General features: G+C 54.0%; 14 protein-coding genes, 3 long non-coding RNA genes and 1 other non-coding gene across 58 annotated transcripts; 10 read left to right on the top strand and 8 right to left on the bottom strand.

The window, feature by feature from the left end:
- The first annotated feature begins 1,727 nt into the window (after positions 1 to 1,727).
- On the top strand, positions 1,728 to 10,651 carry PKLR (pyruvate kinase L/R). 2 transcript variants are annotated; one of them, XM_005610041.4, is made up of 11 exons: positions 1,728 to 1,859; positions 3,035 to 3,217; positions 5,448 to 5,539; positions 5,637 to 5,768; positions 5,918 to 6,104; positions 6,475 to 6,745; positions 6,869 to 7,019; positions 7,303 to 7,455; positions 7,550 to 7,716; positions 8,459 to 8,640; positions 9,296 to 10,651. In XM_005610041.4, exons 1-11 carry the CDS (start codon positions 1,760 to 1,762, stop codon positions 9,400 to 9,402), a joined length of 1,725 nt encoding a protein of 574 aa, XP_005610098.1. In that variant the 5' UTR covers positions 1,728 to 1,759; the 3' UTR covers positions 9,403 to 10,651. The 2 variants fall into 2 exon arrangements, with proteins under 2 accessions (XP_005610098.1, XP_014595335.1); XM_014739849.3 differs by lacking the exon at positions 1,728 to 1,859 and adding an exon at positions 2,146 to 2,422.
- Positions 10,144 to 20,388, bottom strand: HCN3 (hyperpolarization activated cyclic nucleotide gated potassium channel 3). Its single transcript, XM_001498812.5, has 8 exons — positions 19,920 to 20,388; positions 16,632 to 17,061; positions 15,550 to 15,711; positions 14,912 to 15,130; positions 14,347 to 14,493; positions 13,683 to 13,923; positions 12,686 to 12,850; positions 10,144 to 12,194 (listed from the first exon to the last, which is right to left on the bottom strand). Exons 1-8 carry the CDS (start codon positions 20,201 to 20,203, stop codon positions 11,494 to 11,496), a joined length of 2,349 nt encoding a protein of 782 aa, XP_001498862.1. The 5' UTR covers positions 20,204 to 20,388; the 3' UTR covers positions 10,144 to 11,493.
- Positions 20,389 to 22,597: 2,209 nt separating this feature from the next.
- Positions 22,598 to 31,745, top strand: CLK2 (CDC like kinase 2). 5 transcript variants are annotated; one of them, XM_005610042.4, is made up of 13 exons: positions 22,598 to 22,898; positions 24,797 to 24,966; positions 25,617 to 25,845; positions 26,535 to 26,622; positions 26,973 to 27,039; positions 27,216 to 27,332; positions 28,137 to 28,303; positions 29,084 to 29,178; positions 29,822 to 29,951; positions 30,059 to 30,141; positions 30,309 to 30,388; positions 30,567 to 30,657; positions 31,213 to 31,745. In XM_005610042.4, exons 2-13 carry the CDS (start codon positions 24,797 to 24,799, stop codon positions 31,396 to 31,398), a joined length of 1,503 nt encoding a protein of 500 aa, XP_005610099.1. In that variant the 5' UTR covers positions 22,598 to 22,898; the 3' UTR covers positions 31,399 to 31,745. The 5 variants fall into 5 exon arrangements, with proteins under 5 accessions (XP_005610099.1, XP_001494779.2, XP_005610100.1 ...); XM_001494729.6 differs by having other exon boundaries at positions 22,601 to 22,898; positions 26,538 to 26,622; XM_005610043.4 differs by having other exon boundaries at positions 22,609 to 22,898; positions 25,620 to 25,845.
- Positions 31,746 to 32,278: 533 nt separating this feature from the next.
- SCAMP3 (secretory carrier membrane protein 3) lies at positions 32,279 to 36,979 on the top strand. Its single transcript, XM_001498730.7, has 9 exons — positions 32,279 to 32,507; positions 32,842 to 32,919; positions 33,577 to 33,702; positions 33,788 to 33,908; positions 34,346 to 34,474; positions 34,916 to 35,075; positions 35,175 to 35,276; positions 36,100 to 36,217; positions 36,521 to 36,979. The coding sequence occupies exons 1-9, from the start codon at positions 32,442 to 32,444 to the stop codon at positions 36,665 to 36,667; spliced, it is 1,047 nt and encodes a 348-aa protein (XP_001498780.1). The 5' UTR covers positions 32,279 to 32,441; the 3' UTR covers positions 36,668 to 36,979.
- Positions 36,980 to 36,987: 8 nt separating this feature from the next.
- On the top strand, positions 36,988 to 43,391 carry ENTREP3 (endosomal transmembrane epsin interactor 3). Of its 12 annotated transcripts, none has more exons than XM_070267037.1 (12): positions 36,988 to 38,324; positions 38,522 to 38,578; positions 38,775 to 38,885; positions 38,992 to 39,111; positions 39,272 to 39,379; positions 39,941 to 40,116; positions 40,246 to 40,345; positions 40,666 to 40,735; positions 40,887 to 41,540; positions 42,146 to 42,214; positions 42,317 to 42,570; positions 42,662 to 43,391. In XM_070267037.1, exons 1-12 carry the CDS (start codon positions 38,100 to 38,102, stop codon positions 42,833 to 42,835), a joined length of 2,118 nt encoding a protein of 705 aa, XP_070123138.1. In that variant the 5' UTR covers positions 36,988 to 38,099; the 3' UTR covers positions 42,836 to 43,391. The 12 variants fall into 12 exon arrangements, with proteins under 12 accessions (XP_070123138.1, XP_070123140.1, XP_005610102.1 ...); XM_070267039.1 differs by having other exon boundaries at positions 42,350 to 42,570; XM_005610045.4 differs by having other exon boundaries at positions 40,992 to 41,540.
- Positions 43,392 to 45,765: 2,374 nt separating this feature from the next.
- Positions 45,766 to 65,463, top strand: GBA1 (glucosylceramidase beta 1). 11 transcript variants are annotated; one of them, XM_070267058.1, is made up of 13 exons: positions 45,808 to 45,977; positions 47,697 to 47,800; positions 56,831 to 56,910; positions 57,295 to 57,382; positions 57,895 to 58,086; positions 58,210 to 58,356; positions 58,680 to 58,813; positions 59,032 to 59,204; positions 59,442 to 59,679; positions 60,224 to 60,448; positions 60,861 to 61,024; positions 61,417 to 61,533; positions 61,624 to 65,463. In XM_070267058.1, the coding sequence occupies exons 3-13, from the start codon at positions 56,884 to 56,886 to the stop codon at positions 61,727 to 61,729; spliced, it is 1,611 nt and encodes a 536-aa protein (XP_070123159.1). In that variant the 5' UTR covers positions 45,808 to 45,977; positions 47,697 to 47,800; positions 56,831 to 56,883; the 3' UTR covers positions 61,730 to 65,463. The 11 variants fall into 11 exon arrangements, with proteins under 11 accessions (XP_005610105.1, XP_001498700.3, XP_070123152.1 ...); XM_070267053.1 differs by lacking the exon at positions 47,697 to 47,800 and adding an exon at positions 55,553 to 55,907 and having other exon boundaries at positions 56,546 to 56,910; XM_070267056.1 differs by lacking the exon at positions 47,697 to 47,800 and adding an exon at positions 55,553 to 55,907 and having other exon boundaries at positions 45,814 to 45,977; positions 56,657 to 56,910.
- Positions 55,371 to 56,630, bottom strand: LOC138924081 (uncharacterized). Its single transcript, XR_011438694.1, has 3 exons — positions 56,491 to 56,630; positions 56,364 to 56,409; positions 55,371 to 56,093 (listed from the first exon to the last, which is right to left on the bottom strand). It is a non-coding gene; the product is annotated as an uncharacterized lncRNA (long non-coding RNA).
- MTX1 (metaxin 1) lies at positions 62,281 to 67,407 on the bottom strand. The gene is given in 10 exon segments (XM_023641053.2): positions 62,281 to 62,615; positions 62,711 to 62,865; positions 63,303 to 63,379; positions 63,507 to 63,689; positions 63,875 to 63,967; positions 65,515 to 65,594; positions 65,727 to 65,796; positions 66,811 to 66,989; positions 66,992 to 67,118; positions 67,120 to 67,407. Coding segments are annotated over 10 exon segments (1,452 nt in total). The 5' UTR covers positions 67,393 to 67,407; the 3' UTR covers positions 62,281 to 62,400.
- Positions 67,408 to 67,557: 150 nt separating this feature from the next.
- On the top strand, positions 67,558 to 78,646 carry THBS3 (thrombospondin 3). Of its 4 annotated transcripts, none has more exons than XM_023641044.2 (23): positions 67,558 to 68,336; positions 69,357 to 69,563; positions 70,112 to 70,368; positions 70,474 to 70,576; positions 71,623 to 71,649; positions 71,862 to 71,944; positions 72,035 to 72,086; positions 72,213 to 72,361; positions 72,733 to 72,873; positions 73,113 to 73,190; positions 73,570 to 73,722; positions 73,938 to 74,048; positions 74,143 to 74,250; positions 74,559 to 74,718; positions 75,062 to 75,180; positions 75,318 to 75,370; positions 75,658 to 75,851; positions 76,041 to 76,219; positions 76,329 to 76,377; positions 76,556 to 76,752; positions 77,003 to 77,175; positions 78,108 to 78,247; positions 78,336 to 78,646. In XM_023641044.2, exons 1-23 carry the CDS (start codon positions 68,258 to 68,260, stop codon positions 78,392 to 78,394), a joined length of 2,871 nt encoding a protein of 956 aa, XP_023496812.1. In that variant the 5' UTR covers positions 67,558 to 68,257; the 3' UTR covers positions 78,395 to 78,646. The 4 variants fall into 4 exon arrangements, with proteins under 4 accessions (XP_023496812.1, XP_023496813.1, XP_070123148.1 ...); XM_070267047.1 differs by having other exon boundaries at positions 67,918 to 68,336; positions 72,035 to 72,079; XM_023641045.2 differs by lacking the exon at positions 78,108 to 78,247.
- A 343-nt stretch (positions 78,647 to 78,989) lies between these two features.
- On the bottom strand, positions 78,990 to 79,064 carry MIR92B (microRNA mir-92b). The gene has a single exon (NR_032848.1). It is a non-coding gene; the product is annotated as a microRNA mir-92b (primary transcript).
- A 1,484-nt stretch (positions 79,065 to 80,548) lies between these two features.
- MUC1 (mucin 1, cell surface associated) lies at positions 80,549 to 85,610 on the top strand. Of its 2 annotated transcripts, none has more exons than XM_023641050.2 (7): positions 80,549 to 81,198; positions 81,693 to 83,329; positions 83,422 to 83,477; positions 83,621 to 83,754; positions 83,903 to 84,024; positions 84,108 to 84,257; positions 85,228 to 85,610. In XM_023641050.2, exons 1-7 carry the CDS (start codon positions 81,138 to 81,140, stop codon positions 85,294 to 85,296), a joined length of 2,229 nt encoding a protein of 742 aa, XP_023496818.2. In that variant the 5' UTR covers positions 80,549 to 81,137; the 3' UTR covers positions 85,297 to 85,610. The 2 variants fall into 2 exon arrangements, with proteins under 2 accessions (XP_023496818.2, XP_023496817.2); XM_023641049.2 differs by having other exon boundaries at positions 80,611 to 80,964.
- A 24-nt stretch (positions 85,611 to 85,634) lies between these two features.
- On the top strand, positions 85,635 to 92,444 carry LOC138924080 (uncharacterized). The gene is made up of 3 exons (XR_011438693.1): positions 85,635 to 85,830; positions 91,542 to 91,650; positions 92,217 to 92,444. It is a non-coding gene; the product is annotated as an uncharacterized lncRNA (long non-coding RNA).
- On the bottom strand, positions 86,530 to 96,273 carry TRIM46 (tripartite motif containing 46). Of its 5 annotated transcripts, none has more exons than XM_005610052.4 (10): positions 95,463 to 96,273; positions 94,437 to 94,698; positions 93,859 to 94,202; positions 93,079 to 93,222; positions 92,873 to 92,968; positions 91,925 to 92,178; positions 91,535 to 91,656; positions 90,212 to 90,514; positions 89,055 to 89,352; positions 86,530 to 87,702 (listed from the first exon to the last, which is right to left on the bottom strand). In XM_005610052.4, exons 1-10 carry the CDS (start codon positions 95,703 to 95,705, stop codon positions 87,309 to 87,311), a joined length of 2,460 nt encoding a protein of 819 aa, XP_005610109.2. In that variant the 5' UTR covers positions 95,706 to 96,273; the 3' UTR covers positions 86,530 to 87,308. The 5 variants fall into 5 exon arrangements, with proteins under 5 accessions (XP_005610109.2, XP_001498418.1, XP_023496815.1 ...); XM_001498368.6 differs by having other exon boundaries at positions 96,050 to 96,226; XM_023641047.2 differs by lacking the exon at positions 95,463 to 96,273 and adding an exon at positions 95,175 to 95,371.
- A 511-nt stretch (positions 96,274 to 96,784) lies between these two features.
- KRTCAP2 (keratinocyte associated protein 2) lies at positions 96,785 to 99,354 on the top strand. Its single transcript, XM_001916089.6, is given in 6 exon segments — positions 96,785 to 96,835; positions 96,838 to 96,883; positions 97,208 to 97,362; positions 97,500 to 97,563; positions 98,898 to 98,964; positions 99,202 to 99,354. Coding segments are annotated over 6 exon segments (489 nt in total). The 5' UTR covers positions 96,785 to 96,799; the 3' UTR covers positions 99,323 to 99,354.
- A 3,961-nt stretch (positions 99,355 to 103,315) lies between these two features.
- On the bottom strand, positions 103,316 to 106,724 carry LOC138924082 (uncharacterized). The gene is made up of 3 exons (XR_011438695.1): positions 106,230 to 106,724; positions 105,604 to 105,929; positions 103,316 to 105,020 (listed from the first exon to the last, which is right to left on the bottom strand). It is a non-coding gene; the product is annotated as an uncharacterized lncRNA (long non-coding RNA).
- A 4,327-nt stretch (positions 106,725 to 111,051) lies between these two features.
- On the top strand, positions 111,052 to 113,431 carry DPM3 (dolichyl-phosphate mannosyltransferase subunit 3, regulatory). Of its 5 annotated transcripts, none has more exons than XM_070267062.1 (4): positions 111,052 to 111,181; positions 111,369 to 111,705; positions 112,039 to 112,162; positions 112,904 to 113,431. In XM_070267062.1, the coding sequence occupies exon 2, from the start codon at positions 111,374 to 111,376 to the stop codon at positions 111,650 to 111,652; it is 279 nt and encodes a 92-aa protein (XP_070123163.1). In that variant the 5' UTR covers positions 111,052 to 111,181; positions 111,369 to 111,373; the 3' UTR covers positions 111,653 to 111,705; positions 112,039 to 112,162; positions 112,904 to 113,431. The 5 variants fall into 5 exon arrangements, with proteins under 5 accessions (XP_070123163.1, XP_001494656.2, XP_014595412.1 ...); XM_070267061.1 differs by lacking the exon at positions 111,052 to 111,181 and adding an exon at positions 111,190 to 111,265; XM_001494606.6 differs by lacking the exon at positions 112,904 to 113,431 and having other exon boundaries at positions 112,039 to 112,303.
- On the bottom strand, positions 112,150 to 114,602 carry SLC50A1 (solute carrier family 50 member 1). Of its 3 annotated transcripts, none has more exons than XM_001498337.5 (6): positions 114,396 to 114,602; positions 114,011 to 114,088; positions 113,750 to 113,873; positions 113,004 to 113,165; positions 112,622 to 112,741; positions 112,150 to 112,540 (listed from the first exon to the last, which is right to left on the bottom strand). In XM_001498337.5, exons 1-6 carry the CDS (start codon positions 114,473 to 114,475, stop codon positions 112,439 to 112,441), a joined length of 666 nt encoding a protein of 221 aa, XP_001498387.1. In that variant the 5' UTR covers positions 114,476 to 114,602; the 3' UTR covers positions 112,150 to 112,438. The 3 variants fall into 3 exon arrangements, with proteins under 3 accessions (XP_001498387.1, XP_070123161.1, XP_005610114.1); XM_070267060.1 differs by having other exon boundaries at positions 114,415 to 114,575; XM_005610057.4 differs by lacking the exon at positions 114,011 to 114,088 and having other exon boundaries at positions 114,396 to 114,584.
- A 930-nt stretch (positions 114,603 to 115,532) lies between these two features.
- EFNA1 (ephrin A1) lies at positions 115,533 to 121,949 on the bottom strand. The gene is made up of 5 exons (XM_001915820.6): positions 121,703 to 121,949; positions 118,144 to 118,439; positions 116,846 to 116,911; positions 116,627 to 116,677; positions 115,533 to 116,453 (listed from the first exon to the last, which is right to left on the bottom strand). Exons 1-5 carry the CDS (start codon positions 121,792 to 121,794, stop codon positions 116,341 to 116,343), a joined length of 618 nt encoding a protein of 205 aa, XP_001915855.3. The 5' UTR covers positions 121,795 to 121,949; the 3' UTR covers positions 115,533 to 116,340.
- Between the last annotated feature and the right edge of the window lie 9,672 nt (positions 121,950 to 131,621).

Here is a 131,621-nt window from a genome sequence, read left to right on the forward strand (position 1 = left end):
AGAGAATGGTTCCTAGAATCTGGAGAGGGCCCCCAGGCAGGAGCTGGGGCCTACAGCAACCTGACGGGGGAGGGGGCAGGCAAATGCCCAGCCTTCCTCTCCTCCGTCTCATCTCCTATTGGTGCCCGTCTCCACTGGCCAAGCCCTACAGAGGCTGTGGGGCAAGGCCTTCAGCCTCCTGGCCCCAAAGCAGATTGGAGAAGGGTAGAGAAAGGATCTGGAGTGGCAACAGAAGATGCCCACACACCCTGCTGGCCTCAGTTCCCTCAGCTGTAAAACAGGCTATTAGGCCAAACTTCCTTCTAGGTTGTCGTGGTGATAAAGCAGAGGCTGCACATGAGGCATTGAATGCTGCTCCAGCATATGGTAAATGCTCGATGAACAGGTCCTACTGTCTGCCTATTGATTTTAATGATTAGTTAGCATCTCAAACTTAGCCTGTCTAACGCTGAACCCTTGAATGTCCCCCATCCCCCCTGCAAACCTATTTCTTCCCTAGTCTCACTGAGCAGCAGCACCATCTGCCCAACTGCTCAAGCCAGACTCCTCAGTGCCATCCCCATTCAGGGGATGGAAGCTTCCCTCTCCGTCTCCCCACTTCTCTCTGTCCTTCCACTCTGTCTGCTCTTCTCCAAATACATCTCAAATCCGCCTCCCTCTCTCCACTGCCACTGTGCTAGTCCATCAACCTCCCACCCAGATTACTCCTGAAACCTCTCATCAGTCTCCCTGCACTTACTCTCACCCTCCACCGCCAGCCACAGGGCTCAAAAGCATCAGTTGGCTGTCACTTCCCTGGGCAAACCCACTGTCCTGCATGGCCCTACTTCAGTCTCCAATTTCTCCACAGACCAGGCCCCTCTACTCCGGGCACATGGTCTCATGGCAGCTTTCCTTCTCCTTACCACTGGGCTTTTCTCTTCCTCAGAGCCTCGGCATGCATTATTTCCAAGCCCATGGAAAACTCCTTGCTTCCAATTGTCCCCACTGGTTCCTTTTCATCCTTGAAATCTCCACTTAAATATGATCACTTCAAAGAGGGCTTCCCCAACCACGTCGTCTAAAATATATTCCCTTCCATTCTTCCCAATGGCTTCTCTGTTCCAGCTCCTTGATCGATTCCTTAATAGCACTTACAAAGTTTGTAGTTATAGATTTATTTGTTTGATACTTGTTTATAGTCTCTCTCCCCACCACACTGTAAATTCCATAGAAGGGAAAACGTCCCATCTGTTTTGCTCACCACTGTATCCTCAGGACCTGGCACACAGCAGGTGCCCAATAAATATTGAAGAGCGGTCAATGAGCATGGGAGCCAATGTTATGATGATGGTCAGGCTATCACAGTCCTTCCAGAGAATCCCCACACACTGGCAAAGTGCTCCCCATCCCCTTTCTTCAGGCTCCAGGCTCTCCCCTAAATGCCCTGCTTCCTCGCTTCACCCAGGACTAACTTCAGTAAAGTACAAAGAAAAAGGGGCTGCATCACCGGCAAAAAAAATCTCTATTTAGGTTGATGACCAGACAATGTGAATGGATTGAAAATTTATCAGGAAAAATGGATGAGAGAGGAAAAATGCCAACAGACAGGGGCAGAGAGCCAGCAGGTCTGGGGGAGGGCCTCTGTGTGGGGACAGAAGCAGCCTACTGGGTGTGCCCCTTTCCTTTTGTCTGGCTCCCTTAGATAAGACCAGCAGTTTTGTTATCCTCTCCCCCTCTCTCCACAGTCGCCACAGCCCCAGTCCCACACTTTGAAAGCATGTCAACCAAGGGGAGCAAACGACTCCAGCAGTCTTGGTCACGGATCTCTAAGTCCCAAAGGGACTTAGCAAAGTCCATTCTGACTGGGGCTCCAGGAGGTAAGAAGGGGCAACAGAAGCCATTGAACATAGAGGGGATATAGGGTGGGAATCAGGAGTTGGGGGGCGGGGGGTACAAATGATCAATATGTGCTCCTGGCTAGGAGGCATTTGAGGAAGATCTCTGTTCATCTGAGTTCTCCCATGTTAAGTTGTAGACCCTGGTCTGGGCCTCTTCTCCTAGCCCTTATAGACAGGGCAGAGGGGAGCCTGCAGCATGGGGCCATGGGGCGGAGCAGAGGGGAGCCTGCAGCATGAGGCCACGGGGTGGAGCAGAGGGGAGCCTGCAGCATGAGGCCACGGGGTGGAGCAGAGGGGAGCCTGCAGCATGAGGCCACGGGGTGGAGCAGAGGGGAGCCTGCAGCATGGGAGCCATGGGGCACTCCCGTGGTTCCTGGACTCTGACCCCTGAGGCACAGGGCTTCCAGTGTCAGGGGAAACACTGGTGACACTTTAACCAGTACGCAGAACTGATCCCCAGCCCAGGTGGACCTCACGCCTCTGACAGCCTGACAGTGTGGACCAGACTCCCAGAGACAGGCAGGCGTGCAGTGGCATGGAGGGTGAGGCTGGAAGTGGGGTTCCTCTGGGCTGGCCTGGGTCAAGCTACAGGGACCCCAGGACCTGGAGTAGCATTGAGGGGGATGGGGAAATTCAGAGGAGATAGGGTGGAGGTCCAGCCAATTGCCAGAGGTTTGAAGGAAGAAAACAGAGACTTTAGGAGAGGAGACTGGGTGATTCTGGGCCTGAATAATGAGGGACCACTGTGGACTAGAAATAGGGGCTGAGGCTGAGGGAAGTCAGCAGCTGAAGGGCAAGAAGTTCGGGAATTGTGAGAAATCAGATGGCTGAATGGTTGAGAACTTGAAACTAGAGTTTGTCAGACATGGATGTGAATCCCATCTCTGCTACTTAGAAGCCGTATGATCTTGGGCAATTTATTTAATCTTGCTCAGCCTCTGTTTCCTTATCTATAAAATGGGAATAATTATAGAACATTTAACAGGACCTGCTTCATAGGATCCTTGTGACTACGTAAGATAAAGTATGCACAATGCCCAGCTCCTAGGAAGGACTCAACAAACCTGAAGAGCCGAGGGAAGGACTAGAGGGTGTGCTGAGATGAAAGGATGGGGAGGAGAGGTAGGGGTCCAGGCAGCCACCTTCTATTGCAGGACAAGCGGGGTACCTGCGGCGGGCCAGCGTGGCCCAGCTGACCCAGGAGCTGGGCACCGCCTTCTTCCAGAGGCAGCAGCTGCCAGCTGCTATGGCAGACACCTTCCTGGAGCACCTCTGCCTGCTGGACATTGACTCCGAGCCCTTGGCCGCACGCAGTACCAGCATCATTGCCACCATCGGTAAGCAGCCTCTACCCCCCCCCCCCTCCCCAGAGCACCACAGGGCCTCTTGGTGCTTCTCAAGGTGCTTCCCCATCTTTTGTCTCTTTTGAGACTCCTCCGTATATGACAGAGTCATTCATTCAACAGATATTTGTTGAGCACTTGGTAGACAAGGTTTTGGGCCCTGGGAGTAGATTCATAAATAAACAAAGATCTTTACGCTTGGGGAGCTGACAATATAGCTGGCTGGGACAATAAATGATAAACACAGTAAATTATTAAAAATAAATAAGTTATTTAGTGTGTTAGAAAGTGATGAGAACTATGGAAAAAAGAAAAATAGATCATGGTAAGGGGCATTAGGGATGTGAGAGTGGGAGGCAGGTTGTAGTCCTAAATAGAGAGTCAAGGTAGCCAGTATTCAGAAAATTAGACATGAGCAAAGGCTTGAAGGGGATGAGAGAATAAGCCATGCAGAACTCCAGGGAAGAGAGTTCTGGGCAGAAGGAATGGTTAGTGCAAAAGCCCTATGTCAAGGAGGCTGGAATGGCCAGAAGCCATCAAAGGCAAGAATTGCAGAAATGAAGAGATTGGGGAGGGTGGAAGATCATGGAGGCCTTAGTAGGCCATTTTTAGAATTTGAGTTGAGTTTTCCTGCCTGAAAAATGGGAAACCACTGCAGAGTTTTGAGCAGGGGGAATGACACACTCTTATGTGTGTTTTAACAGAACCACCCTGACTGCCGTATTGAACATAGGTTGGGGGTGAGGGTAGAGGCAAGAGCAGATGCTGCTCCTACGGTATTGCTGGCTCAGACCAGGCGGTGGCAGTGGAGGCGGTGAGAAGTGATCGGATTCTGAATGTATCTTGAAGGTAGAGCTGACAGGATTTCCTGATGGATTGGATATGGATGGGGGTGAGGGCAAGAAAGGAGTGAAGGATGACTCCAAGGTTTTTGGCATGAGGAACTAGAAGGATGCATTATCATCTGAGCAGGAAAGATGTGGTGGAAAGATTTGGGGCAGGGAGCAGATCAGGAGTTCAGTTTGGGGCACGCTGAGTTTGAGACGCATACTAGACATCTGAGTATGATATAGAGTAGGCAATCAGACACACAGATCTGGGTTTGGGAGAGAGGTCTGAACTGGAGATATAAATTTGGGAGCTGTCAGCACATAGATGGTATTTAAAGCCAGGAGACTGGTTGAGACCACAAAGGGAGTGAAGGTAAGATGACAGAGAAGAGAATGGGGCATCTAATGTTAAGAGGAGGAAGGAGCAAGAGAGACTGAGAAGGAACAGCCAGCGAGACAGGAGTAAACTGGGAGAGGGGGGCGTCTCGGAGGCTGAGTAATGAGGTGCATCAAGGATGTGTGTCCAATGCTGCCGTGGGGCCTGCTAAGATGAGGACTGAGAACTGACCATGAGATTTAGCAACAACACTGAGGTTCTTGGTGACCTTGACAAGAACAGATGCAGTAGAGAGACGGAGGCCAATGTCTGACTGGAGTGGACACAACGGAGAATGGGAAGGGGGCAGAACTGGAGGCAGCAAGCACAGACAATTCTTGCAATGAGTTTTGCTGCAAAGGAGAGCAAAGAAATAGGACTGCAGCTGGAGGGGGAACTGGGATTAAGAGAATTTTTTTATGATGAAAGAAATAACAGCAGGTTGACATATTGATGAGAACGATCGAATAAAAAGGAAAACATTGATAACACGGAGGACTGGAGAATGGCTGACTCTGTCTCTGAGCGGGTAAGAAGGAGACCTAGCGCGCAAGTGGAAGAAGTGGCTTTAGGGAGGGACTGGAGAGGCTGGCCAGCTGGCTCTCAGTTACACAGCTGCCCTATCGGCAGAGCAGGGATGGGAGAGAACTCAGCTCTCCTCAGTCAGCATGACACCTGCCAGCTCTAAAGCCCGTACCCCAAATGCTGTCACTTGGCACCCATCCCCTGCCACACCTCCTCCGGGTTACCCCTATACTGCAGCACTTACTGCCAACCAGGTTACCTCAGGCCTGGCTGAAGACACTCCCCTCCAAGACCCCCACAGTGTTGCCTCCCCAGGGAGGCAGGTGTTGGCTGGAGAGGAGAACGGAGTTTCTGAGCTGTGAGCAGAGACTGTGTCAGGAATAAAGGTCAGGTAACAGGACTTCTGTGGCATGGGGCATCTCTGAGGGTGGTGATGGGTTTGGTTTTCTCAGGGTAGGGGAGAAAGTTGTCTGAGCGGGATCTGTGTTTTCAGGGCCAGCATCTCGCTCCGTGGAGCTCATCAAGGAGATGATTAAGGCTGGGATGAACATTGCGCGATTCAACTTCTCTCACGGTTCCCATGAGGTTGGGGCAGGGCCAAGGGGAGGCAGGCGGGGCTAGAGGATGCCCCAGGGTCCTGGCCAACTTCACCTGAAATCCCTGTTCGGGTTCCTGCCCCCAGTACCACGCTGAGTCCATCGCCAATGTCCGAAAGGCAGCAGAGAGCTTTGCAACTTCTCCGCTCAGCTACCGACCCGTGGCCATCGCTCTGGACACCAGGGGACCAGAGATACGCACTGGGATCCTGCAGGGGGTGAGAGGCAGGCCGGGCCGGGCCACACTTGGGGGATCAGGAAGGGGGTGATAGAGCACGGAGACAATTGCCCGTGCGGGGAGTGTGGGGAAAGGCTGACCCAGGATAGCATGGGGCAGAACTCAAGACTCCTCTGGCTCTGCCCCTAGGGCCTGGAATCAAAAGTGGAGCTGGTGAAGGGCTCCCAGGTGCTGGTGACCGTGGACCCAGCATTCCAGATTCAGGGGAACGCGAACACCGTGTGGGTGGACTACCCCAATATCGTCCGGGTCATGCCACTGGGGAGCCACATCTACATTGACGACGGGCTCATCTCCCTACGGGTCAAGAAAATTGGTGCGGATACGCCTCCCACCCTAGCCATGCACAAAACTTGAATGCACTTTCTTCCCTTGGGCTCACACGCTTGTCCTGTAGATCCACCACACCTTCCCCTGGCCAGCATCCTTCCCCACCCATCTCGGTCCCCAGAGCCCCAGCATCCCAACTCCTAGGCTCACCCTGAGTTGGGGCTGGACTGGCAGGTTAGTTGTTTCTTCCACAGATGTCCACCCAGTGCTATTTGGTGCAGACCACGGGCCAAGGGTGAAGAGACGAATAGGACATGGTTCCTGATCTCTTGAGGGTCCAAGCCCCATGCTCCTTCTATCACGATTATGCCCCAGGCCTCACCCGTGACCTAGGCTGGCTCTTTCTATGCCCGCAGGCCCAAAGGGGCTGGAGACTGAAGTGGAGAGTGGTGGCCTTCTGGGCAGCCGGAAGGGCGTGAACTTGCCAGGCATCCAGGTAGACCTGCCTGGGCTGTCCGAGCAAGATGTCCAAGACCTGCGCTTTGGGGTGGAGCATGGCGTGGACATCGTCTTTGCCTCCTTTATGCGGAAAGCTAGCGACGTGGTTGCCGTCCGGGCTGCTCTGGGGCCAAAAGGACAGGGCATCAAGATCATTAGCAAAATCGAGAACCACGAAGGAGTGAAGAAGTGAGTCCCAGTCTTTGTCCCTATCAAGCCCTAAGCCATCCCCACTGCTCCTCCTCTTCTTCCGCCTACCTCTTCCTGTCATCTTCTGGCTCTTCCCCAGCCCTGACTCCCCCAACCGCCCAGGTTTGATGAAATCCTGGAGGTGAGCGACGGCATCATGGTGGCACGGGGTGACCTGGGCATCGAGATCCCAGCTGAGAAGGTTTTCCTGGCTCAGAAGATGATAATCGGACGTTGCAACTTGGCGGGCAAGCCTGTTGTCTGTGCTACACAGGTCTGGAGTGAGCCCTCAGGGCTGGGGCCCTCTGTGGGACGCCTGAGGGTGAATACCCCACCATAGGCCTATAGCAGGCTTGCTGTCCAGCGTTTGGTCCTCAAACAACAAAGTTGGGAAGAAATACCGTGACCCCCATTTTCAGATGAGGAAACTGAACAGCCAGGATCACACAGTTTGTGACGGTGACTCTGGCTTTCAGGGCACTCTGAGAGTGTGGATGTCAGAGAAGTAGCTTGTCAGAGTGTGACTCCTACAGCTCTGACATCCAGATGTTCCCCAGATGCTGGAGAGCATGATCACGAAGTCCCGGCCAACTCGGGCAGAGACCAGTGATGTGGCCAATGCTGTGCTGGATGGGGCTGACTGCATCATGCTGTCGGGGGAAACTGCCAAGGGCAACTTTCCTGTGGAGGCCGTAAAGATGCAGCATGCGGTAGGAGCTCAGAATGCAAGGCATTTGGGTCGGAAAACCAAACCCCTTCCAGATGCCAAGGTCCCTGCCCAGCCTGACCTCCTGGTGCCTGCAGATTGCCCGGGAGGCAGAGGCTGCAGTGTACCACCGGCAGCTGTTTGAGGAGCTGCGCCGGGCAGCACCCCTGAGCCGTGATCCCACTGAGGTAGTCGCCATCGGCGCTGTGGAGGCTGCTTTCAAGTGCTGTGCTGCTGCCATCATTGTCCTGACCACAACTGGCCGGTGAGGGGGATACTGGGAACACTAAGACAAGGCTTTGGGTCAGGGGCAGGCTGGGATGGGCCACAGGCTTGGGTTTTGTCTCGTCATAAGCGATGAAGAGTATCATTCTAGCACGAGAGAAGAGGTAGCTATGAGAGCTGGAGGCCAGGAGAGGCGTGTCTTAGAGCACACTAGGAATTGTGCCGGTGAGCTCTAGGGGGTTGGAAGGAGAAGGCGGCATCACTGCGTGCTTTGGCTTCCAGGCCATTTGGGCTCTTAAGGCTCAGAGGCAAGTCCTCTGCGTTTAGCCCACAAAGCCTTACAATGCTGAGGTGCTGCCGAAGGTCCCAGAAGGTCTGAGTTCAAGTCTTTGCTCTGAAACTTAGATATGACCCCTTAGCTAAGTCAGCCCAGCTCTGTAAGCCTCCTGAGTTTCCTCAGGGGGCTGTGAGGATTAACAGGAGACATTTGTAAGTTGAGTACTATGTAAAGGTACATTCTCAGAAGGGTTTTGTGTTTCTCAAGGAGGTTTCTTATTATCTCATTTGATGTATCCTTTATGATCTCATATCTTCCTGGGTGGTAAGAAGGCAGGCATTCTTACACCCATTTTACAGGTGAGGAAACCAAGGCCCAGAAAAAGATGATGATTTACCCAGGGTCACACAGCTTGTGGGTGACACTTGAACCAGAACCCAAACTCTTGTTTCTTGGTTCAACAGTCTTTTCTCTGTTCTGGGCTGACTTTCTGTGTCTCCTTCAGCTCAGCCCAGCTTCTGTCTCGGTACCGACCTCGGGCAGCAGTCATTGCTGTCACCCGCTCCGCTCAGGTTGCCCGCCAGGCCCACCTATGCCGAGGAGTCTTCCCCTTGCTCTACCATGAACCTCCAGAGGCCATCTGGGCAGACGATGTGGATCGCCGAGTCCAATTTGGCATTGAAAGTGGTGAGCCACCTAGACTTCCTCCCAACCCGCCCCTGGATTTGTATCATAACTCCCTCAATCCCACTTCCCACACCCCTCAAAAGGGCCTTGCGTCTCTCCTCTCGTCCTAGATTTTCTCTGTGAGATTCACTAAGACTCAGAGATATTTTGGCCTCTAGGGGCGGGGAGGGGGGGGTGGGGTGGGGTGGGGGGTGGGGGATGCTGAGGGAGGAGGGCAGAGAGAGGTCAGGGTCATCCCTAAGAAGTCAGCCCACCTGCTGTCTACACCAGGTGGTTAGAGCCTGGTGTGACATAAGGAGCAAGAGGTGAGAGGAGAAAGGGGGACCCAGTCCCCTGAAGCTGGAACTAAAATTTAATTTACAACTGGCTATGACTGTACCCCACCCCTTCCTATCTGATAGCAACACAGGCGGACAGACTTGCTACTTAGGAACACACCCCATGCCACCCCACAGACAAATCTGCTGCTCTAATATACTGCCGTGGTCACATTCCCTGTGGTGCCACCTGTGGGACACCTTGTATGGTTTGCCTCAGGCCCCTTATTCCCTACAGAATGGCCTTAAGGAGATGGAGGGTGGTGGCTGGTTCTTGTTACAGGGCTGGCCTGGGTCTCTCAATGGCTGATTGTCATCCTCTCCCCCTACCATCCCAGGAAAACTCCGTGGTTTCCTCCATGTCGGGGACCTGGTGATTGTGGTGACAGGCTGGCGGCCTGGCTCTGGCTATACCAACATCATGCGGGTGCTGAGCATATCCTGAGATGCCCCTCCCCCTCTGACCCAGCCAGCCCTGGATCCCATCCCTTCTACCCACGCCCTCCACCTCACACCCCTCCTACAGCCCCATATCTAAGTCTTGTCTACCCCCAATTCTCCCTACCCAAGGCCACATCTGCCATCTAACCCCATTCCAGGGTGCCCCTTCCCCCTCTTCATTTCACACAGGCCCTGAAAGTCTGTGTCCAATTAAGCACTGGCCATCCAGCTGCACCAACTGTAGATTCCCTGCACCCAATGCTCTCAGCTGAGCCCTAAGATGCTCTGAGCCTTTAATCTCAGCTAAACTGGTTAATTCTATTCCCCCAGGCTTCCCACGCCTGGCGGGAGGGGGGAGAGGGGAATGGAGTGATCCTGTCCACAGTCCCCACAAAATCACTACTTTAAAAATATCCCATTTCCAGGCAGTCTGACGTTCTCATACGTGGCCCTCATGCTAAACTGCGCATCTCCCAAGGAGTGCCACCTCTTCCTTCGTTGTGACTAACAGTGACATCAAAGCACCCCCCTTTTGGGAAAGCCAGGGTAGATGTACGCTGGGAGCGCCGAGAGTGGGGGACTCATCTTGTCACTATCTTTACAGCCTCTGCTGGGCCTGCAGGCCACTCCCCGGTTGCCGTCATGCCCACCTCATGCCTCGCTGGGTTGGACACCCTGCTCCCTCCCCCTGCACCCAGAAATTCCTTCGTGCCCACTTTGTTCCACACACACACCAGGAGCCAAATGAGTGTCTCTCTTTTCTTTTTAAACCCAGCTGTTTGGAAGCAATTATAAAACTTCTCCCACACACCCAGAACCCCAGAACTCCTCACCCAGGAGAAAAGGAGATTTAGGATCCCAGCCCCATGTTCTCTGATGCTGTGGAGTAGGTGTGGGGACAGAGGTGTGGTAAGGGATTTCTCTTGTCCCTGAGAAGGCAGAGGTGCTGGCTGGCCTGCCTTTCCCCAGGCTTGGATAGCTCGGGCCCTCCTGAACCACCAGCAAACTCAGTAGGGAAAAAAAACCCTAAAAGTAAAAACAGTCCTGTTCCCCCTCTTGGGGGGCCCGTCCTACCCCTACCCAGATAGGGAGAGGATTCCAATACTGCTGCCAATGGAAATGGGCAAGGACCACAAGAGCTGGCATGGTGGGGCCCTGTGCCTTCCTATCTCCTTACCAGGAGGGGAGGGGAGGGATGAATAAAGGAATGAGTGAATAAGATGAATGGATAATAAATTAAATTAGCAAATGAATACATAAATACAATTATTAAATGATTGAACAATTAAGAATAAATAAATAAGGAGGAAGGGAGGAAGGAAAGAAAAAAAGCCATCTAAGGATTCAGCCACCAGCTCCCCACCGGGGGGGATCTAGGCTGGCACACTAAATAAGGAGGTGCCAACTATCCCTTAGCTTCAAGGGGGACACCACTGGGGCAGGGGCACAGGGAGTAGGTGGCTCCCAGTTTACAAAAAGACAGTTCTCCCACAGAGACAAAGAGCGCAGGGAACTTGGCAGGAGATGTGTGTTCCACTCTGGTGGTATAGACAGGGAGGGTCCATACATGGCAGTGAAGGTGATGCCCATACTGAGGACTTATGACATTTGTTGACAGTAATGGGGGCACAAGTAATTGGCAGTGCCCAGCTATGCTAGGGGGACAGAAAGATAACCGTGCCAGGCAGAACCTGCAGGGTCATGGGCAGGGAAACAGAGACATCTAGTTACTTGGCAGTGATGGTGGTGGCAAGTACTTGTGCTTAGTAAAGTGGGATCACGGGTCCAGGCCTGCACCTGGCAGGACCATGGCTGAGGGAATACCCTTGTCAAAGGGCTTGGAGTCACTTCTACTTGGCAGTGGAGACATACAGCACTCAGCACAGTGCCTTGAACACAGTAGGCGCTCAGTACATTTGATGGATGGGTGAATGGATTAGGAGGATGTCAAACAGGCTGCAGGGTGCCTGAGCTGAGGACAGAGACCATCTTCATAGTAGTAAGGGGAAATATCCCATAGGGCATTGTTTCAGGTCCCCTCAGCCTTCCCCAAGAGGCACCTGCCCTCGGGCACACACTACTGCACCCAAGGGTTTCACATGTTGGCAGAGAGCTGGGGGCCCCGGGGGGTGACTGGCTCAGGCACCGGTGGCCTGGGGGGCTGGGCTGTCCCTGGAGGCTTGGCCAAGAGCCCTGAGGGGGGCAGGCGTTCACTTCCTGAGCCCTTCCGCCCCGGAGAGCCATCACCTGCTGCCCGCTGAGGCAGAGAGGGTTGGGAGGCTGAGAGTGGGCGGCCCCGAGGTCCTAGTCGCCTTCCACCTCCTCCTGGGGGGGGCCCCAGCAGGGACACCTGGGAGCGCCCAGCCCGGGATAGGCTGGCGTGGAGGGTTCGAGCAGGTGGGGCTGGCAGGCGGGAGGTGGATGCCCATGGCCCCCGGGCCAGCAGAGGGCCAGCTCGGACAGGCACCAGAGGGGAGGCTGGGGAGCCTGCTGAGCGTCGAGCAGAGCGAGCAAGGAAGGTGGCTGGAGAGTCGGGGGAGAGGGGCAGAGGGCTCCGCTGGTGAGTCAGGGCAATGGCCACATTGGACGTCACGGCAGCTGCCTGCAGGGGCGCGTGCACCAGTGGCTCCCACAGCACTGGCTTTCCGCTGAGCCGAGCTCCTGTGCCTGGGGCCAGGCCACGAACACCCCGAGCCATGTCCCTGTCGTGTTGCACCAAGTGCTGCTCCATGATGCCCCCACTGCTGCCAGGACTCGGCTCAGAGCGCTTCCGCTGTAGTATGGAATTCTTCTTGCCTAGAAATTTTCCCAGGAGGGAGGAGTTAAGCATAGGGAAGAAATCCAACATGAAGGTTGGACATCAAAGAGTGTGAGGGGAACAAGATGGAGTGAAGGGATGGCGGTGGGATGAGGGTAGAGGATGGGAGTCAAGAGTATGGAGATGGGGTTGGGGGATGGAGATTGGGAGATGGGGGTTGGAGGAGGAGGGTCTGGGGATGAGAGTATGTATCAGAGATGGTGAGGGTCATGGACTGGTACTCAGGGAGGAAGGACTCAGGGCATGGGGACTCGGGGCGATACCTCCAGGGGAAGGAGATACTGAGTGATGAGGACAGCAAGCCGCAGTGTTGAAAGGCCTTTTGGGGGTATTTGCTGGGACTGGGGTGGACTAGGGTGTGATGCTGAGGTACTAGAGCCTCGGCCCTGGGACGCTGGGGGCTTCCTGCCCTGGAGATAGGGTGAGGGCACAGCCTGGACCCAGAGCAGACAGGGTGGACAGGCCTCACCAATGCGGCGCAGCCGATCCATGGCCACAGTCTCGAAGGCGCGGCGCATCATGGGGAACTCCTCGAGCACCGCGTTGAAATGGTCCACACTGAGCGAGTAGAGGCGGCAGTAGGTGTCGGCCCGCACGCTGGCCGTGCGCCGGCCCCGAGTCAGCAGACAGATCTCTGCCCAAGTTGGGAGGAGACCTTCAGAACCACTGTTCCCAGAGCTCCCTCTCACTGGGCCTGTGGCAGCTGACCCAGCTTCCTCAGGCTCCCCCCAGACGGGGAAATTAGTGACTACCAACCCACCCCAGGCTCCTTAAATGCTCCAAGCATTGTCCCTCTCCAGACCCGCACAATTACCATCCTTCTCACTCTCTCCATACTGAAGCTGACAAACAGGAGGTTTTGCTGGCCGCACACTCCTACTGCACTTTAATTCCCACCCACCTCCACTGCTCTGTCCCAAGGGGTAGGCTTGGGGCATGTACTCTCAACTCTCACCCTTTTGAATGAATGCCAAGGGCAACCCAAGAGAAAAGTAATGCCAAAGGGCAAAGGGCAACACAATAGGGATGCTGGAGGGGGCCAGAGGTTTGGGGACTGAGAGATTATATGAGCCTCAAGTCACTTGGGGCAGCAGCTGGCAGAACTGCCCCCACTGCCACAAGCTGGGTCCCACCAGGGAGCCACCAAGCTCAAGCCCCTGGAACAGCACTGCTTTATTCCTATCTTTCCCTCATCTCGTAGGATCCTCAGATTTCACTGCTTAAGGGTTCTAAAATGCCCACTAGCCCAGAAATTTTCAACCTGGCTGTACATTAGAATCCCTTAAGGAGCTTTTTATAAATACGGAGCTCCAGGCCCCAGGCCCAGAGATTCTGATTAAGCAGGCCTGGGGAGGGGCTGGAACTCTGTGATTCTGCAGCACAGCCAGGCAGGGACCCTGATCCAGGGGAGCAGTCGCCCTCTGTCCTCTGCTCCAGTCCCCCCACCCGCCCTGAGGCCTGCTGACCCCCAAAGTAGGATCCGTCAGTGAGGCGGGTGTCCCGGGCGCCACGTGCCAGCACACTGAGCAGCCCATGCTGGATGAAGTACATCTTCCTGCCCACGGAGCCCTCACGCACCACCAGGTCCCCTGGCTGGAAGACCTCAAAGCGCAGCTTGGTGAGCACTGCCGTGACGAAGCTGGGGTCGGCGTGGGCAAACAGCGGCATGTGGGCCACCAAGCCCCGGCAGGTGAAGTTAATGATCTCCTGGGCAGGGGAGGGGCCTGTTAGGCAGGCTGTGCCCCCTGCCCCGAGGTGCCCCCATTGAGCTCATCTGTCTCCAGAGGCCCCACCCTTGGGGTCATGATCTGCCAAAGGATGGGGATGCTCCAGTGGGCCTGGGACCATCCCTAAGCTCCTGACCTCAGAGCTCTCCCATGAGCCCTTGCAGGACCATCCCCCTCAAATAGAGAACCCTGCAGCCCCTCCCCATGTATACTTCACCCCCATAAGAGCTTCAAGAAAGACCTTAGCCCCTAAAAGCCCCCCAAAGGCCTGGCCTCCCATGGGGCCCACTGCAGGCCCCATTCTGTATAGGTGCACCTGCTGACCAATAGCCCCTACCCTACACAGCATCCCAGAAGCCCAGGTCCTTGAAGAGCCCCCCTCCAGGGCCCCGCCCAGTCCCACCTCCCGCAGCGGCTCGCTCAGCTCGCCCAGGATGCTCTCCTCATCAAACATCTTGCCCTGGTAGCGGTGCTCATAGTACTCGTGGATGCGCTGCCGGGTGTCAGCTGGCAGCTTGTGGAAGGACATGTACTGCTCCACCTGCTTGTACTGGAGGGCCAGCCGAAGGCCAGCAGGCAAGGGGACACAGAGACAGATGTGGGGCAGGAACAGCATGTGGGGTGTATGTGGAGGAAGATCACAGACAAGGGCCAAACCCAGAGAGGTGAAACATGGAGACAGACGGGGATACACACAGCCACCGAGGGACACATGGAAAACGGTGGATACAGGGAGGACACAGAGCACAGTCACAGGAAAACCCAGAAATGGGCAGAGGAGGGGTCCAAGGACAGGGGCACAGGTCCAAACAAGGAGAAGTACACACAAGGTCACGGGACACATGGACATGGGGCAAAAAAGGACACAGAGATCCAACAGGGGCATGTGTCAGAACGGGCCTCAAGTTGAGCTACCCAGCCTCCAGCTCCCTCCATGCCCACCCCTTCCTTCTCCTGCCCCTGCTGACCTTTTCCTGGTACTGACGCCGGGAAGAGTCCAGTGACTGGATGAGGGCGGTGGCGTGGCCGATGAACATGGCGTAGCACGTGGCGCCCACGATCATGCTGAGCATGGTGAGCCAGACGTCGGGCATGCCAACAGGTGCCTGCTGCCCGTAGCCAATGCAGAGCATGTGGCTCATGGCCTTGAACAGGGCATGGGAATACTGGCGGCCCCACGAGTGGTTCTAGGGGGCAGAGTGTATTGCAGAGCTGGGCATAGGCCCCTCAGAGCCTCAATGTCCTTCTGCCCCCTTCTCTCTCTCTTTCAGTCCTTCTACCTGCCCCCTTCTTCTTCAGACTTGCCTCGCAGGAAGACACTTAAGTTTGCTTCTGGGGAGCCTGAGGCAGAAGGGGCCTCTTTTGCAGCTCGGAGGGCCTCAGTTTCTGCCTAGCTTTCCTTTCCAGCCTGCTGCCTCCAACACACAAACACTTCTCCTGAGTCTCTTTCCCCTCTCCTCTTACCTCCCCACCTCCTCACTCCTGTCTTCTCTCTTGATCATCTCTCCATCATCTCCCACCTCCTGCCCGCTGTGGTCATCCCTGCTACTCGGTCAGAAGAGCCCTTGGAAGGCCCAGGAGAGGCAGAGCCGTGGGGAGTGCTCACCACCATGTGGTTGATGGAGACCCAGCAGTCGGGAGGGAAGTCCTGCAGCATGGGGACCAGGAACTGCAGACAGCCATCCCAGTGACATAGCAGCAGCATCATCCCGATGAGGTTGAAGATGCGAACCACGGCACTGGCCAGGTCATAGGTCATGTGAAAGATCTGAGGAGTCCGAGGAGGGGCTACTGTGGACAGGAACCCCTCCCTGCCGGTCCTCCTCCATTCCCAACCTTGCAGATGCTCTCTCTGAACTTCTCTCTAGCCCCAGCCCCCATGAGTTTTTTAAATGTGGCTCTTATTCATTTGTATAGAGCTTTACAGCGCACATACATAGCTAACACAAGTAGGTTGTGTTTCTACTCTCATAGATAGGAAAATTGACACGATCATGTACTCAGAATCACACAGTAAGTGTCACAGTAGAAACTCAAAAAGGTCTACTGTACAAATTGCCCAGATGCAGCCTGGAAAAGAGGAGAGAGGGCATTTCAGAGTGTAACGTCCCCAGGGCATGTGTTTAAGGAGTAATGCCGGCAGTCCTCTTCCTCTCCAATAATAACAACAAGAGGTAATTTACTGAGAACATACTGTGAGCCAGGCGCTGTTCTAAGTGCTTTATAGGTATTAACTCCTTTAATCCTTATCACCCAAGTATATTCACCATTTCCACTTTATAGAAGAGGAAACCAAGTCTCATATAGTCAATAGTAAAACTGGGATCTGACCACAGGCAATGAAATTGCAGAGCCCACACTCTGAACCACTAAACTCTGCTGCCCTGCAGTTGAAATTCCAGTCTCTCCCACCGCCCGCAATTCTTAACTCCCTTCCCACATCTTCTCCCAGAGTCCAGCTAAGTATTTGTCCAGCAGCTGCGCCCCAGCCTCCTGCACCACCATTCTCACCTTGGGACCCTATTCCCTGAACACTTATTCCGTCTCTGCTTCTCCCCAAACAGCTCTGGAGAGAGCCCACCCTCAGAAGCCTCACCCATCTGCGCCCCCCTAAAGTCACCAGAAGCCCCACCCATATCCCTGTCTTGGAGGAGTGTGCGAGCCCCCCTGCCCACCTCCCCGCCCCACCTCCTCCCACTGGTGTATGTAGCGGATGAGGCGAGAGAGGCGGAGCAGCCGCAGCAGGCTGAGGATCTTGGTGAAGCGCACGATGCGCAGAGCCCGCGCTGTTTTGTAGACCTCGGCATCCAATCGTGGCTCCAGCTCTACCACCAGGAAGATGTAGTCCACAGGGATAGAGGAAATGAGGTCAACCAGGAACCAGGTGCGCAGGTAGCGTGTGCGGATGGCCCGTGGTGCCAGCAGGATCTCAGCGCCCTCCTCTACCACGATGCCTGTGCGGAAGTTGAGCACCAGATCCAGCAGGAAGAAAGTGTCAGAGAGGACGTTGAAGACGATCCACGGAGGGGAGTTTTCCTCCTTGAAGAAAGTGATGCCCACGGGCAGCACAATGAGGTTCCCCACCATTAGCAGGAGCATGATCAGGTCCCAGTAAAACCTAAGGTGGGGATAGGATGGGGAATAAGACCACGATGATATTTCACCAGCCTCTAAACAGCAGTCTGACACAGCCAAGAGTGGGCAAGGATACAGAATAATGGAATGACCATTTGCAGCTGGTGGAGGTATAAATTGGGAAGACTATTTGGGAAAATAGTTTGGCATTATCTAGTAAAGTTAAACATTTGTATTCCCTGCAACTCAGCAGCTCCTTCCTAGGTATATACACACTCATGGGAAACATGTGCTCCAGGAGATATATACAGGAATAGCAGCATTAAATCTGGAAAGCCCAATGTCCATCAGCAGAAAAACGTAGATAAATAAGATAAACACAGTAGTTAGATACACTGTGATGTATTCATGCCCTGGAATACTATACAACTGAGAAATCCCCCAACTTCAGCTACATGCCGCAGTATGGATGAATCTCACAAATTTAATGTTGAGAAAAGAAATAAGAAACAAAAGGATACATGCTGGATGATTCCACTTGTACAGAGTTCAGAAACAGGAAATCAGTTCCAGAAAAGTTAGAGTACTGGGTTTGGGAAAGGAATATGAGAGCTGTGGGGAGGTTTCTGGGGTGTCAGCAATGTAGTCTCTCTTACCCTAGATAGTTGTTACATGAGAGTTTGCTTTATAATTACTTTTTCATATATATATGGCCTGCTATATACTATACTACTATATATGACTCTACCATGTAAATATATATCCTAATTATCCCTACTTTATATATACATATGTATCTTCTTAATATGTATAAAATATATACATAATTCTCTTACATGGTATGATCTATGTCACTATTATTAAATATTTTAAATGTTAAAAAAAGATAAAGTACTCTGTGCTAATCTCACAGAGTTGCTGAAAAAATAGCCACTGAGACAATGGATGTGACAGTGCTGTACAAGTTCTAATTGGTGTTATGACTCACCCACCCTTTATCCCCAGATTTCTGAAGAGGTTGCTGCTTCTCCCATCTCCAGCTCTCTGCCCATTCTTAGTCTAGGACTTCAGGCCCTCCCCAGCCTTCCCCACCCCATCTCTCCTCGTCAGCACAGTTGGACCCATGGTTCCTGCTTCTCTGCTGGGATCTGCTCATCTGTGTCCCAGGGTGGGGGTGGTCTGTCCTGCCTCCCATTTGAACTAAGCTTTTCAAGGATACCCCCATCCCCTGCACAGCACCTCAAAGAGGGCTGCACATACAGAGATGCTCCATAGGAGATTCTGAGGCAAGGCTTGAAGTTCTACACTCTTTTCCTCCCCTAGCCTCCCTGTGCCCACTGGGACTCTGGCTGAGACCAGGCAAGGGCATGGGCAGGGGGAAGTCGCACTGCTGTGCTGGAAGCTGTGGAAAGAAGAGGTCAGCAGGGAGCTAGGTGAAGCCTTCATTCAGAGAAAATAACTGGACAATCTGAGGGTCCTAATTAGCTATGATGGTTTTAATTCCAGGACACATCTAATTGCAGCATCAACCCACGACCCAGCTGGGTTAGGACTCCAGGACCCAATCCCTTCTGACTCTGACTACAAAGTCAATCCTTTCAGCCACTGAAAGAAGCTTGATGGTCCCCAAGTCCAGGCCTCCAGGAAGGCCCTGGGACTGTGTGCTTTCAATCAACAACAAATCCTCGACCCACTCTTGCTCTCACTCCTGGGCCACTGGAGAAATCCTGTAGTGTGAGTTGGGAGAGGAGAGGGAAAGAGGGTTTGCCTAGCCATAGAGCATCTTCACAGCCTGACTCACAGGCAGTCACAAGCCTGGCTGGTGATGCAATAGAGAGGACGGAGAAAAAGCACGATAATAAGGGGGATACAAGGCTTCTAGGGGATACATCTGAGGGTGAAACGGGGGAGGGGAGGGAGATCCACAGGACACTAGAAAAGGTGCATTGGTGGGGTGGGAATGAGGCAATAAAGAAGAGGGGAGTGGAAGGAACAATGAGAGAAAGAGGAACGTTTAGGGAGTTTGTATGTCTGTGGATTCAAAATGATGTCTAGGTTCCCAGTTGTGTTTCCAGGCTCCTGATTCACACCTCATCCTTTCTGCTCATTTCTCTCCCCAGGTTAGGTGTTTTACACACATCCTTGCCTCATCCAAAAGCTGTCCTTCATTTCCTCCAAGGACAGGGCTGCTCTCCTCCCCTAGCGACCTTGATATAGAGGTACAGCCTGATGGGGACTATGAAATGGCCCCACCCCCACCCTCGGTCCCTTCTCTCTGGTAGTCACCTGGGCGGTGGCCATGCCCCTGCGTTGCTGCCTCAATCCGAGTCTCGGCCCGGCCCCGCCGCATCCCGCCTTCAGCACCGTGGACAGCGACAGAACTGTCCAGACCCGCCCCCCGCCCCCACTCTCCTCCCAGCGTCCCTAATTTTCCTGGTAGCCTGCCCTGCTGAACCAGGCAGGTCCTGGGGGGGGGGGGGGGGATGGGGTGGGGGGAAATAGCGGGGCTCGGTTTTCCCCTCAGGCTGACTCCGAGCCTTGGAATATGACATAATTTCCCAGATCCCCAGCAAGCAGGACTGGAGAAGGCAGGGGTTCCTAATTCCAGTAGTCCCTGTGTTCCATGGGGGGATGCCGGGTTCCTGAAACGGGAAATCCAGATCTCTGCTTGTCCTTTCTGGTAGCCCCAGCCTGTGAAGTCACCGAGGGCCTCTGGCTGGGGATCCCTCGCCCAAGAATTCCCAGGCTAGGTTGGGGGAAATGCCTTTCTCGCCCCACCCAGGGACCCCTGGGCCGGAAATGAAGTGACCGCGGAGGGTGGGGCGGCGGACCCAGCCCCCGTGTGGCTGCCCGTGAAGGTGGGATCTGTGTCCCCCGCCCTCTCTGCCGGGCCCCCAGTACCGGAAGTCGCTGTAGGGGTGGATGATCCAGGCCCCTGCTGACTTGACCCTCTCCTGCTCGATTTCCACTGCTTTGTGGCTGCCGAACACGCGAAGGGAGAACTTGTTGACCGTGGGCTGGAGCAGCGTCCCGAGCTGCCTCCTCTTGGGCTCGGGCCCGGACCCAGACCCAGGGGTCGGACCCGAGGCCGCGGTCGCAGACGCCGGTGCAGCAGGAGGCGCCGCTTCCAGCCCAGGGGTCGCCCCGTCGCCGGCCGGGGAGGTCGGCCTTTGCTCCGCCTCCATGACGCCCGCCAGCTTACACGCTTGGCCTCCCAGACCCTACCACGGCCATCTGGGACCCCCGACCCCTCCCGGAGCCGGAGCCGGCGCAGCCCCTCGGGCTCAGAGCGGAGACGTAGTCGGCTGGGAACTGCCTGCGCGCGGGGCGGAGGGGGTGTGTGCGACAGACACTCCGGCGGGCAGCGGGCGGCTTGCGCTGCGCCCCCTGGCGAGGGCCGCGGGAAGGCTGGGTAGGACCGGCGGGGGCGTGGCCGTCCGAAAGCCATCCCGGGAGCGGGCAGGGCCAACAAAGCCTGTATCCTGGAAGGACTCTGAGGTGGGCGTGGCTTAGCAAATACGGGACGTTCTCCAAGTATAGAAGAAGGAGGGGAAACAGCCAGAGCCATGGAGAGGGCGTGGCCTAGAGTTGATGGGCTTTTATCCACTGAGCGCCAGGGAGGTGGAGCCGCCGGCGAACGGCGGGAAAACCGGACGCTGGTTGTAGCTCGTAAGAATCGGGAAGGCAAGGGATTGGGGACCAAGGGAAAAGGTGGGGAATAGCTTTTTTGAGATTCTTCCCCACTCTCGCTCATGGACTTTCTGCTTTCCACTTTCTCCCTCTCGGCACTCTCCTAGGCGTATTCCTTCCTTCTGATCTCCATACTGCTTCTGTTAGTACTTCACTTACGAATTCATTGTGCTAACCTTCACCATGTCCGACTGCCTGTCACTGAATGGACGCTGAGGATACAAAGATGAATACAAAACTCCTAGCCATAAAGCCACTGCTTGTCTGTGCCTGCAAACAGACAGAACAGGTAAACTATAGTGCTATGTGATGTTAAGTGCTGTAAGTTCCTAAATATCTCAAAGTTACCCCTCATCTCCGTTTCTTATTGCCACTGCCTTATTTCAAGCCCTCAGCATTTTTTCACCTAGATTATTTCAGAAACCTCTAAAAGGGTCTCTAAACTCTCCCAGGTCAATTCTATTTCCATAGTCTGCCAGAGTTACCTTCCTAAAATCTGAATGTAACTATATCACTTGCTTACTGTCATTTAAACTTCCCCATCTTCTATAGGATTACATTTAAGCCCCTTAGAATGACGTACAAGGTCTTGCAAAATTTGGACCTAGTTTCAACAGTCTCTCTTCTGATAGTCTCTCTCTTGAAAGCCAGGACTCCAATCATGCTGAAATGCTTTGTTCTGTCTTGTCTCCAGTCCTTTGCATATATTTTCTCTGCGTGGTATTATTCTCCTCCAATTCACTTTCCAGCAGTTGGTTCAGATGTCATCTCCTCTAGGAAACCTAAAAACGCCTTTCCAACTCTCCTCTCCCCAGCTACGATCTAGTCTAGAGCTTTCTTACAGCGCCCAGGGCACTACTGTTTATGACAGCTTTTACCATAGACTGCCACTATTTGGTTACAGTTCTTTCTCTCTCATTAGACTGTGAAGTTCTGAAGAATAGGAGCTGTGCGCCTGGCTCAATGCTGGATACATAGTGGACATTCAGTAAATGCTTGTTGAATGAATCACTGACCTGCGAAAGTGTTCATGGAGGAAGAAGTGAACTCTCCACTCTTTCCACTCAACCCCTTCATTACCCTTCCTCGTCTACTTTAGGGAACTTCTCCTAAATAATTTCTAGCCAACTGATCTAATCTCCATCTGACTATCCTCCATCCCAGCTCCCTTCTGATATTCCCTGACTTTAATAAAGTTAGCCTCAGGTTATTTTTTCATTTCCCTTTTTATTTCTCGATTCTTTCTATGGCGTCTCTAACTCTGCCCAGTTTGTCTGAAGGTCTCCTTCTCTTTCCTCTCCTTTTTTCCAATTCAGCATCTTACGCATCTCATATATCACGTGTAAGTACATAACATACAGTTCTCAAGTGATTTCCCCTTTTTGGCACTTGAATCTCCATCCCTCCATTTCCCAAATCTTCCCCCCATGGCTATGCCCCCGACTCCACATGTGCATAGCTTTTGTTCAGGACAAAGGGTGGAAGGCCCTCTTTGGTGCGGTTAGGCAGCCAAACCGTTTTAAGGACTAGACATTTACAGGCTATGCAGGAGAGTCAGACCTCAGCGCCAAGCCTCAAAAGGTTTGCGGAGCGGCGACACTCCATAAATGACACCACTTTCTTTTACATCTTCAAACCTAACTCAGTAAGCCACAGAAGTCCACGAAAAAGGTAAAAAGTTCACCGATAGGGAACGACTCAAGGCGGGGCGTACAGGGCCTGGCAAGCCCCGGCGACGGCCTCTCCGCCCTCATGAACTTCCGCCCCCAGCACCTCCTCCGCTCACACCCGAGGACGCCCGCGAGCTACGCAACGCGGCGGTGGCGTGCGCGGCCCTGGAGGCGGAGCCCAGGGGGTAGCTGGGAAGCGACGCAGGACGTGCGTGCGCACGTACGTGCTCGCTCACGGTGGCGGCGGCGGATCGGAGAGGCCAGAGCCGGAGACCGAGCTGGGATCGGGCCCCGGGCGGGGGCGGTGCGAGCGGCGCCAAGCGGATCCTGGGGGCGGGGACGGAGCCGGGGCGGGCGGGACTGGAGCGGAGCCCGGGAACGAGGCGGGAGGTCCCAGGGTCTCGGGTTGAGGGGGTGGAGTCGCACTTCGTCGCCGCGGGGGTGCCGGGACTCCGGCCGCAGTGCCGCCGCCATCACGGACTTCCTGTGGGACAAGCGCACGGGCCTCGCCGCCAGAACGGTGAGCGCGCAGCCTGGCGGGCCGCGGGGCCGCGCGGAAAGATGGCGACCGCGGGGCGGGCGGGGATAGGATTGGATTGGGGGCAAAGGACTGGGGCGAGATTAGGAAAGGAGGAGGGTTGAGACCTGTGAAGCAGCAGAGGTGAGGAGTGGGGAGATAAGGTGGAAGATCGGCCTGCCTTAGATGTGTCCGGAAGACCTATAGGTAACTTGGGAGGGATCGGAGTAGGAGAAGGGGTGATGGAGTAGGGATAGGAGTGTCTCCAGAGATGAGAGAGAGCAGAATGTCAAAGTTGGACTAAGGCTGGAGAGAGGGAAGACACCACCGTGTCACCTGGAGGTTATGGCAAGAGTTTGACTCTAGGAGTTAGTTCTGGGTTTTCTGAGTGAGAAAGAGAAAAGAAGATTTGGAAGTTGAGAAAGGATGTAGGCTGGAGATGGTTTGGATTGGGGAGAGGCCTGTGAGGAACTTCCGTGGCAGTATGTATATGGTGACATTTATGTGGTTATGCTTGACAAGGTTAGATTACCTGGGAGAATCTTGTACTTAGGTTTCCTTGGTTCCTTAGTGTGCTGTTAGGTCAGGAATGAATCAAATGTCACCCTCCTCCTCAGTTTGAGGAGGTTGGGAAGAAGTAGCTCAGAATGGGAGCCAGATGTGGGAGTCATTAAGCCTTTTCCACAACTCCTCTCACCAGCCTTCACCAAGACGTCTGTCCCTGGCCCCGTTTCATTTTATTCTGCCCTCCTATTCTCATCTTCCTGGATTGTGACAGTGATTTCTCTCTTGATTCTTTCTTTGAAGGGAAGAAAGGATTTGTGCACCATGCCATTCAATAACTGGAAAGTGGCCAGCTTTTAGCCACATAGTTCTGACATTAATTAAAAACCAGTTATTCTGTACTTCCTAAGCACAAGAGAGGAGAGGCCAGATGGGCAGCTGACTGCAGCTTGGGGCCTGCTGTATTAAAATCTCTCCAGGGGGATTTGGCCAGAGATGTGAGGGATGATTAAGTTAGTTGGAAGGGCCAGACCCAGATCCCTGGAACTTGCTTTGCTTATATTTGGTATTCACTGCTATATGTAGAGACCTGGTAAACTGGATTCCTGCCCTCGGGACCTAGATGGTCTAGTTGAGGAGATAATATACACTCAATGACTGATAACATGTATCATAATAGTGTATACTAAAGCTTTATTTTGTTGCGTTGTGAAGAACTCAGCATGGCACAGTCTATTTTAGATCCCAGCAGTCTCCATCACTTGCACAGTCTCACCTGTAATGAGCTGTGACCCAGACCTGAAGGTCTTCCTGGAGCCATGTTTGAGGAAAATCAGAGTAGAGCAGTGAGCTGAGTCGGGGGGGGTTAATTAGCGATTGGGGGCAAGAGGGAGGCTTCCCAGAGTTTGTTGCCAGAGTGAGTAGGTTCACTCACCCTGGATAGGTACTCCATTGAGCAGGAATTGTAAGCAGAGAGGAAGACGAAGGACGTTGTGGGTGGTAAAAAGAGGTAGAAATAAAAGCAGAGGGGCTGGCCCCGTGGCCGAGTGGTTAAGTTAGCGCGCTCCGCTGCAGGCGGCCCACTGTTTCGTTGGTTCGAATCCTGGGCGCGGACATGGCACTGGTCATCAAACCACATTGAGGCAGCGTCCCACATGCCACAACTAGAAGGACCCACAACGAAGAATATACAACTATGTACCAGGGGGCTTTGGGAAGAAAAAGGAAAAAATAAAATCTTTAAAAAAAAAAAATGAGACTTTCTGAGTTTTTTAAAAAAAAATTTAAAAATAAATGAAAGCAGAAAGCAGCTTAGCATCTCTGGAGCAGCCAGTCCTTGGAGGGGACTTGTGAAAACTCAGCTTTTCCCACTATTTCTGTTTTTCCTTCCCTTGCAGATGCCTCATCCCCGAAGGTACCACTCCTCAGAGCGAGGCAGCCGGGGGAGTTACCATGAACACTATCGGAGCCGAAAGCATAAGAGACGAAGAAGCCGCTCCTGGTCAAGTAGCAGTGACCGGACACGACGGCGCCGGCGGGAAGACAGCTACCATGTCCGTTCCCGGAGGTGAGGCCTCAGGAAGGGAAATTCATACTCAGGGTCACTCACTCATTCATTTGTTTAGCAAAGATTTAGTGGTTACATGCTAAGCAGCTGGGTGAAGAGGATGTTCCAGATGGATATCAAAATAAGCCACTTGTACTTCAGGGAATGCTTTCCAGGGAATATGACATCTAAGCTTGTCTGAAGCACAAAGAAGTGTCCCAGGCAAAGGGAAAACAAGTGCAAAAGACTTGGGGCCAGAGGGAGCTAATGAGCTAATAAGACAAAGTTAGGTCTGCATGGTTTCCATAACTTAGGGGCACGTTCAGTGGGAGGGATGGGCTAGGGATAGTTGGGAGCAAAGCTGGATGTCAGTTGGGAAAGGCTCGAGAAAGAAATGGCTCTTTGTTCGACTGAATCACTGGAGAGGAGGAGGAGGCCCTAGAGGGAGTTGTTTTGCACATCTCTTTGCAGAGGTTGTGGTGACACACGGGTGTGGGGTTCCTCCTCTGTGCTTAGTTATTTCTCTGGTCCTCTCAGAGCAACTTGATGAGTGTCTGAGAGCAGTTTTTCTAGCATTACTCCTTGTCCTCACTGAGGGAAGACTTGTCACATGGTGTGGCAAGGAATGTGGCCTGAACAGATGTACCTAATGGGTGTTTGTTGTTCAACAGCAGCTATGATGACCGTTCATCAGACCGGAGGGCATATGACCGGCGATACTGTGGCAGCTACAGGCGCAACGACTACAGCCGGGATCGGGGAGAAGCCTACTATGATGCAGACTACCGGCATTCCTACGAGTATCAGCGGGAGAACAGCAGTTACCGCAGCCAGCGCAGCAGCCGGAGGAAGCACAGACGGCGGAGGCGACGCAGCCGGACATTCAGCCGCTCATCTTCGGTGAGTGCCAGCCCAGGCTCTTCCTCTCCCCACCCTCCTTCAGGCCTCTAGAACCCTGGTAAGTGAGAGGCGTCCTTGTTCTCAGCTGAGCATTGGGGCATGAACACTGAGGTGGGCACTGAGTCTGTCTACTCTCCTGGAAGCTCTCCAACTCTTGGAGAGCCCTGGAATCTGCTTTGGAGATGGACGGGCACAGAGCATTCGTGAACCCCAGTGCCCTCCCTGGCATGCTGGGCTTATTGTGTTGGGAGCAGCTCCTCCACCCCAGAGGCCTCCACTCTAATGGGGACCTTGCTTGTGAACTGCCTTTCTCTCCCAAGCCCTGGGCTCCATGGCCCCCTCAACAGGTGGGCTTGGGTGGGGGCAAGGGGAGATCTGTGCCCGCCTGCAAGGGCATTGTGTAGAGCATGGGGTTGTGGGTGACATTCGCAACGACACCACTTCTCTGCTCTGCCCGTGCCTCTCCCAGTTCCTGTTTTGGGTTTGGGACTTGGGATTATGCGCCGCTCTCTCTTCTCACCCCAATCCGCCTTACTGCATCTGACGTGTTCCCTTCCACTGTCCCCCATCATCGTCTGTCCCCCCTGGCTGGGCGCCTGTGACCGGTGACCCCTCCACCACCCACCCCGCCTCCCTCCGGCCCCCGCTCCGACACCTGGCTTGCTCCGACCCCCCCCGCCCCCCGACAGCAGCACAGCAGCCGGAGAGCCAAGAGTGTAGAGGACGACGCTGAGGGCCACCTCATCTACCACGTCGGGGACTGGCTACAAGAGCGATGTACAAGCCAAATCGTAACAATCCTATAGCCTGTAATGGTCCCATAGCCATCCTAACGTCCCGAGCCAACCCAAGTCACAGCCTCTTTTGCCTTTTCTCAGTGGTGTTGTTTATCTGGGTGGTTTGAGTTGCTGTTGAGAATTGACCTCTGCTGTCCACTCCCAGCTCTCATGGCCCCTGGGTTAAAGGTGGTGGGAATCACACAGGGGTTTTCTTCCCCTGTGACCATCTGTATCTGTTCCCCCTTCCTTCATCTCACCCCAGGTTGCTGTGCCCTTTCTTCTTCCAACTCAGCTCATTCCCCTTCTTCTCTCCCTCCCTCTCCCCGACCCTGCTCTTTTTCGTTTCAGATGAAATTGTAAGCACCTTGGGAGAGGGGACCTTTGGCCGAGTTGTACAATGTGTCGACCATCGCAGGTAATTGTCAGCCCCTTCTCTACTCCACACCTCTTAGGCATGAAGAGGTAGTGAGGGTTATCTGGAGGGTTTTTTTGCTAATTAGCAAAAGGTAGGATTTCTTAATCCCCAGACAGCCCTTTTCAATTTGAGATGTTCTTGAGAACCCAGCAAAAGCCTTTTCTGCCAACCTACAGGGGTGGCGCTCGAGTTGCCCTAAAGATCATTAAGAATGTGGAAAAGTACAAGGAAGCAGCTCGACTTGAAATCAACGTGCTGGAGAAGATCAATGAGAAGGACCCTGACAACAAGAAGTAAGCAAGCAAAGGAGTGTGGGGGAGTCTGAGAGGCTCCACACCTGCACAGGAGAATCTTCCAGACCTGGGTTAGGCAGGCAGGAGATTCCTAGACCTCCTCATTCATTCATTTTTGGTTCATCATCTTAGAGCAGTAGAACATTAGGGCAGGAAGGGAGGCTGTGTGGCATTCTCTAATCCATTCCCCTTGTTTTCAGGGCAGTTAGATTGCTCTGCAGTTTGACCCCAGCCCAGGATGGCCTTTGTGGGGATATACCCTGGAAATGGCCCTGAGACTGAGAATCAACATTTTCATCAAAAAATTAATTGAGTTTTTTATATGTAATTTAATGTAAACAGCCATTTATATGTAACATTTCTTTTCACACACATTTATAAACCAAATACGGAATAAGAGCATTAAACAAAGACAAAATAAGACAACAGGTATAGTGGACCCAGTGGTTGCTGATGGTGAGTGAATTTCTGGAGTGAGAGCTGGGGTAGGGATTTAAGAGTGACACTTTGATGATTGAGGGTCCACACTAGAGCCTGGCACTCAGTAGCTCTTCACAAATTGGAATTTTTTTAACTATTTAAAATGTTGCAGGAAAATGGTTTGAAGCTTGGCACATAGTACCTCTCTTCTTGGGTCTGCCAGAAAGGCCATTCCTTACCTGAACTGAATTTTGTTGTTAATACTAGCTGGCATGTTTTTACACAAGTATGTGGAATCAACAGCTATGCAGTCCTCCTTGTTGGAGGGGGTGGTGGGCAATTGGGAGCTCATCAGACATCCCCCTCCCCCATCTCTCTTCCCAGCCTCTGTGTCCAGATGTTTGACTGGTTTGACTACCATGGCCACATGTGTATCTCCTTTGAGCTTCTGGGCCTTAGCACCTTCGATTTCCTCAAAGACAACAACTACCTGCCCTACCCCATCCACCAAGTGCGCCACATGGCCTTCCAGCTGTGCCAGGCCGTCAAGTGTGAGTGGGGCGGGCCGAGGCGGACTCTGGGGCAGCCCCTCCCTCCATTGGACCTCTTCTGTCTCAACTGTGCACTGGTGAAGCCCCTAAACAGTCACCTCGATTATCTGCAGTCCTTTTATTCACTGTCATGTTGACATCTCCTCTTCTGACTTCACTCCTTGACTGATGTCTTCACCATCACTGATTGCTTTTACTCCGCATCCAACCTAGCAGGAGCTGCAAGAGAAAGCTTTTGAAATCAAAGCACTTAATTACCTCTCTTTTTCTTCATTCCCCTTTCTTGGGAAAGTCTAAGTCAGGTAGCAAGCACAAAGAGACAGAAGGACTCTTCAAGCTACAGGTTGACATTTGTCTGAGCTGAGATGCTCTCCATTACCAGCACAGCAGGTGGGAGCAGAGAATTTAGTTCAGCCAAGGGGCCAACTAGGGAATCCAGACTAGTACATAATTCCTCTTGAGTCTTCATCACAGTACACTTTCGCAGAGTTGATTTCACAGAATGTCTGATACACACATATGTGAAAGTCAGTACAAAAATACAACCCATAGCAAGCTATCCTTTTACTTCAGTGGAGAACGACATACATGTATCTTACATTAGTGAACGCAGGGCTTTTTAGACCAGGCATTTCATTTGGATGTAGAACGCAAAGCAGCCTAGTGATTCTGGACCTGCCTCCTCACCAGCTTTGTGCTAGGTGACGAAGCGTGGGGTCAGCTGGTGCCAGTTAGCCCTGGCTGCCTGGACCAACCCTGACCTGGCCTTCTCCCCTGCAGTCCTCCATGATAACAAGCTGACACATACGGACCTCAAGCCTGAAAATATTCTGTTTGTGAATTCAGACTACGAGCTCACCTACAACCTAGAGAAGGTATGATGGACAGGCCTACCCCTTGGCCACTGAGGGCAGGCAGCTGTGCCGCTGTGCCTTTCTCGTAGCCCTTTCTGTCCTCCCTTTTACTACTTTCTCCACATTTTCTCCCACTCTGGCTCCAACTCAGTAAAACCAGAGTACCAGAATAGATTGAAAGGGAGAGATTTAAGAAGACTTAAATTGGAAGAGAACTGGGAAAAAAGAGCTCAGTTAACTTTTCAATAGAGTGAAAATGCTTTTAAGGTTCTTGGTTTGGTCTTCTTTCTCTTTTCTATACGGAAAGCTCAGCTGCCTTGACTAACTGGAGATATTAGAGATCTCAGCTAAGGAAGCCCTCCTTCCCCTCCTATACCTGTTAGATATTTTCAGAAAAACTGTACACCAGTCGCTTGGGTATAGTTTTCAGATACATAGAGACTTGCATGCTATGCCGTAATTATTGCTTAATCCTCTTCCTTCCCAGCTGCTAAAGCACTCTGCTGGGTATGGGGGAGGCTGTAAAGCAGGAGATTCTCCGGCATATTTGGGAGCAGGCAGGAGGTCAGAATTGCTTTTTTAAGGTTCAGAAGCACTTTAGAAAATAGTGGTAGAATCTCAGTGTGTGGTGCAGAAGTTCATTCTCTTCCTACTTTGCTCCTAGAAGCGAGATGAGCGCAGTGTAAAGAGCACAGCTGTGCGGGTGGTAGACTTTGGCAGTGCCACCTTTGACCATGAACACCATAGTACCATTGTTTCCACTCGCCATTACCGAGCACCAGAGGTCATCCTCGGTAAGGTGGGGGAGGACAAGGTTGTCCAAGTATGTGAGGGGGTATGGTGGTGAGGGTGGGACCTCTCCTAAGCCTCTAAATTCCTTTTCCCTCCCATTCCTACCCAGAGTTGGGCTGGTCACAGCCTTGTGATGTGTGGAGCATAGGCTGCATCATCTTCGAGTACTATGTTGGCTTCACCCTCTTCCAAGTAAGTGGTGGGTTGTCTTATGTGACCATCTGGCATTCTTGTACCTGATTTCATTGTTGTCTGCTCAGGACGTGCCTGCCTGCTTCTCCACATTGCTTATCTTCCTGGCAGCTAGTCCTCAGCATCCCCTTCCTAGTCCCATGCTCAGTTCTGTCTTTGTTTCTCAGACCCATGACAACAGAGAGCATCTAGCCATGATGGAAAGGATCTTGGGTCCTATCCCTTCCCGGATGATTCGAAAGACAAGGTGAACCTTGAGTGGGAGGGACTTTACTCTTTTCTTTCCACAAATTGGCCTTTATCACATTATTTTCTTTCTTCTTTGACACCTCCCCTTCCCCCAGCTACTCTCAGATGAGGGAATAAGGGAATTACCCCACAACAAGGGGAACCTCCTGATTCCTCAACTCCTCCTTCCCCTCTAGGAAGCAGAAATATTTTTATCGGGGTCGCCTGGATTGGGATGAGAACACATCAGCTGGGCGTTACGTTCGAGAAAACTGCAAACCACTGCGGGTGAGCCCAGCTGGGGATAAATAGTGCCCACCACCCAGAGGTCACTCCTTCTGAAGGTGTTTTGCCCCTGGAATGCGTTTCACAAGCAGAGGGTTAGGAAACAAGGGGAGTCAAAACTGAAAGAAAACTTCTTTTGTTAATAGAAGAGAGAGAAAAGTGATTTTATGGAGGGAAGGAGGTTAGACAGCCATGTCTTTCCTCAGCCAACCAGAGATCAAAGCAATGTCCTGGATTCTTTAGGTCAGACAGAAAAGAATAAACTACCTTTGAAGAGCTTACATTTTAATGAGGAGCTAAAGAAGATTCATGAAGTTGACAAGGATATACAAGTAGAAAGAACTTTCAAAGAGTATGAAGGAGTAATTGTGCTAGTGGGAAGGTAGGTTGAGCTATAATATCAGAAACGTTGGTCATGGTGTGGTCGTGGTAAGGTAGCATTCATAATAGTTGCAAGCAGAGCCTTGAATCCTCCACGATTGAAAGCTAGGGCCTTGAAGAAGAAGGTAGGGTTTGTAAGGCATCCTGCCTCACCTTTTTCCTGCCCTCCATCACCAGCGATATCTGACCTCAGAGGCAGAGGAACACCACCAGCTCTTCGATCTGATTGAAAGCATGCTAGAGTATGAGCCTGCTAAGCGACTGACCTTGGGTGAAGCCCTTCAGCATCCTTTCTTCGCCCGCCTTCGGGCTGAGCCACCCAGCGCCAAGTTGTGGGACTCCAGTCGGGATATCAGTCGGTGACGATCAGGCCCTGGGCCCCCCTGCATCTCTAACAGCAGTGGGTGTCCAGTCCAGGACACTGGTGCTTTTTTATACAAGAGAACAGAGCCGGAGCCTGCTCCTTCCTCCTGGCTCCCTATATACCTGTGAATATGTGAAATAGTGTAAATATGAAAGAACTTGTACCTATCGCTTCAACTCCTGCCTTGTACATAATGCTATTCCATCCTGCACTCTTCCCACCCTCACCTGCCCCTTCACAGTTGAGTTGGATGGGCGCAGAATGAGGTAACCAGGTGGCACCTATCCCATGTTTTATAAGGAATTTTGTACAGTCTTTGTGAAATAAAATGACGTGCTTCATCTGACCCCCATCCCTAGGGTTTGAGGTTTGGGGATGGTGGGGTGGAGGGATGAGAAGATTTGCAACCTTCTGAGTTTGGTTATCAAGGGAGTCCCATCTTACCCTCCAAAATTAGAGTCTGGCCACCAGTTTATCTGTCCAGTTTGTCTCAGGAGAGGGTAGTGATGGATAGGATATCTTGCAGGTTAGAGTGGAGAAGGGTTATAAGGTGGTACTTCTCTGATCTGGAATAATGAGGTTGGGAAAGAGGTCCAACTACTATAGCATTAGGCCCCAGGATAGAGCCAGAAAGCTAGGTAAAAAAACTTCATCAACTGGGCTCTTAGGAGGCTGCCGCTACCGGCCGGAGTACTCCCGTCGTACATCTCGGGAAACAGGACGGAGCGGGATTCTGACGCGAGGTTTGCTGGGAGGTGTAGTTCGCTGGTGGAGGGAAGTCACGGGGTGAAGGGGCGGTACTTGGCTACGGGGACGAAGTTGGAGGTGTTACAGGGAGCACTTCCGTCTTTGCCTTTAGCTAAGACGCAGGCGCAACCCGCTGCTGCTGCGGGGATCCTTGCGACTCTTCCGGTGGGTATAACCAATCCTTGCAGAGAGAAGCGGGGCGGACCGAGAGGAGCGGAGGGAGCTCTGAGAGCTGCCGCCACTGCCGCGGCAGGGGCGTGGAGGGCAGGGGGCGGCCCGGGCCGTAGTTGGTAACATGGCTCAAAGCAAAGACGGTGGAAACCCCTTCGCCGATCCTGGCGAGCTTGACAACCCCTTTCAGGTGACTTGCGCCAGTCTTTGGCAGCTGGATTGACTCTTCTCGGTTCTGGAGGGTCGGGCTAACTTGTTTTCCCTTTCGTGACATTCGATCCGGGGAAGGATCGCCACGTGGGGGTGATGGTCACTCCAGACTAGTGAGCACCCTGGGGGGCGGGTCCTGCCCCTGTAAGGAGCTGGTACTGATAGTGTGGGGTGAAGGATTGGGGGCAAATGTTGGGACAACAGCGTGGCCCACAAAATGCAGTCCTTGGAGCCACAAACAATTTAGAAAGAGGCCCCTGTGAGTTCTCCCAGAGGCACCAGGTGCCAGCTGAGCCCCAGGTCTCTCCCCGCAGGACCCAGCTGTGATCCAGCACCGACCCAGCCCGCAGTATGCTACGCTTGACGTCTACAACCCTTTTGAGACCCGGGAGGTGAGATTCTGGAGAGCACAGGAGGGCAAGAAAGGGTAGGGTGTGTCAGGAAGCCCACTCTGTTGGAGTACAGGGGACTGTTCTGCATGCAAAGGGAGCAGCACCAGGATTTTATCTCCCTGAGAGTGGCTAGTCTGCCATGGGATGCCTTATCCTTCTGAAGACAGCAGGGCCAACGATCCATCCGGTTTGAGTCCTAAATGTCAGTCCCAGGAAGACCTGGAGTCTGGCAGGGCCTGAACCAAGACCCTGTCTGGGAAGGCTGCTTTAAAGAAATTAAAAGATGGGGTTGGTTGGAGTTGAGGAGAAAACAAACTATGCCTAGGTGTGCAATTAGAAGATGAGGAATAAGGACGGCTAGCCCTTTTTATCCTACTGGAATAGAAAATGGTAAGAGTTTTTAAAAGTTAAGGAGGTAGATAGGGTAGAAGTGTTTTGAGTCCTGGCTAAGGAATTTGACGTAAGGTGTGATAAGGGCTGCTGCAGATGGTAAAAGTTCTCTGCTATAAACTAAACACAAGAATTAGCTTCTAACCACTGGAGGAGAGGCTGCTGCCTTTGGTAGTAAGTTGTGCGTCTAAAGGTGTTCCGGCAGACTGCAGATCCCTGTGTTAAGAGGGGCTAGATGATCCCTAAGGTCTTTTCCAAACCCAACAGCCACCGCCAGCCTATGAGCCTTCTTCTGCCCCTGCCCCGCTGCCTCCACCCGTGGCTCCCTCCTTGCAATCCTCGAGAAAGCTCAGCCCCGCAGAACCCAAGAACTACGGCTCCTACAGCACCCAGGTAAAGGGGGTGTCTGGTGGGGGTTGGGGAGAGGGGCCAGCCTGGGGGCCCAGGACTCACTTCTCCTTCTGCTCATTCTCGGCAGGCTTCAGCTGCAGCAGCCACAGCTGAGCTGCTAAAGAAGCAGGAGGAGCTCAACCGGAAGGCAGAGGAGTTGGACCGGAGGGAGAGAGAGCTGCAGCATGCTGCCCTGGGGGGCGCAGCTCGTAAGTGTATCCTTGGTAGGGTAGGGGAAGGCATCTGACAGTTTCAAAGGAGCATAAAAGGGCCTAACAGCGTGGGTGCTGGAACCAGATTGCTGGGTTTCAATTTGGGTGCTATTGCTTACTAACCGTGAGCTCTTAGGCAAGTTACTTAATCTTGAGTGCCTCAATTTCCTTACTTGTAAAATGAGAATAATGTTTGTACCTGTTTGACAGGATTGTTGTGAGGGTTAAACAAGATCATCTATACAAAGCGTTTGGCACAGTGCTTAAAAGTTATAAATAATAATAAACAGTATTATTTTTACCACTCTCCTTTGTCTCCTCAGACCTGAATTGGAGATAGAAGAGAAGACGTGGGGGCGGAAGGAATGGGGAGTGATTCCTTTGTTGGTCTCTCCCTTACTCCTGGGTCCTCCTGCTCTCTTTGTGCCTTACAGCTCGACAAAACAATTGGCCCCCTCTACCTTCGTTTTGTCCAGTTCAGCCCTGCTTTTTCCAGGACATCTCCATGGAGATCCCCCACGAATTTCAGAAGACAGTATCCACCATGTACTACCTCTGGATATGTGAGTAGTGAGAAGCCTTTTGGGAGGAAAAGCACAGGTAGTAATTTGTACATCTTTCCTGCCCTGGAGCCCACTCACCCAGAACCAGACACTTCACCTCTTCTCAGCATTCGAGTTTAAGGCTCATTCTTCCAGGTATCTTCCTGGGTTACTCCTTTTATAGTATTTAGGACTTATCCTCCAGTCTTTTGCCCTCTCCCCCTTTCCTTGTCCTCATGCATAAATGTATTCTGAATCCTTTAAATGTCTGCAAAGGGGATCACACATGATTGAGATTTGCTCGCTCTGCCTCCCCTGTTGAGTTGAGATTCTGTGAAAACAGAAGCTGCGTTCCTTTCCTGACTCTGCCATGTTTAGTGAGGATTGTGGGGTGGGCTTATGTGGGAAGGAGCTTTCATTGCAGTCCAGAAGGACCCATCAGCCTGTCCCTCTGTTCCTTAGGCAGCACTCTGGCTCTTCTCCTGAATTTCCTCGCCTGCCTGGCCAGTTTCTGTGTGGAGACCAGCAATGGCTCAGGCTTTGGACTCTCTATCCTCTGGATCCTCCTTTTCACTCCCTGCTCCTTCGTCTGCTGGTACCGCCCCATGTATAAGGCTTTCCGGTAAGTTGGGGGACGGGTGAAGCAGGACCTTGGGCCGGCCCCCGTCTGCTCCTCCAGCCCTAATTCTTCTCCCACCCTCCCAATTTTTTCTCCTTGCAGGAGTGACAGTTCATTCAATTTCTTCGTTTTCTTCTTCATTTTCTTCGTCCAGGATGTGATCTTTGTCCTGCAGGCCATTGGCATCCCAGGTTGGGGGTTCAGGTCTGTGAGGCTGCCATCTACCCTCACCCCTTCCTCCCGCTCTAGACCAAGTCAGCGCTGGATGCTGGGGTAGAAGTTGTTCAGAGAAAGGAAATGCAGTTTTTATTCTTGGGAGGTGCTAGTTTAGCACCAGAGACAGGACGTTCTTCTAGGGTGGAGAGAGCCCAGATGGAACTCTAGAGAGATGTAGATTGAGGGGAAGAAGGCTGCCTGTGGTCAGTCTGAGAAGGCCTATGTAACTGTGGTTGAAGAGGGGAGGGAGAATCCTCAACAAAAAGGTCTTTTTGGGGGGGGCTGGCCCCGTGGCCAAGTGGTTAAGTTCACATACTCTGCTTCGGCGTCCCAGGGTTTCATCAGTTCAGATCCTGGGGGCGGATATGGCACCACTCATCAGGCCATGCTGAGGTGGCGTCCCATATAACACAAGCAAAAGGACCTGCAACTAGAATATACAATTATGTACTGGGGGGCTTTGGGGAGAAAAAGAAGGAAAAAAAAGAGGAGGATTGGCAGCAGATGTTAGCCTAGGGCCAATCTCCCTCAAAAAAAAAAGATTAGAAGGGTCTCTTTGGAGTGAGGATGTCTGGAAGAGCTTGGAGAGCTAGGAGCTAATGGTTCAGAAGCTAGAATTAAACTATGAAGAGAGTGGACATAGTTTGAGATTGGGGTACGTGGAAAGCTGCCAGACTGACAGGGGAGCGACCCCTGATGAGATGCGTGGGAACAGGCATGTTTGCAACATAACTGATAGAGAAGTTGGGATGACAGAGACCCAGCTGTGAGCAGCCCCTCTTCACTGCTGTATGCTTTCCCTTCCTGATAGTGGCTGGATCTCTGCTCTGGTGTTGGTGGGGCCCAACCCAGCTGTAGCTGTGCTCATGCTGCTGGTTGCCCTGTTCTTCACTGGCATCGCTGTGCTGGGAATTGTGATGCTAAAGCGGGTGAGAGGCTATGTGGAAGGTGGGGCCAGGAGAATGAGATCATGTGTCCCTAGGGACCTGGGTGGAACATTCAGGAGGAACTGGGGAGGGCCAGGCTGATGGGCGGGTTCTCAGCTAATGGACCTCTTGGGGGGGTGGGGGGGGCGGGTGAGTGTGTTTTGTGGTGTGTGTGTGTGTGTGTGTTGAGAGGAAGCCAAAAAGGAAAAGCTAGAGTAGCAGACTGGTGAGTGGTAGTGCTGGTTTTAGGTCAGAGTGGAGTAACAGGGGCCAGAACATGCTGTAATCTCTGCCCTCTACTTGCAGATCCACTCCTTGTACCGCCGCACAGGTGCCAGCTTTCAGAAGGCCCAGCAAGAATTTGCTGCTGGTGTCTTTTCCAACCCTGCGGTGCGAACCGCAGCTGCCAATGCAGCCGCTGGGGCTGCCGAAAATGCCTTCCGGACCCCGTGATCCCTGACTGGGATGCTCTGGCCTTGCCATTGAGGGAGCTGACTTGGCCCCCATCCCTGAGGCCTCTGGGACTTGGTGAGACATCACTACTTGATGTCTCCTCCGTAGTGCTCCCAATCCCAGGGCCATGACTGCTGAAACTGACTTAGGGGTGTGTGGAGCCCACTGTGACCTAGTCACTGCTTCCCCCTACCACCCCCGAATCACGCTGCACTGCTGCCCTCTCACATGCCCCAACCCAGCTTCCCTCTGCTGTGCCAAGCCTGTTGCTTCGGTTATTTAAATAAAAAGAAAGTGGAACTGGAACTCAAATCTCCGTTTCTGAAATTTTTATTGGGAACTAGGCCTTACGGAAGAAAAGGAGAGTGTGGAGGAAACTGGAGTGGAAGCAGAATGTGAACACCAGAGGGAAGGTGGGACTTGGCTTTGGCGTAAGCTGAGAGCTGCTGAGGGCGGGGCAGCAGAGCCTAGTGGCTGGCGCAGGAAGTGGGAGGGAAGTCGTGGAATCGGGATCCGCCTGCTGTCCGTTCTCCCCACCCTCTCCATTAATGACGGGCGAAGAGCCGCTGCCTCTGCCGGGAACGAAGCGGGCCCAGGGGTCTGAGAAGCTGGGTGGGTCTCGAGGGGGTGCCGAAAGGGTTGTTAACTCGAGTGTGGATCCGGAGAGAGGCAGGGGCTGGGGACCGCTCGCCAAATGGGAAGAGAAGGCCAGCTTGCCTTGCCGCCGACCCCTGCTCCCCGCCCCACGGAATCTCTGGCCCGGACAACAACTCCCGAGGTGCACCGCGCCTTCCCCCGCCGTCACGCCCCTCCTCCCGCAAGATCGCCATCCCCCGCCTCCAGACCCCGACCTACTGCAACCCGAGCTGGGAGAGCGGAGCGTGGTGGGGAGGGGACCCGGGCGGGCGACCCAGAAGACGGCGGCGCCGCGGCCTCTCCCCACCAGGCGGCCTCGGATCCCACTGGACACTCTGAGGGCACACCGACCGCGCCTCTAGAGTCACCCCACGCCGACCCTTCCCCTCTTCTCTAGACTTCTTTCCCATCATTCTCGCCTTTACCTTCCCCACCCTTCCCTAGGTTCCGCACCGCCGCCCTCTCCTCACTCCCGAACCGGCCCTTCTCGGCGGTGCCCCTCTTCCCCAGGGAGATGCGATGAGCCGGTGCCCCCGCGTCCTCCTCGCCGTCCCGGGCACGGTGCCCGTCCAGTGCCTGTGGTGGGGAGGGAGCATTCCGCGGCCCCTCCGTGACGCCCCTCTTTTGGGACCCCCCGCAGCTGGAGTCCCTGGGCCATGCCCCAGGGGACCCAGCCAGAGGGTGGGCTCTAGAGCGAGGTGGGTGGAGAGAAGGAAGGACGGGGCCTTGGGCGCCTCTGAGATGCTCCCAAGCGCCAGGGGGTGCCGAGCGAGGCTCAGGCAACCGGGCGGCAGGCATGATGCCCTCGCCTAGTGACTCCAGCCGCTCGCTGACCAGCCGGCCCAGCACCCGGGGCCTTACCCACCTTCGCCTCCACCGACCCTGGCTGCAGGCCCTGCTCACGCTGGGGCTGGCCCAGGTGCTCCTGGGCATCCTGGTGGTCACCTTCAGCATGGTGGCCTCCTCCGTCACCACCACTGAGAGCATCAAGAGGTCCTGCCCGTCTTGGGCTGGATTCTCGGTGAGTTGGGTGCACAGTCGTTGGGTGGGGGAGGCTCCTTGGGCCCCACCCCTCCACACCAGCTGCCAGTCCAAATCCTGGCCTCTCCTCCCTCTCCTGGTCCTTTCCCACCTTATAGGGCTGGGTGCACCCTGTGGTGAGGGGCTCACTCAGGTGCCTCCCCTGCCAGGCTGAGCCTGTGCCCACTCTGTCCCCAGCTGGCGTTCTCCGGGGTGGTTGGCATTGTGTCCTGGAAGCGGCCATTCACTCTAGTGGTAGGTGCCAGGGTCTGGTGCCCACTGGGAGGCAGGTGCCCAGCACCTGAGGGGATGCCCATTTATGCCCTCAAGAAGGGAATTGGCTCTCCAGTTTATGCCAGCCAGGCACAAATGTCTGAAGGAGGGTGGCTCCATCCGTGGTAGAGGGGTACTCCTGAGGGTCCAACCCTGAGTCTGCACCCTGTTTCCCCAGATCTCCTTCTTCTCCTTGCTTTCGGTGCTTTGTGTCATGCTCAGCATGGCTGGCTCTGTTCTCTCCTGTAAGAATGCTCAGCTGGCCCGAGACTTCCGAGACTGCTCCATGGTGAGATTTGAGGATCCAGAGCCAGAAAGAACTGGTTGGGGGAGGTGTACGGGACACCTGGGTTTGTCCTGACTCGGGCTACCTCACCCTCTCCACTCCCACTCAGGAAGGAAAGGTCTGTGTGTGCTGCCCCTCTGTTCCCCTACTCCGGCCCTGTCCAGAGTCAGGGCAGGAACTGAAAATTGCCCCTAACTCCACCTGTGATGAAGCCCGAGGGGCCCTCAAGGTAAGCATGCACCTCCCACCTCTGCCATTCCTTCCTCCCCCACCATCCTCCTGATTCTCACCCTTTCCTCCCCTCCTGGGGTCCTCACAGGCCCGGAACATGTGGGCTTTGTCACTCCCCAGACCCCTGTCACATCGTTCTTCTCTCTTTCCTTCCCCAGAACCTGCTCTTCAGTGTCTGTGGGCTCACCATTTGTGCTGCTATAATCTGTACCCTCTCAGCTATTGTCTGCTGCATCCAGATCTTCTCCCTGGACCTCGTTCACACGGTGAGGGGGCACCTGGGGTCACGGCCAAGGAAGGATGATGGAGGGTACGGGTGTGTGTGCTCAAACTAGGCTTGAGGGGGTGGTAGCTACAGTGCTGGCTTCTGAGCACCAGGGGCTGTGGGTCATCTATTAGATGTGTCTATTGTAGGGATGGGTAGGGAGTCCAAGGAAGACTGAGGAGGGGAATGACAGGAGTAAGAGAAGTATGTGATGCTAGTCTGGGGCCAGAGGAGGGGGCATCAGAGAGTGGGACTGGAAGTTGAGCAGAGTCAAGAAGGTCCTAGATGGGGATGGGGACAAAGTGTTGATGTTCTGGTGGGAACAGAGAACAGGGGACAATTCTGGGTGCAGATGGGGCCATAAAAAGGAGGAATTTCTAGATGGGCAGGGTCAGAGCCGGAGATCCTGGGTGGGGGGCAGGATTAGAGGAGGAGCTGGTTCTGGCTGTGGGAAGGGCTTCTTGGAGGGGACGGGGCCGGAAAAATGCAGACCAGAGAGGAGTTTGGGAGCCAAGGAGCTGTATTCCCAGAAACCAGGTTTGTTGACTTGCTTGCTCCTCAGCAGCTGGCCCCTGAGCGCTCAGTGTCAGGCCCACTGGGGCCTCTGGGCTGTACATCATCGCCCCCAGCCCCTCTCCTACACACCATGCTGGACTTGGAGGAATTTGTACCGCCTGTGCCCCCGCCACCCTACTATCCCCCAGAGTACACCTGCAGCTCAGAAACAGACGCACAGAGGTGAGGCCTGGCAGAGTCCTGTGGGGGAACTAAGGAGGGGACTGCGGCTGTGGCCTGGCTTGCTGGGGAGGGATCTTTGTGGAGGAGGAGTTCTTTTCCAGGCTTTGATTCTCTCCCTTGTCCTGCCAGCATCACCTACAATGGCTCCATGGACAGCCCGGTGCCTTTGTACCCTACTGATTGCCCCCCTTCTTATGAGGCCGTCATGGGGCTACGAGGAGACAGCCAGGTGAGAGAGGGCTTGGTGTGAGCTGGGGAGCCAGGGATAGAGCCTGAAAAGCTGAGTGAGCTGCAGTCACTGGAGAGAGATAATAATAGTTCTCCTGAGCTTTATAGCAGTCGCACATCTGCTGTCATCTTTGATCTTCCCTAGAGCCTGGTGAGCTGGGTGGGGTAGGAACTATTATTTCTATGTCACAGATGTGGCAACTGAGGCCCACATCAGTGACAAAGCTGGACTGGAATCTAGCTCTCCAGAGCTCGTCTAGCACATGGGTCTGACTATATCAGTATGCAGGGCTAGACCCCCGACCCTTGTATCTTCTGCAGGCCACTCTGTTTGACCCTCAGCTTCATGACAGCTCCTGCATCTGTGAGCGGGTGGCCTCCATTGTAGACGGTGAGCAGAAAGTGGGGAGTGTGGACAAGGGCCAGCCTACCTGGGGTAGCAGAGCTGGATGGGGGCAAAGAAGGGGGAGACAAGGCTGATGGTTTAGGGACAAGTGAGAGCTCTGGCTTCTTAGACCCTGGACTTACCTGTCTCCTTGAAGATAAAACTGGAGACAGAGTGGCCCCTGAGCGGCTGGGCCTGAGAAAAGAGGAACTGCCTGGGCCTGGCCAGGCTGGTGCTACCCAGCACCCCCTGCCGCCCACAGTGTCCATGGACAGCGGGTCCCTGGTGCTGTCGGCCATCGGTGACCTCCCCGGGGGCTCGAGCCCGTCGGAGGACTCGTGCCTGCTGGAGCTGCAGGGCTCCGTGCGCTCCGTTGACTACGTGCTCTTCCGCTCTATTCAGCGCAGCCGCGCCGGCTACTGCCTCAGCCTGGACTGTGGCCTGCGGGGCCCCTTTGAGGACAGCCCCCTGCCACGGCGGCCCCCGCGGGCTGCCCGCTCCTATTCCTGCTCTGCCCCTGAGGCCCCACCCACACTGGGTACCCCCACAGCCGCCCGCAGCTGCCACCGGCTGGAGGGCTGGCCACCCTGGGTGGGACCCTGCTTCCCAGAGCTGAGGCGGCGGGTCCCCCGGGGAGGCAGCCAGCCAGCTGCGGCCCCTCCCACCCGAGCCGCCACTCGCCGCTTCAGCGATAGCTCAGGTTCCCTCACCCCACCACCGGGGCACCGGCCTCCTCATCCGGCTCCCCCGCCACCGCTGCTGCTGCCACGGTCCCACAGTGACCCAGGCATCACCACCTCCAGCGCCACCGGTGAGCACCCCCTCCCCCCGCAAGGTTCAGGAGAGGGTAGGCACTGGGAGTTGGAGGGCCAGTGACTGTTGAGGTCCCTGAGGAGGAAGAAGGGGTGAGTTCACTCTTGCAGGAGACACTTCTGGAATGCTCACCTCCTAGAATCACAGCAATAGCTTAGTGGCTGAAAGAGGAGGATTTGTTTTTTGAAACCCAATTCCATAGCTCCCAGCTTGGGCTAGTTACCTGCCCTCTTCAAGCCTCATTCTCACCTGTAAAACAGGTATAATAATAGGACCCAAACCAGAGGTACCATAGAGTTACTGAGAAATGAGATCATGCAAGTAAAGTGTTCAGCTCTGGCACAGAGAGTGCTCACTATTACCATGATGGGCCAGGTCCTGGAGTGCATGCAGCCGTGAAGGATACCGCCTTGTCCCTGTCTCAGTGGATTGTACAGTCTAGTTGCTGGCAGAGATGGGCAGAGATGATGCCCCCTTGGTTGGGGATGGGGAGTGGGAGCTGTGAAAGCTCCTCTGGGCTTGAGATCTCACAGGAGGGTGATGGGATGGGCAGGCGTGTCCACTGAGCTCTCCTACTTAGTCCCTGTCCCTTTCTCTCCCCAGCTGACTTCAGGGACCTTTATACCAAAGTGCTTGAGGAAGAAGCTGCTTCCGTTTCCTCTGCAGATACAGGTCAGGCGTGTGGTTGGTGCCCTGGGGTCGGGGCTGGGGGAATGCTGCCGGGCCCTCTCTGTACCTCCCATTCCACCACTCTCCCTCTCCGTCTCTCTCCAGGGCTCTGCTCTGAAGCCTGCCTCTTTCGTCTAGCCCGCTGCCCTTCCCCCAAGTTGCTGCGTGCCCGCTCAGCCGAGAAACGGCGCCCTGTGCCCACCTTCCAGAAGGTCCCCCTGCCCTCTGGCCCTGCACCTGCCCACTCCCTGGGGGATCTGAAGGGCAGCTGGCCAGGCCGGGGCTTGGTCACGCGTTTCCTCCAGATGTCCAGGAAGGCCCCAGACCCCAGTGGGATTGGAGCCCATGGGCATAAACAGGTAGGAGTTAGGGGAGCCTGGGAAGATACCCAGGAAAGCCTGGAGCTTCAGGTTGGGCCACACTGATGCCCTCTCCCGTGTCCCCCTGTAGGTGCCCCGGAGCCCGTGGGGCCGACCAGGCCGAGAGAGCCTCCACCTTCGAAGCTGCGGCGATCTGAGCTCCGGCTCCTCCCTGCGGCGCCTCCTGTCTGCCCGACGGCTGGAGCGTGGTACCCGCCCCCACAGCCTCAGCCTCAATGGGGGCAGCCGGGAGACTGGGCTCTGACCTGGGCTTCTTGCCACACTGAACACATCCAGATGAATGCTGGGGCCACAGGCACCAGCTGGTTGGGACCAGCGGCCCCTTGCACTGGCTGACACAAAAAACCTGCTGAACACCCCCAGAAGTATCCCTTTCCCTCCTACCTCCAGGGGCTCCTGCTGCTTGCCTCTGCCCCTCGGTCTGGGAGAGCTTCTGTCCTGTGCTGCATGGGTATGCAGGCTGTGGGGAGAGAGGCCCCTGCTTACAACATTGAGAAGGAAGATAAAGTCCTGACCCCCAGCATGAGAGGAGCACTGATTTGCCAGGGGCACTATGGCCAGGGCGAAGGCATGTCCCGGGTGTTTAAGCTCAGGGGGCTGTGTGCCTGTGCAATGGGGTGGTGAGGCTTGAAGAATGAGAAAGATCTGGGTGGCCATTCAGCTCCGCTACCTCTAGCTGCATGACCTTGGGCAAGTTACTTAACCTCAGTTGCCTGATCCATAAAACATTGTGAGGACGAATGTTTGTAAAGCTCTTAACATACTAAGTAAGCCTTCAATAAATTTCAATTTTCCCCTTCTCTTCTGGATCATTCTTTATCATCAATGAAATTTGTTCTAGTGGGGCTGGCCCTGTGGCCGAGTGGTTAAGTTTGTGAGCTCTGCTACTGTGGCTCAGGGTTTCACCAGTTCGGATCCCGGGTGTGAACCTAGCACCACTCATCAGGCCGCGCTGAGGCAGCGTCCCACCTGCCACAACTAGAAGGATCCACAACTGAAGATACATAACTATGTACTGGGGGCTTTGGGGAGAAGAAGGAAAAATAAAATCTTTAAAAAAAAATAAAATCTTTAAAAAAAAAAAAGAAAGAAATTTGTTCTAGCATCTCTCATGGTTAAGAAAACTCTCGCAGGCCCGTCCTAGGCCGAGCGGTTAAGTTCGTGCACTCCGCTTAGGCAGCCCAGGGTTTCACAGGTTCGGATCCTGGGCATGGACATGGCACCGTTCATCAGGCCATGCTGAGGCAACATCCCACATAGCAGAACCAGAAGGACCTACAACTAGAATATACAACTACGTGCTGGGGGGCTTTGGGGAGAAGAAAGGAAAAAAAAAAAAAGACTGGCAACAGATGTTAGCCAATCTTTAATTAAAAAAAAAAAAACTCTTGCAAGACACATATTTATTTCCAGCTACCACACTGTATCTCTGTTCCTTTTTATTTCAAGCTATTTGCTCTTCCCTCCTTCTGCTTGAACATCCATTCTCTCCTCACCTACTCCCATCAGGCTGTTTCCCGTACCTCTCTCCAGGCACTGCTCTTGACAAAGTTTTCAGTAACCAAAAAGGTATCAGACCCAGTGGCCATTTCTTGGCTTGCATCTCACTTGACCTCTAAGAAGTATTTAACCCAGAGAATCGGCATTTTTCCTCTTGAATTTTTTCCCTTTCTTGCCTTAAATACATCATATTCTCCTATTTTTCCTCCTATTTCACTCTCCCGGTATCCTTTCCCAGCTTTTCCACCTCTGCTGCATCACTTAACACTGGAGGTCCTCAGGCCTCTCCCCTTGGCCCTCTTCTCTTCTGCCTCCACTCGGCCTGTAGGTAGCCCTACCAGAATGCACGGCTTTAATGCCATTTATGTGTTCGTGGATAACTCCCTCCTTGACCTCTCCATGAGCTCCAACCTCCAACTTGACATCTCTGCTTCAGTGTCTAATGGGCACCTCAGACTCAACATGGCCACAACTGAACTCTTCATTCCCAGCCCCCGGCCCCTGTTCCTCTTCCACTGCTCCCATCTCAATTAATGGCACCACCATTTGCCCAGCTGCACATTCCAGAAGCTTGGGAATCATCCTGATTTCTTCTTTTCCCTCATCCAACACACCCAGTTCTATCCTTAATTCATCCATGTCTCACCAGCTACCTAGTTCAAGCCACCACCCTCTCTTCCAGCCTCTGAACTGATCTGTTTCCACACTTCTGAACAATCCATTCTCCACTCAGCAAGGTGATAAGAAATCACATCACATCAAGGTTCTGCCTAAACCTTCTGGCTTCCCATTTTATTTAGAAGAATTCCAAACTCCTTAAAAGACCATGGTCAAATACAATCTGGTCCACTCTGCTTCAAATCGCCTCACATAAGAACTTTTGCACTTGCTTTTTCCCAAGCATGACGCGGTCTTCCCTATGGCTGTTGCCTTTGCCTAATTGAGGTCTTAGTTCCATTCACACCTTCTCACTGAGGACTCCCCAGTCGGTCTATCACATTGCCATGTTGTTTTCAGCACTTATCACTATCTAAAATTGTCTCCTTTGTTTTTGTCTGTGTCTTCCCATAGAATGTCAGCTCCTAAGAGCAGGGACTTGCTTAGTTCACTGGGTCTAACAGTAGATCCTCAACAAACTCGTGAAGTTATTAAAGTGGCAGAGTAGGGCCTTGTAAACAGCTTCGGGACCCTGTGATTTTGGGGAGAGCCATGGTGCGCTACAGGGAAGGAAGGGAGAATGGAAGGGCACTGCCCAGAGATGGCGTCAGGCTGCAAGCCTTCTTGAATAATTCACCATCATAACAACCTAGCCTCAGGGAGGGTTAGGGCGCGGCCAGACGACAAAACGAGATAGGAGGGGGTGGAGATTGGGATTCCCAACGGGGAAGTTTCTGGGCATTGAATGTTCCCTATCCTGAGGCTCCCAAAGGACAAAGTTTAAGAACCCACCTCAGCCCCCGTGGGCTGGACTCATTCAGGGAATTCAATTTCCCCCAACCCGTTGCAGTGTGGGGCCGGGCGTACGTCGAGGCGCATGCGTGCTTCTCGACTCTCGCGCCCTCTTCCCGGGAAGATCCCCGAATACGCTTGCGCCCCATCTGGACTGTGGCTGGTCAGAGAGAGCAGCCCGTCCCCAGAAAGGCCAATAAGACGTGCGGAAGAGGCCTGCGTCCCGCCTTCTGACGATTAGCGCTCTCCCCGCCCGAGCGAGGCCCCGCCCCCGCCGGCTCTGGCTGCGCGTCTCGCGGCTGCGCGTCGGGGGTCTGCAGCCGCGCTCCGCGCTCGCTCCGCCGGGCCCCTGCTCTCGCCCCGCCCATTCCGCTTTGCAGGGTGCTGGGGGATTTCCTTTTGCCTCCGGTTGGGGCTGCTATTTCGCTTCGCTGACGGTAGGCGTAATGTATGTTGCACTGTTTGGGTCTTAACTCTCCCCTCCCTGCGTTTGCACTTCACCTTTTCATCATCATTGTTATTAATTGTATGGATGGTCATATTTTACTAATGAAGAAGAGGGGATAAAATTTTCAAATCTTCCGCTATCCACTTGGTTTTTTGAGGGGTGGAGTGGGAAGAAGGTCTGTATGATTTATCCATTCTTAAGTCATTTGACAAACCTTCACTGAGCACGGGACCAGCGCACGGGGGATATGGCAGGGAGCCAGGACACACTGGCCCCTGCGCTACTGGGCTTACGCACTGACAGATCAGCAAGCAAACGAGTTAGCAGGCCACTGGACACTATAACGGACATTATTTGTACAATTAATCACGACTATGATAAGAGCTACAAAGGAGACGTAAGGACCATGAGCTTGTATTACAGGAGGGGTGTGTGTGAAGGGAGATAATTTCTTGGAGAAGATGACATCTGGGCTGAGTTCTCAAAGATGAATATGCTTTAGCCAGGCTAAATGGAGGTGCAGAGTGGTGCATCCTGAAGGAAGAGCCTTTGCGAGGACTGAGGCAGAACGAATGTAGAAAAGGCAAGTCCCCGGCAACTGTAATTGGAAGCTGCTCTCCCTGGCTTGGCACTTACCCCCTATAGTCTGATTTCTACACAGCAGCCAAAGTGATCTTTTAAAAATATAAATCTCATCTTGTCACTTCCCTGCACCAAACTCTCCAGTGAATTTCCATCTTAGAACAAAATACAGACTCTTTACTGTGGCCACCAAGGCCCTACAGAATCTGGCCCCCAACCTTTTTCTCCAAACTCACATCTTACACTCTCCCCCTCACTTGCTCTCTTCATCATGCCCTACCCCTTTATTTTGCTTCATAGTTCTCATGGTCGTCTGAAATTATCTGTTTTCTGTGTACTACCCCCACTAGAACATAAGTTCTGTACAGCCAAGGACTTTATCCTCTTATTCATTGCTGTATCCTCAGGACATAGAATAGTGCCTGGCACATAGTAGATACTCAATTATTATTTGTTGAATGTGTGAATTTGGGAGCACATAGCAAGCGGGTGTCAGGAAAATGGTCCTGATGACAGTGACATTAAGGTTGAGGCCTTAATGATGAAAAAGAGTGTCAACGAAAATAATCCATAACCAATCTATAAATGAAAATTTGGGTGAGTTTATTCTGAGCTAAAGGAAGAAAGGGCACCGAGGAAGTGGGGTGGACAGAATGGTTATATACCCCCAGAGAGGATGTTTCCCATAGGATTGAAATGTCCTTTTTACAATAGTCTTGAGACTGCTCTGTCGGCACAGCGATTGGTGGACACAGCAGGTAGGTCTGCTGTCTTGGTGAACACAGCAGGGTGGCAGGTCTGTTGTCTTGAGCTGGGTGGTCACAGGTGAGCTGGGTGGTCAAAGGTGAGAGCAGCAATCAGTTCCTAGCCTAGGAAGAGATGCTTATCCTTAAGGAGATGCCAATGTGGGGGGAAGTTGCACCTTTATCTCAAGGGCATTTGTTCTTGCCATAGGAAATGTTTAAAGCAGGTATACAGTGCATGCTCGATGGCTATGTCAGGCCTTTTTGGAAAAAACAAAGTCAGGCCGAATTAAGTTTACACTAAATGGCTTCCTCATATACTCCAATATATCCTATTGCTTGCCATTTCTATTTGTCAAGAGTAATTATTCATTTTTTTCAAGAGAGGAAGAGAAGAAAGTACTCATGGCAGAGGGGAGAGCAGAGGCAAGATGGAATGCAGCCTGTTAGAGGAAATGTGACTGGAGCATGTGGTGCAAGTGGAGAGGTGAGATGTGAAGGTGGAACAAAGATGCCAGGTCCCATAAGCCATCATAAAGGCAGTCTAGAGCCATTGAAGGATTTTAGGATGGAGAGTGGTAGCTTCAGAATTTGTATGTTAGTTAGATCCAGTTCTTGGAGAATGGATTGGAGGAGAAAAGTGGAGGTTAGGGGACCAAGAGAGAGAGATGTTTCAGTGGTTTAGGAGAGAAATAATGGGGAGAGGACGGAGTCAAGGATGAGTCCCAGGGTCTGGGAGGAAGGGGTTCCATTCATGGGGAGAGAGAACACAGGAGCAAGAGCGATTTTGGCTGGGGGAGGTGAGGATCTCCGGATGATCCTGCTGAGGTGTCTGTGAGTCGCCTGGAGGAAAGGTCTGGAGGGCAGTCATGTCACAGAAGCAATCCCAGGAGAAGGATTGGGATTGGAGGTGGAGATTTCGGAACCACAAGCGACTAGAAGGTAGTCAAGCCATGGGGTTGTCTTTTCGGAGAGAGCATGATGTATGAGAAGAGACAGCCTGGGACAAAACCCAAAGTAACACCCACAGACAGAAAGAGGAGGGGAAGCCTACAAAAGAGAACGAACAGCCAAAGAAGTGGGAGGACACTCAAACCAGCAGAGTGTGGAGTCATGAAAACAGATGAGAGGGGTCCTGTGTCAACTGAGGTAAAGAGTCAAGTCAGATAAGGGCTGCACATTATCGCCTGCACTTAGCGACAAAGAGATCATTGTTGACCTTGGCAAGAGCAGTTTTGGAGCAGAGAGGGTCCAGAGGTGGCCTTTGGAATGTAGGAAGTGTGAGAGAGGACTCATCAAGTGTAGCAACTCATTCCAGAAGTTTGACTTTAAATAATGTTACATGCATTGTTGCATTAAATCCTCATAGCAACCGAGGCAAGAGTTTTGGAGATGAGGAAACTGAAGCTCTGAGAGGTTAAGTAACTTCCCTATAAATCAGCACTAGTGAGTAATGAAGCAAGGATTTAAAGCCTGTGTAGTCACTCTGGTGTCCATGCTATAACATTCTTCCATATTGCCTCTCCTTAAGGGGACGAGAGAAATGGCGGCGGCCGGAGGGGGCAAGGGTGGAGGTAGAGGTATTGGCCAGAAGACTCCTTCAACTATACCTGGAGGGAAGAGAGAAAGGCTGAATAACAATAACAGTAATCATTCCTGCCATCTACTGGAGCTTTCCAGTTCACAAGGAACATCTTCACAGACATTATTGTCTTCTGTGAGCCTCACTACCGCCCTGCACGGAAGGCCCAAAACAGTAAGGAATGTGTGAGCAGGCTCACAGGTGTTCAGTATGTGAATCCGCACTTCCTGTCGCCGCACCCAAGTCCCCTCCATTAGGTCTCACTTTAGCTCTAATAGTCGTGTTCAGAGTTAACCTCATTCCTCCTGAGTTCACCACTCCTCTGCTTCAAACCACACCAAGGAAGTCTCTGAAACAGAGAAGCAGGGCCTTGAATACCCGCGTGTGGTTGATGACTTAACCCATTCATTCATTCGGCAAACATGGAGCCCCGATTCTGTGCTGCTTGCCTCTGAGTGAAGAGTTTTGAGGATTCAAAGAAATAGGAACCATGAAATTTGTCCTGCAATTGTTTATAACCTTTAAAGAAGATTAAAAATACATTACTGAAATATCTGGGAGGCTGTATGGCGAGATGGTTAAGAGTAAGATGTCAAAGTAGGACAGATCTGAATTTAGGCTTGGCTCTGCCACTCACTTAACTTCTCTAGGTCTCAGTTTTCTCATCTGTAACATGGAGTTGTCAGGCTAATGCATGTAGTTAGCACTTATGAAAGATTGGCTCTTGTTGTCTTGAGAAAAATTATAGGATAGCATTGGAGGAAGAAGTACTTTCCATTTGCCCTGGGCTTTACAGTGAATGCTGTGGTTATTGTTTAAGAGTCAGTTAATCAAACTAACCTTATTGTGGTAATCATTTTGCAATATATGCATGTATCAAATCATCACATGATACACCTTAAACTTACACAATGTTATATCTTGCTAAAGCTGGAAAAAAAAAAAGAGTTGGTTAATCAGATGACTCCAATGGTGGAGCCACATCCTAGTGCCTGAGGGGTGGAAGGGTCTCACTGGAGGAGGAAGTCATTTTTATGTCAGTATTCAGGGGTGGTGTATCTTCAAATCAGAAACCACAGCTGAAAGGACAGGCTCTAGGCTGGCTGGTGAGGTTTATTCATTCATTTATCTAGTACGTATTTTTTGAGCACCTACCTTGCTGTGCATGGAATGAGAAAGTGTCTCTCTGACTTGACCGTGGAGGTGACAGTGGGACTGGGAGGGGGCGTCCTCCTTGGGGAGTTGGTCTGAGGCCTAAATTAGAGCAAGGAGCCTGTGACATGATACTTGCCAGTCTCCAGGGCTGCTGTTTGCTGAGCGGAACCTACAGCCTGGCACAGGGCTGGCTGAAGTGGGATCAGAACTCCTGTGCTGGGTCAGCCAAACTATTTCCGTACTTCTGCGTTTCGCTTATATTTATTTCCCGGTTGTCCTCCTCTTGTGTTTAGCTAAGTCTTTTAAAAGTGCTGTGCAAAGCAGACAGAGGAACGCGTTTGTGGCCACCTACTTCGCCCCTAGTGGCCACTGCAGCGAGGCCTGGTGTTTGAGGTGACGCCCCTAGGGCAGTGGTTCTCAGTCGCCCCCTAGGGGGCATCTTGGGAACTTGTGTCTTTAGTGGAGGCTACGATTAGGAAGCGCTTGGAGGATTTCCTGGATGAAGGGCAGGAAAGGTAGATGTTCTGTAACATGCAGGGCAGTCCTGCACAAGGAAGAATTGTCCCTTATTCTATTTGACTTTGGAATGTTCTGCTCAATAACATATGCAAATATAAAATCAAACATAAATCAACAGGACTTTAATATATAATAATGCAGAAAAGTTTTACAAGAACTTGGTTTTTGAAAAAGCCCAATCATTTAGGAGATCATTATAGACAAGGAAGCTTAAATAAAATACATTGAGGGGTCGGCCCCATGGCTGAGTGGTTAAGTTCGCGCGCTGCGCTTCGGCAGCCCAGGGTTTTGCCGGTTCATATCCTGGGCGCGGACATGGCATTGCTCATCAAGCCATCGAGGCAGCGTCCCCACATGCCACAACTAGAAGGACCCACAACTAAAAATACAAAACTACGTACCGGGGGGCTTTGGGGAGCAAAAGGAAAAATAAAAAATAAAAAAAATACATTGAAAGTATTGCATCCGTCTACTTCGTGTGGTAGAGCATTTCCAACTGTGTAATATATTTAGTTGGAGAGTGCAGTAGTGCAGGTCCTGCAAAAGCAATGAATCAACTGCAAATATGTAATAAAGTCTTTTACTAGCTTAATTGAGGTGTAATTTGCATACTATAAAAGTCTGTCCTTTTGAGTGTACAGTTCAATGATTTATTAGTAAATTTACTGATTTGCGCAACAGTTAATCTCCATTCTCACCCCAGCCCCAGGCAACCACTAATCCATTTTCTGTCCCTTTAGATTCGCCTAGGCTAGTATTTCATATAAATGCAATCATACAATATGTGATCTTTTGTGTCTGGCTTCTTTCACCTAGCGTAATGGGTTTTTTTTTTCCTGCTTTTTCTCCCCAAAGCCACCCAGTACATAGTTGTATATTTTAGTTGTGGGTCCTTCTAGTTGTGGCATGTGGGATGCCGCCTCAGAATGGCCTAATGAGTGGTGCCATGTCCATGCCCCGGATCTGAACCAGCGACACCCTGGGCCGCCGAAGCAGAGCGCATAAACTTAACCACTTAGCCACAGGGCCAGCCCCAAGCATAATGTTTTTGAGGTTCATTCAAGTTGTTGCATGTATCGATATTTTGTTCCTTTTTATTGCTGCATAGTATTCCAGTGCATGAGAATACCACAGTTTGTTCATTCACCAATTGATGAACATTTAGGTTGTTTCCATGAATAACGCTGCTATAAACATTTACGTGCAAGTCTTTGTGTGGACATATATTTTCATTTCTCTTAAGTAGATACCTAGAAGTGGAATTGCTGGGTCATATGTAACTATGCTTGACATTTTGAAGGAACTTCCAAACTCTTCCAAAGTGGCTGCACCATTGTCCGTTCCCACCAGTAACATATGGGCATTCCAGTTTCTCCACATCCTGTCAACACTTGTTGTCTGTCTTTTTGCTTATAGCCATCCTAGGGCATGTGAAGTGATATGGTGGTTTTGATTTGCATTTCCTTAATGACTAGTGTTGTCGAGCATCTTTTCATGTGCTAGTTGGCCATTTGTATATTATCTTTGGAGAAATGTCTATTCAAATACTTTGCCCATTTTTAAATTAGGTTATCTTTTTATTATTGAGTTGTAAGAGTTCTTATATTTTGAATACTAGGCCCTTATCAGATATGTGATTTGCAAATATTTTCTCCTATTCTCTGGGCTGGTCATCTTTTCACTTTCTTGATGGCATCCTTTGAAGCACAAACACTTTTTATTTTGGTGTAGTCCAATTTATCTTTTTTTTCTCCTGTCACTTGTGGTTTGGAATTATATATAAGAAACCATTGCCTAATGAGATTCTGGACTTTAGCTATAATAAGATGAGACTTTTGGGGACCTTGGGAGGAAGTAAGAGTATTTACATGTGGAGGGACATGACTTATTGGGGGCCAGAGGGTGGACTGTGGCAGATTGCCTCCTAGATGGCCCCAAATGCTCCCCACCTCCTGGTCTTCACGCCTTTGTTTAGTCCACCCCACACACATTGTATAGGGAAGATCTGTGTAACCAATAGGATATTGTAGAAGTGATGAGGTGCTACTCCTGAGGCTGGGACGTTGTGGGCTCTGCCTTGCTCTCTCTTAGGTCACTCACTCTGGAGGAATCCAGCTGCCATGCGTGTTGTGAGGATGCTCAAGTGGTCCTATGGATAAGTCCTTGTGGTGAGGAACTGAGGCCTCCTGCCAACAGCCAGCCCCAGTTGACCACCTATGTTAGTTAGCAGCTCATCTTGAAAGCAGAGCCTTGGCCTGGTCAGGCCTACAGATGACTGCAGCCCTGACCAATATCTTGGCTATGGTCTCATAGAAACCTCAAATATGAACTGTCCAGCTAAGCCACTCCTGAATTCCTGACCCACAGAAACTATGAGAGATGATAAATGTTTGTTGTTGTTTAAAAAAAAGAAAAAGAAACCATTGCCTATTTCAAGGTTACAAAGATTTATGCCTATGGCTTCTTCCAGGAGTTTTTTTGGGTTTTTGGGGGGGGGGGGGGTTTGGTGAGGAAGATTGGCTCTGGGCTAACGTCTCTTGCCAATCTTCCTCTTTTTGCTTGAGGAAGACTGTTGCTGAGCTAACATCTGTGCCAGTCTTCTTCCATTTTGTATATGGGTTGCCACCATAGCATGGCTTGATGAGCAGTGTGTAGGTCTGCACCTGGGATCCAAACCTGCAAACCCCAGGCTGCCAAAGCAGAGTGTGCGAACTTAACCACTACACCACTGGGCTGGCCCCTCTTCCAAGAGTTTTATAGTTTTAACGCTTACATTTCTGTCTATGATCTATTTTGCTTTAATTTTGGGTTATGGAGTGAGGTAAGGGTCTAAGTTTATCTTTTTGCATGTGAATATCCAGTTTTCTGAGCACCATTTGTTGAAAAGACTATCCTTTTCCTTTTTGAATTGCCAAGGCTTAGAATCAAGTATTAAATTTGTAGAGACATGTGGAATGTACTAAATCTTATTCATGAAGACTGGCTTTTAACCATTTTGACTTATCATATATTTTATGTTTTTGCAGCACAATGATAATTACGTATTGTGAAAATTACATATAGTGAAAGTGACATATTGAAGTTATGTATCAATTCATGGGCCTTTTTCGCTTCTTTTCAATCTTAATTTATTCCATTTAAGTCAGTGTAAGATCTGACTACATTATGTCTTCTAGGTAATCATGCCTAAGCATTTACTTATTGAAAACATATTTTATTATAAAAAATAGTCCTATTATTTTTCCTTTATATTCCAATTAAGGCAACTGTATTGATTCTTCTAAATTATGTGTGTAGGTAAGTCATATCATCTATACGTTCATTTCAGGGTAGTAAAGAGTATGTTAGAAAATACTTTTTATGAAAAGGGGGCACTGGGGCTGTTGGGCTGAGCTCTCCCAGGGTGAGGAGAGTGAAGCTCAGGGACAGAGGCAGGGCCACCCCACCCCAACTGAAAATCAATCATTCTTGCCCAACATGGGAGTTCTTGATTTTGTTTTATTATTCAGTTGGTATCCCCTGACTAATACCCTTGGAGAACATGGATCCAGAAATGTTGCCACGTAGCCCGCACTTCAGAAGCCAACTTGGGGGGCCGGCCTGGTGGCCCAGAGGTTATGTGCGCACATTCTGCTTCCGCAGCCCGGGGTTCACCGGTTCGGATCCCGGGTGCAGACATGGCACCACTTGACACACCATGCTGTGGTAGGCATCCCATATATAAAGTGGAGGAAGATGGGCGTGGATGTTAGCTCAGGGCCAGTCTTCCTCAGCAAAAAGAGGAGGATTGGCAGCAGTTAGCTCAGGGCTAATCTTCCTCAAAAAAAAAAAAAAAAAACCAACTTGGGCTTCACCTGGGGCAGGTAGAACACTCCATAAAAGACAAGGGATGATTTTAAAACAAAGCAAACACTGCAGACCAGCACAGCAGCTTTTGAAAATAACCAGCACCTAGCACAGCACTTGGCACACCGGAGACACTCATTAAATATATGATGTGTGTCACATGACTCTGGATATGAATCCATGTTCCGCCACTGAATAGCTGAGGGACTTCGGGCAATTTGATGACCTTTCAGAGTCTTAGGTTGCTCCTCTCTAAAATGAGGAAAATAATAGTATCTGTCTTGTGAGAATGAAATGAGACAATGATCATAAAAGAGCACAGAATAAGTACTCAATACGTATTGGCCCTTATTGTAACCGACTTTATTTAGAAAACAAAATATAAAAGCAAATCACATTGTGAGAGAAATGTGGCCCATGAGATGGTATCCACTCTGGAAAACTTTTTGCAAACTGAAGGTTAAACAGAAGAAAAAAGACTCATAAACTCTGTGCCTGCAGAGCGAAACAGAGAGGGATGGGGGCTCTCCACCCACCAGAACAGGCAGGGGCGAAGGTAGTATGTGCTTCACAAATACTTGTGGAATGATGAACTAGAGGGAAGTAAGGTCCTGGATCTCACCCGCCCGCCCACCTGCCGAGAACAAGCCCTGTATCACCTTTCCCGGAAAAACAGGAAGTCCGCGTGGGGCAGATACTGACATAACCGTGATGACGGTTCACTTCAGTTCAGCAGTTTGGTACCTACCCATTCTGTGCCAGGCTGTCTGCACAGAATGAGTAAGACACTCCTTCACGGAAGTCCAAGCTCCCTCTGTAAACACAGACCTAACTTGTTGCAATATTTGGTGCCAAGCAGTGTACTAGATACACACATTATCGCACTCAAACGTCACAGCAACTCTAGGAGGTAGGAGTCATCACTTCCCTTTTAGAGATGAGAAACACAGGCTTAGAGTGATTAATTTATTGAAGGTCAAACAGCCAGGGAATGGTGGAGCCAGGATTCAAACCCAGCTCGTCTCACTGAGACTATACTTTTTTATTTTTATTTTTTTTAAGATTTTATTTTTTTCCTTTTTCTCCCCAAAGCCCCCCAGTACATAGTTGTATATTCTTTGTTCTGGGTCCTTCTAGTTGTGGCATGTGGGACGCTGCCTCAGCGTGGTTTAGATGAGCAGCGCCATGTCCGCGCCCAGGATTCGAACCAACAAAACACTGGGCTGCCTGCAGCGGAGCGTGCGAACTTAACCACTCGGCCACGGGGCCAGCCCCTCACTGAGACTATACTTAAGTGCTATAGGAACCTAGAAGAGATGATCAATTTTGCCTGGAGTGAGTCTGGAAAAGACTCACTGAGATAATTTTCGAAAACAAAGAGACACAAACAACAAACAAGTGGTTCCTGAGCACCTACTATGCACCCGGCACTGTGCTCATCTCAGATCCCAGTAATGACCCGTGAGGTTGTGGGACTGCCTCTGTTTTACAGGTGAGGAAACAGATTCAGAGAGCTGGAGTTGGTCAGGTCACAACTGTGCGTGTGTCACTCCCACTAACTCATATGCTATGTGGTCCATGAGGCAACACCGTGGACAACCCTCTTCTCGCATCCTGGAGGATGCAGCTTTGTACAACACTTTCCAGTTTCTGAACTACTTTACACAACCTCCCTGTCCTGTGAGAAAGGAAGAACAGTTATTACAATCTGCATGTGATGATGAAACAAGGGAGGTCTCAAGAGGCGCCACGTTGATGACTCCCTCCCTTCAGTCCTGCCATCCCTCTGCCCCGGGCCCATCCTCCCTGCATTTCGCTGGTTAATAATCCCCGCCCCTTCTCCTCCTTGAAGACTTCCAGGGTAACTCCCCGCACCCCCCCCAGCCACCCCCCCCCCCCCCCCCGCCAGCCTCCCTCCATGCACACCTCTTACTGTTTTTGTCTTTACCTGTAACTATCTGTGTAAGCGTGTGACTCCCCCGCCTCACGAGCCTCTGTAGGACAAAGACTGTCTTAATTCTCTCAGCGTTTTGCACAGTGAACCTCTTTTATTAGTTCACCTTTATTAGTATCACCTTAAATTTTTTTCTCAAGAAAGCAATGTGCCTGCTGTGGTTTCCATCCTCTCAGATTCAGGAGCCTCTACCCAATCCTCCACTCAGATCTTTGATCTAGATTCTTCCTAAAGTTGTCATCCACACACGCCTCCCAGAATTTCACAGGGTGTATAATCGCCAACAGCCCGGAAGAAGCCAGTCGCCCTTTACCAGTATGGTTGCAGTTGCCTCATTTCCTGTATCATGTGACTCTCCTGTCGTCATCATGTGACCCATCCACTCCATTATGCCGGATTAACCCGCAGGGCTAACCCAGTGTCTATAGCTACCGCAGGTGCTTGCATCTGTTTTCATTTAGTGGATCCTCTATCCCTCCGAGGCTTGAGAACCCTGTAGTCTTCTCATCTAGTGATGGAGCTTTCAAGTCCTTCCAGAGAGGTGAGTGGGCCAGGGCTCCCAGCTGCTCTTGTCACGCTGCTTCTGGAATCTTGGCCATCCAGGCTCTGGAATTCAATGAATGACAGGCCCTCCTCGAACCCAGGCCATCATGGCTCTTTAATGGAGGAACAGATAAGGGGGTGGTCGGGGAAGAAATGGGTGGGAAGAGGGGTGGAGGAGGGTCCTGGTTGGGGTGGGCAGAGAGCTGTCACTAGCAGAGGGCTTGGAGGGAGGGCTGCACCCAGGTGTCTGTGGGCCTTGTTCCATCCCTATTAAAGATGGAGACTAGGCTGTGGGTGCCCATAGGCAGCGAGCCTTGCCCAAGAGAGGAGCTGAAGGGTGGAGAGGGACTTGCCTTCTAGCCACTTCTTATTCTGTTCTCAGGGGTGTCTCAAGTGCCCGGGCAGGGTAGGCATCATGGCTGCCAGCTTCATGGGATTGCTTCTACTTCAGGCAGTATCACGGGCATCAGGTGAGTGAGTCAAGGAGGGAGGTAGCCCGAGGCTCCCTTCTGCCTTATGGTCCTTTGATAGCCTCTGGCATACTGGTGGCAGACTTCAGCAGGTGTTCAGTCAACCCTTTGGAGTGACTGAGACCAACCTTGGGGTGAGGGTACAGCAGGAGGATGTTTTTTTTTTTTGAGGAAGATTAGCCCAGAGCTAATATCTGCTGCCAATCCTCATCTTTTTGCTGAGGAAAACTGGTCCTGAGCTAACATCTGTGCCCATCTTCCTCCACTTTATATGTGGGACACCTGCCACAGCATAGCTTGCCAAGCAGTGCTGTGTCCCCACCTGGGACCCAAACCAGCAAACCCCAGGCCGCCGAAGCAGAACGTGCAAATTTAACTGCTGGGCCACAAGGCCAGCCCCATGCAAGAGGATTTTTGGAACCAGTGTTAGGTCTCTCCTTTCAACCGGTGTGCCCCTCCTCCCCATCTTCATCCCTCAGCCCTTGCCTCTGCTTGTGCGTCCTCCCTGCCAGGTGCCCGCCCCTGCAGCCCTAAAAGCTTTGGCTACAGCTCGGTGGTCTGTGTCTGCAATGCCACGTACTGTGACTCTCTTGACCCCCTGACCCTGCCTGCCCCTGGCACCTTCAGCCGCTATGAGAGCACACGCAGTGGTCGCCGAATGGAGCTGAGTCTGGGGGCCATCCAGGCCAACCGCACAGGCACAGGTAACGCTACCCTCCTCACCCCGAGCCAGGCTGGGATCCTGCTGGAACTGAATTGTGCCAGTGACCACCAGAGAGTTTCTCCCCTGTGCGCTGACACCCTTTATTGCCTGTGGATGTCCTTAGGGTTGCTACTGACCCTGCAGCCAGATCAGAAGTTCCAAAAAGTGAAGGGATTTGGAGGGGCCATGACAGATGCTGCTGCTCTCAACATCCTTGCCCTGTCACCTGCTGCCCGGAATTTGCTACTCAAATCATACTTCTCTGAAGAAGGTGAGGAGGGGGGCAAGATGATATAGTGCAGTTGACACTGACCTTTCCTTTGACCCTGACTTCCACCCATTCCTAACATTTGAGTCCTTTCTTAATGCCCAGTGGAATAAAATTGCCCTACCCATCTTCTGCTGAGTCTTGGGAACTCTCAGGCTCAGAGGCCTGTGCTTCACCCATGTGCCTGGCTCCACAGGCCCCAACCCAGAAGTCCAAGTTCCCTTTGGTCCTGATTTGGACGTAATTCAGGACAGGCAAGTGGTAGACCAGGTCCCACATTCTCCTATTGACTCAGAGTCCCATATCTTGGTCTTCTTTCTCTGCAGGAATCGAATACAATATCATCCGGGTACCCATGGCCAGCTGTGACTTCTCCATTCGTGTATACACCTATGCCGACACCCCTGATGACTTCCAGTTGCACAACTTCAGCCTCCCAGAGGAAGATGTCAAGCTCAAGGTGGGCACTCTGGCCGCCTCAGGCTGTGGTGGCATTGATGCCTGCTGGTCGAGAAGCCTCAGGCTAGAGCAACCTGCAGAGACATAGAATCTGCCCCCTGCTGTTTTGTCCTGTGTGTGGGAGGGCGGGAGCTGATGGCTAGGCCTGATGCACTGGTTGGGCCAGTCTGTCTATGTTCCAACTCTGGGTGTCTCTCTCCTCACTACCTTTGTTTCTAGATACCCCTGATTCACCAGGCCCTGGAGTTGTCCCAGCGCCCCATCTCACTCTTCGCCAGTCCCTGGACATCACCCACTTGGCTCAAGACCAATGGGGCAGTGAATGGGAAGGGGTCACTCAAGGGTCAGCCGGGAGATCGCTACCACCAGACCTGGGCCAAATACTTTGTCAAGTAAGGGAGCAGCAAGGCCATGGGTCTGGATCAACCTCCTCTTTTGGACACCCCGGTCTATATCCCAACCCTCAACCTAGTTTTGCCTCCAGATCTGACTCTCCTCAGCTCATCTTTCTACCTTCTGGGCCTTTCAGACTTGGGCTCCTCGGTTTCCCCCACCTATTGGGCCTCCTATTCCCCAGTGTCTTGGTCCCCTTTCTTGGCCATGATCACTCACACCTTTTCTCCTGCCAGGTTCCTAGATGCCTATGCTGAGCACAAGTTACAGTTCTGGGCGGTAACAACTGAGAACGAGCCTTCTGCAGGGCTCATTAGTGGGTACCCCTTCCAGTGCCTGGGCTTCACCCCTGAACACCAGCGAGACTTCATCGCCCGTGACCTGGGTCCCACCCTTGCCAACAGTACGCACCGCAATGTCCGTGTGCTCATGCTGGATGACCAACGCCTGCTGCTGCCCCGCTGGGCCCAGGTGGTAAGGCTCAGGACCTCTGTGGGTACCCAAGTGACCTCCAAATCCAGCATCCAAATGACTGCTCCCGAACAGAATGCCTCTCCTGCCCCAATTCTTTTTTGGGGGAGGAAGGAAGATTGTCCCTGACCTAACATCTGTGACAATCTTCCTCTATTTTGTATGTGGGATGCCACCACAGCATGGCTTGATGAGCGGTGTGTAGGTCTGTGCTGGGGATCTGAACCCATGAACCCCAGGCCACCGGAGCAGAGTGTGTGAACTGATCCACTACACCACTGGGCTGGCCATCCTGCCCCAACTCTTGATTCCTAGAGCATCCCAGGCTGGGGCCTGGTGCCACCCCTGGGGTGCTGGGGGTGGTAAGGACCCAGTCTGGATCTCCAGGACCCCATGGATCCCCCTGATTGTCACTTTAACCCCTTTTAGTTGTGTTCATCCCTCCACTCATGTCTCAGGTCCCCTAGTGCCTCTTCCAGAACTCTCCGTGCAGGACCCAACTTCAGTGGCTCCCTTTCCCCAAGTGTCCTTCCCCTTCCCTGTACAGGTGCTGGCGGACCCAGAGGCAGCCAAATACGTTCATGGCATCGCTGTACACTGGTATCTGGACTTTCTGGCTCCGGCAAAAGCCACCCTGGGGGAGACACACCGCCTGTTCCCTGACATGATGCTCTTTGCCTCAGAGGCCTGTGTGGGCTCCAAGTTCTGGGAGCAGAGTGTGCGCCTAGGCTCCTGGGATCGAGGGGTGCAGTACAGCCACAGCATCATCACGGTGAGCCACCTCAGTGCCCCTTCCCCAAAGCAGACCACCTCAGACCCCTCCTGCTCTCACCAAAGGCTGACGGAAGGCCCTCCTCTCCAACTTTTCCCCAGACGGCTTGCTTGCTGGAGCACATTCTGGGATATCACGGTTCCCTATCTTGCCTTCCCTTCACAGATCTGCAGACCCCATCACCCTTTTTCCGAATGCTGGGCTCTCAGACAGTTACAGCTGCCTCGGATTTCTCAGCTTCTCTTGTGATGCCTTCCTCCTCAGAATCCCTCTCTCCTTAGATATGGAGGATACAGAGCGCCCTTCTCACAGGGCTGAGGCACCACAGCCCGTCTCCCTCATGTGACCCTTAACTACATTCTCTGGGAACCCAGGGTTGAGCCTTTGTCTCTCTGCCCTGTTCCCATCCTAGAACCTCCTCTACCATGTGGCTGGCTGGACCGACTGGAACCTCGCCCTGAACCCTGAAGGCGGACCCAACTGGGTGCGCAACTTTGTCGACAGCCCCATCATCGTGGACATCGCCAAGGACACGTTTTACAAACAGCCCATGTTCTACCACCTTGGCCACTTCAGGTGAGTGCAGGGTGGGCCCCCCGCTCCACACAGGCCTAGCATCTCCTGCACTGGGCTTACATCACCCTACACGAGGGAGCAGGAAGGCCTTTAGGGTGGGAACCTTGGGAGAGGCACATTTGTCCCTCTTGCACCATCTAGACAGGAAGTGACTAGATGGCATCAAAGACACAGACAACCCCTGGATGCCCGATGCTGGGCTGGGAGACAGGTGGGCAGGGCATGCCCAGCAGCGCAGCTCAAGGCCTTTAGAGTTAGGGCAGAACTCTCACAAGGGTTCTCAGGGGTGAGCGATGGGAAGGGTGACTTCTTAGATGAGGGATTGATGGGAGCAGCCCTCAGGGCCAGAGGGGCTAGGCTGGGGTCCCTAACAATACCTGTTCCCACTTCAGCAAGTTCATTCCTGAGGGCTCCCAGAGAGTGGGGCTGGATGCCAGTGAGAAGACCAACTTGGACACAGTGGCACTGATGCATCCCGATGGCTCTGCAGTTGTGGTCGTGCTAAACCGGTGAGAGCAGCGGGGCCTGGGAACTGGGCTGAAGATGAGATGGTGGGCTTGGCAGGATCACGCACTCAGCTTCTCCTTCCCCCTCCCCAGCTCCTCTAAGGATGTGCCTCTCACCATCAAGGATCCTGCCGTGGGATTCCTGGAGACTGTCTCACCTGGCTACTCCATTCACACCTACCTGTGGCGTCGCCAGTGATGAAGTGGATACCCAAGCAGGCGCCTGGGCTTAGCATGGGCATTAAAAGGACAGAGTCAGCTCACATGCTGTCTATGGCTAAAGAGGGTACAGCAGGGCTGGGGTGAGCTTAAGTGACATAAGCCCAGGGGCAGTGGTTTGCGTGACTCACTCTCCCCTCTAGTTGGTGCCAGGGGCTAGAGGCCCCTAGGGAAAGGATCAGGCAGCCCAGTGGCCCCCCACCCCCATGCTTGTGTGAGCGTGTGCTCTGTGCTGGTTGCCTGTGGAAAGTGGGCCCAGGCCCAGGGTGAGCTCACTGTCTGTTCAAGCACAAGATGGGGGTGGGGGGGAGGTTAAGGAAAGGAAGAGACTAGGAAAGCTGGACCCAAAACTGGGGACTGTTTGTCTTTCTTGGCAATGCAGAACTGGGCCTCTGCAGAAGATGTCAGCATCAGGGCACAGGCAGCTACAGAAGCCAAGCACCAGTGTGTAGGCTCAAGCACCCAGATGGCCCCCTTGGCACCAGCTAGGAAAAATGGCAGCCCCTTAAAGGAGAGAATGTCTGATCCTAGTCAGTGTGAGCAGGTTTATTCCGGGGGTAGCACCCCATTTCTGGCCGTACCAATAATGAGACACAGGGGCCTCTGGAATGCATACAGTAGAAAAATCAGTCCTGGGAGCATGAGGATGACTCATTCCTCTTCATCCTCCTCAGCCATGCCCAGGGCCCGTGTGCCTGGGGCCCGAGCAGGCGTTGCCCGCTGGATAGAGACAATGCCACTGAGCAAGGCATAGCCCACCATGGCTGCCAGCCCTGCCAGCACAGATAGGATCTGGTTCCGGCGCCGGTATGGCTCCTCCTCAGTCTCTGGGCCTGCTGGTGTCTGACGTGGTGGTGGCACCCCAGCTGAGGGGAAAGGAAGGAAGGTAGGCAGGGGGCTAGTTCCTGGATCCCTGCCCACTCTCCCCAAGGCTGGCGCCCACCATCCATCTACCCCTTACCTCCATCCCAGGGGAAGTAGAGGCTGAGGATGTGGGTGCAGTAGGCACAGAGGTTGTGCAGCCCCCTCAGGTGGGCCTGCAGCTTCCCACTGGGCAGCTTTGCCTGCAGCAGCAAGGCCAAGTAGCTGAAGACAAAGGCGTCTAGGGAGGCGGGGCTGGAGTAGAGAGAAGGGTGGGATGGAGAGGCAGAAGGGGTAGAGATAGAATCAGAGGAAGAGTCGGCCCTGGAAGGGGGGCCCTGGGCAGCAGAGGGCCACCAGGGGAAGAGAGGACACACAGTTCTGGACCTGGTGTGGGAAGGGCTCCCCAGGTGGCGCCAGCCTGGCCCTGAATGGGACTCTATCCCAGGGCTGCACAAAGGGCACATTGAGTGCCCCACAGCCCTGCAGGCCCCTCCTGTGCCTGGCGGCCCTCCCACCCTCCTGCACCACTGAGGAGGCTCCGACCCCACACACAGCCCCACTGTCATCGGACCTAGTGTCTGTCCCGAGGAGCTCTTATCCAGAGCCTGAGCTCACCCCAGCCCCTGCAGCTACATCTGAACCTGTATCTTCTTCCAAGCCACCTATTATTCCCCTGGAGTCAGACTCACGCATCTCCAAAGAAGAATTTCTGAGAGCCCAGGCGCTGAGAGAGAAGGGTCAGGCATTCCCGAGCCTCTTGGTACAGCTATAGGGAGGACACAAGGTAGGCTTGTGGCTGCGGGAACAGTGCTGCCTCCCCTCCTAGGCACTCCCAGTCCTGGCTATCATCCTTGGGGCTCCTTTCATACAATAGCCCCCTGTCCCAGAGGTACCTCCTTCTCCAGCTCTTCTTCATTCTCAGGCCTGTGCTCCCCGCACAGCAGCTGCAGCCGCTCCATGTACTGCCGCTGCATGCGACCAGGCAGGAAGAAGTTGAGGGGAAAGGGCATAGCCTCTGCATACCACTTCCGGGTCACTTCCACATAGTTCTTGGTGTCTACCCAAAAAGTATGTATCTGGATTGGGTACGTAGGAAGGAAGAGGCAGGTCTGAGCCAGTGCACCTGCCTGACTCAGAGGAGGCTTCTGATCCCCATGCTGTTCCAAGCCTGTTGGGTGGGGGGGTGGGGAATGGGCAGTGTGTGTGCGCCTGGCCCCCTCCCCTGCTGGCCATGAATGGCGTGGGGGCTGGACACACTCACCAGCACTGGGAGCAGCTTCTCCTCTAGCAGAGACATGAAGGCCAAAGTGTCTGCCCCTTGCCGGGCTGACAGATCATAATCAGCATTATACTTCTGTGGAGGAAATGTCCATGAGGTGGATGCCGGGGGACTCCGGGGGCACCTCCCCAAGGAGGAGGCATCCTGACTGGTACCACCCTCACTGGCCTCTGAGTGTAGCAGAGGTAGAGCAAGCAGCTTTTCCCACTGAGGCCCCCTTGCCTGGGCCCAGCCAGTAGCCTGTTGCTGTTGGCAGAAAGCCTGGGTCTTGGAGCCTGCTGGCCGTGAAGGTCTCACGCCCAGTGGGGGGAGGAAGGAAGGCCCGGCCGCAAACCAGGAGCAGCTCCCAGAGTTTCCACGGAAAGCTGGCAGCATGCCTGCTGACGGCAACTTTCTAACTGTAACTTCCCCGATCCAGGCACCACAAAGCTAGCAGAGGAGAGCTCAGATGCAGTTCGGGCCTCAGTCCATGCCTCAGGAACTAGGGGACGCCATCCTCATGCTCCCAGGACCCAGGGAACCCATGCCCAGGGCCCCTGGCTTGTTCTCTCAATGCCTAACTCTTAGCTATTTCTTCTATTTCATTCCATGGCCCAGGCGCCACCGCCACACACACATTCCAACCGCACCCCCATGTCTCAGCCTGCCACACCTTCCTAGGCTCCAGCGTCTGCTCCTCAGCACCCCTGTCTACATCCTGAGTAAGCTTTGTCCCCAAATAACCTCTTGAGCATGATCCTTAAATCTCTCTGAGCCTCAGTTTCTCCCCTGTGGAATGAGAGTAATAGTCTCTTTTCTCTCAAAGTGGCTGTGTTAGGAGAAAACTCTGGAAACTGGAAAAGCTGTGTTCACATATAAGGAAACAAGAGAGTGACCTAGTCCTTGCCAGGAACTTTGGCTTTTACCTGGATCCCCTCTCCATGCCTCTCAAGCTTCCCTTAATTCTCCAGCTCCTTCACCTTTGGAAAAGTAGAAATGAAGATGAAGGGCCCACTTCTGACAAGGTGTTCCCTTTTGGAACCAAACTAGGAAAGCTAGAAGAACCTTTGGAAAGCATCCTAGCTGAGCCTCCCTAGTTTTAAAAATACGGAACTTAAGGCTCTGAGAGGTTAAGTGAGTTGGTCACACAGTCAAGAACAGAATGAAGAGGAGAGCCTAGGTCTCCCCATTCCTCTTGTAATACTCTTTAAACTTCCCCACCCTGGTTCTAAGCCTTGTCCATCTTGAGCCCCATATCCAGCCCAACCTGAAAAAAAGGGCAATGGCCCTTAGAAGTCCCTCTCTGGTCCCACCTTTGAGGGCATCATCTGAGCCAACTGCTCTTTTCTACTCCCCTTTCCCTTCCATGTGTCATCAGCCTATTCGTTTCTCCCTCCCCGCCCAGCAGGCAGAGGGCACTGTGCTTCCAGATGCCCTGACAGTGCCCCAGCTTAATCTCTGCCTACTGCTTCCTGCTTCACAGCAACATTGTGTGCGTCTCTCCCATCAGGCTTTGTGCTCCTTGAAGCTCTGGGTCATCTGCGTCTAGCTTGGCATGTACTTGGTGCTCAATAAATGTGTGTTGCGCTGACTGAATTGACTGAACTTCTCTCACTGACAGCCCCCCTACCCGAGCCACCTACCTCTTTTCGAAGGTGGGTGATGATCTTGTGTGGTACCGAGATGACCTCTCCATGACTGGTCCGAAGGGCAGGCAGAGTTCCTGACATTGAGAAAGAAGTATGCCCACCAGACCCTTAGCTGCCTATCCATGCATATTTGCACCACGTCCCTGTCTGTCTCCTGCTCCTCCCCTTGTACATTCCCTTCTTCACCCCCCAGGGACACTGGGTACCTGAAGGGCTCCGCCAGGGGTTGGTGATCTTGTGCACCTTGAGTGGGGCACCAGTAAATCTGGCATAGGTCTGCAGGGAAGGAAGCAGAAGGCAGAGAGGCCAGGGACATGGCCCCCACAGGAGAATCAGGAAGAGAAGTAACACTTATTGAATACCTTTCCTGTTATGCTCTATATTTAGTACTTGCTTCCCAAAAAAAGAGGTAGACATTACCTTTCCCATTTTACAATGGGCAACACAGGGCTCAGAGAGAGATAATGGACATGTCCGTGATTACAGGTCAGCCAAGAAAATCCTTCGCTCTGCCTCCTCTCCTGACATCTACCTGGTGAACACCTATCCTCATAAGTTTTTCCTAACCAGTATATCCATCTTGGAAGCACTGGCCATGCCCTTCTTTGGCAGCCTCCATGGCCTGTTCCTACTTAGATCTTAGCACCTCAACATTTTATTACATTTATTTGCTTACACGTCTACCTTTTGATAAACAAATTCTGGGGAGGGACCAAGTCTTACTCATCTTTACATGCCAATGTTTGGTATTTGGAAGAGGCCTAATACATGCTTATTAAATGAAGGAGTGAATGAGTGAAAGGAAACAGTCTGTCTGACTCCAAAATTCTTTCTATAGAACCTGGCTGTGGGCTTTTTGGTTCAATAAACAATAACCTCAATAAGGAGGAGGAGGAAAGGGGGAGGAGGAAAGGAAGGCTGAGAAGAAGACAGGAATGCCAAGCCCGGGAACCCTGAGATCGTCCAGCTTTAGTAAACCTCCGGATAAAGAAACAGCTCCCACAGAGAAGAGATCGCCCCAAGGTCACACAGCCAGTAAATGGATGTGCAAGGACTAAAACAACATCTCCTGAACCCCAGACCAGACCTCTTTCCATTGCTGCACAAACCCCAGGCTGCTACAGCATAGGACACTGAGCCCGTACCGGCCAGGCACGTTCTTTGATGGCTTTAGTTTTCCCCACTGCACCCGTGCTGAGGCGCCCTGGCAAAATTCGGAACGATCGGCTAGTTCAGGCCCCCTCCCCAGTCCTCCAGGGCGCAGCAGAGGGCGCTGGCGCCACCCCTCACCAGCACGGCCAGGCTGTCCAGGTCCACTGACGGCAGCCCCCAGCCCCCCGACCAGCAGAACAGCTCCATGGGCGCCGCCATCTTGCCCGCCCTCTGTCCCGGAAGCACCTCCCTCCACGCTTCTGCCCTCCCCGGCGCGGACCCGCCTCCCGCCACCGCCCCTTTGGGATCTCCGGGCTGGGGCCGGGGGAGGCCCTCGGGGAGGCGCGGCTTCGCCCGGCCGGAGAGGCGGCCGGATGGCGCGGGGCGGAGCCGCGGGCTTCGGGGGAGGGCTGCAGCCGCCTGATCCAGAGGCGGCTCCCGAAGGGGGGCGAGGGCTCTCGGCCAGGCGCGCCTCTGACGGTCAGGGCGCCTCGGCCGAGGGAGCCCCGAACCCCCGAAGGCAAAGCAGGCCCAACGGGAAGGGGGTCTTGTGCGCCTGGACGGGCTCTGGGGGCTCTCGCAAATCTGCACGTGGCCTGGGCTGCTCCAGCGCCCCTCAGGGCTCAGCCCCGAGCGGGGGCTGCGGGGGGCGGTCCCCCGAGCCGCATGTTTTCCACAGCGCGTTATGTTTGGAGCGGGCCCCGCGCCGCCTGTCGCCATGGAAACAAAACAGGGGCGGTGGCGGCGGCCGGAGCGAGGCCTGGTTGGAGCCTGGGTGGGGGAGGGGAGGTGGGGCTCGCTGGCTGTTGCCTTGGTAACGGGAACTGTGGCGCCCCTCCGCCTCATCCGGGTCACGGCCTGCCCACCAGTACCCCCAGTGTTCCCAGTCTGGCCCCCGGCCCCTGGCCTGTCCGCCGGTCTACTGCCCTTGGTGTCCCTTTCCTCTTGCCTGATTTCTTCACTCTAACCTGACGACTGTTTTAGACTCTCCCTCCAGTTCCCATCGGACGCTTCCATACTCCAAGTTTTCCTAGGAATGAGGGAAAATGGAGGCACAGGCACATGTGAAGGACCCCCCACCCCACCCTAAGAAAGCGCACTTGCTCTGTCAGAGCAACAAATTTCATGCCATGTGGACAACCCCTGGGCACTATAGCGAGCTAGTTTGGGCCACTCCCTTGGCATCCTCTCATGCCAGCTGTGGAATAATGCTCCTGTCTGGCACTGCCCCTGCCAGGGGTTCCTGCCTTTCCCAACTGTGGCTTTCAGAAAACAGTAGCATTCGGTAGTGGCCCCCAACAACCAGATGCCAGGAGAGAGAGAGGCTCCTGGGGGAGAGGACCATTAGGGAGAGGGAGGAGGTAGAGAGGCCACCAGGACTCTTCCCGGTGCCCCTGGTTCCAGGAGCTGGGGATGCCTCTAGGGTGATTGGCAGCTCTTTGTTTCAGCCCCCCCTCACCCGCCTGCTGGCCCCCCCCTTCAACTCCCCCTTCCAGTCCCTCCGCCCCCCGCTCCTGTTCTCTCCGCCTAGCCTTTTCCCCTCCCAGCCGCCTGCCTGCCAGGGGTAGTGAGCCGGCTGAGCGGCATGGAGACGCAGGAACTTCGGGGGGCCCTGGCTCTTCTCCTCCTTTGCACTTTCGCATCTGCCAGTCAGGACCTGCAGGGTAAGCCTGTCTCCATCCTCTTAGACCCCTCTCTGTCTCCTCCCCATTTGCCCCCAGGCTAGAAGCAGGGAACATGTGGGCAAGGGGAAAGGGGAAGAGTCCTGAAATCAAGTGGGAGGGAAGAGTTGGTGAAATTACTGCCCTGTGGGAAGGAGTTGACACTAGAGGGTGGTGGGTGAGTGGGAACTGGCCAGGGTCAGCATGAGGCCAGGGCAGAGGACTCAGGAGCTGGATGCTAGGGCTGCCTGGCTGTGTTGGTGTCTTAGCATCCACAGGCACCCTGGGGTCTGGGAGAGCAGCTCGGAGGTGGGCTTCTTCAACTCCTGGGCTCCTGGCTGCCCAAGGACAGGGCTGGGGTGGGGACGGAGAGGTCTGGACTCTCCTGGAGGTCTGGTGGTAGGATGGGCCTGTGGGTGTGGGAGAGGTAGTTGGAGGAGATGACACAGGCACAGATTCTTTACAGGCTGGAAGGGAAACCACAGATTGGCCAGGACACAGGAGGCAGAGGAGCTGGGTCCCACATTCCCGTGGGAGAGAGCCAGACAGTGGGAGGGTCAGAGCCTTCAGTAGGCAGCTGTTCCCATCCAGAGCGAGTGTGCTGAGCCCCCAGGATGGGAGGAGGGGCACTAGGGTGTGGAATGAGCCAAACTCAGCAGTGTAAAGAGAAACTGCCTTCCCATTTCTGCGCTGTGGGCACCAGGTGCTACCCCTGCCTGGGATCAGCACAGTGACTCCTTTGCGCCACCTGGTGGGAGCATCTCAAGTTTGTGGGATGCTGTTTCTGTATTCCCAAGCGAGCCTCAGGCCTGCCGGTTCCCACAGATTGGCAATAGGCAATATTGAGGGAAAGGAAGGCACAATGCCTTGTCCTCTAACAGCACAAGGGTTGAATTTTGAAAAGGTGACTAATACTGTCTGGGGAGGGTTGGGGGGTGAAGGATGCCCCACCCTTGAGGGCTCAGGGAAGAGAGCAGACCTTAGCATTTGACCTCTTTCTCTGACCTTGATCATCCTGGCCAGTGATTGACCTGCTGACTGTGGGCGAGTCCCGGCAGATGGTAGCTGTGGCAGAGAAGATCCGGACAGCCCTGCTCACCGCTGGGGACATCTACCTCTTGTCCACCTTCCGCCTGCCCCCCAAGCAGGGTGGTGTCCTGTTTGGCCTCTACTCTCGCCAAGACAACACACGATGGCTGGAGGCCTCTGTTGTAGGCAAGATCAACAAAGGTGACTGGTGGGCATCTCCTTTCCTGCAGCAGTGACCCCCTTGAGCACTCCCTCTTCCCCACTCCCAGATCCCTCTTAAGGACCATGGACCCACCAGGCTGTGCCCAGGCACCAGGGGCACCTGCTATGGGGTGCTTAGGAGGTGTCTCAGGAGGCCAGGCCCCAAACAATAGCATAATGCCTGGTATTTGTAGGGACCAGGTGTTGTACTTGGGGATGCCTGGGGGGAGGAGAGGCATGTCTCTGTGCCCCAGCAGTGGTATAGAGAGGTCCCCAGACTCCTGGGACAGTTCAGTGGGTACAGAACCAGCTGCCACCCTAGGAGGGGATAGAGTGATCTGATGCCACTGAAGACTCAGAAGTCCTAGTTTCTAAACCAATTTGAAAAACATTTATTGTGTACCTATTATGTGCAAGATGTTGAAAGATACATAGTTGAATAAGGGATGATAGCTTCAGAGATGTGGTACACAGCAGAGTTGATCCAAGCCTCAACTGGGAGACAGGGGTGGGGGACAGCGCCCATACTGACCTCCCCTCCTGGGCAGTGCTGGTGCGGTACCAGCGGGAGGATGGCAAAGTCCATGCAGTGAACCTACAGCAAGCAGGCCTGGCCGACGGGCGCACACACACGGCTCTCCTGCGACTCCGAGGCCCGTCCCGCCCCAGCCCTGCCCTGCAGCTCTATGTGGACTGCAAACTGGGTGACCAGCATGCTGGCCTTCCGGCACTGGCCCCCATTCCTCCAGCGGAGGTTGATGGGCTGGAGATTAGGACTGGACAGAAGGCTTATTTGAGGATGCAGGTGAGCAGGAAGGGAGGACCCTCTGAGTTGCTGTGAAAACAATTTGCACCAGTGGGAGGAGGAGTTGGTAGGTCCTCCCACCCTTCTCTGCTCCTGTCCCCCCAGGGCTTCGTGGAATCTATGAAAATGATTCTGGGTGGGTCCATGGCCCGGGTTGGAGCCCTGAGTGAGTGTCCGTTCCAGGGGGATGAATCCATCCACAGTGCAGGTAACACAGTGACTTCTGTTAGCTGACATCCTGGACCCCAGGTCCTGTGATAATTGGTGACTCTCATCCTCTTGACCTCCCTCCCCCTAACACTCATTCCTTTGGCTCACCTATTCCTGGGGCCTCTGACCCTGTTAACCCAAATCTCCTTCACCTCTGATTCTATAATCTCCAAATAATACAGCCATCCCAGGAGGTGGGTCAAAAAAATTTCCCTGTTCAGGGGCCAGCCCCATGGCCTAGTCAAGTTTGGTGTGCTCTGCTTTGGCGGCCGGGGTTCACAGGTTCAGATCCCGGGCATGGACCTACACTACTTGTCAGCCATGCTGTGGTGGCAACCCATGTATAAAATGGAGGAAGATTGCCATAGATGTTAGCTCAGGGTGAATCTTCCACAGCAAAAAAATAAAAAAAAATTTTTTTAAATTTCCCTGTTCAGGTCATCCCGCCTACCAGGGTGGCCAGAAAAATAAAATGATCCAAGGGAAGAATATAACTCTGAAGAACTCTGAGTGGGGGTGAGGAAGTTAACTACTTGGTCTTGGTTGCCTGGGATAAGGGTCTTGGGTCTTTTTTAGCTCCCTTTGGCAGCTATCACTTAGCAGCAGTTTCTCTGAGCATTGCCCATCTGCCTGGTCTCTGACAGGGATGTTTGGACGCTCTTACCTAAATAAAACAGCCACTTCTCCTAGATATTTCAGAGAAAGGGCTCTTGCAGTAGAAGCTTAGGAGGGTGGAAATGGAATGTTCTGGGGCCCTGGCCCTGCTTTGGGTTGCCTCTCACTTGGATCCCTTCTGCCACTAGCATGCCTGGGGAGCAGGAGGATTTGGGTTTTGACTGTCTGTGAGGCGACTTCCTTACAAGGTCCCTCACCTAGTGGAAAGAGCTGGTGCTGCTTGCCTGTCACCTCTGCCCCCCTACTATCCAACACTCCATCTTTATTCAAGGCTCCAGCCCTTTGTCCCACCCCTCTTTTTCTTCCTCCTCTTCACCAGCCAGGCCCCTCTTCACATCTCCACTCTCTGTGTTTTCTTCTTCTTTCTAGTGACCAATGCACTCCATTCCATCCTCGGTGAGTAGGCTGCGATGAGGTGGAAGGGGCAGGAGAGTGGAGAGGGGACCAGGCTTTGGCAGCTGCCTGAAACTGTGTCCTCTTCAGCTGGGAATGGGGTGGGGTTTAAAGGGGGGGGGGGGGGAGTAGTGGCAGGAGCTGGCTCACTACCCAGAGAGGGACGAGGGCTGATGCCCCAGTTCTGAGCCCTTCTGCACCCTGGGCCCTGACAGGAGAGCAGACCAAGGCGCTGGTCACCCAACTTACCCTCTTCAACCAGATCCTGGTGGAGCTGCGGGATGATATCCGAGACCAGGTTTGAGTGGGCCAGCAAAGGGTGGCACTGATTCTGGGGTGGAGTGGCAGATGCCAAGAGCTGACTCCTCCCCATCCTTCTGTCTGCCAGGTGAAGGAAATGTCCTTGATCCGAAACACCATCATGGAGTGTCAGGTGTGCGGTGAGTGGGCGAGTAAGGGAGGGCTCCAGGTGGCATTACTGTGCTCCCCACCCCATGGCTTCGGCCTCCACTTCTGGTGATTTGAATGGTGACTTCTGGGTGGCTCTGATTGTACTCGTCCCCCAGGCTTCCACGAGCAGCGCTCCCACTGCAGCCCCAACCCCTGCTTCCGCGGCGTGGACTGCATGGAAGTGTATGAGTACCCCGGCTACCGCTGTGGGCCCTGTCCCCCTGGCCTGCAGGGCAACGGCACCCACTGCACTGACATCAATGAGGTGGGGGAGGGCAGAATCTGGAAGGGCACAGAAAGCTACGGGGAGGGAGTTAGGAGGCCCAAGGTGGGGTGAATGTTGGTCAGAAGCAGAGGAACCTGGGGTTTAGGAGAGGTTGGAGACCATAAAAGAAGTGTGAGAAGGAAGGGACAGAGGCCTGGGGTGAAGACTGAAGGGCCACACAGGGAAACAGCTGGGGGAGTGACAGGAGCAGTTTGAGATAGCTAGCCAGGAGGGAACCTGGACGGAGGCTGGGGTGGGGATCAGAGCACAACGAGGTTGGTGGGGGAGGGCCACAAACAAGGGAGACCGGGAGCAGTGACCCTAAGATCACAGGCAGAGGCCTGACCTCTTCCTTCTCGTCTGGTCTCCAGTGTGCTCATGCTGACCCTTGTTTTCCGGGCTCCAGCTGCATCAACACCATGCCTGGCTTCCACTGCGAGGCCTGTCCTCGAGGCTACAAAGGCACCCGGGTGTCTGGTGTGGGCATTGACTACGCCCGGGCCAGCAAACAGGTCAGGTTGGGTAGAGGGTGTGGACAAGAGATCTTGGCCTGTAGGGGCTGGGGGCTTCTGGGTTGGACCTGGGGTCTTTGTGATATATGGGATGAGGCTACTGGCTCATCTGCTGGCTTTGCATTGGTTTGGGTCTGGGCTTCATGTCAATGTTCACAGATAAGGCCACACCAGTGCCCTCTCCTGTATCTGAGGAGACCCACCATAGGTCTGGTTCTACCCAAAGTCTGCCCCTTCAGGTCTGCAATGATGTTGATGAATGCAATGATGGTAACAATGGTGGCTGTGACCCAAACTCCATCTGCACCAATACCGTGGTGAGCTGAGTACTGAGTGTGTCTGGGGAGGTGGGAACGTGAAACCCCCTCCTCAAATTCCCTGCTCCCCCTCGCCCTTTCCTAGGGCACGGCACATAGTAGGTGCTCCACACAGACCTGATTTGGAGTTCTGGTTCTGTCTCTTTCTAGCTGTGACTGTTAGCGAGTTATTTAGCTTTTCTGAGCCTCAGCATCCTCACTTGAAAAATAGGGCCATTGTCTACCTTGAAAGGTTGTCAGGAGAACCTAAAGGAGATAACTGATAGACCTGGCATAGAGCTGTGAGTGCCCATCTTACACACCTCGAGGGGGACAGTGCTGGTCCTGGGGACCTGGCGGGCTGACCCTCCTTCCTCAGACACTGCTTCCCTACTCCTAGGGCTCTTTCAAGTGTGGTCCCTGTCGCCTGGGCTTCGTGGGCAACCAGAGCCAGGGCTGCCTTCCAGCCCGGACATGCCGCAGCCCAGCCCACAGCCCCTGCCATGTCCACGCACACTGTCTCTTTGAACGCAATGGTGCAGTGTCCTGCTCGGTGAGCTAGGCCTGGGGCTTGGAAGGAAAAGGGAGAATCTGGGCTAGTGCAGAGCTAGTGAACATGTTTATGGGCTGGAATGGGGGCCTTCACGGGAGAGGGAGGTGGGCCTGGGCCCAGGAATTGGCTGGTGAGAATAGAGCCTGAAGCAGGGAAAAGGGTGTGTGTGAGGAGCCAGTCCAGACCACTAACTCCCACGCTTTGTGTTGCCCCAGTGTAATGTGGGCTGGGCCGGGAATGGGAACGTGTGTGGGCCTGACACGGACATTGATGGCTACCCAGACCAGGCGCTGCCCTGCATGGACAACAACAAACACTGCAAACAGGTACAGGGGGCAGGTGCTCGAGTGAACAGGGTAGGGCGCCCCAGGCTGGGGCAGGCCAAAATTCATCCATCCTCCTCTTCCCCATGACCTTTAGGACAACTGCCTTTTGACACCCAACTCTGGGCAGGAAGATGCTGATAATGATGGTGTGGGGGACCAGTGTGATGATGATGCTGATGGGGATGGGATCAAGAATGTTGAGGTAGCTTCCAGACATCCTGCCCCTTCTAGCTCCTCTGTTCTCCTCCACATCTCTGTTGCCTTTTCATATAACCCTGCCACTCTTGGCCCTGGGCAGCTCTCCCAGAAGAGCCCAAGTGCTCCAAAATTAGAAAGACATAAGCCTGGTGCCCAGGATGAGGTGGACTACCTGGAGGTTGGATGGGTGGGACTGCACTAAGCACATGGACCATCACAGGGGAAGTGATTGTAGACAAGGGTACAGGGACAAGGTGGGTGCTAGGTGGCCAGTGGTTCGAGGGAGGCCTGACTCTTTCCCTCCCACCCCAGGACAACTGCCGGCTGTTCCCCAACAAGGACCAGCAAAACTCAGATACAGATTCATTTGGTGACGCCTGTGACAACTGCCCCAATGTTCCCAACAACGACCAGAAGGACACAGATGGCAATGGGGAAGGAGATGCCTGTGACAACGACGTGGATGGGGATGGTGCAGGCCTGGGGTTGAGGGGGTGGCTGGGAGACCTGTCAGAACTTGGATACAGGCGGGAATGAAGCAGGGAGACTAGGAAGTCTGAGAATTGGGGTGGGGGGGCAGGGCGGTGCTTAGGGAAGTCAGCCTAGGTGAGAGATTACTGCGGCAGGTGTCGGTGGGAACGTGAGGTAATGTGTAAAGTTAGGCAGGGAGTGGGTAAGAGGGTGAGACAAGTACAGGCAGATTTCCTGACCAGCTGTCCTCTGGATGGGAGACAAAGATTGGGGCTTTCACCAACCTAGAAGAGGGAGTGTGACAGGTTCTAGTGACAACCTTGTGCTACCCCCATGTCTTCTAGGCATCCCCAATGGATTGGACAATTGCCCTAAAGTCCCCAATCCCCTACAGACAGACAGGGATGAGGATGGGGTGGGAGATGCCTGCGACAGCTGCCCTGAAATGAGCAATCCTACCCAGGTACAGGGGAATGGAGAGGGCAGGGAAGGGGTGGGGGCCTAGGGGATGAAGCCCCGGCCTTTTGGACGGGAAGTGGTCAGGTCACCCTCTTCAGAATTATCAAGAGGAGATGGTGAGAACAGGCCCCTCTTTCTCAGACAGATGCAGACAGCGACCTGGTGGGGGATGTCTGTGACACCAATGAAGACAGGTAGGGTCTTGGCCAAGAGATGGAAGGTCTTACAGGGGATCCTTTACTTTCCTCTAGCATATTCTCAATTCCCTCTATGATTTAGCCTTAAATCTCCACTACTATTGAACAGGAAGTCATTCCCATAGTCTACCCTACTTTCTTATTGCTGGACCTTCACCTCATCTGGCTGACTGTAAGGGGTCTGGTTGAATGGAGGGCATACCCCAGAAAGACTCCTAAGCAGAAGAGGGGGGAAGGATGTGGTACCTTTAGAGTGTTTATTTGGTGCCTGTTCTTCTGGACAGCGATGGGGATGGACATCAGGACACAAAGGACAACTGCCCACAGCTGCCCAACAGCTCCCAGCTGGACTCAGACAATGACGGACTTGGAGATGAGTGTGATGTGGACGATGACAATGATGGTGTCCCAGATTATGTGCCTCCTGGTCCTGATAACTGTCGCCTGGTACCAAATCCAAATCAGAAGGACTCAGATGGTAAGCCTGGGGTCCCACAGAGGATTGGACTGGTGTGGGCTTTGCTTAGGGAAGGGTAACAGGCCTTGCTGGGGAGTGAGGAAAGGCAGAATGGGGAGAGAGGTCAGGAATGCAAGGCCCAAGAGATGGTAGTGCTGGCTAATGCCAGTGGCCAGGGCCTTTCTGAGTGCCTAGCCTTACTCTGCCCAGGCAATGGCGTTGGTGATGTGTGTGAGGATGACTTTGACAATGATGCAGTCGTTGACCCCCTGGATGTGTGCCCTGAAAGTGCAGAGGTAACCCTCACAGATTTTCGGGCCTATCAGACCGTCGTCCTGGATCCTGAGGGTGATGCTCAGATTGACCCAAACTGGGTCGTGCTCAACCAGGTACTGGGGCAGTGGGCTGGGCGGGTGCTGTCAGACCAGACTCCCAGGTGGGGCCTTGGTGGGGTAGCGCACCTGGATCAGGGCTTTCTTCTTTGTTGCACACCACCAGGGCATGGAAATCGTTCAAACCATGAATAGTGATCCCGGCCTGGCAGTTGGTATGTAAGGGACACCCAGTTCAGTAATTTCAGTAATTTCTAAACAAAGGAATCCTACCAGGGGAGTAGGTGGGGGGCAAACTGGCCACACATATAGCAGGCATCCCTTCCCACCCCCACCTCACAATGGGCCACCAGTAGCTTTGCTGCCCCTGACCTTGATCCCACCCACCCCTAGGATATACAGCCTTCAATGGCGTGGACTTTGAAGGCACCTTCCATGTGAACACAGTGACTGATGATGACTATGCAGGCTTTCTCTTCAGCTATCAGGACAGCGGCCGCTTCTACGTGGTCATGTGGAAACAAACGGAACAGACCTACTGGCAGGCCACACCTTTCCGGGCTGTGGCCCAGCCCGGGCTGCAGCTCAAGGTCTCGCAGCTGCCCAGATTCCCCAATCCTGGGCCCTTTCCCAAAGTCTCCCCCGGCAACCCCACGGCCTCCCCCGCTGCCTGAGTGGGAACCCTCTTACCCAGACTTCTGGCCTGGAGGTTGGCTCCCTGGGGTTCCAGAACATTCTCCTGACCACCTAGACTTCCTTTTCCACCTGCACTTATCAACCTGTTGTCTCCCCTCACTTGGGTCCTGTGGTTGACCGGCTGTCTTTGCCACTGTCCCCCAGGCAGTGACATCAGTGTCTGGCCCAGGTGAGCACCTCCGGAATGCTCTGTGGCATACTGGCCACACCCCTGATCAGGTACGACTGCTGTGGACTGACCCACGAAATGTGGGCTGGCGTGACAAGACCTCCTACCGCTGGCAGCTGCTGCACCGGCCTCAAGTTGGCTACATTCGGTGAGGGGAGGGGCTGAGCCCTCCTGAGGGACCCCAGGCTCAGCCTGTCCTTTGCTTTTAGCTGGGATTCACCAGTGACCTCCCCTCTACTCAGTGCCTTGGTGCCATGGGCCCGGACTGGGACTTCTCTCCATCTCCCCTCTCACCACAGACCTGCTGCCTCAGCCCTGCTTTCCTCCTAACATCAGGCAGCCTGGGCTCTGGTGCTGGTGCTGCCGAGGACCTATAGGCAGTGTTGGGCAAGTCCTTCCTTTTCTGTGCTCTGTTTTCCCCTCTGTCAAATGAGGGCACCTCTGGGAACCTCCAAACCCCAGGCCAGTCTGTGGAAAGGCACATCACATCCAGCCCCTTCATGGGGACAGCTCAGAACTTGCCTCATCAAAGTGTCTGACCTGGAAGGGATCATCATTTACAGAAGAGCAAACTGAGCCCCAGACTTCACGCCTCTTAGTCGCAGAGCTGAGGCCTCTCAGTTCAGCACTTTATCCAAACTCCACATTTCCTACTTGGTAGGGATGACAGGGAAGGGAGGGGAAATGGCCAAGAGCCGAGTCCAGGGACTTGGGTTGGTTCCCCTTTAAGGTGCCTGGGGCTGCGGGGGCGCCAGGGCAGGGGATAAGGGGGGGTGGACTAGAGCCTGGGAAGCGGGTGACTTCACCCCCCAGTCCATTGTGCTCATCGTCATGGCAACCCAATCCTCGCTTGGAATGTGGCTGGTGCTTTGAGATGCAAAGGGGGATGGACAAAGAGCCAGGGGCCCCAGGCCTGAGAAAAGCACCCCCTTCCCTCCCCTTTCCTTCCTCCCTTTTCCCCCCTCCCTTCTCTCTCAGGCCTGGTGTGCTCAAGGGGGGTTGGGGTTGAACAGGGGCCAGGCATGGTGGCACAGTGCCCACTGACACCCTAGCACCAATGGACACCCCTATCCTGGACAGGGTGAAGCTCTATGAGGGTCCCCAGCTAGTGGCGGATTCTGGGGTGATCATTGACACATCCATGCGAGGGGGGCGTCTTGGTGTATTCTGCTTCTCCCAAGAAAACATCATTTGGTCCAATCTCCAGTATCGATGCAATGGTGAGGCTCTAGACTGAGATCAGCCTGACCTCTCATGCCCTCTTGGGAGAGCCACATCTTCGGACCTTAATCATTTCTCCTTCCTCAGACACAGTGCCCGAGGATTTTGAGCCATTCCGGAGGCAGCTGCTCCAGGGAAGAGTGTGAAGATGTGGCCACCGGACTCAGAATCCTGATTTTAGACCCTTTGGCCTTGGGGTCCATTCTGGAGACCCTGGGGTCTAATATACAGCCCCTCAGCCAAACACAGACCCTCCTCTGGCACCCACCAGGAGTTCAGCTCCAGAGGGGTGGTGACCCCACTGTTCAGGAGATGGGAAGTTTTCAAGGGGTATTTCTCAGGCACTAACCCCACGAAAGATAACAGCACATTGCCATAAAGTTCCAGTTGTTTTCTAAGCCAGTGCAATTGCTTATTTTAGGGGTAATCCGGGATAGAGTGGGAGCAGGAAGGAACCTGAGGCGGGTAAGGGAGAGGACTGGTAGGATGGTAGTTAGAGATCTACAGAAAGTTTGGCTGGGTTTGGGACATGATGAGGAAGGTGCTGGATGGGGGTTAGGTGAAGGCTAGGGGTTAGGTGAGGGATGAGGTACTGGTCGGAGGATGACTAAAGTCCTCCCAGTCCCTCTTACTCACGGTGGCAGCGGCGACACTCCAGTCTATCTTAGATCAGCCGGGATCGAGAGCCAGGAGGGCTGGGACTGCCCCGCTCGGGGTGAGGGGGAGGCCGGGGGGCCGAAGGGGCCGGAGGCCGGGACGAGTGCAATATTGGCGGGGGAAAGAACAACACTGCACCGCGTCCCGTCCCTCCCGCCCGCCCGGGGCCCGGGATCCCGCTCCCCACTGCTTGAAGCCGGACCAACCCAAGAACCCGGGGCTCGCTGGGGAGTTGGGTTCACCTAGGAGGCCAGAGAGACTTGGCGTCCGGAAGAGGGTGAAGGGGATGGTAAGGGGAAGGGAGGGAGGCAGGGAGAAAGGGAGACCGCGGGATCCCGGAAGGTCGCTATCCGACGCCGGGGCGTTGAGCGCGCTTGCTCTTTAAATACTCAGACTGCGCGGCGCGGAGCTGTCGCCATGGTGACGCGTGTCCCAGCAACCGAAATGAATGGCTGTTGCCTGGTAACGCCGGGCTGAAGTTGTGGGGCCGCCCACCTAGATACTCGCGCTTTCACTAGCTGCAGGTGGGGGGCGTCCCCGCCTTCCGGCCCGCGCGCCGGGACAAGCGACGTCAACGGCCCCCGCCCCGCCCCGCGCCCGCCCCTCGCTGGCCGCCGCACAAAGCCGCGCTAACCTGGTGGAGCTGCGTGAGCGGGGGAGCAGGGCTGCCTCCCTCCCTGACCCGGCTCCCCTCCAATCCCGTCGCACTGAAGTGTTTTTAGCGTTCCTTCTTCATTCTTTATTCATCGGGGCTGAGAATTGTTTTCCTAATGCGGATGTAACTGCTTCCGTCGGCCTAGACTTCAACCCAGGACCTCCGGATGGGGTCCGATACCCTATGCTCCATGTGCCGCTCTAGCCCCAAATATTTCCCTGCTCCCACATATTTCTGCCCTTCAAAATACCTTTCGGTCCCCCCAAATTACTCACCCTCACATACAGTTTTACCCCCTCCCAACCATGTGCCTACCTGCCCCAAATACCGCTCTGCTCCCCAAAGGATAATCCTGTGCCCCCAAATACCATTCTGTCGCCGGGCCTACTCTCTGCCTTGTGAAAAACGTAACTAACGTGCCCCATTATCCCTCCCACATTCCAATGTCCTCTCCCACATACCTCGGTGCCCCTTCCACGTACCTCAGGACCCCACCCACTTAGCGCCATTTCCTCCAGACACCACCCCACTCGCTTGAGAGTCCCCTCTTAAAGCTCCCAGCCTCTCCATCCGTGGTACAGTGCGTTGCTCCCCTTCTCTGTCCAAGCCACTGGCTCTTCTTGCCTGCGTCCTGCCCTCCCCAGCCTCGATCTGCTCCCTCGTTGGCAGCGCCGCCCAACCCCCTCTCCCCCAAGCGAGGCAGCCCCTCAGCCGCTCGGGCAGGCCCTGTGAGGCTCCGGGTGACCGCTAGAGGGCGGGACAGCCCGCCAGCTACGCCGGCTGGCCGCCGCTACAAGGTGGAGGAAAGACCCTAGGGTTGGGCGGAGCCCAGGTTTCGTCCTTGTTTAAGCGGAAATTTCTTCCCTTGTCCCCTTCTCGGGAGAAGGCCAAGGGAGTCCAGCAGGGGCGGGGACTGTGGGTTTCAGGGTAGAACTGCGGGTGGAACGGGACAGGGAGCGGCTAGAAGGGTGGGGCTATTCCGGGAAGTGGTGGGGGGAGGGGGTCCAAAACTAGCATCTAGACCACTCATTCGCAAGCCTTCCCATTTCTTCTCAGCTTCCCAGGGTGCGGCTCCAAGGGACCTAGTGAGAATGGGGAGGTGGAGTGGGGGACCTGAGGCTGAACTTCCCGGCCTTAACCTAGCCCACTTCTCTGTTCCTTTACTCACCTTGGCTGTTGCCCTGAGGCTAAAACTAGAGTCATGGGGAGCCAGGTCCCAGACTGCCCCCCCCCCCCAGCCTCACCCCTCCCCCACACAGCCTTCTGGAGCCAGGAAGTGGTTGGTGAAAGGGGGAGGCCAACTGGAGAACAAACAGGTTGTCAGGGGGTTGAGTGATTGGAGCCCATGTACCCTACCTGAGGGGCCAGGAGTGGTTGGGGAGGAGGAGGAAGAGGTAAGAAAAGGTAAGGAAAGGGGGAGGGGGTGGGGTTTTGTCACCTGTCACCTGCTCTGGCTGAGCCTAGGGCGGGCAGGCGGGGGACCGGTATAAAGCAGCAGGCGCCTGTGCCTGCTCCACCTCACACGCAGTGCCTGCCTGAGTCTGTCCTGCCCCCTCCCCACCCAGTTCACCACCACCATGACACTGGGCATCCAGGCCCCTTTCTTCCTCCTGCTGCTGCTGTTCTTAGTGCTTACAGGTGAGGGGCACAAGGTGGGGAGGGGGCTGCCCTTCTCAAGTCATCTTCCCAGCCTTTCTGGGGGTTTTGTTTCCTGGCAGATGGCACCCCAAGAGGCAGACGTTGCAGACAGGGATGGCTCAGTCTGTGCCAGAATAAAGGAGAGAGGCTAAAGACAGGCTGAGAGGAGATGCCCCCCCACCCCCAGGAGAGCGGGTGCCGGGGGTGTTTGTGTGTGTGTGTGTGTGTGGATGTCCTGAAGAGAAGTCGGAGCGGTGGCGGTGGCAGGGGAGTTAGGAGAGGTGAAGCTTTAGGAATAGAGAAATAGACAAGCCAGGAGCAGAGGGGTGTGGGAAGAGAGAGGGAGGCTGCCAGTGGGGAAGGAGGAGGAAGGCTGACCCAGGGGTCCGCTCCACAAATCCTCCTGGCATTACTTCTCCAGATGTCAGAAGATGTATTTTCTCCTTGTTCTGATTTGTCCCTCCACCCAACCTTGTAACCTCAACTTCTTACAGCTGCCCATACAGCCTCCCAGGTCAACCCGACCCTAGCCACCGGCTCAGCCTCAACCCGGACTACGACTTCAGCAGACCATGGCACTTTATCCCTGACCACCAGCCCTGGCTCTAGTTCAGGTGCCACTCCAGCACACCATGACACGTCATCCCTGACCACCAGTCCTGCTCCAGGCTCGACTACCACTCCAGTCCGCCATGTCAGCTCGGCCCAGATCACCAGCCCTGGCTCAAGCTCAGCCGCCACTCCAGCACACCATGGCACCTCATCCTTGGGCACCAGCCCTGCTTCAGGCTTGATTACCACTCCAGTCCACCATGTCACCTCAGCCCCAGCCACGAATGGCACGTCATCCCTGACCACCAGCCCTGCCTCAAGTTTAGCTGCCACTCCAGCACACCATGGTACCTCATCCCTGGCCACCAGCCCTGCTCCAGGCTCGACCACCACTCCAGTCTACCATGTCACCTCAGCCCCAGCCACAAATGGCACGTCATCCCTGACCACCAGCCCTGCCTCAAGCTCAGCCGCCACTCCAGCACACCATGGTACCTCATCCCTGGCCACCAGCCCTGCTCCAGGCTCGACCACCACTCCAGTCCACCATGTCACCTCGGCCCCAGCCACGAATGGCACTTCATCCCTGACCAACAGCCCTGCCTCAAGCTCAGCCGCCACTCCAGCACACCATGGCACCTCATCCCTGACCACCAGTACTGCCCCAGGCTCAACCACCATTCTAGTCCGCAATGTCACCTCAGCCCCAGCCACCAGCCCTGCCTCAAGCTTGGCCACTACTCCAGCACACCATGGCACCTCATCCTTGACCACCAGCCCTGCTCCAGGCTCGACCACTACTGCAGTCCACAATGTCACCTCAGCCCTGGCCCCCAATGGCACATCATCCCTGATCACCAGCCCTGCTCCAGGCTCGACCACCACTGCAGTCCACAATGTCACCTCAGCCCTGGCCCCCAATGGCACATCATCCCTGATCACCAGCCCTGCTCCAGGCTCGACCACTACTGCAGTCCACAATGTCACCTCAGCCCTGGCCCCCAATGGCACATCATCCCTGATCACCAGCCCTGCTCCAGGCTCGACCACTACTGCAGTCCACAATGTCACCTCAGCCCTGGCCCCCAATGGCACATCATCCCTGATCACCAGCCCTGCTCCAGGCTCGACCACTACTGCAGTCCACAATGTCACCTCAGCCCTGGCCCCCAATGGCACATCATCCCTGATCACCAGCCCTGCCCCAGGCTCTGCCACCACTCCTGTCCACCATGTCACCTCAGCCCCAGCCACCAGCCCTGCCTCAAGTTCAGCTGCCACTCCAACACACAAGAGCACCTCTACCAAGGCTACCACAACTACAGTCAGCAAGGGCACTCCATCCTCAGTTCCCAGCCACCACTCTGATACTCCCACCACCTCTGCCAGCCATAGTACCAGGACTGCTGCCAGTAGCACTAACCATAGCATAGTATCTCCCACCTCCTCCAATCCTTTTCCTGTTAGGGCCTCCTTCTTCTTCCTGTCCTTTTACATTTCGAACCTCCAGTTTAACTCTTCCCTGGAAGATCCCAGCACCAACTACTACCAGGAGCTGCAGAGAAACATTTCTCAATTGGTAAGTACCTGCCCTTTCCTCCACCAAGCACCCTGAAGCGGCCTTCAGAGCTGCTCGAACCCCTTGCATCAAGCCTTTCCCTCTCACCCCAGCTTTCGGAAATTTATAAACAAGAGGATTTTCTGAGCCTCTCTGCTATGAAGTTCAGGTACAGTTCTGGGTGTGGACTCTGTGTAGGGTGGGTGGATGTTGTCGTGACTGTGGGGAGGGACTGGTGCATTCATGGTTGGGGGGAAGTGCTGACCCAGAAGCTGGGACCCGTGGCTGAACTGCCCATTTCCCTGTGACCAGCCCAGGATCCGTGGTGGTAGAATCAACTTTGGCCTTCCAAGAGGGTACCATTGATGCCCAGGAAGTGAAGACACTGTTTGATAAGGGTGCAACAGAAGCAGCCAGATATAACCTGGACATCTCAAGAGTTAGTGGTGAGCCCACTTCCCCAGCTGTGGGCCAGCACCATGCTGCCAGGGCCCCTCTGTCTCCAGCATCTGGATTCCTGCACTTCCCTTTGATGCTAGTAGGAGGAGGGTCCCTCCTTTGGGAGACTGCCCTGACCACTGCTTTTCCTTTTAGTGAATGATGTGCCATTTCCTTCCTCTACCCAGTCTGGGTCTGGGGTACCTGGCTGGGGCATCGCCCTGCTGGTGCTGGTCTGTGTTCTGGTCGCGTTGGCCATCATCTATCTCGTTGCCCTGGTAAGTGCTCAGTCTCTAGCCTTGCCCAGAGTTCCCCTGCTAGAAGGAACTCCATGGCCCCGCATAACCTCCTCTCTCCCCAGGCTGTGTGTCAGTGCCGCCGAAAGAACTATGGGCAGCTGGACATCTTTCCAACCCGTGATGCCTACCATCCTATGAGCGAGTACCCCACCTACCACACCCATGGGCGCTATGTGCCCCCTGGCAGTACCAGACGTAGCCCCTATGAGGAGGTGAGGATGGCCCCCATGGGCTGAGGGAGGCAGAAGCTTTGACTGGGCAGGGGTTCCGAAAGGGTGCTTGGAAAGCCCGGAGAACTTAGAAGAGGTGAGAGGCAGCATGAAGTAAGCGGTGGAGGGCCTGGCAAGGATGGGGGTGGAGGTCAGAGGAGTTCTCGGGGAAAGAGCTGGGGAGGAGACCACGGAAGAAAGAGGACCTCAAGAGGGAGTGTCCAGACTCCTAGCATTTCGAAAACAGCAGTCCCTGCTCAGCTGAACTGGTGCCACAGCCGCTCACTGGGATGCCCAGAGGCAAAATGGGTGGGGCACTGTGCCCAGGGGAGCCCTCACGCAGGACTCACAGGGAATGAGCACCTGTGCTCCCACTGGAGTTCTAAGAATGGAGGGTAGATTGTGAAAGGCTGGCAGGAGGGAGGTCTCTGAGGTGGAGGAAGAAGTCTCACCAAGCCAGGTGAGTCTGGGTGCCCGTGAAGTTCTTGGGAGTCTGGAGGAAGCAAGGACCCCTCCTCCCTCTTTCCTCTCCTGGCCTTTCTCTCCAGGACCTAGTAAATAATTACTTGGGCCACCCAGGGCTGGAACGCCACTCCAGGTGGGGGAGGGAGGAGTTTCCTTTAACTGACCCTGTTTTTCCTTCGCCTGGGGACTTCCTTCTCCCAGTTTTACACAGATATACATACACCTCCTTGGGCTAGGGGAGCAGATAATGGAGGAGGGAAAGGGCAGGAGGAGAGGGCAAGGGGGCTGATTAGAGCCAAGAGGAGGGGTGAAGGGGAGCTGAGGGAGGAGGAGCGGCCCTGGGCCCTGTTTACAGTCACCTGGCTGCTGTTGGTGCCCAGCAGGTGCTCTCTCCGAATTAACCCATTGAGAGCTCGCCAGGCTCTTGGACCTTCCAGGGGCCCTGGGGAGGGAGCTCCTCCCAGGAAAGCTTCTGCCCTCACCCTGGATCCCTTTACTTCCCACCTAGGTTTCTTCAGGCAACGGTGGCAGCAGCCTCTCTTACACGAACCCAGCAGCCACTTCTGCTAACTTGTAGGAGCACATTGCCTGCTGAGCGTCTGTCCAGCCAGTGCCAGTTGCCTCGCTCAGGTTCTTCACTGCCAGAACCCCCCCCCGCAACCCCCTCCACCCCCTTCTGGGCTGGTGAACTGGAAATTCAGGTGGGCTGGCACAACTCCCAGGCCCCACCAAATCCCGACTCATCTTAGCCCTGGTGGAGCCCATCTGAGCCCCTGGAGACATGCCTGGAGCAGTGGCTCCCAGGAGGACTGTTTCAGAAAGCCCCGAGATGGGAGTGGGAGCTTGAACGTGGCTAAATAAAACGTGGGCCTCCTCTGCCCTGACCACCAACTTCTGATCCTTCATCTGTGACTCAGAGACAGAGGAGCAGTCAGCATGTGTGTGTGAGGGAGTCTGGAAGGGGCCTTTGGGGGTGAGACAGGGAGGAAAGAAAGCGAGGAGGAGCAGAGTTCATTTGAGAAGCAGGAGGCGTGGAGAGATGACTTGGGGCGCAGGAGTGGCTGGCGGAAGAACTTGAGTCACCTCTCTCCCGTCGATGGCTGCACAGGAGGTAGGAGGAAACCAAACCTAGGCCGGCTCTGCAGGTCACAGGCCACCGTGACTCGACTCCACCTGCGCACCTGCCCGGCTCTTGCAGCTCTCCCCTCTCCTTGGGCCTGGGGGCCTGGGTTTCACTCTGGCTGGGGGCTGGTGGCGGCCCGCCCCTCCTCTCCCCTTGGCATGGTGCCCCAGGCAGCTCTATTCTTAGCTTTCCGGGTGTGAGGCAAGTCCTCAAGCAGCGATAACAGCCGTAGAGTCAACACGGCAGGGATAAGTGCCGTGTCAGATCCGGGAACTGGCGCCAGGCCCGGCCCCCTCCCTGGCCGCCGGCTGCCCCCCGTCCGTTGGCTCTGGGGTCTGCTTCCCCGCACCCTGGAATGGGGAAGTGGTTCTGGTTCCCTGACCCCTTTGGGTCCAGGCACGGTGCCCGCTCCCTCAACCACATTCCCCTGGGACCTGGGCGTCGCCGGCAGGTTGCCCCGTCTAGGGGCTGGCGCCAGTAACCACCAGAGGGATGCGCCCCCTGGCGGCCATGGTCGGGTCTAGGCCGGTTACAGATGTGGCAGGAGACTCCGGAACGTCTGGCTTGGGGACTGACTTCCTTGTGGCAGCAGATGCATCGGGCACTCCTGTTCTGAGCAATAGCAGAGGACCCTGAATCCCTCCCACCTGCCACGTCCATCACAGAAACTGAGAGGAATGGTCAGGCTCAGGGAAGGCAGAGATGTGCCTGCCATCACAGTTTATTGTTTATAAACCATGAAAGTAATAGCTGTTGCTTGGCACAGGCCTAGCAGTGCCCACCACAGGGGGGCAGCTGCTGGCACCAGAGGCCTTGCCTGGCCCAACCCACCGGGGACACGCAACCTCAGCTGGGGTCCCAAGGGAGACTTGGCACGTTGGCATGGGTGCATGGGTGTGGGGCAGGTAAAGCATGCAAAAGAGAGAAGGGGGACATAAGAGGCATGCGGCTGAGGGGTATGGGGACCCAAATAAATAAAGCAGGATGATAGGGTCCCCTTCCCCTCACCAGGAAGTGCCTGGGCAGTGTCTGGCCAAAGAGGCTGCCCGCCCCAAGGCTGTAGTTCAGCATCATTGGGGCAGGGAGCTTGGCAGGGCAGAGGGTAGAGCTGGGGATCATGCCCAGTGTTCCAGGTGCCTTCCCTCCCAAACAGCCTGGGGAGGAGCACAGGACAGTGATGGGGAAGGGGCTCTCTCCATGACCTGGGTAAGATGCCAAGGGCAGGGCATGGGGCAGAGACCTGGTGAGGGTGGGAGCCTGGATTAACAGGCAATGGAGAGAATGGGGGACATCCAGAGAGGTGAGCAGAGGAGAGTCCCTTGGTCAAGAGAAGGCCCTGGGAAGACACAGACATAGGGTAAGGGACAGGACCACATGGTAGGAAGAGTTTGGGGGAGAAGCTGCCGGAGGAATAACCCGGCTCTAGGAGGCTTGGGAACCCAGGGTCCAGGAGAGGCCTGAAAGGGTCAGTCCAGCTTGGCAAAGCCCCCAATGGTGACCTTCCTCTCAGGCTTAGTGCCCACAGGCTCTTGTAGCTGTACTGCCCCACCCCCAATGAAGCAAAAGGCAGGGCACACAGGCCCGGAGCAGTCCAGGGGGCACTCCAGGAGCCCGCGGAAGGACACGGCGTCTAGGAAGGAAACCCGGCCCCGCTCGTAGTCCAGGCAGATGCCCAGGCGGGGCGGCAAGGGCACTGTGCAGCTCGCTGAAGGGCCATCCCTCCCTGTCAGCCCTGCATTTGAGTTGGCCCCGGACCCCAGCAGGATCTTGCCCATGCCAATGGTTAGGAAAGCGAAGGGTGGCAACGCCTCCACTGTGGCATCCTCAGCACCGCTATCATGTCCGCTGTCCGGGTCATACCTGCAGGAGCGGGCATTGGGTAGAAGGAAGTTGACGGGTGAGTAAGGGAGTGGGGGGTGGGGTACCAGAGGGCTGAGATGTTGGAAGGATGGAGTATTGGGGAGCAAGTGGTTGAAAGGATTGATGTGGGTATTAAGGAGAAAACACGTTGAAGAGACAAAGGTTAGAATATAGGGTTGGGGGTTTGGTTTTGTGGGAAAGGGGAATTGAGAGGAAAGCATATTGGCAAGAGAGGTGTGGGGAGGGGAAGAAAGACAAGGTATTGATAAAGCAGATTCAAGAAAAGCAGCGCTTAGGGGCTGACCCGGTGGTGCAGCAGTTAAGTTTGCATGTTCCGCTTCTTGGTGGCCCAGGGTTTGTGGGTTCTAATCCCCAGTGCGGACATGGCACCACTTGGCAAAAAGCCATGCTGTGGTAGGTGTCCCACGTATAAAATAGAGGAAGATGGACATGGATGTTAGCTCAGGGCCATTCTTCCTCAGCAAAAAGAGGAAGATTGGCAGTAGTTAGCTCAGGGCTAATCTTCCTCCAAAAAAAAAAAAAAAGGGAAAAACGCAGCTCTTAGCGAGATGGGAAGGTGGTGAGAAAAGTGGTATTGGAGATATCACGCCAGGAGAGGGTTTTGAGGGTTAGGGAATGCTGGAAGAAAGAGGGGTTGGTGACTGAGGGGCTGGGGAGAGGGGAAGAGCAGAGAAAGGATGTTGGGAAGGTGAATGTTGGGAGAGAGATGAGGGGGATGGGTGTCATTGATGAAGGATGTTAGAGGGATGCAGGCTTGGGGAAGATAGGGTTTAGGAAGAATTGGTGTTGGAGAGAAAGCATTTTGAAGAAATGAGGTGTTGGGGGGTAGAGTGCTGGGGAGAAGGGGTTCAGGGAGAAAAGCATATGTGGGAGGGTGTTAAATAGGATGCTGGGGATAAAAAGGTATGGAGATGCAAAGTTTAAGGGAAGAATATTAGGATGTTCAGAAAAGATGTGGGTGAAGGAGGTTTGGAGAGAAAAGGTTTTGTGGAGGAAGGATGTTGGAAATGGGATATTAGGGAGAAAGGACACAGAGGCTTGGAGAGATGGTGTATTGAGTGACAGATGGAAGGAAGTGGAGATGGCTCCCTCTTCTATTATCCCTTTCCCCAGCCACTCACTCTGAAAATCAATCCTCAAAGCCCGTTCGCTGAGCCCACATTTCCCCTGGCCCCAAGCCCCTCCAGCCGGCCCCCATGCTCCTACTGCTTCCTCCCAATCTCCTCCCAAGCTCCCCCCCAGCAAGTCTGTGCTCTCTTTGCTACCTCCACCCTGTTCCCAGCTCCCCCACCCAGGGTCCCCACACCCCTTCCCTTCCAGAGAGGCCTGACCTGGGGCTGATCACATCAGGGGCGCCCTGGAAGCTTTCCTGAAGCTTGCTCTCCAGCCCAACGCCCACCTTGACCAAGTAGGAGGCTGGGTCCACGGCGCAGGCCCAGTAGCTGCGGCCCTGGGTCACAGCCACATCGCCCAGGACCACATCCACGCTCAGGTGGCAGCCAGTCAGCAGCCGCTCAGCAGCCAGCAGCAGGGGCAGCCCTGGAACACTCCGCACTGCTCGCTGGTCCTTGCTGATGGCCAGCCGCTCTCGGCTTGTACCCCAGCGGCCATCGAGGAAGAAGTGCAGCACTGGAGTTGGGGAGGGTTGAGACAGAAGGAAGGACTTCAGGGGCAAACACTGGCACTGGCGACTGTGAGGTGTTAGCACAAGACACTAGGAGATTTCAGAACATGGAACACGTTGCCAAGGGCTGGGCAGGGGGCTCTGGGGAACAGGGCCTGGAGAACTGGAATGGGGGCATAGGGAAAACAGAAGGGGCATCCCAGATGGGCAGACGACCCCAGGAAGAACTGCAGTGATGACTGGTGGGCACAGAAACTGGTCTCCCAGACCCACTTGACTCATAGTGCTTCCTCCAACCCCTTTCCCATGCTGGCCCCGTGGACAGTCCTCACTATTCTGTTCCACCTGGTGACATTCCCACCACCATCTACCTACACCTTCCAGCCCACACTCTGGTGCTCACACCTGGTACTTACACCCAACCCCTAACTCTTCTGCCCCCTACTGGGGTGGTCATCCTCCTCTGTTATGCCCCACACTATTTTCTGGAGAGTCACTTTAGTAACATTTATTGAGCCCTTACTAGGAGCCAGAAACTCTGTTAAGACATTACATGTATCATCTCACTTATCAAGTGCTGCTGTGTCAACTCTCACAGCAACCCTATGAGGTAAGTGTTGTTATTATCCCTACAGAAGGGGAACTTGAAGATCCGAGAGGGTGAATAACTTGCCCAAAGCCACCCAGTTGGCAAGAGGCAGAGCTGGGATTGAACCCGGGCAGTCTAGCCCCAGAGCTAGTGAGCATAACCCATTGTGTTATACTGTCTCTCCAGTCCACCCAGCACCAGCTGTTAGTGCCTGGCTCCCAGCATACGCTGTGCGCTTGGCATGCCACACTGTGCCCACCCACCTGCCCACTCACCAGGTGCTGGGGGCGTGTGCAGGTGCACATCTTCACTGTACTCGCCGTAGCCGGCCTTGTTGCAGCCACGGACACGCAGCACGTACACAGAGCCAGTGTCAGGGTTCTCGAGCAGGGCACTGGTGCCCCTCACCTCCTCCCGCCGCTGCCAGCGGGTGGGGCCCGGCTGGGCAGGCACATCCGTGCGCCGGAACTCAATGGTGTAGTGCCAGGCAGGTGGTGAGTGTGGGGGCAGCCGCCAGCACAGGAAGATCTGGTCGTAGGCAAAGGTGCGCTGGGTATCAATGACAGGAGCCTCGGGCACTGTTGGAAGAGACAGTGGGGATCAGTCAGGGCCTGGCCGCTGGCCTGGCATGGAGGGCAGGCAGGAGAAGGGAAAGCAGCGGGAGCCGGGGGGGTGAGTGTGGGTGAGAGGGAAGTGGGAAAAAGACCTATCTGGGCGCTGGGCAGGGACAGACAGGGCAGAGCCCAGGGGAGAAGGAGAGAGGCAGGAGCGCACTGGGCGGGAGGCAGGAGGCCTGCGTGCTAGTCCCGGTCTGCCACTCTCTCACGCTGGCCTTGGGTCAGTCACTTTCCCCTTCTGGACCTCAGTTTCCTCCTCTGTCAAACGAGGGTATCAGACAGGACGGGGACCCTTCTTTCTCTGACCCTTTTTATTCTATGGATAAAGAGGAGCCCCAGGGAAAGGCAGGCAAAGGCCACTGGAACCCAGGCAAGAGGGCACTGAACAGGAAGGAGGGGACAGAGCGGGAGGGAGATAGGTATGAGAGTCAGTAAGACAGAAAATGAGGGACAAAAGAGGGCAAGCAAAAGCTTGAGAGCAGGGGTCGAAAGGCAAGGGGAAGAAAAGGAAGTCCAGAGGGCAAGGGTCACAGGGACAAAAGGTCAAAGGGGCAAGGATTAGGCAAGCATCTAAGGAAGGTAGAAGAGAGACGGAGGGCACTGGTCGGGGGAGGACCGAGCGTCTGGACAGGGCAGGACAGAGAAGGAGGCAATGAGTGGGTGGCTGAGCTGCGTGGGAGCGGCAGGGAGGGTTGGGGCAGGGGGCCCGGCGGGGGGCAGGTCCCCCGGGGCAGGGCCGCTGACTTGCCTGGGGTGCTCCGGAGCAGAGTCCGCGGTGGCCACGGCCTACAAACAAAGAGAGGGAGAAGCAGCGCTGAGCGCGATGGGACGGTGTGGCCGGGTGGGCTAGGTGGGAGGGGTGGCTGGCCAGGCTGGGCAGGAGGCCAGGGAGGTCCCCGGTGGGCACTGCCCCCCGGGCCCGCTGCTGAGGAAGAAGGGAGGAAAGCTCTAATTGGGCATGGGGCCTGGCCATCTCCTTACCTCGCAGGAAGTTAAGCTCTGTCAGCAGCTTCATCTCACGCCCCACGTCCAGCTGGCAATGGCGGAAGGAAGAGCTAGCAGCTGGTCGGAACATCTGGAGGGCCTCCGTAGCTCGGGTAATCCTGGGATGTGGGCAGCCAAGGGTCAGGCTCTGCCATCTGGGCAGCCACCTTTCCCCTTGATTCTGCCTTGCCTGCCCCTAGAGGCTTGGCATCTGCTTTGGGTCTCTTCCTTATCCTTTAGGAAAGCGGGGTATGACTTTGGCCTAGTGAAAATCCTCAGGGCCAGCTCTCCATCAGGCAGTACTCTAGACATTGTCTTGGACCTTGGCTAAACCCATGATACCCCTGGCCCTAGGAGCCCGTGCCCCTACGCCATGCCCCTGAGTACCTGTTGTGCAGCTGCTTGGCTGCTTGCACAAAGCAAGGCTGGTCTGTTTCCTTAAGAACCTCCTGGGCGTAGCCCACCAGACCTGAGCCATCTAGCAGGCTCCGGTGCTCCTGGATCTGGGCGCTGAGACGGGCCAGCCGCTCCTGCTGGCATTCCTCAATGGCCTGAAGCAGTGATGCCCGCTTCTCCTCCAGCACAGCCCCCAGCCCCCGTACCAGCTGGGACACCTCCTCCTTGGCCTGCTGACCACTCACCTGCCCAGAGAACAACACTTACTATCTTCTTTTTGAAGGCAGCACTTGCGCCAGCCTCCTGGGGCACCGCACCATGGGCTACGATCACAAAGGATCTGGGGAAATCCTACCCACCTGTTCCAATAAGGCCAGGTTCATGGCTCCAAAAGCACCTGTACACCCAGATGGGCTCAACTCCTGACCATTTGTGCCAACCTTCCTGGATGCCCACCCCACAATCCTGACCCCTTAAGGACTCCCCCAAATAAAAGAGGCCATGACTGCAATAATGTCCACTTGGATTGCACTAATGTCCACCAGCGTTGATGCCATCCTTATTGCCCACCCCCAAGTCAGCTGATTCAAGCAATCTGGCAGAAGGTGTCAGAGCCACCACCTCACCCTAGCTCCAGGAATGTGTGCCATCCTCAGCAGGCAGCTGAGCCTGAGAGCATCTAAGCTATGTCCCTGGGGCTTTTCAAGCTCTTCCTGTCCTGGGCATAGCCACGGTGTCTCCACTGCAGCCCCAGGTACAGCCTGGCCTGGGGCACTGATGTTCCTGCCAACCTGGTTTAACCAGAACCTCAACATATCCATGGGCCCCACACGGGCTTCCTGAGCTTGCAACCAGGTGACTGGGCCATGCCCATCCACACCCTCTTCCTGCTTTCACTCCCAGGCAGGGCCCAGGGCCCACCTCCATGCCCTCCCTCACCTCGGTGTGCCTCACAGTCTCCTCCAGCTCACAGATCTGGGTCTGTACTGTGTCCTGGTTTCCCAGGATGTATGTCAGGCTCTTTGTCAGCTTGTCCTGAGGGGGAAGAAAGAGGTGAGCATCACGCCTGGCTCGGCAGAAGCCAGCAGTCAAGAGCAGGTGCAAGTGTGGGTTAGCACTGGGGCTGAGTGAGGCGGGGTTCTCACCTTGAGGGCCTGGTAGGCGCTGAGTACTGGTGTGATCTTGTGCCCGCTGTGAGTGCGCCGCACTCGGCAGAGTTGGCATACCAGCCGTTGGCACGTCTTACAGTAGTGGGTCACCTCTTCCTTGTGGTCTGGACACATCAGGCCCTCGGGACAGAAGGAGCAATGACATAGTCAGCCAATGCTGGGTGTAAAGGTGCTGACCTACCACTGGAGCAGTTTGGTCCTCTCCCTCCCCTGGCTTGATGGGGGAGGAGGGGAGTTCAGCTGGTCATACAGTGCCACCTGGTGGTACACACTGGCATCAAAGAGAGCCTTTCCTGCACTCTCCAGGCCTTGCTCCTCCCATCATCCACCTCAAGATGTGTGGTAACAACAATAACAAGGATCATAATCAATCTTAGCCTCGTGGCTAATAATTAACCTTGCCCACCTTGTTTACTGCCATATCCCCAACACCTAAAATAGCACCAGGCACATAGGTGCTTGATAAATATTTGTTCAATTCAATGCATGAATGCATACAGACTTTTTTAGTATACAGATAACTTTCACAAACATTATCTCAGGTGATCTCTCAACCACCCTGCGGGTATGGATATTGCAGGGCAGATGTTATCATCCTCATTCAACAGATGAGATGGAGGCTCAAAGGTGTTCAAAGATTTGTCCAGTGCCTGCACCCCTGCCCATCTCCTTTTGGAAGCCCACAATGCCAGGCAGTCCCACCCACCCAGCGCTACTGTGCCCCTCCCTTCCCAGGTTCTGCAAGGGCTGGCTCACCTTGGGGCGGAATGAGAGAGTAGGCAGGGTGGGCTCATGCTGGGCCTTCTGGGTGCCCCAGGGGTGGAAAAGCTTGAAGCACTCATTGCAGAAGGTGGCCCGGCACTCGGTGCAGCCCTTGGTGGCTTCTAGTGGCGGGGGCTTGCACAGTTGGCACAGGATGGCACCACCCACACTCACACTCTGGCGGTACCTCTCCACCACTCGCTCCAGGGTCAGATTCCGGAACAGCCCTGCCAGGCCCCGCTCCCCAAGCTCCACATCGCCCTGGCAGGCTGGGCACGGGAACATGATTACCTGGGGGTGCAAAGCACCTCGCTTCCGCCCGGGGTATGTCCCAAAGCCTGTGGATGGGCCAGGAGGTAGAGAGCTGAAAATTAGAGCTGTCTGGGGTGGGGGAAATCGGTTCAATTAAAAATTAATTTTTATTGTGCCAGAGCTCTTCTCTCACTAGAGCCTGGATGAGCAGTATCTCCAGCCCCTGAAAGACAGATGCCCCTGACCAGTGATGGACCTCTTCCATCTTCCTAATGGACATCCCAGCCTCCTCACCCCCACCCCACAGGGCCCAGTCCCACCTGACTTAAGCAGCCGGTCCAAACGATCTGGCTTGGGGAGGGTTCTTCGGGAGAGGCGAGGACTTCGGGTGGAAGGGGTGGAGGCAGGAGAGGTGGGCTCGGAGCTGGGGTCCCCACCATGGCCTACGTAGCCCTGCTGGCCCAGCACCTCCCGGGCACAGGCCTGGCACACGTTGTGGGTACAGGGCAGCACTAGTGGCTGCTTGTACATCTCTTGACACACTGGGCACAGCAGTTCCTTCTCCATGTTCTTCATGCTCGTCTGTGGAGGGATCAGGAGGTTGGGTCAGAGCTTGGACACCTGGGCACATCTCAACAGGCCCCTCAGTTGCCCTTAAGAGACCCAAGGGGTCTCAGAATGGGGAAAGACAAGCTATCTATGGCTTTTCCCCAACACCAGCCTCAGCCTGTTTCACAGACCTTCTCAGCTCTCTGTCTCTTGCCTGTTTCCCTTCTGCAGAACTAAAGGTCTATGGAGGAGGGGTGGTTGGAGCTGTGCCTCCCCCAGCCTCAAGCCCCACCCCTTTCACCCCCACTGCCCCAGCAGGGCCTGCAGTCCTTCTCACCTGGCCATTGCCCCCATCCCCCAATCTCCGGGCAGCCTGCCCCTGGCACTTCTCTCATGGACACCGCCCATTCTGCAGCTCGGTGCGGACCCCCACGTCCTCCTCTGCAGCCCCCCTCCGCGTGACTCCTCCCTATAGCCAGGCGCCGCTCGCTCTCCATCCTCCTGCTCACCCCATCCGTCCTCCTGCCGCGGCTCTGGCCTGCGGCCGCCCCAGCCTCCATCCCCCATCTTCACTTCTCCATCCATCTCCTCCTGTCGTCCGATACTAGCCCATTCCCCTTGCCCCCTACCAGCCGGCAATCCGGCTCCCTTCCCTGGTGAAACCTGGCTAGCCGCAACCCCCTCCCCCATCAAGGGAGAAACAAGCGCCCCGCCTACTCTCCCCCTCCCCACCGGAAGTACCCCTCCCTTTTTTGGTGGCGGGGGTCCTCAGGCTATGCCCCACCCCCACACCTCACCTTGGTCCCTCTCTTCGCAGCCATCCCGGTCAGGGGCGCAGCTGACACAAAGGAGGGAGGGACAGGGAGGGAGGGGGAAGGAAGTGGTGGGGGGGAGCAGGGTTGGCACCGCCCCTGGGAGAGCCGGGCACGGGTTTCCATGACAACCACAGGCTCGGAGGCAGCCCTGAGTGGGGGTGCGGTGGGGTGGGGTCTCACGGAGGGGTCCAAATTGGGAACTGCACCCTGGGGCGACTCCTTCATCGCCTCCCACCTGTCCTCGGTTTTCTTGGAAATTTTCCAAGCTCACACACGCCCCCTCCTCATAGCATAGCCCCATTGCCTTGCAGCCCCAGCCCACCCGCTGCGTCCGGGCAGCTCCTTGTTCCTCATGCCCCAGCAGATGGACGCCTTCACGGCACTCACCTCCGGGCTGCCTCAGGGATTACCCTCTCATACCTGCATCCCGACCCTCCCAGTCCTTTCTGCTATCACTAGCCCCCTGTCTACATCCCAGCATCTTGCCAGATCCCCACCTGTTCAAGGTCTGGGCCTGCCCGGACCCCTATACTCCCGCTCCCGTTCCCCTCGACCCCACCTTAACTCACACTGATGCGGACCAGTGCATCCATGATGGAAGTGAAGGTCTGCATATCCTCACCCTCAGCCATGGCCCTACCATGCCCGCCCGCCCCCGGGTGCCTGATCTCGGCTGCGGCTGCGAACCCGGGGCTTAATGCAGGAGCCCGATGGGGGTGTGGGGAGGGGTGGGGGTGAGATGTCACTGCGCATGCTCCAGGGACCAGCCTCGAACAGCGCCGGTCGGGGTGGGAGGTGGGAAATAGTTCTCCCCACGTGGTTCTCAGAAGGCAGTCTGGGGGTTGGGTAACATGGAATGGTATTTGAGGGGAGAGCCACTTCTTATGTTCACATTCTTCATTGGCCCCTAATTTTACTAATATAAAGCGGGAAGATAGTTTCAGAGAAAGATAGGCTCCAGGATGCGAGGACTAAATTTTCGTTTGGCCAAGAGTCTCGGGGAGATGTCGAGGCAATGATCATGGGAGAGGGAGGACTGAGGAACAGGCATTAGAGATGACATAAATGGCAAAGAAGACAGTGGTGGGCTAGAGGCTATGGGCCATGGTCCCAGTGACTTGAAGAGTTAAGTGCAGCTTTCATCGAGAGGCAGCAGATGCTTGGGATGCGGGGAAGGGTGGGGGACCAGGGCGGTGGCCAAGGATGGTTTTAGACACAATATTTCCTCCCTGCCGGAAGAGGGCGCTGCGTGCAGGCGCCGAGAAAGAGAGAGAAAGAGGAAGACTTGAGGGAAGCAAGTTCGCAAGGAGCGCCGACGCATGCGCACAGGCAGCTGCACCCGGTTCGGCTCCACTTTTTCTTGGCCACAGGCGCCGACTGGACTCGCGGGCTGGGCAGGATGGGTAACGGGACCGGCGGATCTCCCCTGGCGGAGTAGTGGGCGTCGGAGTTGGGGCGGACCAACTTTCTCTGTCCTCTCCCCACAGAGCTGACGTGTCCTGGGTTGCAGCGGGCGGGCATTTCCACGGGACGGGAGGGTTCAGGGCCTCTGGGACTGAGGAATTCCTGGGGGTCGCCGCAGGGTGTGGGGAGTCGGAGAGTGTGGCTTCGTCCCGGAGTGCTTGGAAGATGTCGGGCCGTCGAGCTCGGGGACCTGCCGAATCTGCCTGCGGCTCCTGGAGGGAGGGCCGGGCCTGACTCTCCGTCTCTTTTCTCCTCCCCTCCAGTGGTGGGTACGGGCACCTCGCTGGCGCTCTCCTCCCTCCTGTCCCTGCTGCTCTTCGCTGGGATGCAGATGTACAGCCGCCAGCTGGCCTCCACCGAGTGGCTCACCATCCAGGGGGGCCTGCTTGGCTCCGGCCTTTTCGTCTTCTCTCTCACTGTATCCTCCCTGCGGTGGAGCGGGGAGAGGGGTTTGAGGGTAGGAAGGGTGGAGGGCCACGCACGCTTGTGCCGTTCCCATTACCCACATTACCGTGCTCCCATTGCACGCCCCACTCCTTAACTCCCGCGACCCAGGCCTTCAATAATCTGGAGAATCTTGTCTTTGGCAAAGGCTTCCAAGCAAAGATTTTCCCAGAGAGTAAGTGAAAACTGGGCGTTGCGTATTTGACCTCCCCCGATACGGTACTGAATTTCCAGGTGCTTACATGGTAAAGGTTGTTTAGGAGAAGGAAATGTATTTACTAAAACTGTCTGGAGGTAGATGACTCTTTTGGATCCAGCACCTTATCTAGCTCCTGGAATTGGAGCGGGAAGAGCAGGCCCCTGAAAGCGAGAAGCTCAGTACTTTCTGGCCAGTTTCCGGGGAAAGTTTGAGAGGAACAGACAAGTTTGGGCGTATTTTGTATACGTCTCTGGGGAGGCGTTCTTTGTTCCCCACCAGAAGCAGCAGCAGGACCGAGTTCATTGAGGGGTTCTGATGTGAACTTGACCCAATATTAGAGAATTCTGTTTATTTGAGATGATTGTGAAGAGCCTAGCTATTAGATACACCAAATTTCTATGTCAGCAGGAATCCTGGCCAAAATAGAGTATCTGTTAGGTTGTTTTCTGTTTGAAAGGATCCTTGTTTTTGCTCCATGTAATCAAAATTGATGATTTAGTTACTTATGGAGAATTTTCGTAAAGCAAATTAGGCATCAAGGCCAGATCACCTAAGGAATGCCACATGCTTCAAATTGGCAGCAGATGCCACCTCATGTGAAGCCTTCATCTGGTGGAACAAAGACATGTCACCCTTGTCCTCCACTCTCTCCCCTCCTCCAGGGCTTGCTCTCTCCACTTGGCCCTGTTGCAGGCTTCCAGAGCTCCTTCCATCAGCCCCAGGACTTCCCTCTGTTAGATTTTGTTTCCGTATGTTTTGCGGGGCGGGGTTCTTGGCTCTCCTTGCCTGCCCTCCCCAACTGGGCAGGTGGGGCTTGCCTTTGCTTTCTGCCCTTTCACCTTCTCTCCAGTCCTACTCTAGATATCCTGAGACCCTTTCCTGCCCTCTTGGGTGTGTATATCCAGACACTGCCCTCCAACCTGTGTCCAGGGAGTGAGGACCTCAACTTCCACCACTGGCCAGCCAGTTTAATGAATTGATCCCCATTGGCTGGCTTCTGTTGGAAAGGCATTGACCCTCTTCCCCAAGCCATGCCCTTCAGACTCTCCTATCACCTTCCCTTTTCCTTTTTATCAGAGGAAAGCCACGAGAGGGAAGTTAAGTGCTACCTGGGGCAGAGCTAGTAGTGAACATGCATCTCCTACGTCCGTGTCCTGGGCATCATTAAGGCCGTCCTCCTGTTCTTGTCATGCCATACTCCAATGGTTCACCAAGATTCAGAGGGCCCCAGATTTCTCTAGACTCCACATATGAATGCCTAGTATTTCCCTTCTGACCATCACCCTTCTTGTCCCCTCTTGCCTCCCCAGTTCTCCTTTGCCTCCTGTTGGCTCTGTTTGCATCCGGCCTCATCCACCGAGTGTGTGTCACCACGTGGTATGTGTCTGACAGCTGGGTAAGGGGTGCAGCACCCTGTTCTTTGACACTGGATCCTCCTGTGGTGGTTCCAGACCTTCCCCATAAGTCTGTCCCCTTCTGTTCTCCCTCCTTTCCCCGTCCCCATTTCCTCAACCTGAACCTGGATTCTCTCCCTGATGCTGGTATCTGCCCTAGGAGGCACCAGGCTGATAGCATGCCCACTGATACCATGACCTTTCTGTCTTCACCTGGTAGCTTCATCTTCTCCATGGTTGGTCTGTACTACATCAACAAGATCTCCTCGACTCTGTACCAGGCAACAGCTCCAGTCCTCACACCAGCCAAGGTCACGGGCAAGGGCAAAAAGAGAAACTGACCTGACTGTCCAATAAAGTTGATTTCTTTGTAGCTCTGTGAGCTGTGCCATGCTGTGGGCCTCTTCTGCCAATGCCTGCATGGGTGTGCAGAATGCTAGGGCAGATGGGTACCTTGGGGGTGGTGGGGCTTTCCTTCCTGCAAGGTTCATTTTTTCAAATATTTATCGAGTGCTGTCAGTGCCAGGCACAGGATTGGCATATGCTTTTTTTTCTTTTTTTAAGATTTCATTTTTCCTTTTTCTCCCCATAGTTCCCTAGTACATAGTTGTATATATGTTTTAGTTGTGGGTCCTTCTAGTTGTGGTATGTGGGATGCCATTTCAGTATGGCCTGATGAGCGGTGCCATGTCCACGCCCAGGATTTGAACCAGCAACACCCTGGGCCGCCGAAGCGGACTGCGTGAACTTAACCACTCGGCCACAGGACCGGCCCCTGGTATATGCTTCTGTAAGAGCCTCATCGTGGAATAAAAGTGCACGAATGGTCTGCAGTCTTGACCTTTCACTACAGGAAGGCCTGCCCGTCAGAACTGAAGTAGACCTTGGAAGAGAGGAGGAAGGGAAGGAAGGGCCACTCACCCCCACCTTTCCATAGGGTTCTATTTACACCTGTGGGGGCTTTGTTACTCCACCCCACCATGACCAAATGAGCCGCTTCTGCTCTAAGCCCGGGGCTGAGAATCCCCTACTGATGTTGCCCTCGTGGACGCATCTGTTCTACTCCACCACGGACATATGCGTGTGTTTAGAACTCCAAGGTTGATCACTGCCCTGTCATCTTCTTTGTTCTGGTGCTTCATTTTTCTCTGTCTCGTAGAGATTAGGAACTTCCTAATTTTTAGCAAAGCACAGTCATGCATTGCTTAATGATGGGGATACATTCTGAGAAATGTGTCATTAGGCGATTCTGTTGTGCAAACATTGTAGAGTGTACTTACACAAACCTAGATAGTACAGCCTACTACAAATCTAGGCTATACGGTACTAATCTGAGGGGATTAAGTATATGCGGTCAGTTGTTGACTGAAACATCGTTATGTGGTCCATGACTGTATATAAAACAGTAGGCACAAGGCCAACCCCTGAGCCAGCCTTGATGGAAATGAGGGATGTGGTTTCTCAGGAACTACTCTGTCCATGCCCTGCCGTGAGGAGCGCCTCTGTCCAGAGTACCTGTCCTCTGGGGCACCTAGGCACCCTCCCTCCTGCTGGATGGTGTGAGCTTTAGGGCACGAACAATGCCTTAGTCAGCTTTGTATTCTCCACAGTGCCTGATAATGGGTGGTAGAGATTGGTGGGTTGGCTGAATGAAAGAACCTGCCCTTCTAGAACAGAAAATCCTGTACATGGGATGTGCCTAAGTTAGAGAAGAAGAGCCAATGAAGATGAAGTCAGTCAAAGGAGGTCTTGTCCAGGATAAGAGGTTAGGGGCCGGCCCTGTCCCCGAATGGTTAAGTTTGCGTGCTCCACTTCGGCGGCCCAGGGTTTCACTGGTTCGGATCCTGGGCACGGACATGGCACCGCTCAGCAGGTCACACTGAGGCAGGGTCCCACATGCCACAACTAGAAGGACCTACAACTAGAATATATAACTATATATTGGGGGGATTTGGGGAGAAAAAGCAGGAAAAAAAAAAAAAGATTGGCAACAGTTGTTAGCTCAGGCGCCAATCTTTAAAAAGAAAAAAGGATAAGAGGTGACCCTCCCCGGCTATAATTAGAGGGCCCCCCACCCCCATTTGTGGCAGGAATCCCAGACCCTTGCCCCGTACCCTAGGCTGAGGGAGTGCTATGCAGTTTACCCAGGATGCCTGCAGGGGGCGCCAAGAGCTCACTTTGTAGAAGACTAGCAATACTCCCATGCAAGCCTGCCCTGAGGGCTGAGGAGCGTTGCTGCTGGGTCTCAGGGTTCTCTTGCTGTCTCTCCAGCAAGTCAGCTTTCTTGGGGGACCCAAAAGACTGGCCGTTTGGAAGGGCTGAAGCATGAATCAAGTCTCCTTGCTCCCCTAGGCTGGGAGCAGAGGCCAAGAGAATTCAGTGGAGACCAGAGCCTCTCTGAGGGAGTGGCTGCTCTAGGTTCCAACTTACCTAGTGATAGTTGAGGGGCTGCAGTATGTGGGCCCCTCTGGGGAGGAAGATGAGAGGTTGTCCAAAATGGGCCCTGGACCTATGGGGGTGGGCTGGGTTGGTTCTGGGTCTCACTGTCAGACCTTGACTTTCTCCTGATCTGGAGTGGGGGCAGTATGCACAGGCCCAGGTCCCAGCCCAGGCTAACATAGACACAGCTAGGGAATCTGGCCACTTGAGGGCACCATCCCTTCCGAGATGGAAACTTGGGTGGGGCTGGGTGGGGGAGGAGCCGAAAAGCAGGTGCCCAGGCGATGCCAAGGGATCTGGGCACCTGCTGCCACCCACTGTGTAGGCACCAGGGTTAGCATGTGGCCCAGGAATAATGACCCCTTCCTCAGGGAATGGGCGCATTTACAAGGCAGGTTGGCGCCAACCTCAGCTCTCCACCCAGCCTACCTCTGGGGTGCCTGATTGCAGGCTCCCTGCACCTGACCTACCGATTAACCCTGACAGGGGTATCCCAGCCACCTAGTCACCATCATTAAGTAAGGGGGCAGCAGGCTTCTGGAGACCTGAAGGTGAGAAGGGCAAAGGTGCTAACCTCTTGGTCCCTGGTCTCCTGGGGCTCTGCTCCACCCCGGAGACTGGAGGCCTGGGGGAGATAGGGGCAGTCCCACCCCTGCAGGACAGAGGGAAGCCAGATGTTTCCTCCTGCTCCCTCACACGTGGCTCCGACACCCGCCGGCACCCGCCGCCAGCTCCGGAAACAGGAGTAAATAATATGGGGGGTGGTGGCCTGGGATGCGAGTAGGGAGGCTGGTGGGGGAGGGCACTCTACAGGTTCCTGGCCTGGGAGGCGCGCTGCTTGGGGCAGGAGGTGATGCCACCTGAGAAGAGGGCAGTGGGAAGATGAGATAAGGGGGGTCCCCGGCCCGGACAGAGGCTGGACTCCTCTCAGACTGGCACTGGCATGAGGGGATGCCTGGCATTTAGGGCATGACAGAGGGTCAGAGCCGGGGTGGGGGCGCCCAGGGCACGCAGGGAGGGGGAGTCCTCGCCAGGCCTTGGCTCCAGCCCTTTCCGGCCCTTATTGTCCGTGGTGAGAACAGGACGCTGTCCCGTTCCCACTGCCTGGCCCCCCCAGCTCTGCTCCCCAGGGGCTCGGAAAGGATGTTGGGAAACAAGAGAGAGCCAGAGACTCGTAGAGACAGAGATGCCGAGAGACACAGAGACAGATACAAAGGGGAAAGGTTCAGTCAAAAGCGAGCATTGAAGCTCATTGTGAGCCGAGCAGGCCCTGGGCACTGTGGGAACCACGAAAGAATGGGAGGCGGGAGGCCCTGCCCTCGGGGACCTCCGGGCTGGCCTGCCCTGTGCGCACGCCTTCTTGACTTAGGGTCACTCACAGAGCCGCCTCCTAAACAAACAATCGCTGGAACCCTTGTGCAGGCACCGTTGGTGCCACTTAATTGCTCCTGCTTCAGGTGCATTTCTTTACCTCCCTCCCAGCAGACTGGAAGTTCCTGAGGGGGCAGGGCCCAGATCATGCTGCCAAATCCCACCCTTCCAGTCCCCCAGGGCTGAGAGCAAGCTGGCCACACAGAGGTTGCACTGTAAACGCTGTTGGGTTGTGTTCCTGCAGAGGCAGAGAGCAAAGCCCTCTGGCTGGCCCCAGAGTTAGGCACCCGCATCACCGGTGGCAAGGGGCAGAGGGCGATTGCTGCAGGCCTGCCCGCTGGCAGGAAGCCGAGTGTAGCACCAGCTCTTCCCACCCCTGCCTCTGCGCTCTCAGGCGGGTGGGCCTCCTTCCTTCCAGCTCTCTTCTACCTGGGCCCACAGTTAGCAACTGCTCCCTGGGCAGGTCCTCTGAAAGATGGAGAGAGGCCCAGGTCCACTTCAAAATGAAGAAACACCAAGGCATGTTTGAAATGTTTACATTTAACAAATTAACACTTTTTAACAAAATTACAATGCAGTATAATGTTGCTAGTCACAAGATCATTACAGGACTTTTGGAAATTTTTCCTTCACAGGAAACTGCGGGCCCTATGTTATAATGTAAAGTTCTATGATAATGGGCATATCAGATTCATTGTACTATTCTTTCTACCTTTGTACATATTTGAAAATTCCTTAATAAAAGTGAAACCACTTGCACGGTAGTCCCTTCATCCTGCTCTATCAGAGAGTAACAGTGCGACAGGTCTGGAACCACACTTGGAGGTAACATAAGAAGTCTAAATTCGAGGCCCTGTGTGACAATAAGGGCTGAGCCAAATGGCCCTCGTGGCCTGTGAGGAGCCCTTCTCTGAGAACTCCGCTCACCTCACAGAAGCTGGAAGAGCAGGGGGAGTTTCCTCCACCCATTCTCGCCTGAGGCTGTGCTGCCAGAAAGGACTGAAGAGCGGGATTCCTGTCTGCACAGCCCAGGATCTCACCAAAAAAACCTTCCACACATCCCCTTTCTGGGCCAAGAGTTGCTGTGAGGGCCGACCTCAGGCTGCTTCAGGGGGATTGCTGTGGTGGAGATGTGTGTACACCTGTGAGTGTGGGTCTAGGCATAAGCCCCCCAGGGAGACCCTTCTCCTTCCTGCTCTCAGGCTCCAGCCCCCATTTCCAGCCTCTGTGACCTGGGCCTTCTGACTCAGATCATTTCAGGTTCTGTGGGACAGTAGGAAGGAGCCCAGGTCTTGAGATCAGATAGAGCTGAGTTCTAGTTTTGGCTCTGATGCTTAGCAGGTAAGGGTCCTTGGGCAAGTTGAGTGACTTCTCTGCACCTTAAATTCTTCAACTGTAAAATGGGGATAATACCTACCTCAAATTGTGGTGAGAAAGATCTGAATTCAACAACAATGTGTAAGAGCCTAGTGTAGTGCTTAACCTGATAGGTATTTGACAAATGTTATTTTTTTCCCTATGTAAAGACAACAATAACAACTTTAAATAAGCATTTACCACTTGCCAGTCAATGTACTTAGTGCTTTACGGATATTCTCAATTTCAACCCTCGCATCGACCTTATAAAATTGATATGCTTACTCCATATGAAGGTTAATATGTGTCAACTTGACTTGGCCATGGTGTTCAAATATTTGGTCAAACATTATTGTGGGTGTTTCTGTGAGGGTGTTTTTTGGTGAGGAAGATTGGCCCTGAGCTAACATCTGTTAACAATCTTCCTCTTTTTGCTTGAGGAAGATGGTCTCTGAGCTAACATCTATGCCACTTCTCCATTTTGTATGTGGGACACCACCACAGCATGGCCTGGTGAACAGAGTGTAGTCCACACCCAGGATTTGAACCCGAAAACCCCGGGCTGCTGAAGTGGAGCACATGAATCTAACCACTAAGCCACCAGGCCGGCCCCTGTGAGGATGTTTGTGAATGAGATTTCCATTTAAATTAGGAGTAAAGCAGACTGTCCTCCACCAAGCGGGTGAACATCATCCAGTCTGTTGAAGGCCTACTTTGAACAAAAGACTGACCTCCCCAGAGCAAGAGGAATTCAACAGCAGATGCCTTCGGACTTGAACCATGACGTTGGTTCTCTCCTGGATCTGCGGCCTGCAAGATTCCCCGGCGGTGTCTCACAGAGGCTGGGACCTAGCCGGCCCCACTGCTCCCATCCTAGGTCAGGAGGAAGTCAAGATTTGACAGAGTGAGAACCTGCAGATTTTAGATTTGCCAGCCTCTATAATTGCATGAACCAATTCCGTAAAATAAGTCTCTTTATTTGTATACGTATATACACATCCTATGGGTCTGGAGAACACTGACTAATACACCCACTTTAGTGAAATGAAAATGAAAAAGAGGTCAGAATAACCTGCTCAAGATTATAAGTGAAGGTAGGGCTAGAGCTGAAATTCAGATCCATTAGTGCCTCCATGTTGCTTAACCAATGTGGTTACAACACATGGTTACAACATGTCGTCTGGCCCCACCACCCCTCTGACCTCATTTCTTTGCACTCTTCCCCATACTCACACCATCCCACCCCCAGCCTCCGTGTGTCCCCTGTGCCAGGTGTGCTTGCACCTCGTGCCCTTTGCACTTGCTGTTCCCACTGCTGGAACCCTCATTCAGCAGATAGCTGCACTTCTCCCTCCTTCACATCATTCAAGTTTCCATGCAAATGTCTCCTTCTCAGAGAGGCCTTTCTGACCATGCTATGTAACATAGTACACTCTGTCACCCTTTAGCCACTTACCTGGCTATATTCTTTTTCACAGTACTTCTCACAAATGAATATTGAAATATTTGTTTGTTTCTTGTCTGTCTCCCACCACTTCATTGAAAGCAGGGATTTTGTCTGTTTTGCTCACTAAAACACTGCTTGACATACAGTAGGTGTTCAATATATAATTGTTAAAAGAAGAACAGAGGGCTGTCCCTGTGGCCAAGTGGGTAAGTTCGCACGCCCCGCTTCGGCAGCCCAGGGTTTTGCTGGTTCAGATCCTGGGCATGGACATGGCACCGCTCATCAGGCCATGCCGAGGTGGGTGTCCCACATAGCACAAGCAGAAGGACCTGCAACTAAAATATGCAACTATTTACTGGGGGACTTTGGGGAGAAGAAGAAGAAAAAAAAACAAGAAGATTGGCAACAGTTGTTAGCTCAGGTGCCAATCTTAAAAAAAAAAAAGAAGAACCGAGAACCTCATTAGCAACACACCATTGTCACACTTCCAGCTCTTTGCTGAACGTCCAATTCCACCTGTATCAACTCCAAACTGAATTCCTACAATCAGACAATATTTCAGCTGCCAGGCCTGTTCCCGGGCCCCTCCGCCCCCAGGCTGTCCTCTTGTCTCATCTTGGTCTCCTCCAGCTTACCTTCTCTTGGAAATCCTGACTCATCCGCTCCCTTCTTCAATCAGTAGCACAATCTCTTGTCTGCCTTTTCCCTTTAAAGCCAGGCTGTAATTTTGTAAGTATGTGTTTTTGTGGATTACGTTTGAGTCTGTCCTGTCACCCCTATGGAACTGTGGTGCCCTAAAGACAGTTGATTATGTCTGTCCTGTCCTGTCACCCCTATGGAACTGTGGATGCCCTAAGGACAGGGATGGAGTCAACAGCACCTGACCACCTCGAAACTTCTCCAAGGACCCAGTAATCACCATGGCACCTGTGACCTCAGAAAGCCCTACTGCCTGACACAATATGCACAGGCACACACAGAGGTCACCCACTCCTCTAAGGGGTGAAGCTGCTGATCTGAAGGACCAAGCCCCCCAACATAAATACTTTTAAGGGGTCTTTATTAGCCTGGCCCTGGCCTGCTTTTCCAGCCTCATCTCCTGCCACTCCCCCATGAAGCAGTCTTTGTCCCAGAGACAGCCACAAAGGATTACTCACCACAAACTCTCATGACTCTGTGCCTTTGTTCAAGCTTCCCCTTGGCCTTGCCTGCCCCACCCCCCCCCCCACCCCCCTACCTGAACCACTCTTACTCATCTTTCCAGTATCAACTCAGCCTTCAGGGTCTCTGTGAAACCTCCCCCCTGGACGGTCACTCTTCTCCTCTGTGTTGTATATAATTTTACGTATCCTCCATCTTCAGTGCATTCTAGCATGAGGGCTCCCAGATTGGGAATTTGTCTCCCTCTGAAACCAAAGCTTGCAAAAGCAGAAGACCCCAACAAACAGGAGCTCAGCCATCTGCAGAAGTAACTCATCTCAGAAGGTGGTTCATGAGTGATGGTAGGGAGGCTGGAGAAAGGCTGTGGTGGTTAAGGCGCGTCCTCAGTCCTGAGATGTAACTAATGACAGCTGTTCATAAAAACAACAAGAGTAACTAATACCCAGTGCATGCTTCCCAAATGCCACACATTGTTTTAAGCACCCTGTCTACATTATGTGCTGTAATCTTGAGAGCAACCCTACGAGAGAGGATCAATTATTGGTTCCATTGTACAGCTGAGAAAACTGAAGCTCAGAGAAGTTAAGTTGCTTGCCCAAGGTCACACAGCTAAGTAAAGGAAAGAGGCAGGACCCAACCTCAGACAACCGGGTTCTAAAAGCCCAAACTTTTAACCCCCAAGCTGCACTGCCTCTCATACCCTGCCATAATCACGTGTCCTGTGTCCTGCTATGACAGCAGAAGGGTGATGGCCTGCAAAAAGGTTGAAGAGAAAGGAGTTGGACCATAAGAATCTGCTGGCTTTTGTCTCGTGCTATCCAAGGCCAAAGACCCTGTGTCTGGCACATGGGAGTCTCTGGAGTAGTTAGATTTCCTGGGACCAAGAAATTTGGGTCAGTCTCCCTGGAGACCATCCAGTGCTAACCTGTCCTTCCTTCTGTCCCTCATCTTACATCTGTAGAAGCCCTGCTGGGTTTTCCACACTGCACTTGGTCCTGGAGATGCAATGGTCCTGGGCAGGCCAAGCGGGGAAACAACAAACCTACAGCTCAACATGGTAAGTGCCATCTGTAAAAGAGAGTCTGTGGGGGCTCAGAGGAGGAAGATGGTGACCAACCCTGCAAGACAGCGTCAAGGCCCAGGAAGGCTGCTGGGAGAACATGATGCTTCAGCTGAACATTAGAGGAATAGGTACCCACATTTTCTTGCGGCATATTTAGGGTTTCACTTTTCACACTAAAATCTTTTTAATGCACTGGGAATTTATTTTGCTGTAAGATGTGAGGCTGAAATCTAACTTAATTTACTTTTTCAAAGGGTAAGCTAGTTGCAAATGGTTTTCAAACAATCCATCTTTCCTTACTTGCAATGCTATCGCTATCATATGCTAAACTGGTATATGATTGATTTATTTCTTTACTTTTTATTCTGTTCCATTGATCTAGGGAGGGCAGTGCTATATTGTAGGGGCAAAGTTTGCAGGCTCTGAGGTCAGATTAGCTGGGGTGTGCCTCAGTTTCCTCATTTGTGAAATGGAGATAATAATAGTACCTACTCCATATGGTGGCTGTGAAGACTGAATGAGATAATGCACATAAAGTCCCCAGTACAGTGCTGGCACAGAGTAATCGACCAATGACTGTCCGCTGCTATGATGATCCCTATCTGCCCATTCCTGCACTAGTAACCCGGGAGGGTGAAATTACCAAGCACAGAGCTTTGAGTCGGCTGAGATAGCTCTGCTACTTACTACCTGCATGACCTTGGGGAAGGCGCTTACCTTTTACCACCTCTCTGTTTTGGTTTCCTCCTTCATATATGGGGATATAAAAACACCTACTAAAGCCTGTTGTGAAAATTAAACATGACAATGTCGCACAGGGCACGACACATAGCCCCTCGGTGAATGTTTATTCTTCTGCTGCTGATTATTATTATAACATTATAATTTATTATCAGTCTTTATGCGTTGCAGGGCAAGCCCTTTCTCATTATCTTTCCCCCTCAACTTTTCTGGGGAGTGGCAATCTTTCAGGGCCAGGTCTAGTGTGGGTGAATAGAATTTCTGGATCTGCAAAGCTGATGCGTAGCCCCTGAACTGTGCTGAAAGTCATCACGACCAGTGAGGTGTTGAATGAGCAACCAGAGGGACTCTGGGGGGAAATGGGGAAGGGAGCAGGGGTGGGGCTTTGAAATTCACATAGCAAGTTTTTTTTTTTTTAAAGATTTTATTTTTTTCCTTTTTCTCCCCAAAGCCCCCCACTACATAGTTGTATATTCTTCATTGTGGGTCCTTCTAGTTGTGGCATGTGGGACGCTGCCTCAGCGTGGTGTGATGAGCAGTGCCATGTCCGTGCCCAGGATTCGAACCAACGAAACACTGGGCCACCTGCAGCGGAGCGCACGAACTTAACCACTCGGTCACGGGGCCAGCCCCTACACAGCAAGTTTTTAAAAATGTTTTACTTTGTCTCAATTTTTACTTTAACAAAGGAATTTGCATAGTTTAAAAAGTCAACTACTTCTACAAGGCATTTAATGCAAACAGTCCCCTGCTCCACTTCTCCCAGCCTTACGTGCTCCTCCATAAACCACGCTCAAGTTTCTCAGCTGCTTCTTTTGGTAATTACTTCTACATTTCTAAATAACATGCTCATATTATTATTTCTTGATTCTATTTTAGATATAGCCAATTGACGGCTTGTCATGGAAGATGAGGACATAGTTCTCTTTAATCCTGATTCTCCTACTCTACTCCCCTCCCCCACCCTCTCAATTCAAATATATTCCAATTTTCAGTTAAATCAACACTCAGTGTTTACATTATTATGGCTGTGAAAATATTCTTCACAGCTGAGTTATGTAATGTTTGTACTAAAACTCTGTGAATCTGTGAAACCTGCTTTTGTTAATTAACATCAAAGATATGGGGCTGAGAAACTTCATTCTCTAAAATCATAGTGTCACATAAAAACCAGACTGTTGGTGTTGAACGCAATGCAATCTATACAAAAACTGAAATATAATAATGTATGCCTGAAATTCACACAATGTTAAAAGCCAATATGACCTCAATAAAAATAAAATAAAATAAAAAATAATACAGTCACAAACTTTGCTACTTGAAATCAATCAGTGAGCATGAACATTCCACTCTGGCCTGGAGGTCTGAGCCAAGTGGATTACTTTGACGAGAAGAAGCCTCGATTTCCAACCTAGGTGCAAAACTTCAGATAATGGGGTTTTGAACACAACATTCTACATTTATCTTAATTATATATTTATCTAATACATAATTATCTAAAATTAATTATTTTAATTTTGTAGTTTTCAGTGGACCCTCAGTCCAATTCTCAGCCCAGGCTTGCTGTTGACTCCTTGCCTTAGAACCATGCTTACCTGGAACCTATCAAAACACTGTGTCATTTAAATATTACCTAAACTCAACCTTTTCCCATAGCTCGTAACGACCCTGTTTGTTCCTTTGATGAATCACCCCACAGTTCCTCTGGTGTCCCCACAGAGTCCCACAGCTCTCTCTTGCAGCAGCAAGTTATTAAACCTAACTCTGTCCAACTTCAGTTATTTTCCTGGTGGTCTTTATCAGACGGGCTTTTATCAGTTCTCTTTCTTTTATAATTGTTTTCCCTCCAGTTGATAATTGCCTGACCTTTTCTTTTACTTGTTTTCTATATACCTATCATGAATTCATCCCAAAACTCTTTGAAAGATGTATACACCTTCTCTCACTACCTTAAACACATCAGTAATTCCTCTGTCCCCACACTTTTTTTCTTACAGACACTTTGAGCCCTGGAGCCCTTCTTCCTCGAGCTCCAAGTTGTACTGGCTGCTGCCCTGCGTTTCTTTTTAAAAATATGACAACCTCTGTTCTCACACCTATCTCAAGCCATCGTAGTTATTTATCAATGCATCTGCTTTCCTGACTCCTGCTTTCCCCCTCCACCCCAGGAGAGGCCGAGTGTCTTGACATCTCTATTTCTCCAAAGTCTACCAGGGCACTCAAGAAACATTCGAGTGAACGGATGAATAAAAGAATAAATAAGTGAACCAATGAGTGGGATTTCTGTGCCGGACAAATGAGTTTAAGGGGAACGATATTACATTCGCACCTTGTTGCAAGGTTTAAGGGTGTGCTCAGGCTTTCTACACGCCCCACGCCAGCTTGGAACGAGGTCTTGAGGGAGAAAAGCAGCACCGAAGCCCCTAAGGACCCACGCCGCGGTTTGCGAAGCAGAGCCCACCGAAGACAGCCTAGGTAAAGACAGCGTCCGCGAGTCCTCTAGGCGCCGCCAAGAGGACTACGACTCCCAGCAGGCCCTGCGGAGGCGGAGCACGAGCCGTAGGGGACTTCCGGACCCTGACGTTGGCGCCGCGCAGGGAAGGAGAGACGCGCGGCAAACAGGTAAATGTAGGTTGAGGGCAGAAGGGAGAGGGCGGAGAGGGCGCGGGAATGGCGAGTGCGATGGCAGAATGACGCTGAGGCTAGGTGACATGGGGGGTGGGGAGGGAGGAGGACAGGGAATGGGTCTCCAATGAAGCGGGGGTAGCTGGGTGGAAGGAACCTCGAGCTCTGCTTTCTCTTCCCGCAGTGACCATGACGAAATTAGCACAGTGGCTTTGGGCACTGGCGCTCCTGGGCTCCGCCTGGGCAGCCTTGACCATGGGAGCCCTGGGCCTGGAGCTGCCCTCGTCATGCCAGGAGGTCCTTTGGCCACTGCCCGCCTACTTGCTGGTGTCCGCCGGCTGCTACGCCCTGGGCACTGTGGGCTATCGTGTGGCCACTTTTCACGACTGTGAGGACGCCGCCCGCGAGCTGCAGAGCCAGATCCAGGAGGCCCGAGCTGACTTGGCCCGCAGGGGGATGCGCTTCTGACACCTAACCCCATTCTCGCCGGGACAGCCTGCTCTCCCATCCCCCATTAAAGAGCAAGTTTATTTTCTAACTTTGTTTGGTTTGAGTATGGAATGGGAATTGGGGATTCTGTGTACCAGCTGTCGCGAGGTGAGAGGTAGGGGAGCCACCTTCCTGAGGCTCTCAGCCTTTGTCTGCAATCTGCTGGTGGTCCTCCTTTTTGCTCCAAAGGAGGCTAAGATCCCTTCTCAAGATCGCTCAGGATGGAAATGTTATTTCACTCTCCTGGTCCTTTTAACCCTGTCGGGAAGTACTTCTTGAAGCCCAACTTCCATTCTTCTTCGTAACATCCAAGCTCTGTTCTTCTTAAGGCCTTCTAGATCTTTCCAACTTCTTGGTTCTTTCAGATACTTTTCTGAGCCAACCCTACCAGCCCCAGAGGAACTGTGGATCAGGCAGTGCACCTGTACCCTTCACCAAACCAGGCAGGTTGAGAAGCACTGAACAGAGAACGAGCCTTAATGGGCACAGGTAGGGAACAGTTTATTTTAAGGCACATTCTAAAGGTTCCACCCCAACCTTCAAATTAAAAAATATAATCTTGAAAAAATAAAAGTGATTCATCTCTCAAGTCCCACCCATATCTCCTAAGTAAAGCTCTTTCTTTGGTCCCTCGATTCTCAAAGTGTCTCTTTCTTTCCCAAAACCCACTGCACCCATGGAGCTGGTCAGCAGGAACAGCTGAAACAAGGAGTTCTCTTTGGTGACAGGTTGGCATTAAAGTGCCCAGTGGTCAGGTGAACTGCTTCAGGTTTGTAGGAGCTGAGAGTTCCTAGCTGGCTTCTGGGAATACTTCCAGAAAAGCCAGAGGCGAATGAAGCTGGTGACGATTCCTGGAAAGTTGGGCACCTGAAATCACAAGGGCTGCTATGAGGAGAGGAGCTGGTTTTCCACTTTGCACACCTGTCAGCCCATCCCTGTTCTGCTTACCGTGATGTAGGGATCTTTGAGTCGAAACCCGTAGAGGGTCCAGGAGGCAGAGGCGAGGAGGGTGGCAATGGTGAGTGAGAAGGAGAAATGTTGGGCTGATTTAGTCTGAATGACCTTGGCCTGTGGGAAAGGATGAAAGACACTCCCAGCCCAGACATGTAGTAAAGCTCCTACATTGCCTACTAATTTCCTCAGAAAAAAGTTTCTCCCCTGATCTTCTGCTACCTGATCCTTCCCTCCTGCCTCCCACTCACCCATCTCTGCTGCCCTGTCTCCTTCCAGGATTTGGCTCTTCCCTTCCTCTGGAGTGTAAGCTACAGTCTCTGACTATGGGAGCCTGACCTTTCTTATCTCCCCCACCTCCCTGGATACCCTCACTCACCAAGTCAGCCAGTGGTGAGAGATACATACTGATGGTGAAGACACTGCAGAAGAGGCCCAGCCACTGAAGCCTGGCCTCAAGGTCAGGCACCAGGAGCCAAAAGTAGCCAAAACCCAGAAGAAGGACCCCCAGCAGGGCTGCAGTCTGTAGGAGCACGCCACGCTGCAGGGGAGAGAACAGCCTTAGCCCTGGATGTGCCAGGAGCCCTCTCTGACTCCCCTGCTGGAATTAACTCATCCTGCCCTCTCCCACGCTCCAGTGGGGGAGCCAATCTTCGTCTAAGCCTCCAGTATTGCACTTGTCACACTCTCTTTCCCACCAGTGACTTGATCGTGTGTTTGATCAATCCACAACACTGGAGGTTTCTAGGGAAGGAAGCTTGGTACACACAGTAGGAGCTTAAATAAATGCTTGTGTGATTGAATGGAGAAGCAGAGCTAATCATCTCATTCTCAGCCACCGACCCTGGCTCTGAAGGAACTATCCGAGACAAAAGCCTTTTTCCCCTCAGCTTCTTGGGCAGTGAGGCACCATCAGGCTTGGCAGGGCTACCAGCTTCGCCAGAATGGGGGGCGATGTGTGAGTCTCAGAAGGCTGGCTTCATGGAGGAAGGAGGACTGCAAGGCTGGAGGGGCCTTCCAGGAAAAGGTGGCAGTGCCAGCCTGTTACAGTCTTCTAGGAAGCAGTGTCTGCGCTGCCAGCAGTGCAGGACGTGCAGCAAAGTGGGCCCAAGGGAGGGTCTCTACCTTCCGAGGGCAGTAGTGCAGATACACCAAGATATACAGGGTCTGAAGCATAGCACCCACGGAGTTCACGATGATTAGGGTCCCGTCTCCTTTCAAGGCCCCATAACTCAGCCAGCTCAGGTTGCTGCAGGGTGGAGGGGAGAGATATTCGCCCGCGGGATTGAATGTGGGAGGGGGACCCAAGGCGCCTCTTCCACGTTCCGCATCCCTCCCCCACCCCCCGCAGATAGTCTTTCCCGCCGCAGCAGTAGCCCCTCTCACTTGATATCCGTGGTGAGAAAGGGCAGGAACTGGACATTGTCCACGCTCCGGGTCATCCGCATGTGCCTAAGGTCCGAGCTGTAACGGGCCCCCGAAGCCAGGGGTGAGAGGTGGGAGGGGAAAGCCAGGCTGCTGGGGAGTCGAGACCCCCGATGCCTGTCATCCTCCCCAGGCAACTGCAGACCCCCAGCCCCGCCCTCAGCTCCCTTGCCTTCTCCCTCAGGTCAAGTGACCAGCCTCGCCCTTGTGCCCGGGCCCCTCGACCCGATTCCACTTTGACTCCAGGTTCGGGACGCAGCCTGGGGCTGTGGCCACGTCTCTGTTCCCTCTCTCTCCTTTCCCGACTTCCTGGTCCTGCCCCAGCCCAGCCCAGCCGCGCTCTCACAGGCCGCTGGAGAACATGCCGAGGGTGAAGAGCACGCAAGCTCCGGAAAGGAGCGAGTCGGCCACGCCGCCGGCCTCCATGCCTCCAGGGGTCGGATCCAGCGCTCAGCGACAGGCGCAAGGTAGCTCGGCTGGGAGCCCGCGGGCGCCGGAGCCCCGCCCCTCCGCGTCCCTGGCTCCGCCCCCGCGCGCTCGGCCATCCCCCCGGAAACTGAACCGGAACCCGGCCCACCCCCAGAACTCCGAGCCGGGACGCAGGCCCCGCCCCTCCGAGCGCCGGTCCCGGCCCCTGCCGGCCGCAGGATTCCTGCTCCTGACGTTGCACTCCAGATCCCTGCCGGTCCCTTTCCGAAGGCTTCGCGGGTTTGTCCCCGGCACCCGCCGCTGCTCACTCTGCTTACCCCTTGGATGACCTAGACCCCCAGCCTCAACAATTTCCCGCAGGCCCGTGAGCCTACGTGGTACACCTCAAAACAAAAGCTTGCTAGACGCGACCAGACTTCAACACGCTTCCCATCCAGAGCTCCAGATCAGAACCTCAGTTAACCAAGATTTGGGAGGTTTTTCCCAGTTTGCTGAAGCCTCTTCCCAGTCTCTCCCATAAATAACAGGGATTGCCAGGAATCACCAAGGCTATCAGGTGCCCTCCCCCTTCAGCCACACTGCCAACTTTCCGTGACTTGGCCAGTCCACTGAAGCGCAAGGCTGACCCCGACGTCCAACCGACTTGCTGCTGGGAACTTTCCCTCCCAGCCTCCCACACGTCTCGGTGGGGCCGTGGGCGGGGCCGCATGCTTCAGCTGGCGCTCCCCTGAGCGACTGCCTGACTCACCCAACAGCATGAGTACCTGAACCGTGTGCCAAAGCCCAGCGTTGAGGGAGTGGGAGTGGGGCAGAGGTTGGACAGGAAGAACTTCCAGAGTGGGGTGCAGCCTAGAACCCGAGAGACTGCCATCCTCCTGTCCTGGATAACCCTCAGAGGAGGAAACATCCCATCCGTTGGGGCTGGCAAGGGGTATGTATGCTTTCCAGAGAGGGGAAAAAAATTCAAACCCAGTTGCTACTGGTGTCGCACAGAGCCTAGCACATAGCACGGACTCCATGGTCCTAAATTAGGATGGAGGGGCAGAAAAGCATATCCAAAAAAACCAAACACATTGCTTTATTTTGAGACAAAGAACATTGTATAAAAAAAATCCAATTATAGAAATCGGAACAGACACACAGAAAGTTTATATACAGATCCTGTACATGTGGGCCCTGCCCTCCAGGCTACACTCTAGGCACAGACTCTGTGCACATGGGCACTGCCCTTTCAGCTACACTGTAAGCTGGCACAGCCCCCCTGCTGGCACAGCTCTGGGGAGTGCTGCCCCAGGATGGGAGAGGATGCAGTGCTTGGCTACAAACCTCTCCACGGCAGCTCCACAGACCGGAGTCTCGGGGGAGATGCCGGGTCAGCCCAAGCATGCTGCCCCTCCTGTCCCTGGCTCCCGAGCAGGAACTGCCTCTTGCTTTTCCTTCAGTCAGTTCATCTGGGCATCTTGGTTCTCTCTGGGAGGGGTGACTTTGCCAGTTCAGTGTCCATCCGCATGACCCCAGGCCCCTTCCAGCTCAGCTCCCACAGTGCCCTTCTTAAGAGGCCGTGTCTGCACAGCTTGTTTCTTTGGCTTAAGAGCAGAAATGGTGGGAAAAGGACTGTCCCCACTTCTCTGTCCATCCCTCTGAGGTGGAGGTGTGGATGGCACTGCCAGGCTTGCCGACTTCCTTTGGATGGAAACCGTTAATACTGACCCGTTTTGAGGCTGCTGGGTGGCAGCTTGTGCATGTGGCGGGAGTGGTTCCCAAGACTGTGGCTTTGGGAGGGGCCCCAGGACAGGTGCTGGGTGCCTGCCCCTGCCTCCTCAGCCCAGTTCCAATCTTTAGGCCAGATGTGGTTTACACCGTCACGGGGTTTGCAGCAGCAGGAATGGCAGGAGCAGCACAACCCAGGCAAGTGGGAAGAGGCGGGGGGCGGCACTGTGACCAATGCTATGTAGAACCTGCACCTCCGAGTCATCTGCAAGATGAGAGGGCAAAGGCCCCCAAGGTGAGTGGCCCCACTACTGGCACTGGCCCTCAGCCCAACAAGGTTTCTCCAGCCCCTGCCTGGCAAGGAGCCACCTATTGTACCCAACCTCCTCAAGCAGATCCCCTTTTGTGCCCGAGGCCCAGATTGCTCCAGGTACCTACCTGCTGGAAGTCTCTTCTCCTGGGGATTGGCATGGGCCTGAGGACTGTGAGCTGAAAGACAAGGGTGGCCGTCCATCAGGTACTGTACCAGGGAGGCAGAAGGGTGCAAGTGCTGGGTGCTAGGTGGGCTGGGCAGTGGGATTTCTCTACCATCCCAGATCACTAGCCCAGGCCCAGCTTAGAGGTGGAGGAGGGAGCCCACAGGGTCCTGACACTCACTGATTTTGCCGTCGACAGTCACCTTCAACCTCAAGCACCGGTCTTCTTGGTGGTGGATGGGTTTTGCTGCAAGAAGATAAACCCACAGGGCGTTAAGGAAGGAACCTTTGCCGGAAGAAAATAGTGCAAATGCCTCTGGTTCTGCTTTCTCGGTCATTGCTCATTTTTTTTTTTTTTTAGATTTTATTTTTCCTTTTTCTCCCCATAGCCCCCTGGTACATAGTTGTGTATTTTTAGTTGTGGGTCCTTCTAGTTGTGGAATGTGGGATGCCGCCTCAGCGTGGCTTGATGAGCGGTGCCATGTCCTCGCCCAGGATCCGAACCAGCGAAACTCTGGCCACCAAAGTGGAGCGCTCGAACTTAACCACTCGGCCACGGGGCTGGCCCCTCGGTCCCTGCTCATTTTCATCCCTCTCTTCTAATCTTTGATTCTTACCTTCCTTACTTTTTGCTCACTTTCTGCCCCAGGTTCAGCCAAACCTCCTATTTGAAATAACCCTTGGTTTTAGAGGCGATAATAAAAAGAACATAGATGCTATCCCCTCCCCTCAGTCCATCCTTCACTCCTCCCAGCCTGAAGTTGGGTGAGGCCTTCATGATATGCTCCCCTTCTCTGGGCCATTTTATTCTCCCCCCGCCGAGGGTGAGGCCTGGATCCATTCTACACAGAGCTGATCAGCTAACTCTAAATCCACCAGGGGCCCTCCACTGCCCTCAGGATAAAGTCCAAACTCCTTAGCACTTCTTAGGCCCCCGTGATCTGCCCTGTCTACCTCTCCAAGCTCATCTCTCCCCACTTCCAGTGTCCCTCCTACTCCAGCCAGGCTGAACTGTATGGAGTTCCCTGAGGATGTCATGCTTCTTTAGCACATATCCCTTCATGCCTGACCAGCTCCTCTGTTTGTCCTAAGCTCTGGGGTCATCTTCCTTGGGAAGCCTTCTCTGTGTCCCCCTTGCCTGGCAGGTACCCAGGTCATTTTCCAGGCCCCTGCGCTCATGTCCTCCATATCACACTGTTCTATGGTGTGTTAACCTATGGGTATCTCTGGTTCCCAGCTCCCTTGAGGACTGGGAGCCTGTAATGTTTTATTTTTCTCTGCCTGTGGTGCCAAGCAGAGTGCTGGGTATATGGCAGAAGCTCACCCCACATTTGAAATGTGAATGAATGAAAATAGAATTCAGGATTGGAAGGAGCCCTCTGCTGCCTGACTGCTCACTAAGCATGTACCCAAGCGTATGCATCATGCCAGCTGCGTGCCCCAGTGTGTGCACCCGTGTGCACGCCGCCTGGCACTCACAGATGTAGTAATAGCTGTGTCCCTCTTTGAACTCCTTGCCCAGGGTAAAGGGTGTGAAGCGCTGGAACTTCTCAGATAGCTTCTCCGGGCCATGCCTGGCACTGGGCTGGTTGCACTGCCAGCGGACCTGGTCCTTGGAGAGGGGTTGGCACAGCTGGTACTGCTCACGCTCCACCAGGTACAGAGTGTATCGCTCCATGGCAGCGTCTGCCACAGAGTCATCCTCGTAATGCGGACAGATGATGTCCAGGTAGTCATTCAGCCGCACGTGTACTGTGTAGTCCTCACTCCAGAACCTGGGCATGCGGAGGAGGAAGAAGCAGGTGGTCACTCAGGAGCCAGAGCAGAGCCTTGAGCCTCCAAATGTTTACATGACCCCTCACATTTCACACTGGACCCCCATACCCCTAAGATTTTTGAAAATCTCAACTCCCAATATTTACTGATCTTGATCTCTTAAATATCTTTCCACCATCTCCAAACATTCCCTCCACCATCATTGTCTCCCATTAAGCCTCTAAATAGCATCCACTCAGTATCTTTCAGGTACCAAAGCACTTCTCAGAACCCCCCTGATATTTACCCAAGGATGGGCTTCTAAATATTTCCTTAGCTCCCTCATTATTCTCCTCTACCCATAAATATTTCCCCAAGTCTTTTCTACCAGTTGCTCCTTTAAATGCTATTAGACCTCAGTCGGAGACCCTTCTGGCCCACCCTATAAGCAGGATCAGGGAGCCCTTTCTCTTTACCATGCTAGCACTTAGCTCCCAACACACCTGTGGCTTCACTTCTCTTACTCTCATTTTTTCCCCCTGACCCACTGAGTGTATCTCACATTTCTCAGCTTCATTTTTCCCCCGAAGCCACCAGTACACCCAGGCCAGCAGATAGTGCCCAAGTCCTTTAAGTTAAATCACTTTCATCAATTCATTCAGTTGCCTCAAATCTCCCCTTCTAGCTACTCAAATTTATGCTCATGTCTCCTTGTCCACTTCTCTCAAAGCACCCCAAAACATCCCTGTCCCTTTATGTCCAAAAGCCACCTCCCTTGAGAGGAGCTCCAGAAACGCTGGCGTTCTCAGATCTGAGACTGCTCTCCCCTCACCGCCTCCCAAGGTGGAGCCAGCTCCCCTCCCCCAGCCCATTCCCCCCAGGCTCCACAGGCTCCAGCCTGACTGCCCAACCACCCCTCCCCCCTAGCTCCAGACACCTGGCTCCAGTCTGGGTGGGGTCCTACTAGGGGGAAAAGTGCCTCCCCACCTCCCTCTCCAAGCTGGTCAGCCTCTCTGAATTCCCCCAAGTACTGCCAGCTAGACACTCAGCAGAGTTGGCTGCCAACTTGCTTCCAAGCGAAGCCCTGGGCATGGGTGGGGGCGGAGGAGCAGGAGTTGGCCAAGGGGCCTCTGAGGTGGGCACCCACTGCCCAGTCAGCACGACCCCTAAGAGGCCTGGCCTTGCAGCAGCATGCCACTGCTCAAGCTAGGCTTACCAGGGCCCCTCCCCCACCCTGGGGAAAACAGTGAGTGAGTGAGAGAGAGAGAAGCAGAGAGAGGCTTTTAAAATTCCTCTCTGGAGAGATAAACATAGAAGCCATTTCAGAACAGGTATTTCAGCTCTGGGCCTGGCGTCTTTCCCCCATTCCCGTGACGGGCACTGACTCATTCCTCATCCACCTCTGCCACCCGCCCCAGCATTCATGAGAACCTGTGAAAATTTACCTTGTCAAATGTGGACAGCCCCCAGGACCCCAGGATGGCACAGCGCCCACTTGCCCTGGGCACTGTCCTCCAGGCAAAGGGAGCTGGCAGGTCTGAATGGGCGGGGCACCTGCCCCTCCAGCACCAAGGAGGCCTGGGCCTGGCTCGCAGTCACACTGCCCTTCTCCCCACGCTGCCCCCTGCCTGGGGCCTGGAGATCCCAGGGAGGATGCCCACTGCCCTGAGTCACCCTTGCCAGCCTCACACCCGCCCAGCTCCTTGCCACCTCATCTTTGTCCCCAAGCTGGGTCCCCCTTGGCCGCCTGTGGTCTCCACTCTGGCCTGGCTTCTCTCTGGTCCTGGGTATGGTAGAGTGTGTGTGGATATGGCCAGATGGCCAAAGCTGTGCTTGGTGGGGGGCACCCATCACCCTCCTCCTGGGGTACAGTCTGCTCCACTTAGCACTCCTTTGACTCTTGCTCCCCATCTGGGAAAGGGGGGCAGCGGCGTCAGGGAAGGCGGGGAGGGGGGGCAAGGAAGAGGCTCCTTCCTGAAAGAGAGGAAACCTGGGAGCTTGGGAACGGAAAAGGCCAGGGTCCCCCCCTCCCTACTCATGGCTTCCTGTCCCCTCCTCCTCCTTCAGCCAACACCTGGCATGGGCATAAACAGGGACTTTGCTCTCTCCCACTAGGACAAGATTGGGTCAAGGAAGCAAAGAACAGGCAGCAAGGAGTGGGATGGGGGAGGGCTGGCTGAACTGCCCCTGGGCTGATGGGCAAAAGGGCATTGCCCTCTGGGGTTGGCAGCTAGTTGTTCCCTCCCACCCAACACGCCACAGACGACAGACCTCCCACCAAGCAATGCCGCCACAGGGTCAGAGGAAGCTGGCACAATATATTTCTCAAGGGGAGTCGGGGGTAGACGTGCGCCTAGGGCTGGGGTAGCTGAACTGAGTGGAGTGTTTTCCTGCCCCGAGCTGCCCAGCCCTCCTCTCCCTGCTCCACCCTACCCCCTCTCCTGTTTTCCCGCAAATATTGTTCCCATAACTTCAGAAAACTCAAGGGCAAGAACAAAGGGTCCGACTGAGCTTCTTCCTCCCAGTACCATTTGCCTCACAGCCCTAAACCTGCCCAGGAGAAGTTAACTCCTTCCTGCCCAGAACCCTTTGTAACCCTTTTAACCCCTTCCATTCCTTCTGAACATTTCCCATGACCTCCCGCCCCCATCTCATCAGTTTTACTACTTGAACCTCATAAACAGGTGACTCCCTTGGCCTACCCACACACAGCATGTGCCTCACTCATGTCACCTCAAAAGATCCCTTGGGGGGTGCTTTCCAGGGTCACCTTAAATAAAGAATGACTGCTTAAAGCCAGCAGCCCAGGTCCCTCCTGAGGGGTCCTTCCAAGATTACAGAGAGCATTCTGCTTACTCCCGATGTCACATCAGGTAACTGTCAGGGTGGGCAGATGCCCAAGTGACACACAAGGAGAGCCACAGAGGCTTTCCTGGTGGAAAGGCCTAGAACAAGAGCCCCGGTGGCCAGGGAGCGTGGTCCACGCTGGAGGCAGGAACTGTTCAGCATGGGTCTCTCACTTCGGAGAAATAGGGGTGCCAGAGGGAAGGAAAGGAAGGGCAGAAATAGTGCCTGTACAAGCAGACAGGGGCAGGTTCCTGCCCTGGGGTGGGCTACCCCAAGGTATGGGGGAGAAACGAGAGAAAGAAAATCTACAACCCCTCCCGCCTCTGGTCACCTCCCCAAGACTCAGGTCAGGGGCTGGCCGGGACAGTTAACCCGGGGGGCGGGGGGGCAGTGCTAACCGGGCGCCCAGGCTGTCGGCCGGAGACTCGGGGCTTACTTGGGGTTTGAACTGTTCCAGAAGACGGTGTGGCGGTCAGCAGCGGCCAGACTGCAGCACAGACCCAAGAGAGGGGCCCAGAGGAACTCCATAGCGCGGGGCCTGGCCAGGCCGGGCGAGACGGGGGCTCCTGTGTCTGGGTTCCCGCTGGCTCTCTCCGCCGCGCAGTCAGCACCGCGCTCACGGCTCTGGCCCCTTAGCCTCGCGACTCCGCCTTTTGGGCCGGCGCCGCCGACACCCCGCCCCGCCCCCGCCCCGCCCCGCGCGGCGCGCGGCTGCCCCGGGGCCTGGGGGCTGGGGCGGTGGAGGAGGGGAGGGCAGCGCCGGGAGCGCCGCGCTCGCCTCTGTCCCGACAAATCGGCTCGGCGCTGCGTGTCCGTTCAGTTGTGGGTCTGCGTGCCGCTCTGTGGGCCCGTGCGGGGTGGTGGGTCTGTGTCCCCGGGCGCAGTCACGAGCGGGAGAAGGGAACGAACTCCACGTGCAGGTCTGCGAACACGCGGGTGGGGGAGCCCAGCTTCGCTGCGCCGTGCTTGGATCTTGCAGGGTGCAAGGTTGTTTGTAGACCCTGCACCTTTCCTGAACCTTGCACACCCGATTCGGGCTCCCGCGTTCTCACACTCTCCTCCTACCCCCGCTTCGTCGACTCTGCGCTCGGCTGCCCCTCCCCACACACGCGGCTGTTTGTTTTTGTTGGGTTTGTCAATGTTGTCTTTGTTCGAGAGATTGTGTCATCGCCTAGATGCCGGGAATAAATTGCGACCCTGTGTGTGATCAAGTGTGTAACGTGTGCGGCTGGGGCTAAAGGCGCCTCTTCATCAGTGCCTGTGAGAGGGAGGGACACTCGGGATCCTGGGCCTGCGGGGGGGGGGGGGGGGGGTGGCTTGCTCTTATTTCTAGTGTGCCAAAGGGCAGTAGTGACCTGTGTGTATCTGTGTGTGTGCGCCAACAAACAAGTGTACTGTGCAAACGGGCTTTGAATATGGACTGTGAGAATCTGGGCATAAAGGGTGACAAACTGTAACCACACATGTGCATCTGGCATGTGTAAATATGTGTGATGGCGCGCAAGTGTGAAAGCATTTGTGAGGAGTATCACAGCCGCGTGTGGGGAAGCGTGTGAAATTTTGACGTACGTATGCTAATGTTTGTGAACAGCGTGTGAAGAAGAGGGGAAACGCGTACAGGCGAGAAGCATATGTGGGGTGGGGGCGGGGGTGTTTGTGAGGCGTCCCCTTCGTCCCCGGCTGGGCGGCTGGGTCTGGCCCAGTTTGGGCTGGGTCTCCCAGTCAGTCAGGTCCCAGTACCCAGCTCGAGCCTCCTCCCCCGCTCCATGTAAACAAACCCGCTGGAATTCGCCTCTCGGGGCTCCCTTCCCCGCCGGGATCTGCTGCCGTCTGGAGAGGGGTTGGCGGGCGGGTGTCTGCCTCCCAGCTCTCGGGGTGGAGAGAGCGGGCAGGTGTTTGATTAGGCTCGTGTCTGTCTGGAGCGGGAGGGCTGAGTGCTGTGTGTCTGCGTGTTTGGTGGTTTATGTGTGTGATTGTGTGGCTGTTTGTATGCGCGCCTCCGGTTGGTGTTGCGAGTATGTGCGCATCCCTGACCAGCCCGTCCACGCGGCTGTGCATCTCAGGAAGCCGCAGGCCCGGTGCCCCTGGCCAGCTCCGGCCCAGCTTCCCCCGTTCCCAGGCCGTTTCATCCTACTCTTTTACGGCGAGGCCTGGCGACAGCCCCTGTAATTACGCGGGGCCGGGACGCCGCGGCTAGTCCGGCGCTCAGCCTGCCGGGGAGGAGCCTGGGGCGGGGGAGGGCCCGGGCCAGCCCCCACGCCCCATGAGGCGCAAGCTCCCGGAGGCTGGACTCCCCGCGCGTATGATAAATATTTACCGAGCACTGACTAGGTGCCAGGCCCCTTACCCCGACGGCCGGGTCAGGGCCTGGCTTTGCGCACGGTCCCCAATCCCCACCCCCTCGCGCACACCTGCCCCAGGCGACGTGCCCAGCCCCGCGTTTACCAGAGGTGCAGCCTGCCCCTCCCTCCGGGGCCGAAGTCTACCCGCCGACCAGCCCCAGGGCAGGGCCTCACGCGCGTTTTGCTCACCTGGGAGGACACCTGGGTGTCGGCCTCCCACGTGCCCCTGGCGAGATTACCCCATCCCACCTCATGTGTCTCATAGAATCGAAGCTCCACGAGGGCAGGGATTTTTTTTGTTCACCGCTGTCTTGCCAGGGCCTGGCACAGTACCTAGCATACATAGTAGATGGTCAGTAAATATTTGTTGAGTGAGTGAAATCACTGTTCGGAGAAGGTCCTTAACTTCTGCGGGACACACTGCTCTGAAAAGAAACCAGGAGAGGGGTTGGAGAGGGGAGGGGTGGTGGTGGCTCTTCAGGGAGGCTGGCCCGGGAGGAGACGGTTTAGGGCCATTCCTCTGTTTCTCTGACCGCCGGGGCTGCTGGGCGGGAACGTGTGGGGTCCCTGAACTGCGCCGCTGGGACCGGGCAGGTTCGGGCTCGCCGGGCCCAGCCCGGCGGGGCCACGTCCGTTCCCGCCCTGCCTGCGTGTAGGGCTGGAGCAAGCCGAGTGGAGAAGAGGAGGGGGGAAATTCTGGGCACGAACGGGACGCGGAGCCTCCCTTCCCCGGCTTGGCGCTGTCTCCAACATTCTCACTTCAGGTTTTGATCTCATTGCTCTTCTTCTATCCACGTTTTTGTGCGTTTGGGGGTCGTTCGTCAGACTTAATGGGGCACCCCTAGACGTCGGGCTCCGAGAGCAAGGGTGCGTTTAAGGTGAAATCCCTGCCCTTGGGGAGCAAGACCTCTAGGGGAAATAGACAAGCCACCATTTATACCACAAACTTGCAAAATGCAAAGCCCAGATTGCAGACCCACAATGCGCCCTCGCACTGCCCTGACACCCCTAGAGCCGCTGCGACGCCTGCTGGACCGAGAGGAGAGTTGCAGGCACTGCACGGTCCAGACAGAGCACAGAAGGGACTTCGGCTCCGAGACTCGACCTGCAGACCAACGCAGCCCCCACCCTGTCCCCTCCCCCATCCCAGCCCCTAGCCTGCCCAGGCGGGTCTTGTCTTGGTTCTTGCTTTGGGCTACCTCTCACCGCAAAGTTGGGCGCCTGTGTTGGCTCTCAGCACCGCCACCCTCAGGCAAACATCTGTGCTCAGTGGCGGGAGCTGTCTGAGGTGTCTGTCTGTCTGCCTGTCTGGGAAATTCCCGTTGTGAGTCCTTTCTGGGAATTCCTGAGGAACAAGATTAACCTTCTGAGTGCCCTGGGAGAGGCCTGGCCTCTGGAGGGACGTGCTGTCCACCTTTGGGGGCACTGCTCGTCTGGAGGTGCCATTTCCAGTCTGGAATGGGCGGAACTACTTGGTTGCTACTCCCTTGCTGAGCGTCCTGTGGTTTGGGGTGGGGAAGGCCAGAGCCACAGGGCCCTGGGGTGCCATCTAACCTGGCACAGCCCCTGAGGGCATCTCTGGGCAATAGGGTGAGGAGCGGAAGCAACACAGGGCCATCCTGAGCCTGGAGCAGCTTCTGCTCCACTCCCTCGATGTCATTTGAAAAATAAAGTGTTTCCCACTTTGTTAATAATGTGTGTCTATTTTTCAAAAGTTGGAAGATAGAGAACAGGAGAATAAAGGGCAGGGAGCAACCACCAGCCACTATTAACATCGTTGTCCCTTCCCTGCCAGCCTTTTGCTTGTGAGATTTTGTTTGCTTGCTTTTAGATAGTGTGATAAATATGACTCATTTCTATTGTGTACTTCTTTTTTCCCCTTTAACTTTAAGACAGAAGACATTTTCCATATTATAAACTCTTTGTAAACAATATTTTTAACCGAAGCGTAATGTTTCACTGAGTGTTTCCGACTTTGCCATTGTGGGGAGGCAGGGTAGAAATAAATAAACACATTCACACACTCACGCCCTCCTCGGCTGCTGAGCAGTTGACTGGTTCTTAGAACTTACAAATAACTCTGAGATTGACTTCCATTCAACAAGTATTTGTGACACATCCACTCTGGATGGGGTTCTGTACTGGGAACGGGGGCTTAGTAGAAGGCAATAGGGGAGGACCCTGTTCTCATGGAGCTTACAACTTAGATGAAATCTGGGGATGCGCTTTTCTAGATTTTGGAGAATTTCACAGATGTGGGAAAATGCTTTTGATATCACCAAACCAAAGTTGGATTCTTTTGGCTACCAGTCCAGTTCTCTCGCTGAGGGCCGAGGTTTCCAGAACCTAAGGGATCTGTCCCTCCCCATGCCCAACTCAAGAAGGGGCCAGCCTCCATGGGAAAGTTGGGATTCCTTACCCTCAACTGCAGGGAAGAGGAGGGTGGGCAGGATGGGGGCGTGGGAGGGAGAAAGGAGGGGCAGTGCTAGGGAGGATGGGACTGCGGTTTCGGCATAGAAAGCACCGAAAGGTGTTTTGTACTGCTGCCTCTTCCACTGAAAATTGGCTAAGCACTCCTGTCAAAAAACTGTACTGGGAGGCACTGGGGACTCTGAAATAGATCCTTGCCCTAAAGGACTCTGGTCTACTGGTAAATATATAATTAGAATGTAAGATAAGAGAGGCCGGCCCAGTGGTGCAGCGGTTAAGTGCACACATTCCGCTTCAGCGGCCCGGGGTTCCCCAGTTCGGATCCCGGGTGTGGACATGGCACCGCTTGGCAAAAGCCATGCTGTGGTAGGTGTCCCACATATAAAGTGGAGGAAGATGGCACGGATGTTAGCTTAGGGCCAGTCTTCCTCGACGAAAAGAGGAGGATTGGCAGCAGTTAGTTCAGGGCTAATCTTCCTCAAAAAAAACAAATTATAATAGAGGTATAAATGGAACAACAGGCTGTGGGCTCACAGTGGAAGGAATGTTTATTTGGTGTGAGGAGGACTTCACAGAGGAGGGGATATTTGAAATGGGTTTTGGAGGATAAGAAGGCATTCGCATTCAGGGATGAGGGAACAAAGAATTCTGGTAGAGGGGTGAGAGTTTGTGCAGTGAATACTCTGGTGTAGCTAAAATTACAGAATGGGTCTGGGGGAGTGGCAGGAGATGAAAACAGAAGGTGGTTTGGGGGCTATGTTGCCAAGGGCCTCGAACATCAGGTTCAGGATTTTGATCATTATTCTGTAGCTCAGAGATGCTCAAGTTGGAAACATAGTCAGATTTGTATTTTACTTTATATATTTTTTTTGTGAGGACGATTGTCGCTGAGCTAACATCTGTGCCAATCTTCCTCTATTTTATGTGGGATGCCACCACAGCATGGCCTGACGAGCAGTGCTATGTCCGTGCCTGGGATCCGAACCTGCGAATCCTGGGCCACCAAAGTGGAGTGTGCGAACTTAACCACTATGCGACTGGGCCAGCCCCTCAGATTTGTATTTTAGAAAAGTCACTGTGAGTAATAAAATGTGGGTAGAGGACGGAGCTCAGAGGTAGGGGAGCTGGTTAGGCCTGAGCTGCAGGGGTTCCAGCAGGAGAGAGGAGAGCCTGAAGCTGAGGAGTAGCAGAGGGGGACAGCAGAGGACAGATTAAACAGAGTTGGATGAGAGCTGAGCCATGGGCACAAGGCAGGGAGGAGTCTCGTATGGCTTGGTGGGTGGGAAGTGCCACTTACAGACAGGAAATCGAGGAGAGGAACAGACCTGGGAAGGATAAATGAAGAGAGCAGTTTTGGACATTGTGTCAGTTAGGAATGATTTTGGCTGCAAATACAGAATACTCAACTATGGGGCCAATCCTATGGCCGAGTGGTTCAGTTCACGCACTCTGCTTCAGCAGCCCAGGGTTTTGTTGGTTTGGATCCTGGGTGCGGACATGGCACCACTCATCAGGCCACGTTAAGGCAGCATCCCACATGCCACAACTAGAAGGACCCACAACTAGAATATACAACTATGTACTTGGGGATTTGGGGAGAAAAAGCAGAAAGGAAAAAAAAAAGATTGGCAACAGTTGGTAGCTCAGGTGCCAATCTTAAAAAAAAAAAAAAACAACCTCAACTACTAGCCATTCAAACGAGGGGTTTTATGTTTCCCCCATAACAAAGTGGGCCAGCAGCTTGACAGTGTCGTTAAAGACCCAATGCTCTTTGCCTCTGCTGTGCTATCCTCATGACCCTGGTTATAAGATGGCTGCCTCGGCCACAGAGCTACATTCAAGCTGCAGGAGCCACAGGAAGGAGGGGTGGGAGCACAAGGTCTTCTCCTCCTAAGGGTCTCTTTTTATCTGGTAAGAAAATCTTTTCTAGCAGCTTCTTAGACAACTACCCTCAGGAGTCAGCAGTGGCTCCGTGTCTACACCCGCATCTGCAGAGGGTGAGATCGAGGCTGGACGGGGGCCCACTGGAGATGCATTCCTCCAGGGCTTAAGCCTGCCCTGGCCTGTCCCTGCGGGCAGTAGATGTCCAGACAGTGGCTTACTTTCCACTAACCCTAACCCTAACCCTGACCCTGACCCTAACCTTCTCCAAATGAGATCTATCCTTCTCCCCAAAGGAACTGGAGTCTGTTAGCCTGGGGGCAGGGATGAGCACAGAACAGCGCCCACACAGATGTGTTGCATTTGAGGGGCCACTGGAACTTCCAGGTGGAGGTGTCCCAGGGGGCAGTTGGAGATGGGGGCCTGGAGCTGAGGAGGGTGGGAAGCTCAGGACATTCATCGCTTTGGGATATCCTGGTGAACCTCAGGGCTTATAAGGAGGGCTTCCTCCAGACTGCATGCTTCAGGCGAGGAAGAAGAGCGGGGTCGATGGAGGGCCAGGAATCCCTTCCCTGTGAATCTCACAGGGGGAAAATCCCTCCTTCCCAGCTCCCCAGCTCCCAGGTTGAAAAGCCAGATGGCAGTGGATGGAGGGCATTCGCTCTCAGTGCGCCGAAAAACCTCTGTTCCACCCCGGCTAGAATCTTTCATTCACCGTAACACAGTACAAGAGCAGGAATTTACTTTTATTTCAGAAGCATTACTTTTATATAACTTTTTTTCCTAATTACAGAAGAAACCCATGATCAGTGCAGAAAACTTGGAGAAGCACAAATGAAGGGAAAAAGGTCACGCACAGAAGTGGAATCTCAGGAGCCAGCACGCTCCTTGATTCTTTGCCCTCAGCTCTGTCAGTTTTTATGGGACGTATCCAGAAGAGGTTACAGTTTAATGCCCACGTTACGGCCAGTTCGGAACCCCTTGTGTTTGTGTAACATTTTACAATCTTCCAGTGTTTTCAGCTGCATATTTTGTCACGTACTATTTCATCTTTATAGACTCCTACAATTGCAAGGTGGGCAAAGGCAGGAATTTTGCCGCCACTGACTGGACGAGGAAACTGAGGCTTGGAAAGGGGAGGCTTAGTATTGAGAACTCAGATGGGTACCCTGGGTGGGGCTTGGGTCCATACTGTGTTATTCAACTTCCACACCTCGCTGCCCAGCTGTCCTGGGTGCAAAGGAAAGGTTTGGCACAAAGTGCTGAATTTGCTGTGGGCCAATGGAAGGAGTGCATATAGAGAAGGGAAGGAAAGGAGGTGAAGAGGGGCAGCCCCTTTCAGCACCAGAACCCATGGGTGGGGGAAGGAGGAGAGGAGACAGGAGGAGGAGACAGGCTCACGAGGTGCAGTCGCCGAGGGCTTAAGCCCGCCCTGGCCCTGGCCTGTCTCTGCTGGCAGTTGATGTCCAGATAATGGCTTACTTTCCACTTCACCAAACATTTTTTGAGGTCAGGCTGTTTACTGTGCTAGGCACTCCCCTGGAGGCCAGATAAGGCAACCTGTGAACAGGGAGAGAGATCAGAAGAGATCTGGGTTTGCATCCCAGCTGTGGAAACTTGAGAAAGTATTTAACCTGTCTGAGCCTCTGTTTTTTTCATCTGTAAGATGGGGGCAAGACTTTTTTTCCTCCCCAAAGCGCCAGTACATAGTTGTGTATCCTATTTGTAAGTCATTCTAGTTCTTGTATGTGAGCCGCCGCAACAGTCTGGCAACTGACACATGGGTGGTGTGGTTCTGCGACAAGGAAGCGAACCCGGGCCGCCGAAGCCGTGTGCGCTGAATTTTACCCAGTAGGCCATCAGGGCTGGCTCAAGACTACTTTCTGCATGGAATTATTACAGGGATCAAATGAAATGACAGATGTGAGGGACCTGGTGCTAACCGGGGGAGTAGGCTGTCAAAAGCACTGGTGTGAACTTCTCCTTACGTGGGCCCGGGCCTCCCCGGCTGATTGGGAGTAAACGTGCTGATATTGGGGGTGAGGAGGGGGAGCCTTCAGGTATAGGGAAGGTGGGGGAGGAGGAGCCCCAGGTACCCAAATATTTGTTCTACCAGGTGGTACTGGATAAATGCCCCAAGGCAACCAAGAGCTCTGAGGTTCAGTGGGGGCAGAGATGAGTGGGTGGAATCCTAAGGGCTCCCTTGGTAGTGATGGAGGGCGAGGGCATTTCATGCCTGGGGGATGGTGCAGGCCACTCTCCCCTGGCCTGCAGGGGTGAGGGGAAGGAGATGGGAGAGGATCTGTCTCTCAGAGCCTGCTTTTCCCTCCTTCACGTTCCTTATTTCCCACTTGGCTACACTCTGGTCCCCTCCCTGACCCTCCCCACTGCCCCTCTTTCTCATGGTCTAGGCATCATCAATGTCCGCTAAATCCACTAACCGTGGACCAGGCACTGTTGGGTCTTAAAGAAGAACAGAAACTGAGTAAGTAAAGGTGGGGGAAGGGCACCGGAGCACGGAGCAGAGACCGAGCTTGGGGTCCGGGGATAGTGAGGGGGCGGGAACCCCCCAGAGAGGAGGGGCAAGAGTATAGAAACAGGTGGAATGCAAGGGGAATGTGGTAAACACCTGGGGGAGACGTGGGCACGGTCCTGGGGACTCAGAAGAAAGAGCCCCTCTCAGGGCACCCATCCCCGTCTTGGGGAGGGGTCCAGACAGACAGCCTAGTGGAGGCCCTGTGGAGAGGTGCCTTACTGGGACACTCGTTTTAAATGGGCTGAGGACATTCCAGATTGGGCTGGAGAAGGGCCCTTGGACCAACCCAGCAGGGCCTCAAGGATGAACCAAGGGAGTTGTATTTCACTGGAAAACCAGAGGCTGAGAGAAGGCAGAGAGAGAGAGAAACTTTGGAGACTCGGAAGTGGATAATGGGCAAGGCACCCTGGGAATAATAACATCAGCTCACATTTGTAGAACACGTTCTCCATTCCGGGCTCATTTGAAGCACTCTGCGTACATTAACGCACTTAATCTTCACAGTCATCAGATGAGATAGGTAGTGTTATTATCCTCATTTTACAGACGAGCAGACTGAAAGCACAGAGAAGTTAATAATTTCTCTCAGGTCACACAGCTAGTAAGTGATGGAGCCAGAATCTGAAACAAGGCATTCTGGCTTGATAGTCATGATTTAACCACTGTACCACTCTGTTCCTAGGGAGGTGCAACGAGTGTTGGTCTGGGGTGTAGACCAGTGGGGACCCAGAGATGCAAGACCATTCTGGAAATGATCTCTACAGTATGCAGCAGCTGTTTGGATGTGGGGGTACAGCGGGGTTGTCTGTTCAGAATCAGGAGCTCAGGTGGGAGGCAGGGCCATGAAAGCCTACAGATGAAATATTTGCTTTCTCAGGCCTTTTCTGCTAGAGCTGTCAATCAGAGGCTTCCTCCCAGGGCTCCTAATGAAAAGGAAGGACTCAGAGTCATGAGGAGTTTCGAATTCATTTCCCACTGGACTGTCCCTGTGATCTTGGCTTTCATTCTGGCTGCCCCATGTACCTTGACTCTGCCTGTCTCCCAAGACAGGTTTCCATTCATGGCATGAATGACTGAATTTCATTCTAGTAAATCCTTTTTCTGCTTTAAGTGACCTAGAGTCAGCTTCTGTCACTGGCAAGCCAGAACCTGAACTGGGACAGAGG

This window comes from Equus caballus, chromosome 5, assembly GCF_041296265.1.
Source record: "Equus caballus isolate H_3958 breed thoroughbred chromosome 5, TB-T2T, whole genome shotgun sequence".
NCBI lineage: Eukaryota > Metazoa > Chordata > Mammalia > Perissodactyla > Equidae > Equus > Equus caballus.

Coding starts and splice junctions, on each gene's coding strand:
- PKLR (XM_005610041.4), top strand. CDS start 1,760: ATGTCAACCAAGGGGAGCAAACGACTCCAGCAGTCTTGGTCACGGATC. Junction 6,105..6,474: donor CCTACGGGTCAAGAAAATTG/GTGCGGATACGC, acceptor CTATGCCCGCAG/GCCCAAAGGGGCTGGAGACT. Junction 8,641..9,295: donor CCAATTTGGCATTGAAAGTG/GTGAGCCACCTA, acceptor CTACCATCCCAG/GAAAACTCCGTGGTTTCCTC.
- HCN3 (XM_001498812.5), bottom strand. CDS start 20,203: ATGGAGGCGGAGCAAAGGCCGACCTCCCCGGCCGGCGACGGGGCGACC. Junction 15,712..16,631: donor ACATACACCAGTGGGAGGAG/GTGGGGCGGGGA, acceptor CGGACTCCTCAG/ATCTTTCACATGACCTATGA. Junction 12,195..12,685: donor GGATCGGCTGCGCCGCATTG/GTGAGGCCTGTC, acceptor GAAAATTTCTAG/GCAAGAAGAATTCCATACTA.
- CLK2 (XM_005610042.4), top strand. CDS start 24,797: ATGCCTCATCCCCGAAGGTACCACTCCTCAGAGCGAGGCAGCCGGGGG. Junction 25,846..26,534: donor CATTCAGCCGCTCATCTTCG/GTGAGTGCCAGC, acceptor GCCCCCCGACAG/CAGCACAGCAGCCGGAGAGC. Junction 27,333..28,136: donor AAGGACCCTGACAACAAGAA/GTAAGCAAGCAA, acceptor CTCTCTTCCCAG/CCTCTGTGTCCAGATGTTTG.
- SCAMP3 (XM_001498730.7), top strand. CDS start 32,442: ATGGCTCAAAGCAAAGACGGTGGAAACCCCTTCGCCGATCCTGGCGAG. Junction 32,920..33,576: donor ACCCTTTTGAGACCCGGGAG/GTGAGATTCTGG, acceptor CAAACCCAACAG/CCACCGCCAGCCTATGAGCC. Junction 35,076..35,174: donor CCCATGTATAAGGCTTTCCG/GTAAGTTGGGGG, acceptor TTCTCCTTGCAG/GAGTGACAGTTCATTCAATT.
- ENTREP3 (XM_070267037.1), top strand. CDS start 38,100: ATGATGCCCTCGCCTAGTGACTCCAGCCGCTCGCTGACCAGCCGGCCC. Junction 42,215..42,316: donor CGTTTCCTCTGCAGATACAG/GTCAGGCGTGTG, acceptor GTCTCTCTCCAG/GGCTCTGCTCTGAAGCCTGC. Junction 42,571..42,661: donor GAGCCCATGGGCATAAACAG/GTAGGAGTTAGG, acceptor GTCCCCCTGTAG/GTGCCCCGGAGCCCGTGGGG.
- GBA1 (XM_005610048.4), top strand. CDS start 56,884: ATGGAGCTTTCAAGTCCTTCCAGAGAG. Junction 58,357..58,679: donor ATCATACTTCTCTGAAGAAG/GTGAGGAGGGGG, acceptor CTTTCTCTGCAG/GAATCGAATACAATATCATC. Junction 58,814..59,031: donor AGGAAGATGTCAAGCTCAAG/GTGGGCACTCTG, acceptor CTTTGTTTCTAG/ATACCCCTGATTCACCAGGC.
- THBS3 (XM_023641044.2), top strand. CDS start 68,258: ATGGAGACGCAGGAACTTCGGGGGGCCCTGGCTCTTCTCCTCCTTTGC. Junction 71,945..72,034: donor GGGATGATATCCGAGACCAG/GTTTGAGTGGGC, acceptor TCTGTCTGCCAG/GTGAAGGAAATGTCCTTGAT. Junction 73,191..73,569: donor CCATCTGCACCAATACCGTG/GTGAGCTGAGTA, acceptor CCCTACTCCTAG/GGCTCTTTCAAGTGTGGTCC.
- MUC1 (XM_023641049.2), top strand. CDS start 80,652: ATGGGGAGGTGGAGTGGGGGACCTGAGGCTGAACTTCCCGGCCTTAAC. Junction 80,965..81,692: donor GGAGGAAGAGGTAAGAAAAG/GTAAGGAAAGGG, acceptor AACTTCTTACAG/CTGCCCATACAGCCTCCCAG. Junction 83,330..83,421: donor AGAGAAACATTTCTCAATTG/GTAAGTACCTGC, acceptor CTCTCACCCCAG/CTTTCGGAAATTTATAAACA.
- TRIM46 (XM_005610052.4), bottom strand. CDS start 95,705: ATGAAGGAGTCGCCCCAGGGTGCAGTTCCCAATTTGGACCCCTCCGTG. Junction 94,699..95,462: donor CTGCGAAGAGAGGGACCAAG/GTGAGGTGTGGG, acceptor ATCCCTCCACAG/ACGAGCATGAAGAACATGGA. Junction 92,179..92,872: donor AGACTGTGAGGCACACCGAG/GTGAGGGAGGGC, acceptor TTCTCTGGGCAG/GTGAGTGGTCAGCAGGCCAA.
- SLC50A1 (XM_001498337.5), bottom strand. CDS start 114,475: ATGGAGGCCGGCGGCGTGGCCGACTCGCTCCTTTCCGGAGCTTGCGTG. Junction 113,874..114,010: donor TTTCTCACCACGGATATCAA/GTGAGAGGGGCT, acceptor TCCACCCTGCAG/CAACCTGAGCTGGCTGAGTT. Junction 112,742..113,003: donor TCTCACCACTGGCTGACTTG/GTGAGTGAGGGT, acceptor CCTTTCCCACAG/GCCAAGGTCATTCAGACTAA.
- EFNA1 (XM_001915820.6), bottom strand. CDS start 121,794: ATGGAGTTCCTCTGGGCCCCTCTCTTGGGTCTGTGCTGCAGTCTGGCC. Junction 116,912..118,143: donor ACACAGCTATTACTACATCT/GTGAGTGCCAGG, acceptor ATCTTCTTGCAG/CAAAACCCATCCACCACCAA. Junction 116,454..116,626: donor GGAGAAGAGACTTCCAGCAG/GTAGGTACCTGG, acceptor CTCATCTTGCAG/ATGACTCGGAGGTGCAGGTT.